The 144,179-nt window shown below is 40.2% G+C and overlaps 2 protein-coding genes across 3 annotated transcripts; both read left to right on the top strand.

Moving 5' to 3' along the window:
- The first annotated feature begins 44,366 nt into the window (after nt 1-44,366).
- Nucleotides 44,367-89,582, top strand: SPIN1 (spindlin 1). Of its 2 annotated transcripts, none has more exons than XM_018085987.2 (6): nt 44,367-44,620; nt 70,063-70,286; nt 77,226-77,274; nt 82,454-82,707; nt 83,715-83,948; nt 85,725-89,582. In XM_018085987.2, exons 2-6 carry the CDS (start codon nt 70,235-70,237, stop codon nt 85,922-85,924), a joined length of 789 nt encoding a protein of 262 aa, XP_017941476.1. In that variant the 5' UTR covers nt 44,367-44,620; nt 70,063-70,234; the 3' UTR covers nt 85,925-89,582. The 2 variants fall into 2 exon arrangements, with proteins under 2 accessions (XP_017941476.1, XP_017941475.1); XM_018085986.2 differs by lacking the exon at nt 44,367-44,620 and adding an exon at nt 59,648-59,770.
- A 10,326-nt stretch (nt 89,583-99,908) lies between these two features.
- NXNL2 (nucleoredoxin like 2) lies at nt 99,909-107,608 on the top strand. The gene is given in 4 exon segments (XM_029965430.1): nt 99,909-100,085; nt 100,087-100,207; nt 100,302-100,305; nt 107,078-107,608. Coding segments are annotated over 4 exon segments (471 nt in total). The 3' UTR covers nt 107,247-107,608.
- The last annotated feature ends 36,571 nt before the right edge of the window (nt 107,609-144,179 follow it).

The raw sequence follows: 144,179 nt of genomic DNA, 5'->3' as shown, positions 1-144,179 counted from the left end.
CATGCAGAGTCAAGCCTTTCTTATCATTACTAAAATGCCTTTCTTTCATGACAGCAAGGGCAGACACAGCCTTCTGCGGTTATAATGAGGCAACCTCCACCAGACCAGCAGTGCTCACTGCTCCCTGATGCTGCTCAGATGCCACACCACCCACCTGCAGCTTTCTGCAAACCCTGCTTCAGCCCTTTGGGCTCAGAATGAGATGTATCAGGTGACAGAAAAAAGATTCCTGGGAGTCAAGTGCTTTCTGAAGGGGCACCCTCTCCTTGGCAGTGAGAAAAAACCACATATTATATACAAAAACCTGAACTGAGACAGTGCTGTTCCCACCACCATGAGGTCATGCTGATCCATGAAGAAGTTGGTTTCCTCCTGAGTCCCTTCAGATGTGACTGACTTACTGGACTTGTGATTAGGCAGAGAACAATGACAAAATACACTGGCCTGACATTTTAGACAACAAGGAGAGTCCCAGAGTACAAACTCATATTTCAGCATACCAGAACAGAGAGTCTTCAGTCCAACTGTTCTGTTCTGGATTATAAAAAGTGTATGGGACAAATAACCACATACCTACTGTCTTGAATTTTCCCCAGCCCCCCTCACTTGGTCTTTGAACAGGGGGAAGTGACATCCCTCCCCTCTGAGACAGCAGAGGGGGAGGAGGAAAGACCTGGCTGCACCCGACCTGACACGTGCCTGTGCTTTCTGATGACAGGAGATGGGATTGCTCCCATCCTGTAACCCCAAGCTGTCTCTTCATGGTATTGCATCCTCTGCTTCTGAGGATGAGAAAAGGCTCCTTCTTGGTAAGGCTGAATGTACCTGTGGGGCTGAGTGGGGCTGGGCAGAAGAGGAGACATCTGTACAGTTATTGTCCCTTTGTAGTATGTGACCTGGAACACTGGGCAGTGCTAGTAGGGAAAGAAAAAGACTAGATTCAGCTCCTGGTAAGCCCACTGTTGGTCCTGGTAATCATGCTGAGGTAAACATTTTCTGTCTTGCAGAGGTATCACGTGAGAAAAGACCATTCCTTGCAAATCCAGAATTTAATTACCCATCTTCTTGTGTTTCTTTGCAGAGGGTATGCTTAAAATTACAACTGTGCCACTTGACCACATGGATTAATTTTGTTAAATTCTATTTCTGGGTATTCCTATGGTTTTTTCTTTGGCTTTGTTGCAGTGCAGGGGGCATGCAATTCGACTTACCAGAGCAGTAGCTCTCTAGCACTTGTAAAGAAAGTTTGGATGGAGGATGACTGGGTTACAAGTCGTTCTCCATGTTAAGTGCTGCATTTGAATGTTTCATCTAGTTTCATCACCAGCTTCCCTGCAGGAGGAGATTCTCCATGATGAGGAGAGGCCAAAAGAGGAACAGCAAATTGTTTAGCAGCATGCTCAGCAACTGCTTTCTATTTTGCAAGAGTTTAAAGGAATGTGAGCAGTCTGCCCAAATCCCCCTCATGTGACCAAGATCACAGCAACAACCTGGAGCCAAATGAACAACTGAGCTCTTATGCACTAGTACCAAGACCCAGCTAGAAGACCACAGTGGAAGTCCAGCTTCAAATACAGTGAACAGGATTTTTATTCTCAGCAGGTTGCTCAGCTGGCTGCTTTTCCATGGGACAATATTTTAATTAAATTCCCACCTCACCATCTTTAGTGTATGTGCCCGTATGACTTGATGTTTTTCATAAGATCTTTGAAAATTCACCTCTTTGTCCTCTGTGAGCTTTAGAAAACAGGAGGGGGGGAAAAAAAAGGCTGTCTGCTCTATGAAATTTGTGACTGTTGGTTTTTACTTCTGCGTTAGTTCTATGATTTTGTGTTGTAGGGTTAGGATAAGAATGGGTTTCATATGCTCAGATGGATACTTGAACTGGATCATTATAAAAATAAAAATCAGAGCCACTGCCTGCAATGCAGAGGTTTTGGAGAGGCTAAGGACAGAATTTTAGCTTCATATAGAAGGGTCTAGGTATAAACCATAATGAAATATGTTAATAGGAGAACAATTTCTGTTTCTTTTGTGGACAGCAGCTGTTTCCTGTTTCAGGGCCTATTATTTTTTCACACTTGAATTGAAAAGCATAGGCATTTCATTCATCTGTTTCTCTGCATTGAGCTATGTCTCCCTTTTGGATATAAATAGGTTGCCTTATACCATCAGTTGTCAAGCCAGCTCACTACTGTTTTAAATCTGCCCTTGAAAATTAATGGTGTGTTGTGTACCTCTATTAATTAAAAATATATTTTAGCAGACAGTTGTCAATGTATGTAACTGGGAAGTTATTGATTATATTATATGTTTATTATCTGTTGGAGGAATCCTGCTTACGAATTAAACATTTTGATTGTTGTTGTAAGTTTTTAATATATGTATTTTACCCTAGTATTTATTTACATGCATGTATGTTATATACCAAAATGTATCATTTTATACTTGCCCATGGTGGATACTCAAAAATTGAGAAAAATCTTCTGCCTTGGGGATACAGGACTTAAGGGGACTATCTTTATGCCCTCTCGTACAAAGTGGATAATTGCAATGTAAACAACTCTCCTCTGAGAATTAAAAGCATGTTTCTGATACCCCCACCATCTGATCAGTCGAAATAATGAGCAAAATTAATAAACAGTATCCTTAAACACAACAGATAGGGTACTTATCAACTCTTAAAATGAAAGGCACTACTTGCAAGAAAAATGTTTACAAAGTTGTTTGCAGTTTGGTTGCAACCAAACTGACACTTTTCTCTAACCCAGGGAAAAACTCCATTTCACACTTTCAATTCCCAGCAGAAAGGAGTTCCTGAACGTTTTAAGCAATGGATGGCAGCACAGGATAGTGAGGAGCCTTCTTTGGCAGTGACAGTACAGGGTAAGCTGGGAACAGGAAGATCAAATCTATAAAAACAGTGTCTTTTGCTGCTGTCTGGCTGCTTTTGGAATCCAGATCTTATCTACCCTCCTACTGTGCCTTGTGTTCAACAAGGCAGAAACAAAATACAAAATAGAAGAGGACTACAGTTCAAAGAAATCAAATAATGGATTTTAACATTAAGACTGTAGATGTTATCTTGCTGCAGGAAAAAAATCAAATATTTCATTCCCCTCGGGAAAAGGGACATACCTTGCTGTGAGATGGTAAAAGAAGCTCAAATCTATTGTCAGTAACTGATTATGAAACAGTAAAATATAATGCCAACAGCTTAGAAACTAATCAGCTATTTAAAGAACTGCTTGCCTTCTTAAATCATTCTGTAAGAACAGTGTAAGTGGTAAGACTGTACCAAACTTTATTACAGGGTGGTAATAAAGCTGTTGTTCCTTTTCAACAAAGGATTTTGAATAAAATATTGTTCTTTGTGGGCGCAAAAGTATACTTATTTTTGGACTGAACAGGCCAGAAGTCTGCCCTCCCAAGCATGAATCAGACCACAGCAATTTTAAAGGTTGTCGTAAGTTCTAACTGAGGAAAAGTTTCAGCTGACTGTGAGTTTCAGACACTTGTTTATGCCATATATAAAAGTAAATTTAAAGTTTAACTACCCTTTGTAAGGTGGGTTCTATTTAAATTATTATTATTATTATTATTATTGTTGTTGTTGTTGTTGTCATTGTCGTTGTTCCCTCAACAAAGTATAATGGTAGATGACAATTGGAAGTCAGCTGATGTGTAGGGCTCCTCTTAGATCTGGTCTGGTTGCCAGTAAGTTTTGCTTCAGCTCTGTGCAGTCACATTTATCATTTCTTCTTCCTTGTTTTGTGGGTTTGGTCAGGCTGGTGATTCAGAGATTAACAAAACACACACCCATGCTCCACCTCCTTTCTCACTGTGAAGGGCTTTTTTATGAGCTTCCTGCTTCCAGGACAGCTTCACAAGATAATTTGAAGGATCTGTTCATGGTTATGAAAAAGAGATTTTTTACATCAGAAAAATTGATTATTAATCCCTATTATTAATAAGGATTTTCTTACTACTTTGAATCTCAACAACCCTCAGCTAAGGGTGTTGTCACTACTGTGTAAATTAGCAGTATTTCTCAGTAGTTGGATTTAACCTCAATTATCAACAATAAGACAGGCACAATAGCATATTTTTACTAGAATTGTGTGTTGCAATAACTGCTTTCATGGTAAAATATGCTTTTAAAAATTAATTTGCAGACACAAAAAATTTTCCACTCAGCAAATGAGTGCATTCATAGCTAGGCTACTTCTGTTTTCCCGAAGAAAACTTGTATTTCTAATATGCCTAACCTCCACTGCAGATGGCTTCTTATCATGGTGGAAACACTGTGGCTCCACTGGTGTTAGAGAGAACAGAACAAGTCTCTATGAGACAATTTGGTAGGCTGACCTCGACTGGCTACCAGTCTCCCACCCAGCTGCTCTCTCACCCTCCCTGCTCAACAGGAGGGGGAAGAAAACACTGTGAAGAAGCCCAGTGTTTGAGGAAAGGACAGGGAGATCACTCACTCACCAGTTACCACCATGGGCAAAAACAACTCAGCCTGGGGACAAATATTTACATTCACTGCCAATTAAGAGCAGGATAACAAGAAATTAAAACAAGACTAAAAACACCCTCCCCCCCACCTCCCTCTTCTCCCAGGGCTCATTTTCATCCCTTCATTCCTGCAAACAAACACACACACACACCCAAGCAGTGTACACAGTGCTTTGCCTCTACCACTTCTTCCTCATCTCATTATGCTCTTTCCTTGCTACACCTTTCCTTGCTTCCATGGGATACAGTCCTTCAGAGGCTTCCCCGAGGTGGGTCAAAAACTATCAAAGGGATGTTCCAGACCACGGAACGTCCTGCCCAGTGCACGAGCTGGGGAGAGTTGGCTGGGAGGTGCTGATGGCTGCTGGAGGACTGTCTGGGCATTGGTGAGCAACTGTGTTGTGCAACACTTGCCTTCCTTGGGTTGTATCTCTCTTTTCCTCTCCATTACTGCAATTGCTATTAATTTTACTTTGTTTCAATTATTAAACTGTTCTTAACTGAACCCACGAGTTTCACTGTGTTGTTTTGTTTTTCCTGATTCTCTCTTCCGTTCCACAGGGAGCAGGGCTAGGGAGAGGGAAGTGAGGAAGAAGCAGAGGGGGGGGTATGGCATGGTTAAACCAGGCTAACTATTCTGATTTCAGACACTGAAACCACCAAAGTCACCCCGGGAAAGTTCTTTAAAACCATCAGAAGAGCTAAGGACTTAATGTAACTTACTACACAAAAAGTGGTAGCACGTTCCCTGCCTTCTTAATTATCATTATTAAAAATGAGAATGCGTATCCTTGAAGTATCAATCCCCAGAAGGATGTTCATGTCTTCTTAAGGCAAAATCATTAAAAATCAACAAAACTGTACAGCAAGGGAGTTGGTGTGACATTTAAAATCAATGTCTTTTACTCAGGTGGTTTTATACAGTCTACCAGCTCTGTGATATTGCTCCAGCTTTTAGCTTTCATTTATACTTCTATATGTCACAAGGGTGTATAGGAGATCAATGCATCAGGAGAGTTTTAGTCTTCAAAAGAAAACTATACTAAAGTGACACAGAATAACAAGACACATTGCCAGCTTTTCCTTGCCCTCCACCACCGCATTTTCAAAGTTAGTTTTTAATAATCTTGCATGAAATTAGCTGTAAGTGAGGAGCTGATGCTGTGCTGGTTGCACTGATGGCTGTAGTTCTCCGTTGCATTAGTCACTAAGGTCCAGCTCATCTGGCCTGAAAGCCCTTTGAAGAAGAGGAGAGAAGCTGAAATCAAAAAGGTGACAACGTTTTTCATGCCTATTTCAACACCTTTGGTGTCGTTACACCCCTTGGTCCCTTCGGTGCAAAAATAAAAAGATAGGGTTCTCATCTTCACCCAGGGTTGTTCATTGGATCTCAGGGCCTGGATCTCACCAGGCAGCTTTCCTGCTTATTCAACAGGATTTTTCTCTTTTCCCTGTGTGCTCTGCATCCACAATACTCATCGCCCAGGTTTTCTACCTGAACTGTTGTACAGGTGCATTCCTGCACCCTGGCTATGCAACTGTATCACAGGTCTGTACTTGTCCCTTTGTGGTTTAGTGTTATCTATGTATTGATTCAGGCTTCATGGCATTACAAAATGCTTACAGGTGTGTCATTAACAGCATTACAGTGTTGCAAAATGCTTACATATTGCTGTCATTTATCCTATTTTGGTGTATTTATGGCTATGTTCAAGGCAAGCAAATATTAATTACACTCTTTTTTCGTGTAATCCTACTTTATAGGAAGGGACAGTCTTCTATCTTGGCTACAATTTATTTCATATTAAACATTTGCGGCTTCCTTGCGCTCAAAAATCAGCAAAGGCAAAAGAGCTCTGTTTGCTGATTTCCATGTGAATTTAGCTCTCAGAGATAATGAATCCTTAAGTTTACCACAGAAATACTGTCAGACACTTGCGCTGTAACTGCTAATTGGGGATCTTTAATTGCAAGAGCACTGTTTTGCTGTGCTGAAGCCCTTGCTCGTGCCTCAAGGCCCTCCAAAACTGTAGCATTCCATTTATTGGCAGTTGCTGTCGTGCAGTGCAAACAGCAAACCCCAGTGGTACAATGCAGCATAATTGCTCTTTCTACATGGCCTTCTCCAATAACTATTTTTCAATTCCCTTTATTCTGAAATATGATTTCTATTCGCTTGTCTTCACCGCAGACAAGCAGTTGCCACCATGCATGCCTACTTTAGCAGCACTTTGGCTACCCTCTGGGACTACCAGGGCACTTAAAAACAAAGTCTTTTACTGAACTAGGACACTTAAAAAACAAGTCTTTTACTGAAAGTGGTTTCATGCCATCCACTAGTCATGTGACATTCCTCCAGCTTTTAGATTTCCTTTCAATTTCCTTTACATTATTAGGGTGTTATTGCAGGTGGGAGTGGAGGCTTTTAGACAAAGTTTATTACAGAAGCCCTGCCACTGAGTCACAAGGTGCAGAAAGAATTCCCTAAACTCCTTCTCTCTCTAGGTGTAGCTGGATCCAAACTCAGCCTCAGATTTTGTCTGGTTTAAATTTATTGAATCACCTTGTCCCACAGGTTTTAATGGTGGCAAGCTGAAAATATTTGTATAAAATAAATAATTTATTATTGCAAATAATCAGACAAAAGATCTTAAGTAGAATTATTTGCTACACAATATAAAAACTAAAACTACTAGCAGCATAGCATAACGTAGGATAGTACACTATAGTAAATGAATTATTGAAACAGTTATATTAAAGCTAGCAAAAAGAAATAATTATTCATTAGAGATCAATGTAACTCACACATACCAGCATTCATGGGGAGATCTCTTTCTCTTAAACCTCAAGGGGTATCCTCGCCCAAGGGAGGAATCTCCACACACACATCCCAAGAAGGGTTATGTTGGAAGAACCTGACCCTATGAAAGTGGACTGGACCTTTGCAGTTAAAAGTGATTTACTGCCAGTCCTCTGACTCCAGTGGTGGCCTCACCATCAGGATGTTTACTCAGTGTTGAAGCCAAGCTGGTTTTAACATCTCCTGGCCTGGCCTGGAAGCCCTCTCAGCCCAGAGAGGGTATTTGCAAATAGGGCATTGTCTTGGTCACATTCCAGGGGTGATGTCCTACCACAGACTATAGGAGACTGATACAGCTGTTAGGACTGGTTAGCTTCAGAGTTTCTACCATTACAATTTAACTGACTTCTAAAAATGGTATTGTTTGTTTATCCTTCTATTTATGTATTTGTATATTCCCATAGCCACCATCTTGTCTTGAAAACTAAAGTTCTTAGCAATTTCTTTGTTGTACATTTCATTTTGTGAGTCTGCTTATCAATTGTATGTGATATGCAGCCTTCCAAAACAGCTGCATTTTTTACTGAGAGCAAACACCTCTACTACTAAAACATTAAGCATCATGGTTAACACATGACATCCTAAACTTTGAGATAACTAGAGAAGTCCATAATATACTGGGTGAAGAAATGGTTGGCAGGCTGGACTCACAGCTTCAGTATGTGGGGTAACACCAGGCTGGTATTACCAGTCATCAGTGGGCTTCTGCAGGGCTCAATTTTAGGGCCAGTGCTCTTTAGTGTTTTTATAAATAATTTGGATGCAGGAGGCAAACGTACATTATGTAAGTTTGCAGTGATACTGAATTAGGAGGAGCCATGGACTCCCTCCAGGGCAGTACAGAGAGGTCTGGAGAGCTGGGTAATCACCAACCATTTAAAATTTAGCAGGAGCTAGTGCCAGATCCTCCCCCTGGAGCAGGGTAATCCTGCTTATACATACAAAATGGGGGATGAGAGGCTGGAGAACAGCCCTGCAGAAAGAGATCAGAGTGTTTGGGCTGATGGCAAGATGAAGCTGAGCCAGCAGTGCCCTGGCAGCCAGGAGGGCCAACCCTGTCCTGCATGAGGCAAAGCATCCCCAGCTGGTTGAGGGAGGGGATTGTCCTGCTCTGCTCTGACTGGGGCAACCCCACCTGCAATATTGTGGCAGTTTGGGCACTGCAATACGAAAAGGATACAAAGCTATTCGAGAGGGCAGAGGAGGGTGACCAGGATGGTGGAAGGTCCCAAGGGCAAGACTTATGAGGAGAGGCTGAGGTCACTTGGTTTGTTCAGTCTGGAGAAGAGAAGGCTGAGGGGTGTCCCCATCACAGTCTGCAACTGCCTCAAGGTGGGCAGAGGAGGACTGTGTACAGATCTCCCCTCTCTGGTGACCAGCAATAGGACATGAGGAAATGGAACAAAGCTGCATCAGGTAGCCCTGCAATGAGCAGGGAGTTGGACTCAATGAGCTTTATGGGTCCATCCTAACTTGACATTTTCTACGATTCAATAAACTTCTCATGGGTAGCTCAAATTTAAACCCTGGAAAACTGACTCAATGTTAATTTTGAAAAACAAGGATGTGACTTGACTCTTACCAAGTTAAGACCCCTTAAATTTGGCCTTGTGTTTATCAGTGTTGCAAACAGAAAAGATACCAGTTCACTGTTTCAGAAAAGATACCAGTCTAAACCACACATGTTTAAACATGTTTCTGTGTTTCTATATTTCTACCCACGCACCAACAGCTACTTGGAAAAAGCCTGAGAAAGATGCTCCAGATGATAACAGCCACAAAAAAGGGAAGTGACAAATCTTTTGAACTGAGAGGCGAGAGCAGCATTAGTTTTAATGTTTCGTCTCCTGTTTCTCAAGCCAAAGATCCATTTTTACCTAAAGAAGAACCCCCCAGTCTGTATTGCTACACAGTCAACAAATTGTCATTTCATGACAACCAAATACAAAGCACAGATTAATTTCTCAGGTGAATTTTGTCCCCACATCAAGTCTGAGGGTTCCAGTAAGAGCTGTCTGACTTTTTTAAGTAGAATATTTCCCGAAGAAGTGGGGGCTTTTTCAGCTAAAATAAATTTTTTCCATAGGGAAAAAAGCAATCACCTGAGGTGATTTTTTTTTTTGTGATTACCTACAGAAACTACACTTCTGCAACTAAGTCAGTATGCTTTTTTACATGCTCATATCTCTATCTTGTTACCCCAAACAAGTTCTGGACCTGCTGGTTTATTCAAGTTAAACTGTTATTTAAATTTAAAAAAACTAAATTTTGAAAAATTTTGTGAAAGCTGTGATTGGAAACAGCATAAAAAAATTTACTAGTAGTCCTTGGTCCAGTTGAGAAGACCACACCAAAATGAAGAAAAAGAATCCTCAATGACCCGAGTTTTCTCCTGTGCTGACAATGAAACTTCAGTTCCTAATTATCTGCATGTGTAAACAAAGCCACACATCCACTCATCAGATACAATTGTTTTAAGTGGTAACAAAAAAAAATGCTGCTTTCTGTTTTGTGTTTTTGGGTTGGTTTTTTTTCGTTAGACTAATTTGAAGTATTTAAAAGCTTATTTTCATTTTTGGCAGAAAATAAGATAAAACTTTCCCCCTCTTTTACCAATAAAGAAAAAATGTTGAAACATAGGAGCATAAAATACTATCGGTTTTGTTGCTAATCTTTTTGTCATTTTTTTTTTAAATAGATTTAGAGGTGTTATTTCTACTTTCAGAACTGTGTTTGGAGAACTTATTTCTCTGTTTTTTATGAATACTAAGACATATAATGAGCTTATGATTTTACCAGACAACCAGGGACCTTAATAGAGCCAACATAAAGGCTAATTTAGTTCTCAAGGGATTAATTAAGCTGATTTGAAGGAACAACAAATTTTGTTTTGTTTCACTTAGATTGCTAAAATAAGGCCAATAATTTGAGAATTCTCCTCGCTCTTTAACTGATTTACTTCCTTATGGAAGGAAAAATTTAAAAATTGACAAAAGAGGGAATAATGAAGTTCAGTTTCTTTGTCAAGTTTGCACTATAACTATATACAAACTCAGCACAGTGAAGTACCACCAGTTCTGTGTCACAAATTTATGCAGTAATCATGTTTCTGTCACACCACTCTAAGTTCCATTCCTCCTGGTTCAGCAGCCTACCAGCTCCTTCAGTTTTGTGTGTATGAGTCAAACACACTGGCCAAAATAAAATCACAAAGAGGAAACAAGAAATGGAAAAACAAGGGGGAAAACAAAACAAAAGCAAAGCATGTGAAAAGGAGAGATAGAACAAATATTTCTACGGGCACGACCACGATCTCAAATATTTGCATTTGTGTACAGTTATGGTTTAAGTTGAAACTACAAGAGCTCTCAAACAGAATTAAGTCTCCCATCCCCCCAAAAATATACAGTTACAAATCTGTTCAGAGCTAGAGGTGTATAGACATTGAGTTTTACTTGCCAATGGTCACAGATCAAGAGGAAACAGAACCTTGAGGGAAAAAAGCTTACAGAGTTATCAGATCAGCCAGTAAGTTTAAAAAGCTTTGGAAGAACAACCTCCTCAAAGCACTTAGATTCTCTCGTATTCAGGGAAGAGACTTTAGTTAGTATTTATAAATAAACAGTTTTGTATCAAAGGTAGTCTACTGTATCTTCAGCCTCTAACATAATTTTCCCTGAAACTTGTAAAGACTCGAATATCTGACCAGCCACTTCAGTCAAAATGGATCATACAGTGGTTGGGATCACTGTATATTTTCAGTTTCTGAGCAAGTACTGTTTTCTACGTGTTCCATTTACACTGACATGTTCTGAAATTAATCACATTCTGTGCATTGTCTCTGAAAACTTCAAGGCAAATGTTTACTCATCTTGAAAACGTAGGCATGTATCAAGTTTCCAAATTCTGCCATCTAGTGTACTACAATGTATTTGGAGCAATTCCTGATAAAGGTAGTTAGCACAGGTGTGTTCATGTTAGAGGTTTGTAGTCCCAGACTGCATGGGGAGTTATGGGACTGATGTTAGATTGGTTTAATATTTGTGAACTTGGCATGAAATTTTACTTGCTACCTGTATTTTTGAAATTCTCTTTAATCCTTGGCCTGTATGACAAACAGCCACAATCCTGATATATTACTTATACATCAGCTGTATTTAGATCTTTTTACTTCTATTCACACTGACCCTTACAGTCACATTTCACCCATGAATTAGAAGATAAAGAGAAGGAATGTACATGCATGTTCACTTTTCATATAACAGCTATGACCTCCATTTGTTTCACAGGAATATCAGCACACACTTCCCTGGCTTGGAGCAGGGCTAATCAGGGAAGAATTCTCAGGAATTAAGTGGGATTATGTTGACCTGTCGTCTCTTCCCAACTCCCCTTAGAAAATGACCATGGAACAAAAAATCCTCTCCCAAAGTCTTTAACCTTCCTTTTCTCAGCCATTCCCATCCCAAAATAAAAATCCTCCAGACTTTCCTACTTGATTACCCTTTCTCAAGAGATGTTGTCAGTGTGGGATAGGGATTTAGTACAAAGTGGAGCTCTGTAGTTTGAACACCCCAAACTGATATTTATAGGTTGATGGCAACAATTTCACTCTAATCCTGTTTCCATCAAAAGTCAAATTTTCCAAATTTTCTCTTTAAAGACAAGATTATCATATTTCCTCTAATCTAAATGCACTCATCCTAGAACCATTTCCAAACTAGAGTGGCCAGTGTCTTGTCTGTGGAACACTCTTCCTTGGCTCACAGGGACAGAAAGCCACTTCCACTGTGATCAAGATGCAAGGCTCAATATTGCCACCCATAAATCAACCAACCTCTAAACAAGCCAACCAACCAACCAACCACTGGTGTACAGGAATTATGCACTGTCTTTGGAATTTCAGCTCCCCCAGTGGTCTCCACTTAGCTCACAGCCCCCTTTCTGAAGCTGACAGATGAGTGTCAGAGCAGAGAAAGAGCTCAGCTCTTTGATTTGCATATTTTTAGCAAACATTTTTATGCAGACTCCACAGTGACTGTGTTTCTTTCCTTCTTTATTTTTTATGCAACAAAGAGCAACACTACACTCACTTAAAAGATCAGAATTAATTAATCACCAATTAGGCTGACTCACTGAAAAGCAAGCCACAGACTTCACTTAGTGAGTCCTGCATCTAATCTTGTAATAAGCACTGGTTTTTATGTCTTCAAGTGATGTGTGTTGTCTCATATTTGTTCCAGTGTTTAACTATACATCCTGTTAAAACAACAGTTCCTGGGTGAACTTTCCTGATATCATCTGACAGCCATTGAATCTCAACACACCTTCATCTCCAAGACAAAAGAACTTCTGGCCCAGCTGCAGCTGTGAGAGTCAGCAGCATCTCCATGAATCCACACTCTTCCTCCTCTCCGAGGTTTCTTTGTCCACAGGACTGCAGCATTCCTGCAAAAGCATCTGTTGCTGAATGTTGCTGCCATGCTCTTGCTCTTCACACAGTATTTCCTCGTATTTGCATGACTAATTCTGAAGAATTAAATTTTCACACCGAAGATGTGTAGGAAGAGGAGAAGTAGCTGTTGTGTGGAAGTAACTTTGCCTCTGCCTAATGAGACCACTTTTCAATCAGATATGCTCCTCAAGTCTGTTGGGTGCCTGTTGCCATTATATCCACCTCTCAAGATCTCAGTTCTCCCTACTGCTGCTGTAATGAGACACAGCCCCTACTGCTGCTGTGTGTAAAGAGGCTCTTTCACTGAGGCAAGCTGGTTGCTGACACTACATGCTCACTCTCTCCTTGCAACATTATTCTCTTTTCATAAACCTGGATCGTTTCTGCACCAGCAACTCAGGACAGCAAGTCACCAGTGCAACTTCGTCTGCCCCCCTCATTTCCAGTCAGCTGTTCTCCAGTATTTGAGCTTTAAAAATGTGATAATCTCATACCTCACAAAATATCAAATACTATTCTGATAGTGCAAAGTCATCTCTGGGTTACTATTCAAACACCACTGTTCTGTATCTTCTAAAAGTCACAAACTCTTTATAAGTAAAGGAAATGAGAAAAATACGTGAACAGAAATTAAAAATTAGCAAATCTATGTATTTACTCAAGACACTAATAAACTTTCTGACTTAAGGACCAGGCTTGTTCAACGTGCAATTTTTATTTTTCTTTAGGTTTTTCTATGTAACTAAAATATGGAACATATGAAAGAACTTTCCAGCTAACAAATGGCTATTACTAACAAAACCTTCTTATCAATTTAAGCAGAAGAAAAAATAAACATTTAAACAGACTTCTCCTGAGCTTGGACAGTTCCTTGCCTACTAATGATTCATTAACCAAATTTAATTTAATGATTTCTAGAATATGATACTTTTTAAAAAAGAATACTTACTAATTTTGCATGACACTGTGAACTTGCTATGTGTGTGTGCTCTTCACTGATGCATGCTTTGCTTGGGAAACTCAAGTCTTCTAGTCTTCCTTTCTTTTTTTTTTTTTGTTTCTAGGCTGTGCTGGTTCTAAGGGAGTGAACACCCAGTCTAACAATGAAGAGTCCTTAAGCCTGATGACCCTCTCCCAGAAGAAGGATGCTGTAAGCTGTAAGCATAGCTTTTCCTTCAGCTGGGAGAGTTGGTTTAGAAGCAAAAGATCACACAGCACCAAGTCACCAGGCAAGCAGGGATGTGGATCAAGTCAGGCCAGGCACACAGTGGTGTGCTGCTCTAGACTCCAGGTAAAATGAGGGTAGTCTGCAGATTCCAGGTGTTTTTCCACCACACGTTCCAGAGGGAACATGAGTCAGAGTTTCATGGGTGTTTCACAAAGAATCTATATGTGACTGCTCCTAATCTTGTAAGTAAAAGACAATTGCCTCGGTAAAGTTCTGTAAAGACTAACTTCAGTGATGGGAACTATGGCTGTGGGCATGCTTTTGGAAAGAAAAAAGTGGAAACCATACTTATATTGATGGTAGAATACTAGGCTGGGAGAAAATTGCCATCCATTATTAACTGAGCACTTGAAATGCTTTCTAGAAGGTCTGAACAAAGGCAAAATTTGAGAATGCTGTCTAGCTCTACCGAGGTGAAAGCACACTGTATTTGAGTTCACGAGTTTCTAACAGGGAGAAAGCAAGTAGGTTACTGGCACCTACACATTCTCATTCTAGTATTTCTACCCTGGAATCTGTATCACTGTATTACTGCTCAGGGAGTCAATGGCAAACTGGAACTGGCACCTCCCTTCTCTCTTTTATGGGCCTAATATATAGATACCATGTCTTCCACCTCTTCAGTCTCCTGTTCTGATAAGACCATGGATGTGGCTTCCTTCTCTTTCTAATACTTCCCAGTTCATTAGGAACTTTCAGGGCTGCAGGAAACTGGAATAGTTCCAGGGACCTAAATTCTTTTCTTCGCCAAAGATTAAACAACATTTTTCAAGGATCACTGAATCATCGTGCATGCAAATAAATCAATCTTCTCTGAGGTCTTTGTGTTGAAGGATAATGGCATACTGTCAAAACAATAGCAGATTAAAAAAAAATTAACTCTTGAAGAAATAAGAATCTGAAGGAAGAGTGTATCAAAAGAAATGTGTGTGTTCTGCTCATGCTGTCATCATCCTGCAGCTAGTAAACCAGTAGCCATCTCATGAGTCATGCAGAGGGACCAAGGGACTTTATTCACACTGAAAACAAAGTGGGCAGATTGTGTAAATAAATAACTTCCCAGGTTTGATTAGAACTGTTCTCAAGCACAAATATCCATCCACACAGACAAAAACTACTGAGGATGATACTCTATTCACGTATGCACAAGCATTCCTCAGCAATTGCATTCTTGAATAAAAAGGGTAGTTAGAATTCCTGCTACAGTTCCTTTCAATATTAGTCCTTGTTCAATCTCCAGGCTCTCACAACTGCTTGAAGCAAACTTGAAACAAACTGCTGCTAGGGAAAGTCAGCAATCTCAATGTGCCATGATTTTCACACTTAAATATAGATATAAAATAAGATAAAATAGATGTAAATCTAAAGTTTCATTAAAAATTTGAAATCATGTTGACAAACCATAACAGTTGTCATTATACAATAAATCCATAGCTATGTGAATTTACATGTGAGATTAGTATGAATATGAATCTTCTTTCCCATCTTTCCTTAATCTTAATTCCCTTTTTCTTCTACCATAGAATGCAAATAGTGAAATCCTCACCCTATTAAAATTTCTGGCAAAACTCCCAAGTCTGAAATGCAGCCAGGATTTTACTCAGTAAATCTGGTTGACTACTTTTATCATTTTAACAGTACTACATCGTATAATTATTTTTCTGTGTTATTTTCATGCTACATACCTCTATCAAAGCTTGTATTTGAATGAAGTAGCATGCTAATTACCTGTGAGCGCATGTTTATAGAAAAAAAAATCTGAACGTTATTTTGCCAGGCTTAAAATAGAGTACATGTGAGCTGCAGTCCTTTGTGCTCCTCTGATTGATATTCAAAAGCATCTGAAAACCCCTTCTGATTTCTCACAACAATGCAAAACATCTGATACTTTCAGCATATTTCATACAAAATGTCCTCAGTGATTTCAAGCTAAATTCTGTGCCTTTCTTTCATTTATGAGGATGATTCTTTTGTTAGGTCTTTTAAATTTCTCCACGACCCCAAGAGATGCTGTGAAGTGAGATACACAGGTATGCCCAGAAATGCCAAGGCAGTGGAAAGAATTCAAAAGGTTTATTTAGAAGGCCAGAACACGAGAAACTTACAAATTACCTAACGGTGCAGTTTATGGACCGGCCTCCAGAGAGAAAAAGGCAAGTTCCCGCCCTCTCAGGGCCTCTTTATCCTCTCTGTTCCTCCCCTGCCTTCCCAAGGCCTCTGTGCCTGTCAGTTGGGGTTATCTCCCTCCTCTCACATACCAGAGAGGCTGAGAACTTCTCTTGCTATGTGGGGGGCAGAAAACATTGAAACTGCCTTTGAGAAACAGTTACCTCTTAGGCAGAAAGCCTTCCTAGCAAATACAGAGTTTCAACCTTTGGCGTTACAAATTCTTCCCAAAGGCAAACTACCCCTGCAGATGCTTTGGGTCACTTCGGGGCTAGGGTGTACTCAAACTCTTCTCATGTAAAAGAGCAGGTATGGTTGTAACCAGAGCTAAAGACCAGCCAAAGTAAAAGCACTAATAGAGTTATTCTGTTCAACAGTATGCATGTACCACATAAAAGGCAGAGCAGTAACAGAATCTGGGAAACAAATAGGAATATTTTAAGATTCTAAACATTTTCAAAAGACGAAGATACCACTGGATTAAAGAGTAAGTAATTCAGGTTAGCTTGCTTCTTATTTAATAAATTTAGAGGTGAACCTTCTTCTAGGATGATTTCTACAGACACACACACACACACACACATGCATGTGAAAGGACAGTTACAAATAACAGTTACAAATTAACAAAATACGAACCAACCTATTCTTCAATACGGTGCAGAAAGTGCCTGGGAAAGGAAAGGTTGTCATGATGCCTAGATCTCTTGCGCACACATTTCACAGTGATAAGCCACCTGACAAGTAGGTTTTGATGAACTTCATCTTTCTTGCACGCCAGGGTACTCCACAAAGGCAGAAGCATTAAACTGCCAGCCGTGATTTTCACTATGGGGTTTCACACAGTCTTTCCAGTGTCCTGTACTTGGGCAATGGAGACAACCAGAAGAAAAAAGGCCACGTCTTTCAATTGTGTTGGGAATCAATCCTACAGGAAAACAATGCAGACATTAAACAATTGCTCCTGGTATGCTGCTTCTGAGGGAACATTGCACACTGCTCTATACTAGCAGTGGGTTAGCTGCAGCATAGTGTTTACACACACCCAACCCTACTCCCCCATTTCATATCAATCCCTCTAAAATTCCCTTAGTGTGTTTAGTCTTCTTTTCAAGGTAGAATTGTAGAAAAACACCCTAAGGCCTGGACCAGAAGATATCACACAGACACAGAGAACTTCAAGCTCAGAACTTTGGAGGGACTCCAAGGACTGTACACGCTGTGAAGAAGATGAAGATGAGTAAGAAAGGGTCCCACACGCCCCCAGACCCAATTCCTGAAGGGGTGTGTTGGGGGCAGAACCGGGGGTGGACAAATTGGGATTGGATGGACCTTATTATAAAATCATAGAACCCCTGTCTGAGGGCGCCGTGATGTGTGTTCCTCTAGGCCTACACACTCACTAAAGGACCTGCTCTCTTGATCTTATCTCATACACTAAATTGGCCTGGAGTCTTTTTCTCCGAGGTCTTTTAGGCAACAGTTACTGGAGTTTCCTAAGCACTAATCATGCTGAAAGACAGTGAGGTTTCTGATACAATGAGGCTGTGCCATCATCTACCAAGAAGAGATGCACAACTAACGAGAAGTGGGATGGAGAATAGGACATAAAGTTTCCCCCACTTATTCAATGGGATCTTTCCTCCAGGAAGAGCTGAAACTGTTTTTGTAAATTGCAATGGACTCTGCCATCTACTACTTACAGCTATGGAATTTTGTACTTTAGTTTTCTCCTACTTCACATTCAAGATCCACCTTTACTAAAAATAAAGCTCTGCTTTGGCTCATCACTCTGATGAGCTCAAACTTGGCTTTCCAATAGTCACAAATATGATCATTTAGGTTTCTAAGAAAGTGATGTTGTGAAATCCATCTGCTACAGATATTATCTAAAAAAAAAATAATTATTGGTACAACTGTGGCTCATTTGATCCCACACTAAAAGGTTCTTTTAAGCAAAGGGCTCATAGTCAGACCCAGCAGTAATAACCTGACACTGAGGTTTAGGGGAGGGATCTGATTCTTTCTCATGCTGCCAGGTAGTGTTTAACATACAAACAAAACTTTGGTATTCCTGACTAATTGAACTGCTTTTTCATTTTTCTGTACTTACAGGGGAAAAAAAAATCCAAGTAGTATTTGATATCTTATTTTTTCAGCCTACCTCTTTTACTGTGCTCCTCTAACTGTCCTGTGGCATGTCTTCCATATATAGTGATCTGGTTTCATTCATAAGGGGACTGAATTTTTATTTTATTTTATTAATAACTTTAGAGAAAAAGCTGTTTAACTTTCTGCTAAATTTTACTATTTGTTATGAATTCGTTTCATTGAACACCCATTCTTTTTCAAAGTACTTTGATTTTAAGGGTATATGCACATATGAATCCTTATGAAACTTACAACAGAAGTTGTATATTTATGTTATTTTCTTATGTTTTCTAATGCTTGTGCAAACACTTAAAAGAATTTTTATTTCTATACTAGGTCCTACCTGTTTTAAAACAGCTATCTGTCTTTCCAGCATGTTTAAAGTCAAAAGAGCTGTTCCAGCAGTGTAAAGTCAAAAAAAGTGGTGCTTTATTCTAAAGCTGCATTGCCTCCAAGCAGTGGCAGAGCCTCCTGCTGCAGTCTTCTCATACAACAGGAAGCCAAGAAAGTGCACTTTGCCTTTCTGGCCCTATGTGAGGGCCAGAAATTCATCAGAATTTACATTCATGTATCTACCAAAGCATTAAGACACAAACCACGTGTCCACCATCCTAAGCTGCACTTACCTGTTACCTGAGCTGAATTTCATATCTTCTTTCTTTCTTCCTTGTTTCTCAAGTGGTGGAAATGAAATGAAACAAGACTTTCTTCCCAACATGCTTGACTGTGGCAGGAAAAGCAGTAGGTGGCACAAAGAGTGTGCAGTATGAATAGCTGACTTTTGCAAATTTATCTTCAGATTATCCTGGAAAGGTGAATGCATTAGTAATAATGTAGGAGAGGAAGTCTGCCATAGTAGAGGAGGAAAAAATTGTTATTCAGGGCAAAAAGTTTTTACCCTGAATAACAGAATATTATGTTCACAGAATCAGTTAGGATTCCATGGACATTGGACATTTCTGACACTGAAAAGTATATAATTTGTTTATCATTTTTGTCTGTCAGTCCTTTAAGTATATTCAAACTTCACTGCAAAGCTAATTTCTCAATACAAGGTACATAAGTATCCTACTGACATAAACACACCCTAAGCAGAATAAAGTCACGTGGTGAGTACTCTATTTTTTTTGCAAAAAGCTGATCCTTCAGCCAGAAAAGGGACTGGGAAGCTGAGATGTCTTGGTTGTGTATACTTCTGAACATAACTTTTTTGATACAGCTGGACTTTTCATTTTACCTTTGATGTCATGCATCTCTCAGTAACCCCAAAAGACTTAATACCTTGCACATCTGTGAACTCTATTTATGCACTATTTTAAAACACGTAATTTCTCAAACATACTGCACAAAATTATATACACTGGGAAAAAAAATGTATTCCAAATCAATTGCTCCAAGTAGATACTTAAAATGCAGGACAAAAGAAAAAGGAAGAGTATGCATGTACAACGCCTGGTGGGGACAGAGATGTTTTTCTCACAGCAGTCCTCACAGCACTGGGCTTTGCATTTGTGGTTAAAACAGCACTGAAAACACACCTGTGTTTTGGCTGCTGCACAGCTGTGCTTGAAGAGCACCAAGGCTTTCTCTCAATAGCCCCCAGCTACCACCAAAGGCTGGTAGGCTGGGGGTGGGAAAGAATTTACAAGGGGACAGAGGCAGGACAGTTGCCCCAACTGGTGGAAGGGATTCCCTGTCCCATGGGATGTCATGCTGTGAGAAAAATCTCTTCTTTCAATTTATAAACAGGCAAAAAAGAAAACACTTTCAGGACAAGGAAACTTGCAGCAAGGAGTCCTTTATTGCAGCGCTGGGTGCAGTTGCCATATATGTACAGTCAACAATGCTCAACAGTAAAACCTGGGGAAAAGGAGGAGCGGGGGTGACATTTGTCATTGTGGTGCTGGTCTTCCAAAGCAATCTCTACATGGCCTGAGGCCTGTCTTCCCAGGGAGTAGATGGACATCTGCCTGACAACAGGAATTAGTAAATAAATTCCTCTTTGTGTTTTGTTTCCATGTGTGGCTTTTGCTTTTCTGGTTAAGATGCCTTTATCTCAGACAATGAACTTTTCAATGTTATTTCCTCCTCCTGTCCTGTTAAGGGATGAACTTTTCCATGTTATTTCCTCCTCCTGTTCTGTTAAGGGATGGGGTTAAAGGATGTTAAGCAGCTGAGAGAGACTCTGGCAGCCATACAAGGTAAAGTACAATGTATTATATTCAATCCTTTTTTCTATACTCCTTGGAAAAAGAGATTGTATTTGTAACTCTTAATACTAATGCTGTACTGAAAAGATATTATATCATGCTAATACAACACAATGCTGTTAGGATGAAGGAGCAACAGGTTTGATAGATAGACTATTGCATCACCTGGACTGGTATTCATTTTCTGGGTCATTAAAGTAATTATACATCAAAAGCAGCCCTTGACAGTTTTCAAGGTAGGATGGTGGGAATCGAGCAGAATCAAATTTACTTCAGAGTTTCTGAATCTTTGAGCACTGAATTAATTTCATCTGACAAATTATAAACAGGAGTTCTGCAGTAAACAGATTTCTGCTGTGATTATAAAATCTGTTCACAGGTGTGGTAAATGGTCAGAATTGTAAAGTGTTGCTTTAAGACAGTGAAGAATTGATGCAGCTTGTTGGGAAAAACCTGAGCTGGGCCACTTGCTTATCTTACATCTGGCTCAAACAAGGCTTAACAACTGACTGATGGCTAAAGCAAAGCAAGGACTCCTTGTTCCAGTGTTGTTTCAGTGAGGCACAGGAAAACATCAGCCTCTGTACCAGACAATTGCCACACTCCCTTCACCGTGAAAAGAAAAAACAACCCTTGTTATTAATCTGGTTCATTAAGGAGACAACATGCACACAAAGACACTCTGATGAAGGTCAGATAGCCTTTACTCTACCTCAGAATGTGGAGGAGAACCAAAGTGTTTATTCTACCTCTTCTGTCAACTATAAATCCTGACCAAAAGTAACCAGACTCTCATTCAGCTCCATTAATACATTAACTTATGCACCCCTCGGGATGCAAATGAAAATGTTTTGTGCAATGCATGCAAGACTAAAGTCACCAAACCCCACCTACAACATGTGATTGTTCCACCCCTTTGGGACATGGCAGAATACATAGTATAAAAGGGGGGTTTTCAGGGCAAAAAACACTGGAGTGGGGAAAAACCTCTGGAGGAGGAAAAATCTCTCTGGAGAGGGGAAATATCTCTGCTCGCTTGGGATTGGTTGATGGACTGTGTCCCTTCTCTCTTGAAGGGACACCCCTAAGTGAGTGTCCTGGGTCACACAGAATTCTGGTATCCACCTTTTGTTTTCTCTTTTCTCCAAATGTTCCCTTCCGGTCTTTTTGATGTTTTGCCTTCTTTAAAGAGTTATTTTTTGACTTAGATCCAGCTGCACTTCGTGTCTCTCTCTGCGTTGGAGAAACCAGGGGTATTAAATCCAAGGGAGGAGACTTCTGTCCGAGGTCCCCGCCCCTCCAAACTGACCCAAACATTTGAGTGTTATGTGCAGAACCTTTGTGCAAAAAATGCTGATCAGTCTGCTCATGTGGGTGTGGCACCTAGCCATGCATATATTCCCGTATGTGCTTTTGGCAATTGTATTTGTCAAAGTGGGAAGAGGGATTAGGATTGCTTCGGTAATGTGTTGTCTGAAACGGGTTCATGACACGATGACATTTAAGACAATGGAATTTATTTGGGATGTGCACTTGATGTTCCCTTCCTGCCCTCACCCATGGTGGTACCTCTGGGGGGTTTATTGACAACACCACTCTGTCTGAAGGGGGCACAAGTGAAGGAGATTTTGCCCAGCCTTTCTCTGCCTTCTCTTTCAGGTCTGGTAGTGGAATCTTTGGGAACTTACAGTCCCCCCTAACTGCCAAAGATTCTATATTCTTGCTGATGATTCTTCCATGTTTATTCACTATGGTCTACTCAGTGTTTAGAGACAGGGTGAGGATTTCTTGGGAAGCTACTCCAAGATCTGCCCCAGAGATTAGGGAGGCTGTCCAGAAACCTGCCCCAGGGGCTGGGGACCCTCCCCAACAGCCAGCTCCAGACATGCACCACCCTGACTGGATGGGGATGGGGGTGGAGATAGGCCGACTGTTGAAGGAATATTCTGCCCCAATAGTTTGGAATATCCCCCCTGACCAAACACTGACCCCTCGTAAGATAGCAGGGTGCTTGAGGGAAAACCGCTCTATTGGTTCCAGAGAGGGCCAGCTCCTTGCTGGACCCTGGCCAGTACTTACTGCACAATGGTCTTCACTGTACAGCACCACCTACACTCAGAGGAGAAGGAAAGTAGTGCAGCAGAAAACAAAGCAGCAGACAGCACAGCCTCCAGCCAAACCAACAGCCACAGCCAGCACAAAAGAGGGAGTATAAAACTGTCTGTACCATGAACCAGGGCCCTCACAGCCAGTAGGGAGACCAGAGCTCACCATCAGCACTGAGTCCCTGCCCCTAGACGTGCTGTGTAACCTGTGCAAAGACCTCACCCGATGACCAGATGAGCCCATGCAGACTTGGCTGCTCCGAATTTGGGATGTGATCCTGGAGAGCACTTCGTGAAGGCCACCTGGTTAGTCAGCACCAGAGGCTCTGTCAGCCAAGCTGGCCCTGCCCAACCAGAACCCCTTCACACTGCACATGGAGGTAAAGTCCCTATGGTGCACATGAGACGTATGTTAGGGAAAAGTTTGGATGAGTCCTGCCTCAAACAAAGGCAAACCCGTCCCTGGGATTGTTTTTGCTCAAGGACCAGGTTTTATTTGGTGGGTAATGCAGACAGATGGAGAAACATGGTGCATGCACTGTGAGTATTTTTGGGTAAAACTATCTGTAAAATTGTACATATACCTGTATACAAATGTATATAGATGCATGTAGTTGAAAGGTATTAATCAGGGATATTTGCAAAAAGCCAAAAAAAAAAAAAAAAAAGGAGGATACAGAGGTGGATAATGACCTGGGTTACACAAAATTCTGGTGTCCACCTTTTCTTTTATGTTTTCTCCAAATATACCTTTCTGTTTTTTGGTTTTTTTTGTGCTTTGCCTTCTTTAAGGAGTTACTTTTTGACTTACATCTGGGCGTACTTGGTCTCTCTCTCTTTACTGGAGAAACCAGGGGCATTGAATCCAAGTGAGGAGACTTCTGTCCAAGGTCTCCACCCCTCCAAATTGTCCCAGATCGAGACAGTGAGCTTTATACCTCTAACTGCATTGGACCACACCCCAGGATATTCATTTTCATATATATATACATAGAACTATTAGAACATCTCTTACTATACTTGCTGTTCTGGCCCATATTAACAGTCTGTAGTGACTCTGCATTTATCACTGGCAATCCTGAATACGCTTTTCTGTTGTTCTGTTGCCTCAAGAGACATCACTGTTCATGAATCTGGATTGTGCAAAGTCCTTATTGATTGCAATCACACCTATAGACCTGTTATTGAATGTGATCAGAACTATAATGCTGGATTGGTAAACAGCACCTGTCCTTGTGCAAGTTCTTCTTTTGAACCTGACCAGACCTAATTACAGTGCTAAATTGGTTATAATGAGAAGTTAAGCCCAGCCACACCCAGGCCCTCTGATCTCCGAAGACCCGCTGGAACAAAAGGGGGGTTATTTTCTGCTAAATTCCCATACCCTTAATGAGATACCAGGTTCTTTATTTACTGTCTTTGAAATGCATGTAAGCAGACCTAAATATAAGTGCAAAATAGTAATAGTGTTTAGATTAGATTAGACCATGCAGTATTGCTGTGTTGAGTAAGTTACATACCCAAGTAAATAAATAATTAAATGTTGCATACTTTTCCTTCACACTACGTTTTTCCAAATGCAACAGTAGAAAACATCAAAATCATGTATTTTTGTACTAAAAAATATATACTTTTCTAGAATCCTGCCAGGAACAGCTATATTTTAGATATAATTCTTGATCTTACTATTTATGACATTAAAAAGTGCTAGTGACCTCCACAATGAGGTTGTCCTTTATTTCCAAGGTAGATGCAATTGCACCTAAGGAGACATGAATATGTCTTGAAGCAAATATTTGAAAATTGTGCAGATCAGTCTTCAAAATTATGTTAAATGTCTAAAAGCTAATTAGCAATTAATTCATTACAAATAAACATGGCTAATCCAATGCAAGAAAAAGTCTCATTTTGTCACCATCTTGAATTCATCTCTCAGACATCCCACCCAAAGTGAACTGATCAAAATTAGGTCAATTACTTTAGTGGTTTTCTGCAGTACTACATGCTGCTACAAATATTTGCTGAGGGATACGAGCATTTGTTCTTTCCTTTAAATTCAGCACAGTGTAATAAAAGACACATTAGTGAATATATATTTATCCAAAATATTGACCAAAAAGATCTTTTTTCCTACTTCAGGCAGTTTTGGAGCTAAATGAACCAGATGCACAGCTGATGTGAATAGGAATGGTCCAACCATTTATTGTTCTTCTTACCTCTTCCCCCCCTTCCCAGTACGCAGACCAAAAAACTGCCCTATTTTGTATTTTATGTAGATACATTTTCAATGAAAAGGCAGCTTCAAATCCCCACATAACTTCCTTGTTACTAGAACCAACACAGGGTAATCAGTAGGAGTGCACATCAAAAGGGCAAAAGAAGGCAGGACCAGTTGGCAACAGCACAGCTTCAGCTTAACTTGAACCAGTCCTGAAGCATCCCCTGAGAATGAAAGATATGAATAGGATATTTCCCACTCTTACTTTACTTCTTTTCAAGTTCAGATTAATTTTTGACTGCCTAGCAAAGTAGCAGCCTGTAGACTTGCCATATCTACTGAGCTTAGAGATAGCCTGTGGACATCCTGAGTGTAGAAGTGCAGAAGTTCCGCGATTTCACTAGTCATGAACTTTGGTTGTTGTGCAAACACTTTTCTCTTCCTGAGAAAATGGAGTATAAACTCAATCCAAACACCTCTTCAGTCCTTCTCACTGCATTTTTACTGAGTAATTTACTGTGATTATTATGTTCTTTATCATGTTATCATTAGACAACTGCTGTATACAAATATGGAAACCAAGTAGCAGTATCAAGACCTTGTTTTTCAAATAAAACAAACTTGTCAGACCTCTCCATATTATAGATATGCTATTCCTTAGAATTACTCCCATCTTGATGATTGATTCAGGAAATTAACTCTCCACGATTCAATAACAGTGGGTCTACCATTATTTTATTTTGACAAAGAGGCACAAAAAATAATTGCGAACCGACACAATTATTTCTCATTAACACAGATATAAGAGTGGTTCTCCATTCTAGGGTTAAGATTACTTTCCTGCAACATACCAATTTGTTGGCAACATTACTCAGTTTTGCAGATTGAGAACTATTAATTATTAAGAGACGTTGATATAAAACTTGCATTACTTTGAAAAGGAGGTGGAGGTTCAGTATGCCAGCCATGGGCATAGTCTATCTTCTGCTGCTGTTGGGGTGAAAATCCAGTAAACCTGGGCAGACACTTGTGTATCAATTTGATCTGAGCAACAATGAGGATTTTTTGCAGGTTTTGCAGTGAGTGGTCTTAGAGAACACCAATAATGATGCTGCCTTGTGCCAACATCCGCTTTTTAGAAAATGTTTGCAAGACGAAGCTTTGATCTGCTGCTAATGGAAGGGATTGGATACCATTGTTAACTCATAAAGTATCCTGTTTACTAACATGGGACAGATTACAAATGGTATGTAAATGAAGGTAAGTTTAGGAGATAGAGGTGTGTTTCAGGATTTTGTTTTTAAAGCTGTTACCAAAGATAGGATCTCTCATCTATAATTTAGAATCGTAGAATCATTTAGGTTGGAATAGATCTTTAAGACTATGGAGTTCAAGCACTAATGTAACACTAAGTTCACCACAAAGCCATGTCCCTCACTGCCACATGTACATGTCTTTTAAATACCTCCAGGAATAGTGACTCAACCACTTTCCCAGGCAGCCTGTTCCAGTGCTTGGTAACTCTTTCAATGAGGAAATTTTTCCTAATATCCAGTCTAAACATTCCCTGACACTTGAGGCCATTTCCTCTTGTTCTGTCACTTGCTACCTGGGAGAAGACGCTGACCTTCACACCCTTACAAACTCTTTTCAGAGAGCGATAAAATCTCCCCTCAGCCTCCTTTTCTCCCGAGCTAAACAACCCCAGCTCCCTCAGCTGCTCCTCACGGGAACTGTGCTCCACACACTTCACCAGCCCCACTGCCCTTCTCTGGATACTCTCCAGCACCTCAGTGTATCCTCAGTGAGGGACCCAGAACTGGACACAGGATTTGAGGGTGTGGCCTCATCAGCACTGAGTACAGAGGAATAATAACTTCCCTCGTCCTGCTGTCCACACTGTTTCTGAGACAAGCCAGGATGCCACTGGTCTTCTTGGCCACCCAGGCACACTGCTGGCTCACATTCAGCCAGCTGTCAACCACACCCCCAGGTCCTTTTCCACTGCACTGTTTTCCAGATACTCTTCCCCTAGACTGTATCACTGCACAGGGTTATTGCACCTCAGCTTGTTGAACCCCACACAGTTGGCCTCAGCCCATCGATCCGGCCCATCCTGATCCCTCTGCAGAGCCCTCCTACCCTCCTGCAGATCAACACTCCCACCCAACTGAGTCTCATCTGGGAAACGACTGAGGCTGCACTCAATTCCCTTGCTCAGATCATTGATGAAGATATTAAATACAACTGGCTCCAGTTCACAGTGGCAACAGGGCTTATGACTGGCCACCAAATGTAATGGATATAACTCCTTTCACCACTCCCTGGGCCCGGCCATCCAACCAGTTTTCTACCTTGCAAAGAGCATGTCCATCCAATCCAGGAGCAGCAAGTTTCTGCAGGACAATGGCCCAAGAAACAGTGTCAAAGGCTTTACTAAAGTCTAGGTAGACAACATCCACAGCCTTTCCCTCATCTTGTCATAGAACAAGGTCACCTTAGCTATGTGCTTCATTCTTCTCACGTCAAAGCTCTCTCCTGATATAACTGTGACTTCCAGAATGCATCAACTACCTACTGAATCACCTGAGCTTATTACACAGGTATTGGTATATCAGTTATATACATGTATTTATATGCAGGTAAACTAAATAGCTATGATACAAATATCACATATTATTAAGTATATTAGTTCATGCTAGATAATATATCTATTTCTAATGTGCTGCAAAGTTCAACAAAACTTTAGATTATATAGGTATAGTTTGTCTTTGTCTAGACTAACTGGAAGTAAGAGGACCAGACACTGGAAGAGTATCTGAGAAATTACCTGAGAATTTCTGAAAGCAGGAATCAGAAGATAACTTAAAGGCAACAACAACAACAAAAAAAAACAACCAAAAACAAACAAACAAAAAACCCCACCTGTTTGCCTTACACAGATTGTTAACTTGTTATTAATTATGTCTATTGTGTACTTTAGTTTAGATATTGTATGTAAATAATAAGCAGATAAAAGGTATTGGGATGATGTTTCTCTTTCACTAAATTCTGTTCTTCAGAGGTTTTCATCTGCAAGTGCCTGAAATTTTCTCTAGAATTTATTCTTGCAATTGAAGTATACTCAGTGGAGTCACCTCCCTAATAGGCTGACTCACTCACTCAAATTTCTCAGACGCACAGAACTACCATTTTGATCTGCTGCTGCAAGTAATGAACATTTAAGGTGTTAGTCTCAAATCCTTAAAAAAAATAATGCCTGCATAATGAGTCATGGAAGAACACCTCTGACTGTAAACAAGGAAAAAATCTTTTTCATTGAAGACATGATTTACCTCTTACAGAATGATTTCTTGAACTCCCTACTGGAGACCTAGCTGATATTAGGAAAAAGCAGAAAAAGGCACTAGCTAATGTAGATGGGGCTAATCAGTGCCTGATATTGCTTTGAGGAAAAATGTTCAAAACCAACAGTAGCTTCTTGATGCAAGCAGACAATACCAGTTCACATTAAATCACAGCCTGCAACCATCAATAGCCTGTTGATACCGGAACACAGAGATATGATGTGCCGGTTTAAAAGTTAACCAGCAGGGGGAATGAACTCAACTCAAAGGAGAGATTATAAGTCAGAATAACAATTTATTAAAATAATACAGTAAGTACAATAATACAAACAAACAATTGGTCTCAACCCACAAAAACCCAAATGTATAACCCAGTGCCCTGGGGCATGAACAAAGTGGTGTTCCTTGGGCCCTGTTTGAGTCCAAAGTAAAGGGAGAGGGGAAGAACCTGCTGGTGGGAGAGCTGCTGCAGTCTGGCCAGAACTGGTGATCGCAGTCCAGTGGTGGTCTAAGTCTGGTTGAGAGCGATGAGATGCAGCCGTCCTCTGGATCCCACGAGTGGGTTGAAAAATGTTCCAAAACTCCCAAGATTATATATCCTCCAGTTCAGGCAGGAATGTTCAGTGCTCCCCTCAGGGCGGGGAGTTTCACAAAGGGTGTGAGGACAGAAACATCCTCCTATCTCACAGGCCTCTTAACACCTAGTTTATAGCCTGAGGAGTCAGGCTCTATGGGCAGAGGGTGCGAATAGTCTATTGACAACAATAGTCTAGTTTCTGGGAAATGACATGGAAGGCTATAGAATACAGTTTTGGGTTACACCCACCATGCTCTATGGGCAGAGGGTGCGAATAGTCTATTGACAACAATAGTCTAGTTTCTGGGAAATGACATGGAAGGCTATAGAATACAGTTTTGGGTTACACCCACCATGATGAACTGATCTCAGCTGTCCTAACTAGGACATATGACGACAAAAAGTGTGCTTTCAGAACTGAGCTATTTTGGCCAGCTGGGTTGAAATGACTGGCAGAGAAGAAGCTCTACTAAGTATGTATCTTTGTGTTTTAAAACTCATAACTACCATGCTGAGGCAAGTTCCCCATTTCTCAGGCAACAGTAGGTTTGCAAGGCAGGAATGTATTCCTCCACTGTTATTTGTGATGCCAGTTACTGAAGAAATGTAAATATTCAGCTAGCAAGATTAAACTGAAGTAAACTAATACCTCTGGTGAAATATTAGCTGTCTTCCAAATTAGGAAAGTCATGACATATGCTTCTGACATATCAGGAAGTTCTTATCTTCCCATTGCTCTCTCTTATCTTTGACATCTCTAGGTTCGATTTCAATAGCCATGTGTAAAACACATTAATATGTATCTTCTTTTGAAAGGCAGAGTAGCTTATATTCTTAGTGCCACTTTTAACCATGGTGTCACTTAAATGTATTTGGCTTATGTCTCAACCCATTTGTGACTCAAAGGAAGACTGAAGATTTCTGTAGGTACTCTTAAAGTGTACAGATCCCCATCATTTTCTTTACTGTTCATCCCAAGGCTCCACCAAGAGTTTCCCACCTTCCTCTTCTAACACCATCACAGCTGTTTTGTAATGTGAAGTGAATTCAAAACAATTTTTCCTGCAGTATCACAAACTTGCTTTCTCCATCACATAACTATTTAATAGTGTGATCTTCGTTTAGCAATGTTAGCTACATTACATACTTTAATTCTGGCATACTCTGGTTGCATAAAAAAAGGTGAAGAGTGCAAACTTTCAGGATCTTTGCTTTATAGGACTTTTCAACTTTGGTGATGGGTAACTGGGAGACTGTGGTAACCACTTTTTACACTTGCTGAGTAAATTCCCTGCTTAAACTTGTTATACACTTCCTAACACCCTTTATATTGGATAGTCCTTGTTTTTATGTGAACCTCTTATTGTAATGATACTACACACAGAACAACTCTTTTTTTTCATCCCTTTCTGAATCACTTTAAGTAGTAGTCCTGGTTCTCAATTTGGCAAATTCATGTGAATACCCATTTATCCATGGAAATGAATTTGCTAATTACCACGTTTCCAAAGGTGGTGGTTTTATGCTCTTCAATTTACATTTTTTATACAGAAAAGTGTGTGATTTTATAATGTAAACATACACATGAATAGTATACTACCTTCTGTATACTACCATGTGGCCTAATTTCCTCATAAAACTACCCAAGTTGTAAGAAACAGCAATCAGAGGGAGGAGTGAGTATAGAATAAAACAGCAGAGTCATAGTAGATTTTAATCTATCAACAACATTTTGCCTTAAGCATACAGGCCATTGGCTGCATTGTTTCCACACAAAGTTTGCCTTTTCTTTTCACTCATCCAATTTAACCAGCAATACAAAGAGCTATAGGTTCAATAAGGTTACTGTTGATAGAAAGTCACTCCACCATGTAAAACATGAGTATATCTTACACTGCAAATATCAACATCAAGGTAATGCAGACACAAAATTTAGTCAGGAAAGACTTTACAAAATAAAACAAAGAAGTTTTATCTGGTTTGTTCTACAGTAAAAACCTCTAAACTGTACTGTCTCTAAGCTAATACTGTCAATTTGGTCATTTGAAAACCGAACTTTTAAATGTCCTACAATACATCATTGTAAAGCTTATGTCCTTTGCTAGCTTTGCTTTTGGTAAAAAGAAAAGAGGGAGAGCCACAACTGTCCATCCAAGAACCATTATGGACAATGGTAAGTTACCACTCCTAATAAATAATACAGATCCAGAAAATTGGTTCTGTCTCACATGGAACACGAGAAGGCAGATGACAGGTGGATATGGGATCTTCTGGTCCTGCTCTCAGGTTGACAGACATTTCACAGGCAAAACCAGTAATTCTGAATGTTAAGGTATGGAAGAATGTAGTGACAACCACATCTCCAAAGAGGTTATTTTTCTCATTAAAGACTCCTGGAGCATAAACGAGCACCAACTCCACCCATCCCCAGATGTGGAAGAGTAGGAGCACTTTCTAGGCAAGCTGTAAAGCCCCTGAGGTTCGACCTGACCCTCCCCCCAAACACACACACACATTTGAGTTGGTTCCAGCCCAATAATTAACATAATAATCCAGTGGAAAGGCATTGTGTATGAGTACCGTAAATCTGTTTCCAGCGTTCAAACACACAACAGATGCACTTTGCAGGCAATTCTACAGTTCTCATACACTAGTCATCCAGGCTGCAGGAAAATGTACTTGGCTTCCTCCTGCCTGACTACACAGATTTTGCACTGCAAAATAATCCAGGATACACAGAAGGATACTCTCAGGTCTGATTCAGTTGGGATACAGTCTGGACCCAGTGAAATGCTTCTAAGGTTTCTCAATTGGATGTACTCAGTGCCCTTCAAATCTATTCACTCAAGTCTTACTATACTCTTCTCCAGTATCAGACTTGCTTATCTGATGCTTGAAAGGTTTTTATCCATTAACCCTGTGTGTATGTGTGTGGGTATGTGTGTCTGTATGTAAAAAGCATCTATTTTCAAGTTGATACTCTGGAGACATTACAATCCATTTTTACTACTAGCATACATTCTTCCTTTCTGTAAGATAATAGGTATATAATGTAATACTGAACATAACAAAAAAAGTCTTTAAATCAGACAAGTGGTCTCTGTTCCATCCTTTAAATAATGTTTCATTCCTTTCTTCGATCCCATGCTCACTCCCGAGATGCATTAATTAAAAAATTAAAAATATTAAACACTATACAAATGCAGAACTCAGTGTCAATTTAGTGGTTGTTTTCTGCTCCTTTCAATCTAGAGATGTGTGGTCAATTCACATTTCTTTCACTGAATCTTAACCCATAGAGAAGTGCCATAAAAAGCTAAACCTTCCTTTACTGATGGGAACAGGTATGTAATAAAAATCTGAAGTTATTCAGGCCTGTGTGAGAATTGTCTGACTTGATGTATTTACTAAAATTTGTTTATCACGGAATTATGATGATTTTGAAGTCAAGGACTTAGGCAGAATATAATTCCTTACATGTAACCGTTAAAAATAACAGGTTCTGGATGACATTCACAAGCAATTGCAAAGTTTTAGTAGTTTAGATATTGTGTCTTCAATAAGCTTGTGCAATGGCTCTGAAATTATACATTACCAGTAACAAAATAATTAGTTACTTTAACATAAGCAAATTAACTGCAGTAGCACTGCATCTTTAAAAATGCCTGTATAATTGACTGTATTAGTTCCTATTTTCCTCTGTATCTCATGCTCCTTGATCAGTTGAAGTGAACTCAGGCCCTCAGTTTTACTTAGCTCAGAGCAGAAGAATGAAACTGGTTCCCACACTCATGATAAAAGAAGTGGTACAGAAGGGAAGACTTAGCTTTTTCCATCAATTAATGTGGTTGTCTATAGTTCAATGCCTACTCCTGCTTGCTCCTAGAGCCTGCTGGTATGAACACTTTCCTAGAAGGATGCAGAAGAAAGGAACAGTTGTCTAAAGTTACATCTTGTTTGTATTTATGTGAGGAGTCCAGTTTAATCCTCTGAAATATTTCTGGATAAGATATTTAGTACACATTAGCTAATTACAGTATAGATAACAGCTTTCGTGTCTTTTTATAATTCTTTTTTTTTTAACATTAGCACTGCTTTGAGTTTACTCAAAACTGTAGGTGACATTCCCCTGATATCTCTTGATTCAGAGGAAAATAATGCTTCTGTCTCATGTGCTTATATGAGCAGTTTTCAAAAGTTGTTTGAGAGAGCTCAGAATTGCTCCACAGAGAAGGGCGCTCAGCCCTGACACAGGACGAAGACATTAAATAACTAGGATTTTCTTAACAGGATAGTATGGAAATTCTTAACTGCACCATAGAGAAAAATTATGTTGGGAGGGACCTCTGAAAGTCACATAGACCAAATAACTGCTCAAAGCAGAGTTAACTTCAGAGTTAAGATGGGCTTGCTCAGGGACTTGTCCAGGTTTGAAAATCTCTGAAGATGGAAATTCCACAGTCTCTGGGCAGCTCATTCCAGGGTCTGATCCCTTTATGAGGAACAAGCTGTTTACATTGAGCCAGAATTTTCACTGCTGTCTCCTGTCCTTTTGCTGTGCACCTCTGAGAAATGTCTGGATGGTTAAAACTATAGTCCACCCATTCACATTGAAGAAAACTGCTTAGAAGCACAAATTTAGATATCACATACTTAAAACAAAGCATATACAGATGGCAAAAAAATACTATCCTTGTGAAAGAAAAGAATAGGTGCCCTGTAATTCATGTTGAATTTACCTCACCTGCCAAAAGTGACTCTCCGTAATATAGTTGTTCCCCCATATTTTGCATTTCCATTATGAATAGCTAAAATAAATTTTCAAGAAGCTGGTTACACTGGAATACACTGGCATAAATAACTGGAAAACTCATTGCAGGCCTTATCTAGATAGATAGGTATCTTGCAGCTAGATTATGGGATCTACCTCTATCTCTGAGCAAACAAGAGACTTTTAACACAACATTCCTTTTGTGCTCATTCAGCACCCCATTTTTAACAACACTGTTGGTTAGACAAATTCTATTAATAATCACTCTAGAACATGCATTTCATGTTTCAACTGCACTTTCACTACAATTCAGACTTAATGGAGGAGCCACGAGAGCTGTGTTCCAGCCAAGTGAAGTAACAGTCATCCTCATAAGAGGCCTTAATTTATTTATTTGTAGTCTCATTTCTTATGTTCTTTCATTTTTCAATACTCCCTTTGCTACACAGATCTCTGCATAGAAAATAATATTGCAGTACTGGCAGCAAAGCTCAAAATGAAGAACAGGTGTTTTTATTTTAAAATAAAATTTATTTCACCCACACTGTCGTATCCACATACTCAGAAGCACCAAGAAGTGTGTGTCCAAGAGGTCTGTCATCTGTCAAGCACCAGGTGCCACTTAGTGTGCTGCCGGGTGTCTTTACAGCACTCAGATTTCGTTGACAGTGCAAAGGACAAGGTATGTAGACTATCAATCCTCAGCACTTCTCCTAGGTCCATTTTTAGGTGACTGGTGAAATGCTAGCTTTGGTTGTACTGGTTTTACCTCTTAGAAGATTATAATCACCCTGTCCCACCTCTCTTAGTCACTGGGATTTACCAATGGTCCTTTGACTCACAATCTGGGTGTCCTGCAATGATGGACACAGATTTCATGGGATCTCGATGATCTTCTAAGACAGGGGTCATCAGCACATTCCATGTCTCCACCTCCTCTGCTGCTGTTTGTTGTTTGTCCTGCTACTTTCACAAGCAGACACTCCCATCAATACCAACCTACACCTTCCTGTTACATTTCTCTGTGTCTAGCTAAACAAAGAGTCACTTGTCAGGACTTAGCAGTGATGCAGACAGTTGCTGGCCCCAAACTGCTCCAGTATGTGCTCCAGTATGCATGAATGCCTGCTCATCTGCATGTACCCTGCAGCAGTCCCGACACTATTCACAACCAGCTGCTGGGCAGATACTGTGTGTGAGATGGTGAGAAGGTAAGCACAACACTCTAAGGCAGAGGTAGCAATAGCTTCAGCCCCCCAGCTGACAGACTACAGCTGCAATCCAAATCCCAGGCTGGCATTCCCTCTTCCCACGCAGGATATATGCGAAGGTTTCTACTTGGAAAATCCGTGTTCCTTGTCTCCTCTGATTCATAAGTTGTCTACAAAGAAAGAAAGATTTATTTTCTACCTGCATGATCAAAAATCGTACCTTTGGATTCTCTGCAAACACAGGTGAAAAAACTTCAGGGATCACCTTCCTCAATTGTGCTACAGTACAAAACAACAATCTCTTAAAACCCAAGGTGTTTGGATACTATCCTGTGGCAAAGACTGATGATTTCTGCAAGCAGTTAAGACTTCGTTGCATGGTAAGCTTTTTTTCTGGGGGTTAATTCTAAACATCTCCTAATAGCAGGAACTTACACATTATTTTGCTTTCTTAATGGAAGTAAATCCACTCTAGATCAAAAATTAATAGGAAACATTTACCTCAGCATTTTTCAAACAGTTTTCTTTATGCAATGTCTTTGCTGATAGGCTGGTTAGCTTATTTCAGATTCACTTAATTCATTAAAAAGTCAAGACAGAACAGTTTGAGTTGACTTTCCTATATTTGTCAATATTGATTTAATTTCCATGGGGTATTATTTATTTTTTTATTATTATTCCCAATTATCATATGATTATATAATTTTTTATCAATGTAGAAGAGAGTTAAATTGAAACTTTCACCAAAAAAAATAAGTGAAATCCTAACACTGCTCAGACAGGAATATGTTTTCCACAGTGAAACATTTGAATGAAAATTGTTTGAGTTTGTTTAAAACATGACAGATTGCTTTATAGCCATCTGTATTGTAGGACCTGCAGGGTACAGAAAATAGTATAAAAGAGTAAACTAATGAACTCTGAATCATAAGATGTGTTCCCAGATTACAAATTCATATGCTGGACCTGAAAGAGCACAGTGAAGTCTTGTCAGTCATTGCTCAGTGCATTCCAAAAATACATGTTTGTGGAAGATTGAGAAAAAATGCATTTTAGAACCATCCACTTACCTGTGACATGTTCATGTGAATTTTGATTTTAAAAGTATAGAGTACATGGAAATATTCAAGATGTTTAAAAGGCACAGGTAAGCCACAGAAAAGAATGGAGGAAACTGTCCTGAAATTATAATGGCCACTAAACACTATCACTTGGAGGTTGAGGTGATCATTAACTACCTGTTTTATATAATTGAACCTAAATGCTATGGATGTTTCCTTTCCGAGCTAAGAAGGAAGGAAAAGATTTAACATATAGGTACTGAGAATCTCTGTAAATTAATGAGCTCTCTTAAATCTTACCAAGATTTACAATATGTTCTTTATTCTGCATATTAACTGTGTACTAGAAATATATGTTGTCTAACTGCTTTGTGTTGGCTCCAGACTATGGAAGAGTGCTCAGGCTGACTGCTCCAATAGTGTTAATAAACATAAACAGACTGAAAACAATTATTTTTAGACTGCAGACTATAGAATTTCATTACATGAATTAGTCTAGTTAAGTCTGGCACATGGGAAAGCCTTAAGAATCTTCATCTAGGCACATATGCCCACAAGAATTACGCCAACAGTTAGTGTTACTGTTCAGTCACAGTAACACTAACAGGTATTCATGTACGAATTTCTATTATTGCATCTACCCTGTAACAGAAAGTTGAGGGATAAATCAAACCAGATTAAACTCTTTTGAGAAATCAAACAAATAGCACATGTCAAGCTAAGAACACTTGCTCTAAATTTAACTGAATTGTACAAACCAACATCAAAAAACTAGGCAAAAAACCGTGCTCTGCACTAAGAGTGCGGCAAACATTAGCGAGGGACAGAGTAAAAGTGAGAGCCAGTAGTGAACATTTGAAGTGAAATTTTAGATTATGCATAAAGAGAGAAACATATTACAAAAAATTTCTTCACTAAAGTGGTAGTTAAGGACTGGAACAACCTGCCCACAGAAGTGGTGGAATCACTATGGCTGGATTCATCTAAGAGATGCAGAGATGTGACAGAGAGGGACATGGTTTAATGGTGGACTTGGTCATGCTGGGTTAAATGGTTAGACTTGATGATCTTAAAGGTCTTTTCCAACCAAAACAATTCTATAATTATACATAAAAATCCAGTATTTTTATTAAATTCAGTTAGGGATTTTTAGTTCCCTTGTGTGAATGTTTGCTCCCAGTTTTGGTTTTGAAGGTATTTTTTTTTTTAAATCTCCCCAGAAGGATATTGAGGCATAAAGGACAGTTATTTTGTGAAAATACGACTACTTGCAAATGGGTGTCTCCATCCTTCATTGACTGCTCAATGCTGATGAGCAGTGTTTGCTCAGTGTAGCATCACATTGTTTCCATGAAGACATATGATGGATGCAATGGAGTGCGTCACGTTCTGCTGGGTGCATATATACAATTCTGATATTTGATGGTTCAGCTGTGGAAGGTAATTAATTGAAATAGTTGTGAAGATCTGTGGGTAAGTCTTCCGTCCATTGTTCTGATGCAATTTGGTTCCATTTGTTATATGGTCTCCAGGAGGCCCAACTGCGATGAGTCTCACAGGCCTGTGGAGAAATGAAGTTCCTGCTTTCAGTATATTTAATGAATTCTTATGGAATTTTCAAAGCAGAGTGGTATAAAACAACTGTATGGGTTATCACATCACATTGCATTCTATATAGTTGGCGTTTTTTTAGTTTTTCTTGCCGTGCTAGAAGCGCTGAGCCTCTCAAACTATATTTGCCTCTTGTTAGTCCTATTTTGTGAATATCTTTTCAGGTTCTGTTGCAAATGCAGTGGGTGTAAAGTAATTGAGGCTTTTATGCAAGCATACTTTTTTAGATGGTTGCTGGTTTCATGAAGGAACTACTAACGTCTGAGTTTAAATGCACTTCATAGTCCACAGGTTGCTATTTCTGCTCATGTTCATCATCCTACCAGAAGCTTAGTGGATAAATATCACTATAAAACCAGCCTAACTTGTATCCTTAGACCATCACAGTTGAGACCACTAAAATACCATAAATCATTCTGACTAGTTTTGTACAGACTCCAGTATCAGCACAGAATAGAGTAAGGCCTAATTTCCTTTTTACACAACCCATGCAAAAGAACTAGCAAATACATGTGACCTGGAAGTGACATGACTGTAATTAAAGCAAAAAGGAAAAAAAAAGAAGTAATGGAGATATTAGATGAAAAGTGAACGAACAAAGGAAAATAATAAATACAAACTACAAGTTATGCAAATACTGTGGAAAATTGAAATAGAATGTGGCATTATGCTCATAATGTAACTTGAAAACACCTTGTAAGATTTGCTAATTAAACCAACACTACTGGGAGAAAAATCACACAAGATTATATATATATCTTGTATAGAAATACACTTGCCTTTCTTAAAACTAGATCAGTATTTCATATTTTTTCCTCTCCTCTCATTACTAAGTCTTTGAAAAAACAGTCTTCCTATCTTATTTGAAAGCAAAATAAGTTGTTCATCATTATGTGTTTCAAAGTCCACATAAAGGAAATAATGAAGAAAAGGTATATTTTGGAGCATGTATCTTCCTTGTTGGTCATACAGATTTCCTCTACCTATATGGATATTATAAAGGGGAAAATGCTATACTTTGTTCAGCAAAAGGCTGAGAACTACTGCTTTTGTGTATGTGTGTGTGAAAGTGGGGAAGGAAGATAGAGGAGTGAGAGAAGAAGGGTTTAAGTTTCTGCAATAGTAGTACGATCCATTTGGCATTCTCTCTTGCTCTGACCAAAGCAAGTATTTGAAGAAGGGTCTCATCTCACATGACAGAAATTTTTATCTGTTTCAAAAGAATGTTGGGTTAGTATCTGTGACTCTTCTCTCATTTATTAGACTCACATTATTATTAGGCCCATTTATTAGGCTCTTTCCTTTCAGTAGTTTATCATTCCTTTACACATAGTAATAGATCATTCACTTATAAAAGGGTTGTAACTACACTGGTACAAATCAAGACTTTTATTAATAGAATTGAGACTGAGCTGTGAAAAAAGAATTAATTTTGCCACAAAGACTTCCCCATCAAACCTCTAAAACCTCAGTTAGTTTTTGCATTTTGCTCAAAACGAAGATTTAGTTTATTTTAAACATTTTTTTCATTTACTTTTTACATATGTTTCAATTCTAAGCAAATTCGTTGTAAGCCAGGTCCGATAAATTAAATACACTGATCAGAATTCACCCTCTCTGTTAGCAGAGGGTGGACACCTCTGACAGATCTTGAGTCTCATTTCAGTAGTAGTTGGAGAATCCCTTTAAAGCTGAGCTTCATTCGCCACTTTCTGATGTATGCAAAGATTAATTTTAAAAAAGGGAAGTTTTAATGTAGATCACCAGTATTTGACGCTTATTGCTGTTTCACTTAAATTGTTAAAAGACAGGTGTTTGGTTTCTGTAGACAGGACATTACATAAGTGCAACTATGGCATTCAGTAAACATGCTAGAAGGTGGCCTCTGTTTCCCTTAATTTTAAATAACTTCTGCATTAGCTTTATAAAAACTTTCTTGGAATAGAAAAATTTACAAGGGCACCACTTAAAGTTACCTTTTAATAAAGAAATTAAGTTCCCTTGCTTAGTACCTTAAAAAGAATTTAAACAACAGGCTGGCTGATCCCAGCATTTAAAAATGTTGATTGAAAATCAGGCCCGGAGGCAAGATGTCATTCCTCCTTCAAATTCACATCAAGCAAATATTTTCCCACTTGGGTTAAGAGGCTTCTGATTCTACCATCAAGTCAACAGAGCATTGTTTCTTCAGTACTTAAGGCTGATTCTTCTTAGCCTAGGAAAAGAAAATTGTTAGAAAAGAAAATTTTTCTGGAACTGGAGGGAACCTGGTTCCTACCCAAAACATTCCAACAGCCTTCAAAGCTTGTGGGGGATTTCAGCCATACTACTCCCAGGGAGACTGCAGCACTTAAAGCATTTCAAAATTCTAAGAAGTCTTTGTACATCACTTTTTTTTTAAAAAAAAAAAACACAACACTGATTAAGTTAGAAGACAGTTTGCAGGATATTATTAATTAAGCTAAGTTGCATTCTGAGTTCACAATATGATTGTCTCCAATCTAATTTTTCATGACTCTTAAGGTACAGGAATCCAAATAAAGAGTGTTTTGTGGGTTGTCATGCATTAAAGTTTCCTGTCTTATGTTGCTGTATTAAAAAAGTCACATTATGTCATGCCAAGCCCTAATGGAAGAATTTCCAGCCTAATGGAACCTGAAAGCTAGGAGCACCAGTGACAGTTCAGCATGTCCATCAGGACTGTGTCAAGAACTCGTAACCTGTGCTTTTTTCAGCAGGGATTTTTGAAATGTTCCTCAACTCTCTTTTTTTGTTTCCCTGCTGCATAGATGACAAAAAAGGCCACAATTTTAAAGGAATCCTTCTGAAGGAACTACTTGTCCTCAGTTCCAAGAAATACTGCTGTCTCTCTCCCATAAAGAAGAAAATTCAGGACAAAATGTAGTATTTGGTTTTGCTTTTGTCAGCATCTGAGGGCCCCTGTTGCTTACACTTTGCCATGTCATATGAATTGCTAATTAGATGTCAGAGAGCTGCACACTCTGGAGTTTCTCTGTACATACATGACCACCTCCACCACCTCAGATAACATGAACGGACATCAGGCACCAAGGTCTCGCAATCCACAGATTCACAGTCTGGCTGCGGCAGGAGGTCAGATCCAACGCTGCAAGGGTTACAGCTTGTTGTGCACTGCCACACCTACAGACAGTCAGGCAGGCGCTCTTGGCCTTGATGGGCAGTTAATTTCAAATGCTTCTCAATCAAGTGATCAGTCTCCCATGCCTTGGAGATCACAGCACCTTTGATGGGTATGCAATGGGAATTCATGATGCCTTTCTCCTTCCAGGGGTGAAAATGCTGTCTCCTTCTGTGGACAATTTCCTGTATCCACAGAGAACTTGGAAGAGTGGATAGCTCTTGAAAGCATGGATAGCATCCGAGGATCCTGTCTAAGAGTGTTTTCCGAGGTAATGGCTCTCCCATTGTTAGTAAGAGAAGAAAACAACTACGACCATCCAGACACAGCCCAGGATTACCAGTTTCCCAGTTACAGTTTCTCTTTTAAATTCCTCCTCCCTAAACCCAGCCCCCAACAACACAATGACACTACAAACAATGTCAGCAGTGTGTGCAGGACTGAATGCAGCCCTCGCTCCTAGGACGCAGGTATCTCTCCAGAAATTAGTCTTTGTTGATTTCACACTTGGTCTGATGACTTCGGGATCAACAGGACAATGCCCGGTTGCAATCAAACAGTATTTCATTCAAGAAGCAGCCACATCCCGTTTTTTTCTGTGGCCCATAAACAGAGAGACAACCCTGTGGTTCAGCTGGAAGGCTTGTGAGTCGGGGTGGTAACAGCAGACGCCAGCAGCGCACACTGTGATCTGGCTCCCTGGATACTTAGATGCATTCTGAACTCAAGAAGTGCATCTGGAATTGGTTCTTATAGGTGGTGGACTGAATGGAAGCTTCAGACAGAGTTTATCAGAGAGACCCCCCCACACAGACAGAGGGGTCATAAAAGGCTCCTTTGCTTTCTGAACTCCTTCTCAGAGATGCGTCTTGTCCCAGTCCTAGTCCCAGACTTAGTCAACAACTTATGTCTAAAGAATTGCATAGGTGTAATTGAACCTTTACATGACTTTGTCCTGCAGGATTAAATACAACCCTGAAAATCAAATAGATTTATGTGAGGTAAATAATTTATTTTAATTGATGATAAGGATTAAGAGACTTTATTAGACTAAAAGACTTTATTCAGAATTGCAACTACTAGTATAGTGCACTATTTGTTAAATCAATAATTTCAAAGCTAGCTTAATAATTATACAGAGAGATTGATGTTACTCACTATAACATGCCACACTAGAAGGTGAGGGTAACTGAAGTTATTGTTAATAGGTCCCTTGGGGCGGATTAGATTGAGTGGATATTGAACAATCAGTGTTTGCAAATATATATATATATGTAGGGTTTAGTTTAGAACAATTTGATTGCAATGGAAAGCATGTATGTAGCCATTTTGGTTACTATTATTTTAAATATAGCAGTATATAAGCATTAAAATAACACCTTAGAAAACGTATAAGGAAAAGAAGGAAAGAGAAGGAAAGGATAAGAGTAGATCCACCTGTGAATGCAGCACTGAGCCTTGATTGTTGCAATTTAGATGTCCACTGATCGAAGTGGTGGTCGCAGTGTTGATCCCTCAGGTGTGGGAGAAACCCATGGAACAAAAAGTTCAACGGGTTAATATTCAGAATCATAGAATCAGCCAGGTTGGAAAGGACCTCTGAGATCATGAAGTCCAACTCCCCACGAGAGTTAAGAAGCTTGCTACTTCTCTCCTAAGTGTCTTGGCATTTAACACTAATGGTTCTGAAGATGACAATTATCTATGGTTTGTCAGTTGCTGAACAGATCTTGACTACTTGCAGGTTTTCCATAAACTGCCCCCTCAGGTACTGCCTCTCAGCTTGCTGGGAGCACTGCAGGACAGCCCATGATTTGTGAAGTGATCCCCCACCTCCTTTTCAGTTTCCCTAATGCATAGGTGAGAACATGTCTTTAAAGGAACCCTTTACATTTTGAAGGAACTACTCTTTTCTCCATCCCAGTGGTGTTGCCTCTCTTGAAACGAGAAGACGATTTCATGCAACGCGCTGTGGCTTGCATTGTTTACAAAACACTCTGCCTGCTCAGGTGAAATGCTTGTCGGCCTTCTGGCACCCACACTACACTCCTGGGCTCCTTCTTCAGCACCAAGCCTGCCTGGGTTCAGGAGCATTTGGACAATGAGGCAAAAGAGGCAGCTCTGAGGCACACGGGGCATCGCCGAGAGCTGGACTCGATGATCCTTGTGCTGTACATAGCTCAGGAAGAAATAACGGAGAGCGGAACCTGGAGGGCTCCTGAAACAGCCTCTGTAACGAGTCAAACCAGTCCAGTCCAGTTTGTTCAGAGATTACATAACCAGAGCTAAACCCAGCCCCACACGGGAGGATCGCGGTGCGGGGTCGGCCGAAGTTCAGAGGCTCAGCAACCACCTGGGGTCCATACAGGATCCCCCAAAAGACCCCCTCAGATGAACTGCGCAGTCTCCAGTGACTTCACGAGTGCATCACCTTGAGCCCGGCACGCAGGCCGGGCGGAGCCATCCACCGTGCGCCGGGAGCTGCGAGAAAGCAACGCCCGCTCCTTCGTGTACACTGGCCCTAGGGCGTTTTGTTCCCGATTGGCGGTGACACTCGTGGGTCCCTTTAACTCGGGATATTCCGTGACTCCGCGACTCTGTGCACACACCACCAGCAGCCCCGAAGCGCCGTTCCGAGGATGCGGACGCAGACCCCTCAGCGGGGGCGGGCACGGCCCCAGCGGCCTGGCGCGGGCGGGCCGGCTCGGCGCTCGCCGCAGTCGGGGCGGCGCAGTGCGCCTGCGCGGCGGCGGCGGCGGCGGGGGGGGGGGGCCGCCGCGCGGGCGGAGCGGTGACGGCGAGATGCGGCGGCGGTCACTATTTTGGGCAGGAGGCTGAGGAGGCCTCTATCTGGCGGTCGGAGCTCGCGTAGGGAGAGGGGGATCCAAATGTGGCAGAGGCGAGCAGGAGCGCGGCGGCGGAGGGGACGAGCGAGGCGAGGGGAGCGGCCGCGCGCGCCGCCCGCTGCCGCCGCCGAGGAGCTGAGCGGCCCCCGCCGGCAGGGGCCGAGGCGGCGAGCGCCCGCACCCCCCGGGCGCCCGCCGCCGGCAGGTGAGCAGAGCGGGGCGAGGGAGGGGACGGGTGGGAGCGCAGCCCTCGCCGCCGCCCTTGGCCTGGTCCCGCCAAGTACGGGCAGCAGCGGAGGGGAGTCGCATGTGGGGGACGGGCCGCTCCCAGCCCGGCCGCGCCTCGCCTCTTTCCTCTCCGGGGCTCCCATCGTTCATCCCCGCCCTCCCCGCCCGGAAGCCGCGGGCGTGTGCATCGGGGCCGCGGGGGCCCCGGTCTGGCGTTGCCGTCTGTGCCCTCCCTTCCCCCGCAAGCGCCCCGGCTGCCTGGCAACCCCCCCGCCTTTCTGGGCTCCGGGGCTCTGCCGCCCTCCCCCGGCACGGCCCCGCGTCGCATTCACCCCGAGGGGAGCGCTGCCCTCCCCTTTCCCCGCTGCGGAGTATTGGTTGCGGGCGGGGCTGGGGCCCGCCTGGGGAGCTGGGCGCGGATAAGCGGCCGCCCGGGGGAGGTGGAGGCGGGAACGCGGGAGAAGATGGGCGTGAGGGCGCGGGGGGCGGAGCCGCGGGAGGGTGTGCGCGCCCCGCTCGCCCTGCGCTGCTGCCATCCTTTGTCTGCCGCGCCGCTTTCCCCTCCTCCCTCGCTCCTTTCCTCCCTCCCTCCCTTCCTTCTCCCTCCCCGCGTTCCCGTCTCTCTCTCTCTCTCCCAGGCTCCAAACGCTGCTGCAGCTGCAGGTTTGTAAATACTGGACCAACACTCACACGCACACACACACAACATGGCTGACGCTCGCCCTGCTCCTCCAGCAGGGTCTCCGCCTTCTCCCTCAGTCTCCGCCGCTTAGCCGCTCCTCCGTAAAGGCTTTTGTTTCTTACCCCCCTCCCCCTCATCGCACATCCAAAAAAAAAAAAAAAAAAAAGGAGGAAAAACAATTCACCCTCCTTATTTGCGCGCATGGCGGGATTTCAAGGGTAAGGATCCTCGCTTTGGAAGCTTTCTCCTTTCGTTTTGCCGTTTACAGCAGAGTGAAGCCTAAAATCAGCGGTGATTTGGGAAGCTGGCAAGGCCTGGGGCGAGGGAGGAAGGGAGGGAAGGAAGGGGGGAACTGGGTGAGCCCTGCTGAGAGAGGCTCGATTGGAATGTGCGTATCTTTTTCTCGTTTTGGGTGGGGGGAGATTGATGCACCAGAGTGCTGGCAGAGATGAAATACTGTGTTACACTTGCAGAATGATCTAGGGCCGTTTCTTTCATTTCGGGACGTAGTTCGCTATAAGGGATCAACTCGGCACAGTCACATTAAAAAGACCTGAACTAGTTATGTCAGAATAGGCATTGTGTAGGTAAAACCCGTAGCATGGGCTTTTTGGATTTCTTTGCGTTCCCTGTACCTCCTTGTCAGTATCTTGAACAGCTTGCAAATTATGGGATACGAAACTGGAATTAACACTTGCCAGGTCTTTGTGTTGCTAGTTTTCTGTCATAGATTAATTTGCCCTTGTGATGACAATAGCACTAACCGAAGCATTTCCTTTATGCTAAAAGGAACAGGCCTGCTTTTCAGTTTGGTTTTTTTTCGTTTGTTTGTTTTTTTTCTTTTTCCTTTTTCTTTTTTGGTTGTAAAAAAGGCATGGCATCCTGAACTTAAGTGAGCTCCCAAACTAAAACAAGACTGTGCTGTTGACCTCTCTACTAGTGCAAGGCAAATGCTCCTTTCAGTACCCCCCACCTCAGTTATTCAGAGCACCCCCTTCTGGTTTTGATAAATCTTGTTTGGTTGGGTTTTGGTTTTTTTGTCGTTTTTGTTTTTTTTTTTTTTACTTTTTGTGACGTGAAACCAAAACAACATTTGAAGGTAGTTTGAGCATATCTAAAGTGATCTGCCATTAAACAGTTTTATTTCTAGATTGCAACCTAAGGGTGAGTGCTAGAGGTGAAAAGACAGTGATGCTTTATATTGCTTTCTAGACATGTTACTGTAATTCATAGTAAACGTTCCATTTTTCAAAGATTATATTTAAGGACATGGTCTTTGTTGAAACATATACACATGGATAGCCATGCCTGAAAGTGGTAAATGTCCTAACTAACTATGTCGTCTTTGTCTGCTTTGCTTTAGAAACTTCTAGTGCAGAAGCACTGATATGACATAGTCACACAGCTTTTACTGAGATAGAAATGAATACTGCAATATGGGAATTAAATATAATATATTAATACTTCTTTCCACTGCTTTTTCTGTCCCCATTAACAAACATTGATTAAACAGAGATGAGGAGGAAATAATATGTAGAGAGTTTAAAACAACGTAAAACTTAAGAGGTGTCATCCAAGTTACAGGATCGTTTTGGAATGTGTATCTACGTCATGGGCCCTGAGCCAACTGTGCTACTCCTAGATGGAAAAGTCCGAGCAGAAGTCTGTAACCTCAGTAGATTCCTGTAACAGTCCGTTATGGTCTTTTTTTCCTTTTTACATTTTGCAGCCTGAAGGCAGTATTGGTAAAGCCACCAGAATAGCTTACCACTTGTAGTTAATTAGCCATTCATTATGATAGCCACCACATTTTTAAATTATTGCTCTCTTACTGAAAATATGAAATGTACTGAAGTATTCAGCTCCTCCCTCACTATAGGCCTTACTTAAACCAATTCTTAGGCCGAAGAGCAAAATAAACAAAATAAAAATAGGCCATCCGCAACACATCTGTTTAAATAATTGATCACTTAACAGTAGTCATGTTTAACTCTTGTATGTTGTAGTTTTTTTGCTATAAGTGAATTTTATTCTGTAAAATTTGGCTCTACTTCATCAGCTTCTATAGCATCTTTAGCTTGCCGTTGCATTCTTCTCTGTGACACCTAGGAGATCTTTCTTTCTGTCTTGTTTGTGTTGATTTAGTCAAAAATCAATATTGTGGGCCCATGAGGAGCACATATGGTCGAACAACTTGCCAAATCTTTGTGCCTAAGTGAAGACACTTCAGTGTTTTTGCCATTGTGAGTAATGCTAGGCTATGTTTAACCAAATTAAAAAACCTGATACTAGTAAAATCTTCTTTTCAAAAACTGTTTACTTTTACATATTGGCAAATGGGACTGAGGAAAAAGAAGACTGCAAGAAAAGCAGTTGCAGCGATCAGCTTGCTGGAAGAAGCTAGAAATCAACTAATCTCTTTTAAGAAGGCATGCTTTTCAAAGCATCTTCTATCAAGTATATCATGACTCAGTCTAGTTCTAAGTATTTACAAAATTATCATTTAAAAGATACAGTCCTAAAGGTAATAAACACTTGTAATTGATCTTACTCTTCAGTACTTTCTTTGTATTTTTTCCAGGTATTCCATTGACTTCTTACCCTGTATCTTTCCTTGCTATCTATTGCCAGGCTGCACTCTTTGACATTTTCAGAGCTGTAAACATCTAGCTGACGCAAGAGCTGTTTTAGAGTGCGTTTTAATGTAATGCATGATTTGCTTAACGTTTGACAAATGAAAGATTTTTAGTAGGATTCTATTTACTGAAGCAAAACACCCTTTTCAAATTTTTTTCTGAGAATGAAGCCTGTTGCTGTAAACTTCTTATGCTTCCATTTTGGTTTTGCTTATCTCCTTTCCTTTCTTTCCCCAGATAATAGAAATATCAAACTTGACATCTTGATGGTGTGGCATGAGAACATGTTTTTGTCAGTGCCTAAAACTGATTCAACAAAGAGGTTTAAAAACCATTTTCGGAAGCTGTTCATTGAAGCTGAACCAAAAGAGAGAAAGTTATTTCCTGTTGTATGCTTAGATAGCTTGTTTCTCATGATGAGTGTGAGATGATTTTTTCTTTTGCTGTTTTTCTCATTTTCCTTCTCTTACCACATTCAGAGTTCAGTCGTTTTATGATCTGAAGGCAAATACTGATCTTTCTTCACATGGGTTTTTGTAATGAGTACTTCCTGTATATCAAAATGTCCCACTTGCTATCCAGGTGTTATGTGGATGTCTACATCCCACATGCCTTAAAAGAATGGGGAATGTAGCTTCTGTTGTATAAATGTGTGGACTGCTTCCACCCATATCTCTAAGACATGAATACCTATTGAGAACCTTGAAACAGTGCAGGTAACTGATGTGTATTTATCTATGAACAGCTGACTCTAGAGGCAAAGGGGCCTCATCACTGATCCACGTCAAACAGTGGTGAAATAATTTAATTGGAACTAACTGCTTTCAACATGTGGTTGCAATTAATTTTCTGTTGCAGTGTAACATGTGAGTTTGTTGATGTCATACAGAATTCAGGAGGTGAATGGATTTGACTATCAGGTTGTGGAGTCTGGTTCTGCAAATCCAGGTTGCATTCTTCTGTTTCTTTCCTGTAATGTATGTTGTCAAACTGCTGTAAATCTATGCTGTATGAGGTCTTGAATGACTGACTGACTTGGAGACTTCACTATTGTAAGGGTTCCACAAAATGCTGAAATGTATAGAAATAGCTATGATTACCTGTAGTGACTACTAGTCCTATTACCTAACCATATTTAAATGTTGCAGTTATTGCAAGATGGTTGGGATGTTTTGAAATATTTTTTGATTATTTTTTGAGATCTGCTTGCGGAATAAGTGTTACTGTAATCACTTGCAAGTAGGTTTTTGTAGTCTTTTTGGTAAGACTATGGAGCTTATAAACCCCAAAAAACTAATTTAGTATTAGTTTCATTTGCAAAATTCTTTCCTAGTGTGTGGAACCAAGACAGCTTAAGTTCAGTGCATTATCTTGTGGCTTCTTTTGAGATTTTTAAATAAGGAAATTTCCAGCATTCAGATATAATGTTTTGTGAGCTGAGTTGCGTAGGAGAAGGCATATTCTAGAATAGTTCCCTGGTGACAATTCTGCAAAGTTTTATTGATATACATTTGTCAAGGCATTTTGAAAAGTTTTGTTTGCTGAAATTCGGTGTAGTGCCTCGGCTTCTTCTGGTAGGCATAGGTTAAGTACTTAGCATGGACTGGGAAGTATCCTGTCTGTTCTTCTGCATGTCTGTGACTTATTTCTGGTCTTAACTGTGCACTGTAAAAGTGTCTGCAGATTAGGCTGTCTTTATTAAATATTTTAGGAATGATAAAAAATAATAAAAATAATGCTTCAAATGTGTAGGTTGTGTAACTCAACTGTATAATTATAGTTGGAAGAGAGTTAGCTGTGTCTCATTCTGGACAATTGCTTTCCTGTCCTGTCTCATAACCATGTATGTTTTAGACAATGCTCTGAACATTACAGTGAAAACACAATGGGGGCAAACATGTTTGAGATCAATTTACTTCTTTCTCAAAACTTTCCAGTTGCAGAGAGCTTTGTTAAATGGATGTAATGACTTTTTTCTGCACTAATCCCCCTCAGAAATTCTTTGTTTTAATGGTGAAAGATGACCCACAAATTCTTTAGTGGTTGTTTTGCTGTCCAGGAAACTACAGATGAAATGTTGTGATGATGAGATTTTGTGAGGTGTGATAGGCCAAAACCTCTGACAAGAATATGTTCAAAAGTAACTTAATGGTAGATTCTGCCTTTCATGTGACTTCATAGGAATCTCACTCTAAGTGCTTTTAGGGTTAAGGAATATGCAGATTTTTGATAGTCTTGGAAGCCACAGATTGTTGGATGCTCTTATGGCTGGCCTCTGGGCCATCTCTCTGTACTACTGAAGGGAGGAGTGAATAAGCATAGAAATCTCTTTTTAGTCCCTGGACTGCAGGCACAGATCTCAAGTAAAGTACATCTCTGTCTTCTGCACCTCCATTTTGTCAGTAAAGCATACTTATATTAGGTGCCAGGCACAAGATAAGAGAGGGCAAACAGACTTTCCTGCCTGTTCAGGTTGGGGGGGGATATTTCACTCCTGCCTTCATTTACACGTGTGTACACACCAGTGGCTTGTATGGAGATAGATGAGACAGGTTAATGTTGCTTCATGTCACTAGGAATATGTGGCTGTATTAACTGCCATAACAGTGGATGGAAAGTATGAGTTCAAATGCGGTAGTCTTGGTGGCTAACTGGGGTGCAGTAGGCATTGCATTACAGGTAGTTTTAGGCTAGAGGATTGTAGAACATAATTTGCATGGATTCGTTTGAGGCAGGTTTTTTTTTTTATTTCCTCTTATGTGTACTTTAATTGAAACAGGAAAAGTGATGGTGTGAATAAATATCTTAGTTTTCAGTCGTACTTAGGCCTCTAACCACATTTCTAGAGGACTTTATATTTGGGTGGGTGCAATTAAGAAGCAGGCATCGGCATAGAAGGCGGAGGCATGGTTGTTCTTGTGTGTGCTCTGCTTATCTGTGGGACAGGCTTCTCAAAGGCCTCACCTGCTTTTATGGGGAAGGATATCCTGCCTTCTGTGAGCCTGTTTGCTGGAAGGTACCACATTTTTTCCCTTTGCAAATTTCCATTTCTCCCCTGTTGTGCTGCTCAGTTAAATAGACTCAACCTTGTTTGGAGCACCACAGGACAACTTAGTCCTCTCTGCAAATAAGTATGTGCATTTCCGAAAGGGAAAAGGGGTATGGGTTTTTTTGGGAGGATTGTTGGTGTTATTACCAATGCCTAGGCTGATGCAGAATCTCAGGAAATACAGTTAAATATTTGTTGGTGAATCTAGTTCAGGTGAAATACAAAGCTTTCTGGAGAGAAAATAAGATTACGAAGCCAAAAAAAAAGACTACCTGTTGCTGCAAGTTCTAGCTCTGAAGTCCTATCATGATTAATTTACTTACCCATTTCATTTCCATTTGTGCTGCATGCACAGTGGAGTAATTCCAAAGCAGTGTTTTTGAATAGAGCTTATGACCAGAGTTGAAGAAAGGAAAACATATTTACTGTGGATCAAGCAAGGCATGGTAGAAAACAAGTTATTCAGAGATAGTCCTCACTCTGAAAGCTGTTCTGACTTCCTTCTTGCCATCATTTTTGTCACCTTTCTGCAACTACAGAACAAGAGGAATACAGCGTTTTAAGGCAGCTGAGCAAAAGTTTTCATATACTCAAACGCATGCAGATGTGTTAAAGTCCATTTTTTCACAGTAAATAACTTCTCAGAGCAACTTGAAGCAATTCGTCATTCTCATTAGTTTAATGAGTATGCAGAACCATACTAGTTTCAGAATTAATATTTTGTGTGGTTTTCTTCTGTGCTTTTTAAAAAGCACCAGCAGCATGAGGACTGGTCTGTTCTGATGCCTCCACTGCTTTTAGGGAGAGTCACTGGTTTCAGAGCTTATTTTTTTCCTCTCACCGTTTTCTTTTCTTTCTCGTCCCCAACACACACACACACACACACACTTTAAGCAGGATATATTGTGTGTTCCACCAAAACTCTGAAAGACCTGTACACAAGCAAAGAAAATACCATGTAATGTCACAATGCTGGTTGTTCTCATCTTATAGAAAAATGGATGATTGGCAGTTTAATAAGCAATGGTTGTTCTTGCTGGTGATTTCAGTGTTGACTGCAGTATCTAAATTAATAAGAGTGCAAATATCTGGTGTAATTTCTCTACAGCTATACAGTTCTTTTAAAGAAACAGTTTTTGGTTTGAAGTAGTATTCTTTCACTGACCCTCCATGTTTATAAAAACCAGTGTAGTTAGCAGTAGCTAGAGCACATAATACAGTGCCGAAGTTTGTTTTCAGTGCCTTGGTGTTGCTGCAGATTACAATTTTGACATCTATTGCAGCTATTGACCATTTAAAGGTGATAATCTCTTTAGGTTAAGATTTGTATTAACATTGTAGACATTGAGTGAATATTCTGCAGTTGATCTGGAAAAACTGAGTTTGCATTATTAGCTGGTAGCCATGTCAAGAGACCTGCCATTCTTAACAGCAGGTGTTTTCACTTTAGTGATTTGTGTTTCCAGTGTAAACAGTTATGTGAATGCATTTGAGAGCTGATTTAATATAAGCTGAAATGGTTGAAGGTGAAGGAAATGGGTAAGAAACTCAGTTTGTAACTGGCTGCTCACCTTTTTCAAACTGCAGATTAAAGGCAAGAGATCACTTTCCCTGAATCTTTTTTGCAGTTTTGTTGGGTTTTTTTTCCTCTGTTTGTTGCAAAGACAGGATGAAAAATAGTAGTGATTTGAATTGTCTGATTCCGTTTATAAGCTTTTCTTAAAACCAGGTGTGTAGTTAGAAATTTCTCTGCTTTGAGTATGAACTTAGTATTTATCGGTGTGACCATGCTTCAGTTTGCCAGAATGGTATTGTTTGCTCCTTCATTACAGTAATTCCTAGCAGAGTTGTCTATTTTGTTGTGACTAGAGGAGGCCTTAGCTTATCAATAATTTCACTCTAATTCCTCCTCCTACTCCCAGCTGATTTAAGAAATAAGAGAACTACATTTTGATCAGAGTGTAGTCAGTCAGTGTTTGTGTACAGTGGAGACCCAAGTTAATATCTCTGATTCATTAAACACTGTTATGATTGTACTTACTGTGATGTTGATTATGGGAAAGTACATGTGTCTCAAATCCATGAAAAAATTGACTCATAGTACATCTCGTCATAGTTTTTGTGGTGTATAGAGCTTATGTGGGTAACTGCATTTTCTAACCTGGTCCCTTTTAAGTATTTTGTGGCCTTGCCTTTTGTTTTTGTTTTGTTTTGTTTTTTAACTGAATTGCTACTTATTTGCCAGTAGCCTTATTGGTTACTTATTTTGGGGTTCATAACAATTAAATTTTGACTTTCTAATCAGTGCTGTGAATAATCAATACCTTGTCCTAAGAAGAATTTTGAATGCTTATATGTTTGTTTGCTTTTAAAACTTGTAGGTGGTTGCTGGAGCACAAGTTTTAAGTATGGATACATTAATTACTTGGCTTACTTTCACACACACTTGGTGTGTTCTGGCCCTCTAATCCAAACTGGTGGACTGCCACAGCTCATCTTCAAGACAAATAGTGATTATGTCAAGAGCTGCAGAAATTGGACATAACTGGCAAGAATAATAGTATATCATCAGAATTCTTGGTCTTGCAAAACCATCTGATGTCACAAATTCTTAAGTTTGGCTTAGGAAAATATTTTTATTAGGTCCTGTTTCAGTGTAGCGTTGCAGTGGCATCTTGGCAGTGTACTCAGTACTACTGGATTGTTGAGAACTGGTTGTTGTACACTTAAAATGACACTTAGATCAGCCAGTCTCCAGAAGAAATGTAAACCCAAGAGTTTGATTTGCTGTGATCAGTGAACCTAACAGACTTAGCTAAGTGCAATAACTTACCACTCCATTACCTTCTAACAGCAGGGTTAGGTATGTTTGCCCTAGGCTTGCTCTTCCAGAATGTTTTAGTGATCCTTTTGTCTTTGGAACACTGCTTCTTTGACTAACACAATAGAAATTAAACCTAGTCTTCAAAGAAAGGCTGACCTAAGTATGCACAATGAGTAGACACTTAAACAGACAACAGGGAAATGCTGGACTTTTTCAAATACACATTTCCCTCTCTATTTTCCAGAGACTTGACTTTGTAAATGTTAGCAAACCAAATTGAGTAAACTTGCTTAAAGTTCTTATAAATTATTTGGGTCAACTCCATCTGTAAGAGCACGAGTAAGAAAAAAATAATTCCGTTATAAGACTTAGAAGTTGACTTGCATTTACCACAGAGTGGTAGAAAGCATAGTGATTGTACAGTAGTAAGGTGCTGCTGTCATATCCCAGACAGCTATTATTTTTGTATATATAATTTTTTGTGTTCAGGGGGAGATAGCTGCTTATCAGTAAGGAAAGTTGCAGAATTATAGAGTGATTTGGATTGGAAGGGATCATGAGGGTGATCTAGTTTCAACCCCTCAGCCATGGGCAGGGACACCTTCCACTCAGCGAAGTTGTTCAAAGCCTCATCCAGCCTGACCTTGAACATTTCCAGGGGTGGGGTATCCTCAACTTCTCTGGGCAGTCTCTTTCAGTACCTCACCACCTTCAGAGTAGAGAATTTCCTGCCAATATCTAATCTAAACCTACTCGCTTTCACTTGGAAGCCATTCCCCCTTGTCCTGTCACTTCACGCCTTGGTGAAAAGCCCTTCTGCAGCCTTGTAGGTCCCCTTTGGGTACTGGAAGGCTGCGGTAAGGTTATCCCAAAGCCTTCTCTTTTCCAGGCTGAACAACCCCAGTTCTTCCCTACCTGGCCTTGTAGGAGAGGTGCTCAGTCCTCTGAGGATCTGCTGAGAGGCTCACCTGGTCTGTATTTGCCATGATGCAAACGCATGTGACTTCAGCCAATTGCAGCAGCCTGTGACAACTTGTTACCATGGTGTCTGTGCAGGTTCTTGCCTTGTGTTGAAGTGCGAGGTAATTTGCAGGAGACTGAACAATTACGAGTGGGTTAAAATTTACCTTTGGATAAAGTGACGCAAGGAAGGTTATCATGACTTTTTGAGTAAGTCATCTCTTCTTCAGATTTTTATAAAAGTCTTGTCTTGTAAGATTTATTTAAACGTGGAGTGCCATGTAAGTATTAAATGATCAGTCAGTAAGAGCATACACAAGGTTAAGTATAAGTATTTTTGCATTGCCTGTTAAGGGGATGCTTTAAAAAAAATCATTGTACTTTAGAGTGCTGGTATAGTATGTATAAAGTCACAAGAAGAATTGTTGCAGTATAGTGAAAAGAAATTAAGTATTTGTTACTAAGTATATAATAACTGGTTTTTAAGACCTTCAGCTAAATTCATGTAGCTGTTCATGATGATTCCATAGTAGAAGGGTAAAATAATACTGAAATTGAACCCTGTCTTCTGTTAGCACAGGCAAATCATTCATTAGTAAAAGAGATTGTGCATATCTGTGCTGCTTGAGAGAAGAGTAGACTAGAGTTCTAAAATGAGTCTTTAAAAATGCATTATATGCATCTTTATTGTTTTAATACTAAGGTGTGCATAATATTGCAATAGTGGGCAAATATATTTTCTTCTTTTCAAAATTAGTTGTGCTCTGCCAAAGAGTGACTTAAGGGTATGTGTGTAGATAAAATGTTAGCCGTTAGAAAGAAAATCAACTAGAAACTTTTTTGTTTAAAAACCGCTACATGGATTAATGTGGAACTTAAAATTTGATGTTGACAAGCACATTGGTTTTGGTGTTTTTTTGTTGTTTTTTTTTTTTTTTTTATTTAATGAAGCTGTTGTAAGCTCATTTAGCACATGTCGGTTCTCTTAGACATTTTCTGGCCCTTTTTCTTCCTCTCAAGAATTCCAGGATAATATAGAGCAGCATATAATTAAATATAACGAAGATAGTTTTGGTCAGATGTTCCCAAACTGTTTCCAGTTGATTCAAAGACCCAAATAATGGGAGAAACCTTGATCTGTGAACTGTTGAGCTGGATCAGCAGAGATGATAGTCTCTTGCAGGTGCAAATGTCTGTTCAGCAAGGGAAGATTGATTAAAACCTCTGGACAGAGGTGGGCTAATTCCCACACAGCAATACTGGACTGAATGTTCCATCAGTTTCACTAGAGAAACTTCTTGCTGCCTTTTATATGGAAAACAAAGGATGAAAAATAGACAAAGCATGATTAAAGTGCACCTTATGATGAAAGTGAAGTCATCCACTTTGTCCTTCTTTGTCCATCTTTTTAGCCTGCCTCTGGTTTGCTTATTCAGTAGCAGAATGGGGGTCAGTTCTGTGCATCTGCACTTCCAGTGTTACTGCAAGGATTGATCAGTGTATTATGGACATGCAGGTGTTAGAGATGCTATACCAGTTCCTGAGTTCAGAGAGCTGTAATAATTTGGTGGTTATATTCAACACAAAACTAAGTACAATTGTGTTTGTATTGTTTTCAGTCTTCTACTCCTGGTAGTTAAATAAGGCTGCAAGTCAAAAGATCATTGTGGAGCGGTGGACACTTAAATGTTCAGAGGTTTTACTGAAGCATGGGGTGAGTTTATAGGTGCTTCCCTGAGGGTTGAGAGGTGTCCACTCAATCATTGCTATTAAAAGCTTGTGAGGGCAAAATGGAGAAATTCTTGCTGTTGAAGATGATTAGATTAATATTTGTCTGTGTTGATGATGCAGGTATTGAGGTGTTACCTAAAAGACCTCGGAGAAAAAGACTCCAGGCAAATTTAGTGCATGAGATAAGATCAAGAGAGCAGGTCCTTTAGTGAGTGTGTAGGCCTAGAGGAACACACATCACGGGGCCCTCAGACAGGGGTTCTATGATTTTATAATAAGGTCCATCCAATCCCAATTTGTCCACCCCCGGTTCTGCCCCCAACACACCCCTTCAGGAATTGGGTCTGGGGGCGTGTGGGACCCTTTCTTACTCATCTTCATCTTCTTCAAAGCGTGTACAGTCCTTGGAGTCCCTCCAAAGTTCTGAGCTTGAAGTTCTCTGTGTCTGTGTGATATCTTCTGGTCCAGGCCTTAGGGTGTTTTTCTACAATTCTACCTTGAAAAGAAGACTAAACAGGCTAAGGGAATTTTAGAGGGATTGATATGAAATGGGGGAGTAAGGTTTGGGTGTGTGTAAACATTATGCTGCAGGGTGAGAGATATAATACAGCTACATTAAAACCTATATTCACTACACATCTGCTAAAATCTATAAAAGTTAAAAATAAAAATAAAGCTCTGAGGCATCCAGGTATACTGGTAAAATGAGGTGGGTTTATAGGTGCTTGTGTATATGGGATTGTCTGTCTGGAAATTTGTTGTTACTTCACTTATTCATTGTGGTTTTTAAAAAATCACTGTACTTTTGCTCCATAAGGATCTATAACTTGAGACAAAATCTGTAATCTCTTAGAACAAAAGGTTTTTTCCTTAAGTACAGTGAAGTACTCTGAGGGAATTGTATCAGAAAAGACATTATTTTTGTCAGTCAGCTAACCTCCTTCAGATGCAAACATCGTAATTTAACTTACTGAAGCTATATTTGTAAGTAATAAACTTTAGGTATGCACTGAGAGCTTGTTTTTGTTAGGAAGATGAGTTTTTTCAGCTATAGAAGATGCTTGTGTAGGTATGACTTGTTCCATGATGTTCTGAGGAGTTCTGATAAACCAGTAAATAATTGCTTCCTAACGCCTGATCTAAACCTACTGTCTTTCACTTGGAAGCCATTCCATTTCCTGTCACTACATGCCTTGTAAAAAGTCCTTCTGCAGCCTTGTAGGTCCCCTTCAGGTACTGGAAGGCTGCTGTGAGGTTGTCCCAAAGCCTCTTTTCCAGGCTGCACAGCTCCATCTCTTCTCAACTTAACCTTGTAGGAGAGGTGCTCCAGCCATGCCATCAGCCTTGTGTCCCTCCTCTGGACCCATTCCAGCAGGTCAGTGTCTTTCACGTGCTTGGGGCCTGACACCAGGGGGGTCTCACAAGGGTGGACTAAAGAGGCAGTATCTCCTCCCTTGACCTGCTGGCCACTCTGCTTTTGGTGCAGCCCAGGACGCAGCTGGTGTTTTCACCTCCAAGTGCATGTTACTGAGTCACGTTGAGCTACTTCTCATCCACCAACACACACAAGTCCTTCTCTGCAGGGCTGCTCTTCAGTGCGTTCTCTGCCTAGCCTGTGTTTGTGCTTGGGATTGCCCTGGCCCAGGTGCAGCACCCTGCACTTACGTGGCCCTCTTGAACAGCATGAGTTCCTCACAGTCCCACCTCTCAGGCCCATGTTCTTTGTGTGCAGCGTTGTGTGGGCTGGATAGGATTGCAGCTGTAATTCGGTGGTGTGTTTAATGTGTTGCTGAAGATGACCACTGAGACTTGCTTAGCTTGTGTTCTGCAGTCTGCTTTATGCTTTTTTTAGATTATTTTTGCTGCTGACTGAAGGGCAGAGTTTTTTGGAGGTGGTGGCTAGAAGTTTTGTTTGCGACAAGTAGCCCTCAGTGAGAAACCAGAAACCACAGAGGAGCGTGTACTGTGGTTAGTTTTGCAGATGGCCTAGGACAGAATGAAACTCTGCAGTGGTCCCAAGACTACTGGTATGAGGAGCTACGTAAAAAAAGGTTGAGCAGCTTACTGAATTAGTCACAGTCAAATGACTGAAGGACTTTTTCTTTAAAGCAATGGTAAAATGGTTTATGTAAATGCAAGGAAAACTGAAGGCTGAAGTCAGGGAGTAGGATAACGCAAAAAGAATGTAAGGGAGTGCTTGAGAAGTAAGGTATTTCTAAGTTGGTTTTTTTTAAGAGAAGAATTCTTGGCTTGCTTTAGTTCAGTATTTCGGAGTGGCAGATAGCTTTAGAAACTATGGTAGAGTGGCAAGTGGTTTTGACAGGTGAAGGGGCTCTGCCAGTCTGGAAGGGTAACCGAAGTGTGATAAACATGGGGAGAGCCAGGCAAGCCTGGGTGCTGCCAGTGGCACAGACTTCTTAACCTGATACCCTCAATAGAAGCACTTCAGTGTGTGTATGTGGTATCACTAGTCATTTTTGTTGTGTGCCTGGTAAGGCTTTTCTCAGCTCATAACTGGCTATTATGCATGTACTTAAAATGCTGTGAAATGTGAGAAGAGCAGAGCTGTAATGAACGTGGAAATAATTAATTGTGGTTTTATAAGGAAAGCTATGTGATTAGAGTGAAGCAAGTTTAAGGAGTGCTCAACTTTGCCTTTAATATTTGTTTAACTTTATAGCAGTGCATCATGGCAAATTCAAAAGGTCCTACTAGGAAAAAGGTTAATAATGCTTTATAAAAAAATGTCCCCGAGTTCTGTGGAACAAGTCTTTAAAAAATGTAACAGTAATTTAGAAACCTCCTTTAACTTATCAAACAGTTGTCTGTATACAGAAGCTTGAGTTTAACGTCATTATTTCTACATTTGATCTTTTATTAAACGTTAATTTTTAGATAAGGTTCAAATATTTTAGACTGTTTTGAGGATGCACTGTATTGTACACTGGTACTTTGTTTTGTGTTTAGTTTGCATACTCTTTGAGCAGATTTTTTTTGGTATTGGTCTGAAATAAGAACTGTAAAATCAAAACGTTAACATTGCTATCTTGGAGTTTCAACAGCTTGGGCAACAGCAGTTCCTGCTTCAGATCTAGGACTTGATTGTGGGCTGTGTTTTATTTACAGTGTTCTTAGTAGTACAGAATGTGCTGAAATAAGATGAATGGAAAACTGCCTCATGCTTTTAACATCTGTGTTGTGAAGTGAGGTTCTTTATCAGCTATTTGATCAAAATCATTTATGGGAGTTCTTGTTCCTACCTTCTCTTCTATTTAACAACTCTTATTCTCTTAAAAGAGTCTGAAGTCATAGCTTTAGGTAATTTTGAATGTACAAAGTGATTCTGATAAAACCCAAGTGTAAGGACATAAAGAGCACAGTTGCCTGTCTCAGGCACAGTCAGGGCCATAGAAGGAACTTGCCATAAGATAAATCTCCATAACGGGAGCTTGAGATAAGCACGGAAGGGAGGAATTTGCAACAGGAAGATGCTGTTTCCAGGCCTGGCAGAGATGGGGTCTGTTTAGTGCATCCTGGTTAATGCATCCAGACAAAAATTCCTGCTGTGGCAAACTGCGTGGAAGGAAGCAACTGCTCGTACCTGTATCACCAGTCAAACAAATATCACCTCAAGTTATGGGAATACACCTGCATGGATACCCGAAAGTTGGATTCTCTGAAGCTGGTACCCCCGTGCGATGCAAGGGCGCACACTCCCAGGGTGAAGAAGGACCAATGGGACGCTGCTGGATCCATGGGTGTTGATGTACCTTCTGCTTGATCACTCTCTCTCACATTCTCTTACCTTTTCTATTTCTTTCTATCTCTCTACCTCACATTGATTGTTAAATAAAATCTGTATTGTTGACTTCAGCATGTGATCTCATTTTCACCTTATTTTGGGCAAAAGCATCTCTCACTAATTGGATCTTAACATTAAATTGTTGTCGTGGGCAGGATCCCTTTGATATGGTAGTTATCAGTGCAGTGCAAAGCTATTGCAGTGTTTTCTGGTGTGACCTGGAGCTGTTTTTTTTTTCTCTAGGAGAAAGTCAGACTGACCCTCAGATGGTTAAGAGGGAGAAAGACGTTAACCCTCAGTGAGCTAATGACTGATTCAAAAGGAATGACCTTTTGAAGGTCATTTGAAGGAATGACCTTTTGAAGGGTGAGACAAATGGGGTTGTCCCCTCCTGATGAAATTAAAGGAATAATGCTAATCCTTCTCCTCATGGTGTCATCTGGACACATAACGATTGGCATGATCCACAAGTGTTGGCTGATAAAATTACAGTTCTTACAAAAGAACATAAACTAAAACCGGGCACAGGAAAGGCAGCTGTATGTGCTGGTTTGGTGCTGCCCTTACAGAAGCACAACAGGGGTCCTGGCTGTTCAGAAATCTGAAAGCGAAATAAGATCTTTACAAGATTTGGTCAAAGAATTGAACTGCTAGCTAAATGAGGAAAATGGTGAGGCTTCAGGCAGAGGCAGTGCCTGTTGCTGAGCTTGAAAAGAGGCTGTGGGTGGAGCCATTGCTTGCTGCTCAGCACGATCATATTGGAAAGTTTCAGGCATGGCTTTGAGATGCATATAAGAGAGAATTTTATGGGTTAAAATGGTGCCATATGCAGCTACTGAGATATCAGTCTGGCCATAAATCAGGTGAGACTAAAATCCAACAAGTGGAATCCTGTCAATGCATCCCATGCATTTGTGTTGCAGTTGTTTCTCATCAGCAATAAAATTTCTAATAGATGTGGCAGTGTAACATTCAGTGTTAATGCAATGGGATGCTGAGAAGCTGGGTGTGCAAACTGGATGGCAAGGAGTTAAAATCACTGGAGTAGATGGAGCAAGTATTATTTGCCAGGCTGCTAAGGTTAATTTATGGCTCCTGGGTAAGAAGTAGAAGTCTGCTAACCCTAACAAATCCAGGGACTACAATGCATTTACTCCACGCAATACCTGCACTCCCTGATTTGAGGATTGCTGGGGTATCACGGTGCCAGATTTTTGCTTCAGCACAAAATGGAATTTCTAAAGTTATAGCTGATGTGGCTCCAGTAACAGCTGCAGTACCCAGTATTGCAAACCTAACAGCCACAATACAAGCACCCATGTGCTTGGGCACTGATGGGGTGGTTTCACACGCCCCTTCCTTTTCTCCTGTCTGGCTGGTGCACAAACTGAGCAGACAGTTGTAGTTTAGTTTATTACAGGAATTGAATGCTAATACTGCATCTTGAACCACTACTGAATTGGCACTTACCTGGAAGAGAGGTAATACACCTTTAAAAGATTCCCACAGGGGTGTAGGTGTTCAACCACTATTGCACAGGCTGATCTTGTCAAAATTCTACGGTCTTGCTCCCTCTGGCCATGAAATAAATCTGATCAGACCCCCCTGACAAAGTAGGAAGGTGTTATAGGGAATTAAACCAAATCAAACTATAGCAGCAAAATTTATTGTAAGATTTATATAAAGTGCAGATAAGCAAATCAGCGCACTGGGTGGCCTGGAGAGACCCCTGCTCTCCAACAGCCCACAAGCTCAATAAAGACAAACCGCAACTTTTATACTTTTTCAACTCCCTCCCATAGTCACTTGTTAGCTCTTGATTGGGCTTGGGTTCGAAGGCTTCGTTCTGGTTGGTTCTGTTGTAGGCCCATTTTAATGGCCAGGGACTTTCCATTCAATAGTTTTAATTAGCCCAATGTCCTTGCAGCTGAGTATGGGAATGGTATCCAGATGATCCAGATGTTCTCTTTGGTTCTTCTTTATCATCTTTATCCTTGACCCTCTGATCCTTGTTCTCTTCTTCTTTTCTAATGAGTGCACTTGGACAATATTTTTAGAAAAGCAGGATATCGTATACGTGCTCAGTAAAGTAAAATACTTTGCCAACTAGGGAACTGCCAGTTGCAGGATAGTCAACTTACAGTAGTAACACAGCAGTTAACTATTCCGCAGCTTACAACTCCCCAGTCCCAACAAAGCATTAGCTACAATATACAGAAAGTACAAGATATAGATTTTGATGAGCAAATTATTTTATCATTGCTTACTTATTACAAAGGCAACAACAGCAGTGGGGCAAGTGCTTCATGAAATAGAAGTTGAGATTCCACCTGAGAAATACCAAGTCCAAGCTGTTAAACAACTTGAGCCCCTAAGGGATAACCTGTCCACACCAATTGCTCTGAGACTTGTATTGTTTTATTTTTCCAGAAATGATACCAGGAATGCTGCCAGCACACCCCCACTGGAGATCATGAGTCACTCACTAGGGACGACTCCTCTCAGAATTACAACACTGTGGTCCCCTCAGTCCTTCTGGAAAGCAGATTAACCAGTTTGAGTGGGGGACTGGACAGTGAATTTATATGAGAAAGCTCACAGAAAACAGCCAAGGAGATACCATAATCACTTTTCCCCTAGGCCCCTTTAAGTTTTTAGTTGCTTGTGTGGTAGGCACAGGAATAGAATTAACACTCAGTGGGTTGTTCCTTCTTTTTAATAATTGGTCTGTAGTAGGCCGAATTTTCACTTTTTATAGGAACCTGCTAACAGATGAAATCGAGCTGTGTGGAACCGATGGAAGTTTTAATTGTCACCATACTTGCCTGCAGTTTATTAATTCTAGGGATTCATTGGTGCTTTTATCATAAGCAATTTATTGGGAGACAAAATATTAATAGGATTATATATGACAAATGGTTTTATGTATCATTTGATTTTTGCTAAGCTTATTTTGTCTTTTTACTGGGAATAAAACAGTATGGGAAAAGCTTTTACTTTTATCTTACAGATGTTTTACTTTGTCTCAATAGTTGAAAGTTAGGGAATTCAACCAAATTTAGCCTGGGAGTTAGTACAAGGATTTATGCATATTTGTAAGCATACAAATCAGGGAATATGTATAACTCTTCCCAGTTTTGCCTCAAAAGGGTTTAGGTTTATGATGATTTGACTAAATTTTTAGGAGATATTGACAAGTGAACTAGATAATCTTGACAAAACAAAATAACATGTTACGTGGGAAATGGCTGAGTCTACCTCTCTAGACCAGAGAGAGGGATAGCCATGGACCTCAAATGGGACATGGGTGGAATACTAACTGTCATGTAACTCTTCCTGGAACCATTTATGGAACCATGTTATGGAAATGTTATCACTCATTAAAAATAACATTGCAAAATGCCACTTCTGTTCCCTGTGTGACAGTACCATGGTGGGTTTTTCCAGATCTCCGAGATTTGTATTCCCACTTGAAGATCTGATTGGGTTTCTGTTGGGTTTCCTATGTGTCCTAAGGGCTTCTATCTTTACTTCATTTATTTTATTTATGCTAATCAGTATGGTAACTACATACATTCTGTACTGCATGTGCATCTCAGTTGTGGGTGCAGCAATTTTAAAGGAAGGTCATGACCAGTAGTAAAGCACAGTGTTTGTTTTTTGTCAGGATTAAATCACAATAGAGCTCTACTCTGTCCCCCAGAGCAATAGAGTATGGGCCCAGTGGAAGGATGTGCTTGCATGAAAACCTGTTTTATGAGAACTTTTTTGTGTTTTGCATGAGAACTTTTTATGCATAGATGGCCTAGTTGAAGGAACATACCCTCAGTAATGGGACTAGATGTGCTTTCTGAGACCTTAATTTGCAGGTCCAACAAGTGTCGAAAAAAGGCTTTACAAAATCAGTTGGCATTAGATATGTTGTTATTAAAGGAACAAGGGGTATGTGGAATGTTAAATCTCACTAAAACTGTGTTACCATTCACAATGCAGCAGCATCGATTGAAGAAGGCGGAGCCAACAAGAAAGAAATCACTGCTAATCACTCCAACCCCAAGATTGGCTTCCAGGAGTTATCCCCAACTCCTGGCTGATGTCAGTACTCAGATCCTTGGGACTCACAGGGTGGGGGCAGAGGCTAACGAGAATTGGGTTGATGAGTGTAATTGGATAGCTGTTGTGCACTGTATGATTACTTGTCTTATTACTTCTGCTGCTTCTGTCTTGTCTTCTGCAATGCACTACATGCACATCACCCCTGTGGATAACCCGTGAACCAAGGAAAAGTCCAGAGAGGACCATCTTTGAGCCACAGGGTGGTATAATAATACTTGTCTGACAAAGATCACCCCAAGTTATGAGAGTGTGCCTCTGTGGATACCTGGCACTTGGACTGAATAAGGGCGGTGCTCCCAGAAGAATGGTTTGGGGACCCCCACCACTGAGAAGCCCAGGGTGAAGAAGGACCAGTGGGATGCCAGTGAATCCACAGGTGGTGACTGTCTTCTGCCTGATCGATCAATCTCTCTTCCCACTGCCCCCCCTTTTCTGTTTCTTTCTGTCTCTCTAGCTCTGATGGTTAAATAAAATCCGTATTGTTGACTTCAGCATATGGGCTCATTCGCACCTTAATTTAGGCAGATCTTAAGACCAAGTGATGAAGTTCAGTTTTAAACTTCTACTTAATAAAAGCAGTTTTAAAATCATCACTTTTAATCGCTTGGAAATTACATTTTGCTGCGGCATGAAGTATTGATGACACTCAGCATAATATCAAACCTCCGAGAACATTTATTGGACTTTCTGTGTTAGGTGGCAGAGACATGCAGCTCAGTTTCATAACTTTTGTGTGACAGTCTGTATGATAACTACTAATACTGCGTAACAATTTCTTCTTAATGTCTCAATGAGCCACAAATGTGGCTCACTTGTTAGCACTTTTAAACTTCTGATTATCCTATCCTCAATTGTTTATCCTTATCATATGATCTTAATTTTGCCCTAGAAGAGAAATCTCTTTATGAGAAGACTTTCTGTGCATGGGTCCCACAGATTTGTGAACTTCAAGAGTATGGTTTCCTTACCATAGCTGCACATTAAGGCTTCCTACACAGTGATTTCTTGAAGTACTTGGACAGATACTGGCAAGTTAATAATGAAGTTTTTTACAGGATATGTTGAGACTCTCACCTGCATGCAGTGAACTGATACTTCCAGGTCTCTGATGGGTCAGGCTTCAATTTCTGCTTTTGTTTGCTTAGATTTGTTGGACAATTTGTAATAAGGCCTTTTTTTTTTTTTTCTGCCCTGCAAAAAGAGCAAAAACTAGACTGGTACAAAAAAGAGCAAAAACTATACTGGACTTTTATAACTTTGAAGGTAGAAAGCAGTTCTCTTATGATATGTTCATACATACTTACTGTTTTGAGTCATGTGTTCACATATGCTGAAATGGTTATCCAGATGAAAAGTTATGCAAAGAAAGCAAGGAATTTCTAAGGAATTCCCAAATAGCAGACGAAAACACTGGTACTGGGCAAACAGATAAAGATCGTATGAAGACTGGTATGAAGGAATAGAGAGGGGGAAGAAATAGTATGAAACTCATCACTACAGTGCTGCTAATGTGGTCAACAATTATGGCCAATAATCTGTAGCAGTTTTAATCTAGATTGGGGGAAAAAAAATAAGCTGAATTATACATGAGACCTTTCTGTGCTTCCACAGTGCAGATGTCCAGAGAGCTGTTTCTCAGATTGCCATTAGACTCTGCCAGGCTAGCAGCTGACCTGCTGTTTGAATCATCTCCGGGCAGTTTTTGTCTGGGGCAGTTTACTGTTCGCTCTGCTTGCACTTGTGGCCTGCTGAGTAAAGTCTTTGGTCCGTGTAAGTGCAGTGCATGTCATGGGGTATCCTGTGGAACTGTGTTTATGGTAAGCCACTTGTGAAGACTGTCACTTCTTGAGGCCAGAATTCCACATTTGTGTTGGATGTGAAATTTGTACCATATCCTGAAGAGTAGCATAGAATATCAAGCCAGTCAGATGAGAATCATGTGACCTGAATTTGTGGTTGCCCAGAAAGTCTGAAATAATCCTTTGATTGCAGTAGGATTTAGATGCACTTTAGAAAGTGACAACTTGGTGTATTTCGAAAGAGTAGGCATTGGATTCTAGATGCATAAACATTCCAAGAATGCTCTTTGGAGAGCCTTTGCCTCCTAAAGCTGAGCTTCCATAATCAGTTTTGGTGATGTGGCACCAGTTAGATCTATGGACTCTTATCTTGGGCTGGAATACATTTGGGAAGTCTCACATTTTACAGTTACTTTTTCACCTATGAATTTTATTAATTTTAAGTATGTAGCACACATATATGTGAATAAGACAAATGCCCTGTATACTTCTTTGCATAGTGCTTAGAATTTTGAAATTGATCTCTCTCCCAGTCATCCAGGGCTTTTCAAAGAGCATCTGCTCCTGCCACCAAATTATGTCCCAGTGTGATACAGTGTGTTCTTCCTGTAATGTAGAGCAGTTGTCCTGCGTGGTAATGTTGAATGTAATTACTCTGTGTTTTGGGGGTTTTGTTTGGTGTTTCTCTGTAGAAAGTGAATGGTCCTATTTCCTTAGTTTTTTTGTTTTTCGTGCTACTGATGGATGAGTGCTCTAATGCAGACAAGAAGACACTTATTTTCTGTGCTTTGAATCTCCCACAATAATGGGGGATATTAAAACAATGCACATGTATTTATGTAACCATAAGGGTAATGTAGGCAAGGCTGAAAAATATTTACATGCTTGGAAGAAGTAACATCTTTTTAACATTGGTACTGTAACAATTTTATTTTTTTTAAATCAGAAAAGGCTGAATTCTAACATGGGTGCTGAGAGTCCTGTGCTCTCCTGATCTGTTTACTGATGTTCTTATTGCAATTTAAAAGTGTAGTGAGGGAGTTCTGAAAGTTAATCTCACAAGGTAATACTCTGATCCTGGGAATGTGTTAATTAAGTCCCTGAAATTAAAGAAGATAAGCAAGTTTGTTTAAAATATTGTTTCATAATACTGACTCTAATGAAGTTTTTACTGCTACCTTTACAAAGTGGCTCAATTATGCAGTCAGAGTTTATTTCAAATTACAGCCACTGCAAATCTGAAATGCTAAATTGCATTAAGTGAGACAGGCTGCTTTAATGATATGGTATGAAGAAAACACAGTGGAAGTAAAGAACAAACTATAGTGTGGTCTCTTAACAGCTGCATTTGCTAATTCAAAAGGAAAAAAACAAGCCTGAATAGGAGACAGTGGAAATTACACTTCCAGGATTTCTCTCTGGCTGTTCTTTCCATTTATTTTGTGTGCGTGTGTGTGCGTAAGAACTTTAAAATTCAGTATTTGTGAGTTACCATTTACATGTGATCTTGTAAAACTGTACTAATGCTTGAAGTTAATGAAGATAAACTAAAAAAATAATTAATTAATCCACCTTTCACCTGGATCACTGTTTCTAACTCTATAATAGAGCAATGGTAAGGACATTGTTAAAAGACAGTTTAAGTAAAACTTGCTCAAACTGTTGCCTGAGACAGAAGACTTCTAAAAGAGTAGCGTCCTTTGTAAAGCTACCTGTCTTAATTCTGAACCTTTGGGATAATTCTTCAAAATAATTCCTGTCATAGTTGTTACTGTACTACGGTGCCTTCTGGCACCACCTGGTGGGCTCCAGCGTTTTTACTTGGCTATCTGAAACATTCCTCCTGTATGCAGCTCCCTGCTGAGAGCTTCCACTGCTCTGGCAGCAGGAACAGACCTGAGAAGATGTGAGCCTGCCACTTTTGTCAGAGACTGTATAATCTGAATACAAGCGACAGGTGCTATTACCATCCCTCTCCTTCCAGGTTTTTACCTGGAAAGCATTTCCTCAGCAAATTGTTTCCCTATGTGTTCAAGATGGTTGTACTGTTAGGAGTGAGGCACTTAAATTTGTGAGTTTGGCGTCAGTAGCACTAATTATCACTGCTTTTGTACTACTGACATCCCTCTTCGGTGGATAGTGCGGTCATGAAACTTTCATGAGAGCGCAGTAAACAGCATCATAACCGTGTGTTGCAATGAAATGCATGCAATCTTGTGGAAATACAGGCATGAATGATAACTAAAAGTTTAGCTAGGGAATTATTTTAGGTGGTTACATTCTTTTCATGGAGTAAAAAGCTCATGTAAACATTTTAATGTTTCCAAACAGCTAAGTTTGTAGAGGTTCACAGTGAAAACTGCAGCCTGTGCATGTTGGATTTTCCTTCATTTCCCTTTATGCTGCAAAAATTATTTTTTATGTGGCTACATTTTTTCTCTCTTAATATCCTGTCTTCCTGCCTAGTCTGATAGTATGATTGTACTATTTTCATTAAAACTCGTATGGTTGACAGTTTGCAGGGCTGACACTTGATATTCTCTGAAATACTCCACAATAATTAGAGCTCTATCAGACAAAGTAGTCATCTAATTTCCACATGGGTTTTTTTTAAAAGTATGCTGTGATGTAGAAAAGTTTGTAAAAAACGAGCAACACACCTGGGCTGGTGAGTAGCAGCTCACAAGTCAAAACAATTTGTCTTTTAAGTGAAAGCTGCAGCTGCCCCCATGGTGACCTGTGCTGTCGGGTGTTGAGGAAATGGGTATCTGTCCTTAAACAACATAAATTTTGTTTTCAGAAAATCAGGTTTTATACCTTCTTAATAATATCTTCAGAACAGTCAATGTGCAATTGCAATGTAAATTTAATTCAGAATGCTAGTGTTAAGCTTAAGTTTCATCTTCAGTAAGGTTTTGAATTAGTAGCTTAGTTTCTAGAAAATCAGCTTGAATGGCTGAATTACATTTTGACTTCAGTAGCCTTATGTTCATCCATAGGTTCAGAGAGCAAAGTGAAGCACTTAGTATTAAGTGCTAGCATATGAATTGTGACTTTTAAAGGATTAGGAATAAATTTTCCGGTTTAGAGGTATGACGTCAAACTTGTGGCATAGTAATGATTGGGGACATTCCATTAAAAAAAACAACTTAACTGATAGAAGACCTTATCCTTTGAGGTGTTACAGTTATCTTTCTAAACATAGCTATCCTAATCAGTTGTAATGAGTAAGCAATGATAAAATAATTTGCTCATCAAAATCTATATCTCGTACTTTCTGTATAATGTAGCTAATGTTTTGTTGGGACTGGGGAGTTGTAAGCTGTGGAATAGTTAACTGCTGTGTTACTACTGTAAGTTGACTATCCTGCAACTGGCAGTTCCCAAGTTGGCAAAGTATTTTACTTTACTGAGCACGTATACGATATCCTGCTTTTCTAAAAATATTGTCCAAGTGCACTCATTAGAAAAGAAGAAGAGAACAAGGATCAGAGGGTCAAGGATAAAGATGATAAAGAAGAACCAAAGAGAACATCTGGATCATCTGGATACCATTCCCATACTCAGCTGCAAGGACATTGGGCTAATTAAAACTATTGAATGGAAAGTCCCTGGCCATTAAAATGGGCCTACAACAGAACCAACCAGAACGAAGCCTTCGAACCCAAGCCCAATCAAGAGCTAACAAGTGACTATGGGAGGGAGTTGAAAAAGTATAAAAGTTACTGTTTGTCTTTATTGAGCTTGTGGGCTGTTGGAGAGCAGGGGTCTCTCCAGGCCACCCAGTGCGCTGATTTGCTTATCTGCACTTTATATAAATCTTACAATAAATTTTGCTGCTACATTTTGATTTGGTTTAATTACCTATAACAACTGGTTCTTATGAATTGCTGCTGTGAATATCTTTAGTTAGCTCTTTCTAAAAACTGCAGTTTGCTGAGTGTTTGTCTCCCTGTTGCTGTTTCTTCGTAGAGGTATTTCTCTGTGTTGCTTTATTGTTCCTAGAAGTTAACGGGTGCAATTCTCGAAGGAATTGTCAAGTGTTAGATGTAAATGCATTTTTCTGCTTAACAGCTTTACCATACCTCAAGGCATGTCCCTGCTGTGTTTCCTTATGCAGTAAGGCACAAGCTTAAGGTACACTTCTTCCCTCAACTGGATCATTAGTTAGGGGAATTCTTCTGGTTTTAACCCTTGTATGAAAATTGACAACAGCTTCCAAAACTGAAATAGAAGATGGAAGACCTGTACTGATTCACAGATAAGAGAGAACATGATTGCAACAGTGATATCTCTTAAGGAAATGATCTGATCTCACTTGCCTTAGTTGTGGGCAACATTGAAGTAGTGAATGATTCTGCATAAATTTCCAGAAATGTTACTCTTAAATAAGTTAAACTGTAATTATTCGAAAATATTTTCTTTTTTCAGGTGGCGACAAATTTCTGGAAATAAATCCTGGAAGGGGCTTTTAAAAAGTTGTCCTCACCTCCCTCATCTAGAGGAATGTGATGACTAAACAAACACTCCAGAAATTTGATGAGTTTAGTTGTAGAGAGTTGCCAAAAACTTCATAAGATCTATGAACAATCAACTTACTTGACAAACTGGTGGCTTGAGCAGTCACTGCAGTGGAACATCCTGTTGAGTGTTAAAACAAGCATTAAAGTGAGACTTGGTTAAAAGAATACTTTTTTTTTTCAAATTAAGCTTCTAAAATACTTCACCTGTTTTGTTTTTCAGAGTACTGTAATTGAAAGTGCATCCTTCTACATTTGAAGAAGTATAAGTTTGTGATTGAATGGTGGATTAATAAGTAGTCTAATTCTAAGAGTGAGAAGATATCCTGGGAGTTGGGAAGAACTGGATTTTCACCCTAGTCCAGCAGCTTTGCTGCTCACTTAAACACAGATGAATGAAGACCCCATTTGGAAAATCACCAGGTCAGCGGTCCAGAGCTGATGCAGGTGAGGTATTTTTTCTGGGTAGTTTTTATTGGTTTTAACGGATAACAGTGATCTTACTTTATTGACCTTTAAAATATGTTAATGATTTTATGCAGATGTTATTATTCTTGTTTTTCAAGAGCAATGACTTTGGTTCTAGAAGCTGATAAATTGAAGACATACAGAAGTTTAATTTAGCAGTACAGACACGACCTTCATTTTATGTTGCATCAAAAGCTACGATCAGTGACCTGTAGGGTCATGTCAGTCCCCTGTAGGGAAACATGATGCAGCATATTTGTTGTCACCAACCATTGTAAAGTGAAGCTTTTATATAATTGTCAAGAAACCAACCAAATGCCATATCTAATTGAGAAAGGTCATTTAACTTTTAAAATACCCAAGCCATAGTCCATTCTGATGCTCTCAAATACTCATCCATTGGGAATTGGAGCAACTAATACTGGAAGATTTCTCTCTAACCCTTTGGGAACTTTCAAACCTATATTTTACCTGTGACTGGCTTACAGTTTGCTGTCACCCATTTGAAACATGTACTGATTCCAGAGGTAACTACAGTAGCTTCAAAAGAGAGACCCAAGACAAAGTCTTGGACACTTATTTTCTGTGAGTTTTCATTCCTGCAACTGCTGAGTCCTTTTGACACTGTCAGAATGCCTGTGGGAGTAGAGTTGTATCTCTAAGAGAACAGAAGGGAGAACAGGCTTGGGACCTGGTCCTTAAGCTCAGTCTTGTTGACTTCTGAGCATTAATGCAGCACTGTGCCCAACTTCAGAGAAGTGGCATTAGGTTTTTCAGGAAAATGTTAGAAGAATTTTCTCTGACCACTCCAGTGTGACATGTAATGAACAACAAAAACTACAACACATGAAACTTGTGTAGAGGGTGACTATATGGCTGGATTTCTTTTTTCCTAAAAACCAAAACATTAAGCTAGGACATTTTACTTAAATTTAAGAAAAAAAAATTACTTCCTATTTGGTTCTTTTTGCTCTTTAAACAAAATAAATTAAAAAAAAATGACGTACGTATTTTAGGAGTCACTTTTTCAATTGTTTGTTCATTATAGTTTGTCCCGTAACTGGCACCATGCCAAATTGCCATTGAAATTGACAAACAGATTTCTTGAGATGTCATTTTTGCTTTTTAATATGCCTCTGCAGAAGTTAAAATTTGTCTTTTATCTTTTTTACTCTTAAATGGGAAGTCCTTAACTTACATTGATTTGATTAGCATAGTATCACTGTCATTTAAATACAGCCCATAAATCATACACATTTGGTCCGTCTCTGCTCCTGGCATAGTTGTAGCCTAGGCTTGGGAGTCTGTGGCTTTCGGTCACTGGCAGTTATGTTCTCAAGGAAGACAGCTGCTGACCTCCTTGCTGTTCAGGTTAGGGTTGATCATATTCTGTCTGCTGAGGCCAGGCAGCTTGTACTGGTACTCTGGAGCTCTGCCCGGGGATGGGCAAGGGCTGACCAAGAGGGTCGGGGTTAAAGGGAGGGAGGGACAGGTGACACATCAGTGGGTGCCTGCTGCAGGCCTCCCGTCCAGGAGGATGGAGCAGATGAGAAGCTCTTCAGACAGATAGAGGCTGCCTCATGTGCACAAGCCCTGGCCCTCATGGGGTATTTCAGTCACCCCAGTGTCTGTTGGAGGGACATCACAGCATGGCATAAGCAGTCCAAAAGATTCTTGGAATGCACTGATGACCATCTGATCCTCCAACTGATAGAGGAACCAATGAGGACAGGTGCTGTGCAGAACCTGGTTCTCACCAACAAGGAGGAGCTGATGGGGAATGTGAAGCTCATGGGCAGCTTGGGCTTCAGTGATCGTGAAAGGGTGCTTTCAGCAAGGAAGGTACACAGGAAGCTCACTGCTCTGGGTTCAGGATATCAGACTTGGGTCTCTTCAGGAATCTGCTTGGTAGAGTTATCATGGGCTAAAACCCTGGAGGGAGGAGGGGCACAAGAAAGGTTGTTAATTTTCAGGGACCAGCTCTTCCCAAGCTCAGGAGCAATGCATCCTGACAGGGATGAAGTCAGGCAAAAACCCCAGGAGGCCTGCGTGGATGAACAAAGAGACCAGGGAAAATGTGGGCTCTCTCTGGAGGGAAACAGGAGACCTGGTTGCCTGTGATAGAGGTATTCAGTGACTTTATCTCAAGTCTTTACCAGCAAGTGCTCCAGCCACGTCTTCCAAGTCACAGAAGGCAAAGGCAGGGACTGGAAAAATAAAGAACTGTCCGCTGTAAGAGAAGAGCACATTCAAGACCATCTAAGAAACCTGAAGGCGCACAAGTCCATGGGACCCGGTGGAACTAGCAGAGAAAGTGACACTGTCCATCAGATTTGAGAAGTCATGGCAGTCCAGTGAGGTTCCTGCTGATTGGGAAAAGGGGAAACATAATCCCCATTTTTACAAAGGGAAAAAGGGAAGATGCAGGGAATTACAGGCCAGTCAGTCTCGCCTCTGTGCCTGGCAAGATTGTGGACTTAGATATTCCTGAAAACTATGCTAAGGCACGTGGTAAATAAGGAGTCCGTTCCAGTGAGACTCCACGTGGAGTACTGCATCCAGCTCTTGGGCCCCCAACGTAAGAATGATGTGGATCTTTGGAACAAGTCCAAAGGAGGGCCACAAAGATGATCCCAGGGCTGATCCCAGCTGCCCTACAAGGGCAGGCTGCAGGAGCTGTGGTTGTTCAGCTTGGAGAAGAGAAGGCTTTGGGTTGACCCAATTGTACCATTCCAGTACCTGAAGGGGGCCTAAAAGAGAGCTGGAGAGGGACTATTTACAAGAGCACGTAGTGACAGGACAAGTGGGAATGGCTTTAGACTGAAAGAGGATGGGTTTAGATTAAGTATTAGGAAGAAATTCTTTACTGTACAGGTGATGAGGCACTGGAACAAGTTACCTGGAGAAGTTGTGGATGCCCCATCCCTGGAAGTGTTGAAGGTCAGGCTGGATAGGGCTTTGAGCATCCTGGTCTAGTGTCCCTGTCCATGGAAGGGGGGGAATGAGGTGATCTTCAAAAGGTACTTTTGACCTCAAAGCATTGTTTTGTGTGGTGTTTAGAGAGGTAGAGATTTGATATATTCAGTGGATGGCTGCATGTAAACAGTTACAGTCAACAGCCCAATATCTAACTGGAAACCAGTAATGAGTAGTGTCCATCAAGGGTCTGTCCTGGGGCCAGTACTATTTAGTATCTTCATGAATGACATAGACAGTGGGATTGAGTGCACCTGTCGCTATTGGAATGGACACAACACAGAAGGTTCACTAGAAAGATTTTATTGAAGAGAATAGGAATAGAAATAGGAATGACTTTGCACTTTTACAGCTCCTTTTATACATTTCTTAGGCCTACACGATCTCTACCTATAGGTTAATTTCTAACACAGCAACATCGTCTTACAGCTGATAGGTTAACTCTTTCAATCTTACTTTCCCACTCTTTCTCAGCACATCTGTTCCTTTATCTTGTATGTTTATGTCTTACTCAGTCCCTTTATCCACAACAAGTTCTTGTTTCTCACAGGCAGCTTTCCTCCTGGTACTTTTCCGGGGTACATCAGTATGTTGTCAGGGTTAATGCCTTCATTCTCAAGCACGTCCTCATTCCATGTCAGGCTCTCAGTCCAGCCGAGGTTCCCCACATGCACCCTCAGCAGGTTTGCAGATTACAACAGGGGAGGTGCAGTTGATTCCCCAGAGGGAAATGTTTTGGGCCTCAAAATCCACACAGACCACATGACAATTAAATGCTTAATTCTTAATGGAGTTTATATTCACTTTCTGCTACAAAAAATATGTTTCTGTGCTCTTATATTGTAAAATAATAGAATAGTTTGAGATTGAATGGACATTTTGAAGATAACCTAGCCTAACTCTCCTGCAGTTAGCAGGGTCATTTTCAGCCAGATCAGGTTACTCAGAGGCCCATCCGACCTGGACTTGAACACTTGAACACATCCAGCTCCTCTGGGCAACCTGTGCCAGTGTTTTACCACACTCATTGTAAAAAAACTTCTTTCTTGTATCTAATCTAAGTCGACCCTTTTGCAGTTTAAAACTGTCACAACAGGTCCTGCTGGAAAGTCTATCCCCGTTTTTCTTATAGTCCCCCTTCACGTACTCAAGGCTGTAATAAAGTTTCCTTTAATAAAACCTTCTCTTCTTCAGGCTGAACAACCCTGGCTCTCTCAGCCTCTCCTTTCATGAGAGGTGCTCCAGCCCTCCATTTGTCTTTGTGGCCCTCCTCTGGATTCATTCCAACAAGTCTGTGCCTGTTCTGTGCTGAACACCCCAGAGCTGGATGCAGTGTTCCAGGTGGGGTCTAACCAAGAGCAAATCAGAGGGGCAGAATCCCCTCCTCACCCCACTGGCCACGCTGCTTTGGATACAGCCCAGGACACAACTGGCTCTCTGGGCTGTGAGTGCACATTGCTGGGTCATGTCCAGCCTCTCACCTGCCAGCATCCCCGAGTCCTTCTCTGCAGGGCTTTTCTCAATCCCTTTATCCCCCAGCCTGTGTTGATACCAGGGGTACCCCTATGCAGATACAGAACCTTGCACTTGCCTTTGTTGAACCTCATGAGGTTCCCATGGGCCCACTGCTCAAGGTTGTCCAGGTCCCTCTGGATGGCATCTCATCCTTCAGGTGTGTCAGCCACACCACTCAGCTTGATGTCATCTGCATATAAGTGACTGAAGCATGAATCTTTTGTCTTTTGTCAGATGCATCAAAGTTTGAGTCTTCCCTGCTTACTACAAAGAAGACTCAAACTGATCCATTTACTTTGGTTTTTCTTGACTGTTAATTTGTTTGTGGTTTTATGTTCAGGGTAATTTCGTTGTAGAGACCATTGCAATTGCTGTCTAAAATAAGAAATTTCATGCAGTGTCCTATGTAGTTCTAGCAGTGTTCATGCAGGCATCTTCCTCCTCCCTTCTCGAAGGTTATGTACAGCTCCAAATGTGGATGTCATTGAGCTTTGGCCCAACAAGTAGATCATAGATCTTTTGCAGATTTCTAGTAATAATAGAAAAACTAATGTTAAAGGAATTCTTCCGGACCAAGAAAGATTCTGCAGGCAGATAATTCTGCTTTTGGTCTTCTTATTAGAATATGCTAAACATAAGGATTCTGTGCTGTTCCATCCCCTTATCTGGAGCTGCTGTAGAGGACAGAAACTCTTCTTCCAATTTTTCCAACTTTCTAGCCAAGCAATTCAGTAGTATAACCTGAGATGTCTTTAAAAGGAGTTTACACATCTCCTCAAGACTTTACTGAATTCAGACAGTGCAGAATGGGAGGTTGAATTGTAGCAAATAGGCATTTGGTCTGTACGAGGGTGAGTTTCACATTGCATCTTCAAATATTTGCTCTTGATGTTTATATAAAACATCAAAATGCCACAGCTTCATGTATTAAACTGGAAGCTATCTTAAGGTAGCCTGACTTGAGATGATGAGTAGTGCTTAGTTGTCTTTGTTGGCTTTGGTTTAGTGCTCACTACATCAATGAAAAAGTTGAATCGTATCAAAAATATGAGGTTCCCAAGGGAAGAAGTGAGCAAACAAGGCAAATTCCCCTTCCCAAAGGTCTGCATAGCTTCTGCTGTGTATTTATTGCAGATGCTGTAGTAAAATCTTCTTTCCGTGTCGGTCTAGTGTTCCTGTTCTTCACTTTGGAAGAGAAATGCTTTTTACCTCCCTGCTTATGCACAGGTGTCAAGAGTCCTTGAGCAGAAGACAGAAAGCAAGTTCTTGTGCTGAACCATTCTATTATTTTGTGGTGTTTTTAATAACTTGAGCTAGTTTAGCCAATATCTTACTTTTCTCTCATTAGCCAGTAATGTAAAACATAACATGCCTGTGCTCGCATTCTGGTGTTGCAGTGTCTCTGTTTCATAAGAACAGTTCTCTTTTTCTAACAGTTTTTTTTAAATAAAACATCACCATATTTTTATCAAAACATGTTTTATTATATTGTGTATTAGTAGAACGCAGCCACCTCATATACAGGAGGGGGAAAGTTTTTTCTAGAGGTCATAGTAAAGTCCAAAAGTTTTGTGGGTTTCTAATCAAACTTTCTGCAATACTTTTTTTGTTTTCCAACTAAGTTCTTACAAACACGCAGTTTAATTATTTGGTCTTGTAACAGTCAAAAGTTGCAAGTAGAATCCTTACTGCAGTAATTGGCAGCTGTAGTGGGTTTCTGTGGCTGGATTTTGGTAGTGGGGGGGGCTACAGGAGTGGCTTCTTTTATAAGCTGCCAGAAGCTTCCCCTGTCCCGTGGAGCCAATGCCAGCCAGCTCCAGGACAGACTTCCTGCCTCTGGCCAAGGCCGAGCCAGTCAGGAGCAACAGTAACACCTCTGGGATAACATGTTTGACACAGAAGATCGTGGCACAGAAGGAATTCCAGCCAGAGAAAAGTGGAGTGAGAACATGGGAACAGCGATGTAGGCACCAATGGGAACAGCGATGTAGGCACCAAGGTCAATGCAGAAGGAGGGGCAGGAGGTGCTCCAGGAGCCAGAGCTGAGGTTCCACTGTGGCCGTGGTGCAGAGCAGGGTGGGGCAGCTCAGGTTCCCCTGCTGTGCTCCTGCAGCCCATGGAGGAGCCCATGCTGGAGCAGGTGGATGCAGGAACCTTTAGTTGTATTTTCTCTCCCCTGTCCAGCTCAGGAGAGGAGGGATAGTGCAGCTTTGGTGGGCACCTGCCATCCAGCCAGGGTCAACCCACCACAGCTTCATGAACATGTTGCCCATGTCTGTCTCTGCAGAGCCTTCTCCCATGGTAGCAGGTCACTGAGCAATCATGACATGAAGTGTTCGTATTCTTTACATTTTGACATGCAAAACAAAGACTTTTATGTAAGTTTTAAAATTTTTTTTCAGTAATTCCAACATCTTTTATATGTAGGTCATGCAGGAGTGTCTGCCAGCATGATGAAGAAGAGGACCTCCCACAAGTAAGTTGTTATATTTTTGCTAAAGTATAGTTCTCAGTAACTGCAAGTACTGTTCTAGAAATATATCTGTATTGTTCCACTCACTTTGTTCTTGAAAATCATGTGGAATAATATTTAGTCTATATATGTGTGTAGAGTCAGCCTTTTAATTCTTTCAGGAGGGTGGTAGGAAAGAAAGCCCCACAGATAAAGACTTAAAACATTGTTTTGACTGTTAATGTGGTATTTGTCTTTAATACAATTTTGCAATTCTTTCTGGAATCCATAGAGAAGGATATGCAAGCCCCAAATCATCCATGTGTACTGTAGGATGTCTTTTCTCTGGCACAGAGTTCATGCATTGTCACCAGGTCAATAGAAACTGCAAATCATGCTTATTGATAACCCAGTCTCAATGTAATCTTAGGCAAATCTAATCAAGTATGCACTATAACTGTAGTTTTGGAAAAGATTTTTCTTTTTTTCTTCTAAATAAAGAATATACTGAAATACTTCTGTAAGGAGGCTGCTATCTGTGTGGGAAGGAAGGATACCTGCTTGTGCTACACTTTCATGGCATGTATTTTTCCATCTACAACATTATTAAATAGTAGCAGCTGAACATTGGTGAGTAGCTGTGTGAAAATAGAGGTAATCTTCTGGGTATAATTGGTCTTAGATGTCATATCTGGCTGTATATCTGGTGGAAGAAATCTAAGCTGGGTAAGTGTGAACGTTACTAAAATGTTACTAGCTGCATTTTAAGTCATGTAGTGGTATATCAATCAAAAGCAATTTGTTCACCAGGTGTATTTTCTATGATTAACGTAGTTAATCACTGCTAAACAGTGTTAACTGTTTCCCAGAAACACCACCTGATGTAAAACTACTCTAATCCCTTCCACCAGCTCATCATTATCCATTCTTGTCTATCTTCATAGAAGGCAAAGAGAAACATTTATTTGTCTAGGGACAGGTAGAGTTGGTTAAAATTTAATTTCTCTTGTTCTCTTTCAACCGCTCAGAGAAAGGAGTGTATGATGGGAAGACTATCAGAGGTGGGTTGCCTTTCGTACTTGAGGGTGGCTAGATTTGTCTTTACTGTTGTGTTAATATACACTTATTTAAATAAATAGGCTGTAAATTTCGTAGCATAAAGGCTTTTGTGGGACATGAGAAGTTTTGATCCTAAGTGTTATAATTTCGAGGCATTTAACATGAGCATCCAGCTAAGTTTTATGTTAATTTAGCCTAGTTCAATTGTTTATTATTTAGTAAAGGTTTTTTGTATGAAGCCAAGATGATTTATTGTGTGCTTCTCTCTGACTTGTCTGAGAATGAGGCAGAGTAGTAGAGAATTGTTTATATTTATAGTTTAACACAAATCAGTAGGTTATGAATGATGATGTAATACTATATGCTGATACTACTCTGAGCCAATACGAAAGACCATGAGTTAGTAATGCACACTTTGTCACTGATTTAGTTATTAATTTAGTTGCTCTCATTTAAAGAAAAAGAGGAAGAAGCCTACTGGCACTCAAAGGCCGTTGGAGAATTTGAATCAGCTTCAGAAGGTTTGCAGCAGAGGAAGGAACAAGGCAAGACTCAGTAACTGAGGATGTGATAGAATGAGCAGTGTGGATGAGCCTTCTGAACTCTTCTTTCCTAAATGGTAGTGAACTGTTGAGCCTTTTGGAGATGGTTCCTGTGGGTATAGGGCAGTTCTTCCAAGTGCTCTGTCAGTGGGTAGTGGTGATCTCTGCTAATAATGAAGGTGACCTCACTGGCATCAGATCAGTCAGTAAACTCCAGGATCTCATCCTTTCCACCCTTGCTGTATGAGGAAAGAATACAAGAAATAGTACAACTGTGAAAGTCCTTTCTTTATAGGCTCTCCAGATTTCATGTAGTTGGCAATTCAAAGACTTTGAGGTTCAGGTTATACCTGCTGCATATTAACTACAAGTGAACTTAAACATTTTGAGATTTTGATCTCACTTTATGCTAAAGTAGTTCTTGGTTTCTGCAACATGTGGAGCTGAGATTCACAACTGAATGATGGCTTTTGAGGGAGTACAGAAAGTACTTTAAAACTTCTGTCTTAACCTAATGTGGCTCATAGTCTGAATATTATGAAAAGTAGTTAATAACAGTCTCTCATTAGCATTCTGCTATTAATGATAGGCTGTAATAAGGTCACAACTGCATTAAGTTTTGGGTCCTATTTTTAATAACTTTTCTGCTTAGCACCATGAAAGACTTGAAAGTGTCCTGACCACTGCTGCTGTACTGCCTTTATAATGTCTTACAGTTTTCCTCCCAGTTTTTCACAGTTGTGCATTTTTGGCATGTCTGAGGGGTGTGGTTTTCTTTCACCCTTCTGGGTTTGTTTTTTTTTTTCCTTGTGGTGTTTTTCTGAGGTGAGATGATCAGGAAAAAAAAAACCAAACCATCAATCGACCCTAAGTGGATGACTTTATAGGTTATTGGGAATTTCCATTCTCCTTTTTAAAGCACAACTCTCTGGTAATGGTTGATTTTTCTGCTGCCAGTCCTGTGCAGTTCTGCACAATGTTGGTTTCCCTGGTAGCAGCTGCCAAATAAAAGTTTGTGTGAGGACCATATAAACACAGCTTTAAAACCTGGAGAGGCTTCTTTCAGGCTGTGCAACAGTCTATAGTATCTGGCTCTGATAATGAAACTTTTCCACGTAACTAGATTTTACTTAACAGCTTACAGCCTGCAAGATAAAGAAGAGGATCTGAAACTTTTGGGAATCAAAAGGCCGTTTACAATGAAGATGTGTCTGATGTGTCGAGCTATTTCCAGGACTTGCTCATTTCTGTTTCTCCTGGCTCCATGTTTTCCATGTCTAAATGTTCTCTAGTCTTCAAGAGCAAATCTCCATGGAATTTTAAAGATAATGCTAATGAAAGAGAAGGGGAAAAATTGCATTGGATCTTCTGGATATAGCATCATAGAAAGTTATGAATATTTGTGTTACTTGATGTATCACAAAAATAACACACTACTAAGGAAAAGAGCGTTGGTTACTTGTTTGTCTTACATGGAAGTACATTCTATATTATTTATTAATATTTAACAACTTATACTTGCTTTCTTACCACATGTTCAGGATGCAAGAAGTAGGCTTTCCTTAGTAGTTTACTGGTTTGACTGCCTCATTTCTTACAGAATGAACTGCTGCAAAAGAGAGTGAGCAGCTGTTCAGTAATACAACCTTCATACAAAAATTTGAACTGCAGGTACACCTGGCGGGTACTTGACTTGTAATTAAATTTGTAATGCATTTTGCTCTATGAGGCATTTTAAACATAGTTACCCATTTGAACTCAGTTAAGTTCTCTTTTTCCATAAATTTTTTTAGAATGGGTGTGAAACTTTTCGCCTTATTGTTCCAACTCAAGTGGATTATGCTTTGTAGGCAGAAAGTAAAATTGACTATGAAGTTGAATGAATAGTATTATAATCTTTTTCAAAGGTGAGATGATTAGCAACATAAACTGCTTAAACTAGATAAAGCAATGTCAGTTTTAACTTTTATCTTTAGTTGTTTTCATTCCCTTTAAAATGGAGCAGTGATTCATAAGAACTACTTGAATGAACTACATACAACACAAACTCAATTTTACTGTGCCAAGAACCAGCTCTCTGTTCTCATTTTGTAGAAGTAAAATATTACTGACACTTACAATTAGAAATGCATATATATATATGTAAACTTGAACAGAATTGGAATTTGAAAATGTGCTTTAGTTTTTGCATAAAATTAGAACCAGATTTGTGGGAGAGTCTCTCTTTACAGGAACTCCCACCTGTTCCAGTTGTCTGTGCTATCAAAGTTTGATCTTCGAAAAGCTCAAATGATCGCAAAAGTGAAATTTGACAAACCCCCGTGCTAAGATCTTCATGGTGAATTAAAGCCTGGAGGTGGTACAAGCTGCTGAAGGAATCGTGTGTTCGCTTTTTATAGTTATGATTATATCTTTAGCATTAAGCGTTCCAATATCACAGACTGAGTGCATTATTCTGAAAGAGCGTTTCCAGGGTTTCAGTGGTATGGTTGTTGCCTTCTTTTTTTGGATCATGTAGAGAGTTCTGAGAGAGCATTCATTGTTCCTGGAGATATTTTTCTTTGATCGCTACTTCTAATCTAAGGAAGAGTGTTGTCTTCTGCAGCTGATACTCTTCTGGATGTTGCTTTTAGGCATGCTAGTTGTGTGCATAGATTACTGCCATTGAAAGGATGTGTGCTACAAGTAGTAACCCAAAAATTGATTTTACAACTAGTTGACATTCAGGAGAATTTTGTATACTGTCATAATGTCCCTTAATTTCTTCCATTTGGATTCAGAATTGCCAATTCGTGTTTTTAATAACTGGATAGAACAAAACTTTTACAACAGTTTCAGTGATTTGAAACTGTCAAACAGCTTACATCATGGTTGATCAGAACAGCAACTGCTATTCACCAGAGGGAATTTCCATGCCAATTCCGTGAAAATAGCAGAAAGATAAAAAAATATATTTAATTATTTTCCACATAAAGGAGTATCTCTTTTGTGGCCATTTCCATCACATGCAGTTTTTCATTTCCCATATTAAAAGGAGCGATACAGAAGTGTTGTTGCTACCATGTGTCTTTAAAAATACTCTGAGTCAAAAATATCTGTAAATGAAGGAGGCTAAATTTCCTTCAATTGAAAACAGGTTTGTTTTAGGGAAAAAACAACAGCTTGGAAGAATTTTAGTCAACCACTGGTAATGTTTGCACTGACTTTTGCCTCCTGGGACAGGAGTTGTTTACTGTTCTACAGAGAGCAACAAGCTAGTAAAGTTGTAATACTGCCAGGTAACCTTGTGCTGTGAGACCTGATCAGGTGAGTTTTACTTTGGGCATTCAGTGTAGCAAGGAGCAGAATAGTTCTTTTGGCTTAAGCAAACTAGTTTTAGAATTTGCTGTTAGGAAACTGACCGTTTGAAGCACATAAAAAATGTTTCACTACTTTTTAGTGTATTTTTCTTTTTTCTGATACAGTGGGCTATGCTTTATGCCCTAATTTGAATAAAGGTGCGCTAAGCTGTAAAATATATTGTGATGTAAAAGCAGACAACTACTTTCTTAAGTAGAATTTGTATGTACTTGTTTAATATTAATGTTTGTATCTGTGCACAGAAAACATAGAAACAATGTGGGACCCAGCAAACCTATTTCTCAGCCACGAAGAAACATTGTAGGCTGCAGGATACAGCATGGATGGAAGGAAGGGAGTGGACCTGTAACGCAATGGAAGGGCACAGTTCTTGATCAAGTTCCTGTAAATCCCTCTCTCTATCTCATCAAGTATGATGGATTTGACTGTGTGTATGGACTAGAACTTCACAAAGATGAAAGAGTTTCAGCACTTGAAGTTCTTCCAGACAGAGTTGGTAAGCATTTTAGTTTTTTTCTCCTAAATTCATATGTGTATAGGCTGACATTCATTATTAAATGTTCTCCACTAATCTCTGCAAACTTCCCCCAAGATAACACCTGAACGCTTGAAGGTTACTAGTCAATTTCATTTTTGTCTCATGACATGTAATCTAAAATGCTCTTAATTATTTTTGATTCCACGAAGGTTTGATGATACTAGTGAGTGCAATTGCTGTTTTCAAGTAGTGTGCAGTATATTCTGTAGGGGGTTTTTTTTGATTAACGTTGATGTTACTGTTGAAATTTCAACTGTAAGACATCTTGGCTGTGGTGTGTATTCGTGTCTAACAGTAATAATGTCACATAAGTACATGAGGAAAACCTCATGAGGGAAACCTCATGTACTTCCCCCAAGTACTTTTAATAATGTGGGGAAGGCATTTTCTAAATGAAATAACTTGATTAGTAATAATGCTTTTTGATGTTCAGAATTAGCACTGGATTGTTAAACGACAGTTTTTCAAACTACCGGGTTTGATATTTACTCAAGTAAATACTAGTTTATAAACAGAATAAGTTGTTCCTTCTTCTAAATGCAAAGCAATAGGTAGCAGTCTGTAGAGCGGAATTAGGAGGAACCAAACCTCAGAGTTCTGTTAATAACATCACAGAATTGTTCTGTGGTTGGCCTGTCTTTGTCTTCTCCCATCTGCCTCTCGCTGTGCAATGTCTAGTTAAAATACAGAGTCTTTGCTGCTGTGGCCTCAGTTGATCTCCCTTTACCTTGCATTATGATTGTTTCGTCATAGGGGGAGCACAGTAATACATTGATATTTTAACTACGCTCTGAAGTTTTGTAAGTCTTCAGTAGTAAACTCTCTGGAATGGACAGTGTTCGTTTTGTGTATGAATTAACTAACTTCCCATCGGATGATTTATGTATGAATAAGGGTAAAGATTATTTTTCACGAAGATACATATCTGTGCTTTTGAATGAACTTGTGAAATGCTGTCGTTTCAGCTTCATCTCGAATTAGTGATGCCCACCTGGCAGACACAATGATTGGTAAAGCTGTGGAACATATGTTTGAGACAGAGGATGGCTCAAAAGATGAATGGAGGGGGATGGTTTTGGCTCGAGCTCCTATTATGAACACGTGGTTTTATATTACCTACGAGAAAGATCCCGTCTTGTACATGTACCAACTCTTAGATGATTATAAAGAAGGTGACCTTCGCATTATGCCTGATTCAAGTAAGTAGGCCAGTTACTGTTTTATTCTGGCAGCTTTTTGTACTAAACATTTGTCTGTGTTTACTTATGGACAGGAGAGCTGACAAAGAAACACCTTTTCTGTTGCTCCCTTCAATTTTATTCTTTTTAAGTACCACAACTTATTCTTTGTCTTAACTATTAAAAAGGACTTGAAATGTATTTTAAGTCTGCTTTGGTTTCTTCCACTTTTGGGGGTGAGGGCAGGGAAAGCTTATATGCTTTCTTACCATTTCAGTACTAATGGCTTTTAGTGTACTTTTCCCTCTGTGCTCTCCACAAGACTATTGACTGTTGATGCTTACCTGTTTTCTAAACAATTCTGAATATTTGCTTCCTTCCCTGAATGTGAATGCTTCCCAGATATTTTGAATTGTGTCCTTGAGTCAATGATTGGATGTTAATATTTTGGAGTAGTATTTCTCAAATCAGATTTTAGAATACCTGGAAGTAGTTCTGTAAATTTGCTGGAACTTGCCATAATACTATAACTAAAATTTCTAGGATACTGTCTCTTCTCAAATATAGGCTTTGCATATGTTAGGAGACCAAATTGTAGAACATTTCTTTTAAGCTATTTTTTTTTTTTTGGTAAGGGAAAAATGTATCACTGGATCTGATACTAAAACTTTGTCTGCACTTCTAAGTGAAAGTATATGAGGTGAGCTTACATCTTTGCTGAGAAAGACTCTTCCCATAAAAGTGATATTAAGAGGAAAATAACTGTGTGACAGTGGGACTGAAAAAAAAATGGAAGAGAAACTTCTCAAGTTTGTGGAAGAATTTTCAGTGTAAATACAAGGCAATCTATTCATCCCTTGGCGGGGGTTTTTTGTCTTTTGAGAATTCTTTCACAGCTCTCAGAAGTGAAAATAAAATGGGTGGAATCTGTAAGGGATTCCTAATTCAAACTTGAAGCAAAATTATTAATTTTAAAGCTTATTTCCAGAATAAAAGCCACATCAGATTTGACAACTGCTTTAGAACGTTTCTCACTGGAATACAAACCACAAGCTTGTCTAAATAGGGAACAAGATAAGAGGAGCTGAGAAGGAAGGTGTGGTTAGCTTCTGGTTCTCCATACAGTCATTTTTTTTACCTTATTTCATACTTTTTCTGTGATTTGCTTGTAGCCAGTCCCTTGGCAATTGGCCTGTTACAAATCACGCGTTCTGGTGTCCAAATTTACCGTAGGGTTCATCTAAAATACAAGGATATTTCTGGTTAGGTTTTGCTACAGAGGAAAATAGGCTTTACCAACAGCATTGTTTAAATATGGAGTCTAAAGCCCCTTTTAGTAAGGAGTTTGCACCTACCACTATTTCAGAAGAGATGGTTTTGTTGCAGTGGCGTGCATGCACTGAAAGTTTGAATAATATCTGTGGGAAGAGGGAGGTTTAGTTTGGCTACCTTTTTGCTAAGGAGGCCCAGTGTCTTTTCCTGCCAGTGGCTTAAATTCAGTTATCCACAGCCATTTTCTATGACTTGTGCATAAGTGTTCCTGTCAAAAGATTTACTTCTCTTACCAATCAAAGTGCTCTTTTTGTCTTCCTGCAGTATTGCTTGAGAATTTTTTCTGCAACTACTTTCTAGAAACATGGCAACTGTTAGGTGCTTGTCTTAACAAAATTAATTTTCTACGTAATCTATTTACAACTTTTAATTGGTTTGTATGAGTTTTAAAGAAGACTATGCAGTTGTCTTCTGTATTGCAAATTTTATTAATGTCTACTAAAGCTTGCTGGATTTATGTTACAGATGATTCACCTCCTGCAGAACGGGAACCAGGTGAAGTTGTGGACAGCCTGGTAGGCAAACAAGTGGAATATGCCAAAGAAGATGGCTCAAAAAGGACTGGCATGGTCATTCATCAAGTTGAAGCCAAACCATCTGTCTATTTCATCAAGTTTGATGATGATTTCCATATTTATGTCTACGATTTGGTGAAGACATCCTAGACGTCATCATGAACTTTTGCCAAATTTGTGGAACTATTAAATGTAAAATTTGTAGACACAAAGACTTGACTGCTTTCCAGTTTAATGAAAGCTTAAATGTCCCTGCGAACCCACAATCTCTGCCAGCAAAAAACTGTTTTGTTCTGAGTGATACAAACATGACACATTTTGTGTAAAACAACTCCTTTTCTTGAAGGAAGTCAATATGTTTGGGCAGGAGGGAGTTAAAAGCAAAGAACAGCTGCAAATTCAAGCTGTGTAAAGTTGATCTAGTATTGTAATCATTAATCTAAATTTTTTCATAGATTTTTACTTTTTCTTCAGCCTTGCACTCACTTGTTCAACTACCACATGAAAGTGTAGTTTGATATTTGATACGCCTTCTTTTGTAACATTAAATTTAATTTCCTGGATACTGGCAGTCCTTGTTTTCAGGGTTGGGACAGAGGTGATTTTCCTGAAAGGTTTAAACAGTTTGTGCAGCGTCAAGGAGTGCCTAACTCAAGTAACATCAATCTGCTGTGTTTCTACCCTTTATTTCAAATTTAGCTTTTTAAGAACTTGCAGTATGTGGAAATACTTGTGCATTTTTTACTAGTCACAGGGCAGTAGGATATCAAGTGTTTGAATTATGCACCTTTCAGTGAAAAGGCTTTAAACTGTAAAAATACATTTAATCTGTATAGCCAGTTAATTAGAAAATGCAGGTTAATGGCCCATATTTACAAGATGTAGGAACCAGTAAAATACATGCAACAAGGCTGCCTTCAATCCTAAATGTTGTACTTCTTTCTTTGTTATACACACTTCTTAGCAAAACCCAAGTGCTTGGTGCCACAACTTTAACAGTATATATGCTACTTCAGAAGACTTTAGACTACGCATTGGCATCAGTAGTCTCATTTAATATCAAAACCTAGCAACCTGAATGTTTGTGTGTGGACTTAGAAGCCTAACAGTAGTTAATATTTTACATGATAAGTACAATGTCACGCCAGGGGAGTGGGAGGGGGTGTCCTCTTGCATTGAAAATGTAACTTTGGAGAAGGAGAAGCATTTTTGTTGCCTTCTGCTCAGTCTGTTGCATTCCTTTGTGTTGGTTTGCTTTTTAATCATTTCGGTTCAAGAAGGCATCTTCCCAATTTGTTCTTTTTCTGGCTTTTCCACATAAGGAGTGTCTGGACAAATCTACAGTTTAAACCCGTTGTTGCCTTTTGTGGTGTACATTGTACTTGCTTTGAGGTATGCTGTTAACATGAGCTTCATTCTATGAACACTAGAGTTCTGCATGCCAGTGGTGTACTATCTAATGGAAGCTGTAGGCAGTCTCAGTGGTTCAGTCATCTGCATTAGATTGTGGATGTAAATAGCAGCCCACAACTGCAAAATCCTTTCACGGTTTTGATCTTGCAAGATAGTTGTAAATGAAACTTAGGGTTTCTTAAGTGTGGCAGCTTTTAAAAGTATCAGAAACGCAACAACGATCCAGTACAGCAACAAAATTGTCATGTTACATTGAGGCAGAGCTCCGCAGGTTTCAAAGAACTGCTTCACAGGAATACAGTACATGAAGACAGACAACACTGTTGGTGGAAGGAACAAATACTCTGATATCCAACCATATGCCATTAGTGGAAGGATGCAGGAGAAGTGCTGTTAATCAGAGGACAGAGGTCTGGATGACCTCTGTTGTGGGTATTCTTGATATTGAAGACTCAGTGGTTTAAGCCCCTTTCTGTCCATTTTTTTTGCCTGATTTCATATTTTAGCCTTAAGGCTTGTGCCTCATTATGCTGTTGAATGGTAATAAATACTCTCCGTATAAATATGATACCTTAATTCTTTGTCCATCGCTACTATATTGCAGTATGTCCAGTATTTCATCATGGGCAACCAAAGGCAGGCTATTGTCTTTCAGTGAATAGCTTCTTGATGCAGTCCTTATGCAGTAAGTACCTGAGTCGTAAACGTTTCTTGTGTTTGAACAAAGTGAGCAGATTTGCAACACAGTGTTTTCATCCTGCAGATCTGTTGTGTTTTCTATTGACTCTTAAGAGTCCTGCATGTAAATCTCAAAGCTGAGCCTGGCTCCATGAGCCCAAGTCGATATTTGTGGCACAGGAATGAGTGAGTGTATTGACTATACACAAGATACATGAATTACCTAGTACACTGAACTTTGGGCTATATATCTGAGGAATATAAGGTTTGTTTTGAAATATCTGAGGTTTAGGTCTACTGGAACAGTTTTAGCATGAGGCTTGCATTTGTGGGTTTTCTGCAAGCCTCTTGAATACACCATGTATTCTGCCAATTAGAGTAAAATCTACAAACTGTTAAATTTAATGGTTGGTTTTCAGTGTCCCCATTGTCTGTTGTGTGGATATTTTCTTTTCACCTTTTTTTCTTTTTTTTTTCCTTTGTTTTTTTTTTTTTTTTTGATAGCTTAAACCACCTTTTTGAGGCTTGAGACTAATTCCACTCCCTGCCCATCTGCTTTGGGCTTTGTTTTAGGCTCATGTTTCAGATCTGCATGCAGTGCTTGCGTTACCCTGGTAACTAAATGTTGGTTCCTTGTTATAGGGGTTCAACATTACTTTCCAAAATCACATAGGGCTTGTGATGGCACAAGCCATGGATCTTTGTATAAAAGTTATTCATCTTTCACATTTACCTGCTGTAGTATTGTTGTATATTGTGTGTGTGCGTGTGTGTGATGTCAGGCTGCCATGTAAAACTTTCTAAAAAGGGAAAAAAACACAACTTAAATGCAGACCATCCTTTTTTGCATGCTTAGAGGGTTAGAACATTCAATGTAATGAACTAAAGTTGCATGTTAAAATGTTTAGGTTTTTGTTTTGTTCTGTTTTTATTTTGTGTTCAGTTTTTTGTGAATTTGCTTATTGTGTGGTTTAATGGTTGTTAGTAGGATTAAATGCACCGGTGAGACGAGCATAGTGCCAACGGAAGGTAATTTTCCAGTTGTATGTGTCATACAGCGTTTGAAGGGACCATGTATTCTGTTAAAGAAAAAATAAAATCTCACTTGAATAGCAAAGCATTACATTCTTCTTCTTTCTTTTGAGTGCCAAACCCTAAACTATGTTGGAGTAAACATGGGGAAAACCCTTTTTATTGCAGTAGGTGGAAGCCTTCTGTAAATGGATTGTCTAAACATGGGGGCTTTTATCTTCAGAGAGAAATAACTAGTTGTGTCAGGGAAATTAATTACAATAAAAACAGTTTCTGGTTCCTTGAAAATGCTGTGCATTTTGTATTTTACATCATTAGTGCAGTTAGGATGGTTCTTGGTATGTGTATAGTTCAAAGGTCTTCGTGTTCACATTTTCAAATTAGGTAGTGAATTCATCTTTAGAGCTTGGTTTCATTATTTTTATTTTATTTTGAACAATGTAGACAGTTCCCTGTTCTCTGCATTTAGAAGTATAAACACTTTAAATCTGTTACTTAATTCTGTAAGTAATTTTTATAATTATGATGTAACTCTATCCTTAAAACATTTAAAATAAACCCTTTATGTGCAACTTAAGCCTGTAAATTTGTTCTCATGAGCAAAATGTAGTGATGTGATTTCCGATTGTGAAGAAGCAATTTCTTAATTTTTTGTAATTAAAAGGATTTTTATTTTAATGATGAACCATGTAAGCTGGTATAATAATTGCCCTATGAATAAGTTTGCTTGCAAAGCCAAATCTTTATTCTTTTTTTCAAGGAAGTAAAAATGCTGGTTGGATGGAATTTGACTAAGGTAAAGCATAATATTAAACTGTATTTCACTAAACACAGTAAAACTCCCCTTCAGGGGACTGTGCAGGTCTGTGAAACAGTCTCTATTTCTAGAGGACACAAAATATTTCAGCAGTGGCAAACAGCAGAAGCATTTGGCGGTGTTTTGATGATACATTCATCTGCTTTGAATTAATAAAACTCAAAATTCAATTAAGCGTATTTTGCTGGTGAGAAAATGCAAAGTCGATCCTAATTAGAGGTGATAAGCAGAGAAGAAAACATCAGCATGTTGTATATTTTATAAAGTCCTACAAGTTGTTGTGAAGACTTTGTATAGTTAAATTACTGAGGCAGACTTTCCATGTTTAACAGGTTTTCTTTATTACTACCTGTTTTCTGATAATATAGGGTGCATGGCACTTAAGGACATGATATAGGTGTGGACTCTGTAGTGCTAGGTTGACTGCTGGACTGGATGATCATAAGGGTGTCTTCCAACCGAAATGATTCTGTGATTCCGGAATACATTTTGGGCACCAAGATCTCTCGGTGTATACTGGAGAACCTGGAGCATACCAGCATGCAGTTGAGATCAGTATCCAAGCCTCTTCAGTTCCCCCAGTTCCCTGTCCCATTGACAGTGTCTGGTTGCCTGAGACACTGGTCCCAGTGAGGGTTTATGTTGTGTACATCTGTGATTAGGGAGAGTCTAAGACTTTAGCAGGAGTATCACCTCTGAAAACCAGGTGCTTATCTGTGTGAGCTGGCTACAATAATTAGATGTGCTGACGTTTTATGACTAATGCCTGAACCTGTTCTGTATTACCAAACTTCTGATAAACCAACTTCAGTTTGGTGGCATCTTCCACTATAACAAAAAAAAAGAGGAGCCTTATAAAAGCAGAGGTGTTTTTTGTTCTCTGTTACTGCAGGAATGAAAATGCTCCTGAAAGCTTGGTTACTTACGAGCTCACTTAGAAGCAGCTCTTTTGCCAATACTTTGAAGACAGTAGTGTTCCACAGATGTAGGATGGTGGCAGTAGGGGTCCTATCCAGAGCTACAGCTTTAATACTACTGTACTGTGTTTTCACATTTGTCAGGTTCCTCCTTGGGCGTATGAACAGGTTAGATTTTGAGGGGGGGAGGAATAAAAAAAGCTGCTCTTTGTTCAGTGAGTTATTTATTTTTACATGAATTTTATTTTTTTTTTTTGTATTCATGCTGTAAGCAGTTGATGACATCAGGGAACTCCGTTGTTTTCTGGAAAGGATAAACTTCAGTAAGGATGTTTTGGAAAAGGTTGGGTTGCTGCAGTTTAGGATCATTAAGGTCTAAAAGAAGAAGTAAGAACAGATCAAAGAAACTTATAGGTATGTTCTTTCATTCTCAACCACTGGATAATAGATTTTCACTGTTGTCACACAGTTAGAAGCATTTTTTTTTCAATCCAACTCTTGTTTCTTGTTTCTTTTTCAGTAAGTTCCTGCCTTGGAACGTTACAGCACTTAACTCTTTGCCAATATCAATACCACACTGGTTTAATTTATTTCAGAATTGGCAGCCTGAAAAACTTATCAAGCTAGTGAGCATTTTTTCTGCTCTTCCCACTGCCTTGTGAGTTTCCTGATTTCCAAACTCTGAGTGTAGAGCTGCATATGCACAATACACACCTGTGTATGCACAACAGAAAGCAGCTGAGGTCTCAGCAGTGTATAAGGTGGTGTCAGCACTCCCCTATTCTACTTAGAAGTTAATTACAAATTTCTGCACAGTATCCTTCTGGAATCATGTATGATTTGCATAACTTCACTTGTACACAACTTGTGTAAATGGTTTTTCAGCCTGACAGTTTAAAGACCTCTCTGCTTTGGCACTGGTTCCACCCACACCCATGCAATTAATCCTTAAATTTCCTTGTATTCAAGGGGGTCTGACATTTACAAGTCCTTTTTGACTATTTTGATGCCGTGTTGTTCCTCCAGGTCTAAAAGACTGATCTGTTCAAAGCTGACTTTAGTATTGAAAATGGACATCTGCACATTTACTTTGATTTGCATGATCTCGTTACTTGGTAAGGATGTTCCACCGTGACCTCACATGTGAGAGGCCTATTTTTGTCAACTAAAAAAATCAACACAACTTAACACTACTTTAAACACTCATTCATGTTGAGCAAAGTGGTTTCAGATAAACTAACACTACTTTAAGAGGGTGGGAGAGTTTTTTTTCTTTCTTTTTTCAAAGATTGTTCAGTGACAGGGCAGCATTCTTCTGGGTTTTGGGCTGACGCTTCTTAGTCCTGCTGCACTAACTAGCTACATATGGTGTATTCAGCTTTGAAATGGACTGTGGGATGTCTGCTCAAATTATGTTCATAAAGACCTTTACCACTGGAGCCATGCACTGGGAACACTGTCATACTTTCCATAAAAGCTGTAATTAATTTGATTTTACAACACTGTTTACTAACTTCTAGCCATTTTTAACTTATATTTGTCTAACTTAAGCTCTCATTAATTTAATGAGTCAAAACAAAATTAACCTTTTAATCTGTAAGAGCAAAATAAATCAACGCTAATAGCAGAAGCACTAGAGAAGATAAAACGATTCTAAGGTTATGCCTAAAGTGAAGAAAGGATAGCAATTTTTGCAAGCAACTTTTTGCTACATTGCCGCACATTTCATCATGAAAGTTGAAACTGAGTCCTGCTGGGAATCCTCAGTATTTCCCAGCATTGTTCACTCATTGGGTTCTCTGCCTTAAAAGGATATCAATTCTGCCTGGCACAAAATTCCCTTCTACTGTTGGTGTGGCTCAGCGCATTGTCTACTCAGAAGCTGGCAGACAAGAAGTAAAATGAAAGGGCAAAGTTACAGTGCAGCTTTATGAAACAATGAGGTAAAAAAGCTAACTACTCTGATTCAGAACTTCTGATGGTAGGGGGAAAAAAAAAAAAACAACCAGAAAATAACAAAAGGACCCATTATCTAATGGTCATGAGCTGCAAATAAGAGTTCATTCTAAAAGAATTGAAAGTAAGACTAAACAAAAGGATGCTTATAGTGTGTAAGAAATTTATTACCTTTTACTGAAGATAATAAAGATTCATTATTGCTCACAAGGGGCAGTGCTTTCTAACACTGTAGATACAAACATCCTGGCCTTTAACTTCATATTGCAAGACTAGAAGATGCATAGCATTTTGGCTTCCACAGATTTAGTCTACTACATGGAAATTCTCATATTTAAAATAAACTATGCAGGCAAATGGCCCAAATTAACATCATATGTGCTCCAAATTCTGAATTTTTACTTCCAACGAATACCACTCTTGCAGATTACAAAATTACAACTACCTAAAATTGCTACTAATTGTTACTATGTAATCATACTCCTCCAGGTAATCTGAAAGTTTGAAAAGGAAGATCTGAATTGCTTCAGATTTTTAAAGAATACAATCATGTATTCAGGAAGGAAATACTTGAAGAGTGCTGAAAACTTCACCGCAGAAAGCCAGTGATGCACTTCATGATTTGTTTTGAGATGCTCCTTCATGGAATATAAACATTTTTTTGCACTCAGTATAGGTTCTGGAGTGCAAAGATAAGTGATGCTGATGAGTATGTCTTTCTGAGTCAATTAATAACAAAGAAAATATGCACTGTGCTCTTAAGACAAATTTGAATTCTGTAGGCCTTTGCTTTTCGGTAAACTATCACTGCAAGCATTTTAGAAATAACTAATGCCATTTCAATGTTTGTTTGGGTTTTCTCACTGGGATTAGTCACTAACCTTGAATGCTGCCTGGCAGAGTAAAGGTGCAGGGTAACCACCAGAGAAAATGGTGCCATGGAGTGAAGTCACCTGGGACTGAAACCTGAACTGCCTTTGAGGATGGCTGTGAGACAGCAGGCTCCTGCACGGTATGGCAGCGACTGAACCTGCTGTTTACTAGCCTTTCTACCAGAGCTGTAAGGATATAAATAGTTCTGAAGCAGTAATCTCTTATGCACTGGGCCAGGTTAAGGTTATCCCTCTGTGTAGTGCTGTCTTTGCAATGTGATTCACAACAGGCAAGGAGGGCTCTGTCTTGACGCTCTGGTACTGGGGGTGTCCTGTCACACTCCAGGTCTGTTACTTGTTTTCAAGATCCAAATTCAGAAAGAATTTGTGCCCCAGCCAACTGGAGGTGCAGAATGAAATGTGGTCTTACTGCAAACACCGAAGACTTATGCTTTGAGGCTTCTTTAAAACTTAGCTGTCTGTTTATGGAGACAACATGTAGAGCTTCCAGGTCCTTGCATCCCAAACCCGACTTCCTGCCTCTTCAGCATGTCCCATTTGCAGTGGTCTGTTCCTGTGGCTTAGCCCCACAGCCCTCCCTGGAGCAGCCATTTCTCTGAGTTAGCAGCCTTAACAATCTCTTGAAGGAGATGATTGAGCTACAGTGATTCCTCTTCTGAATTGTTTCAACCATAGCACAAGTTTTGAGTTGAAGTTATTATCGGAATGCAAGAACTTAAAATAGGTGTAAATTGTAATGGTATAAATGCCAAGTACTGGCAGCAGAAAGGTTGTAGGGGTTGCCTCTGTGAGAAAATAGATGGGGACACAGCCAACCCCCACAGTCCCACTGCAGGACACGGCTGAGCCCATCAGCCAAGCTAATGGCACCTCTGGAAAGAGTAATAGAGAAGGGGTACAAAGTGCTGCAAGACAGCTGTGAGAGAAATGTGACATTATGTGAGAGCAACAGCCCTGCAGACACCAAGGTCAGTGCAGAAGGAGGGGCAGAAGGCACTGCAGGCATCAGAGCACAGGTTCCCGTGCAGCTCGTGGTGAAGCCCATGGTGAAGCCCATGGTGAGGCAGGTTGTCCTGCCACCCCGAGAGGACAACACTAGAGCAAACATCCAAGTGCAGTCACTGCAGGACCCCATGCTGCAGCAGGACATGCCCTGAAGGAAGCTGCAGTCTGTGGGAAGTCCACCCTGGAACAGGATCCTGGCAGGACCTGTGGCCCTGTGGAAAGGAGCCCACGCTGGAGCAGTTTTTCTGGCAGGAACTGCAGCCCAGTGGGAACCCACACTGGTGCAGTCTGTTCCTGAAGGACTGCAGCCCATGGAATGGACCCATGTTGGAGCAGGGAGGAAAAGTGAAAAAGCGTGAGGAGGAATGAGGAGCGACGGCCTTCAACTGAAACACAAGAAGTTCCAGCTCATGAAGAACTTCTGTACGTTGAGGCTGGCAGAGCACTGGAACAGGTTGCCCTGGAAGGTCATGGAATGTCCCTCTCTGGAGACATTCAAAACCTACCTGGACAAGCTCCTGTGTCACCTGCTCGAGGTGACCATGCCTTGGCAGGGGGAGTGGACTGTTTGATCTCCAGAGGTCCCTTCCAACGCCAACAATTCTGATTCCATGAAGGAGCAGCAAAGATGAAGTGTTATGAACTGATCACAACCCCCATTTTCCAGCTCCCTGCACCAGTTGGGAAGGAGGAGGTAGAAAATTCCTTAGTGAAATTGAGCCTGGGAAGAAGAGGGAGGGAAGCTATATTTGGGTTGGTCTTTCTTTGTTACCATCCTTCCCTATTTGTAATTGGCAATAAATTAATTTTCCTTAGATCTAGTCAGTCTTGCCTGTGATGATACTCAGTAAACAATGTCCCTGTTTTTATCTCAACTGATGAACTTTCTCAGCACGTTTTTTCTCTCCCTGTTCTGTTGGGGCAGGGGACTGAGAGAGTAGCTGGGTGTTTTCTGGCAGTCATGCAAGGTTAACCCACCACACTAGCATAAGGATTCATTCTACTCAGCACCCATGTGTATGATTATTTTTTTCCCCTTGGCTAAGATGATTTTCTATAGAATTTAAAATCCAAATCTCATAAGATGACTCAGGTTGGAAGAGACCTTAAAGACCATCTAGTTCCAACCTCCTACCTTGGGCAGGGATGCCCATGAAAATTATGTGATTATATGAAAATCAGAGTTAATGAGGCACAGGCTAGCAGGTAACACCTGAGTCTTTGACATCTTTCAGTCTCCCAAGTTAAATGTCATTTCAGAGCTCTGAAATACAGTCACCGTTTTCTTAACTGATCTTCAACCAAGGGAACAGGTGTTATATTCTTAGGTTTTGGTTTTGGTTTTTGGTAGTGGAGTTTTTAACCTGTGAGAGTCTTCTAGTGACGTTGCTCTCCCAATTATTTCTCTGCTTCTAATGGTTTTAAAATTAGAGCATGTGATACTATAGGCTAGGAAATATTATGTGTTCTGAGAATGTCTGTGCAAAGGGAAGGTCTTTGGGATTTTATAGTGGTTAGATAAAGCATGAGCAATTTAAATGGCAATCCCAGCCTTAAAATAACATTCCCTTCATACAAACTTACGTTGGCTTCCCCAGGACCTGTTCCTTTTTTTGCTAATGAAGGAAGATACAGAGGGTGAAATGGCAACGGGGGCAACACAAAACCAAAGCTGAATACTCAAAGTATGCTCTGGTTGTATTGGTGTCACATTCTGAGTGTGTAATGAACATAATAATCTAACAAAACAATGGGTCATTTCAAGTGTATCTCTTAAAGATGAAGCTTGAAAATGTATTATTAGGCTGAAATGATGCCATTATACATGACAAGCCTTTTAGTAGTGTCCTTTCCCTTTCTGTAAATAAAAATAATATAATCCTTTTGTTCTTTAAAATATAAACCTCTCCATGAAAACTAATACTGTGAATGTTCTCCTGAAATCACTGGTTTGATTAAATCACTCAGTCAATCTAGCTGGAAGAGAGGCTGCTTGAATAACAGTCTGAACTCAAATGAAACTAGAGCGGAGTTTTACTACAGTGTTCTTCCACTTCTGCAGGTACAAATGCTGTTCCCTGTTGCCATGTAGCTGCTGCTGTATTAGATGACTCTGCTTTGCTTCCCTGTTGTACCTGCTTGGGAGTCAGAAATACTACAGCACTGGTATTTAGACTATATGGCACTATTTGGCAATTTGACATGCACTGATCAGGATAAAGCTAGATGCAAAGGATGGTTGAATCAGGCTTCTCATACTGCAAGGAGAGATTTGTACACCTTTGCTGTTTTCCCAATGTTCAGCACTGCTAATTTTTAAATAGAGAAAATGAAAAGAATATCCCCCTAGTTGCTGCACTTCCTGTAACAGACTTTTGACATAGCTAGAATCTACTAATAGATTTCAGTATTTCCTGATTAAAAGGAAAAATATTCCTTGTAAACTCTCAAATCCAGCTAATATAGAAGTATTTGTAAGGGCATTCTTTCATCCTTGCTGTGTGTGCTATTGTTTATTTACACCAGTAACTCATGTTAAAGTGGGACCCAGGGCTATGTTCCAAATGTTTGTTTAAAAATTGTTGTCATAGAATTATAGAGTCATAGGACATACTGATTTGGAAAAGACCCACGAGCACCATCTAATTCCAACTGCTGGCCCTGCACGGGACACCCACAAGAATCACACCATGTACCTTAGATGGTTGTCCAAATGCTTCTTGAGCTCTGTCAGGTAAGAATGACAAACTTTGTCCCAGTATCTCTCTTATTCAGGAAAAGTAAGATTACTTACCTCACAGCTAGCCTTTGGTGTCTGCTGCAGCATGTCATTAGGTACTAGACAGTTTGAATAACATTAATATAATTGTAATTTAAAAAAACACATGTGCTGCTTATTTGGCTAAATTTTCCTACTTGAAAAAGTGACAGCGTTTTTTCTTTTGTGTTTGGAGGTTATGTAGGGGAAGTAGATCCAAGAAGAACTGTGGATGAACCTTCACTAAATATCTGTACCACTGCTGACTGTGTAATGATGACCCATGTGTTTGGGTCTCGTGAACCCCGCTGAGGTAAAAGTGTTCCAAATGTGTCAGCTCTGAGGAATGCTTTCAGTATCTAATAACTGCTTTAGTTGGCAGGTTGTGCATGGTAAAATTTAAATTTTTTTGGCTCAGTAATTCTTTGTGTACTGGCTTTTTTCCACAGCCCATTGGTTAAAATGTTTGACTGATACAAAGAAGCTTGTTTTGCTCTTTTCCCACTGTGTATGCTGTGGAAAGTGGCTTTACCTGTTTTCTCATCGATAACTCCAATTATAATAACTCTCTGCTGTAAAGCATGTTGTTATGTATTATGAAAGTGAATTTAAAAACCCAGCTGTTTTACCTAGTTGTAGCAATGACTGCTACATATTTAAGTCCTCAATCCAATTGGTATGTAAGAATAGCAATACTTGAAGTCAAAAATTCCAGTTTGATTTTGTACAGGAATAAACTGAGCACACTTCACCTCCTGCACACACACCTTTCCTTTTGAGGTCTTCTTTTTGGAACGTGTTTCTCTTCTATCCACTTGACCCAAGATTTTTGTTTATCCGCTGTCACTTTCTGTCCTGATTGAGAGGAACAAGGTATCATTTTAAATACTTGAAAATGTGAGATAAAGCCCAAAGAAGAACCCCAGAAGTAACATAGCAATGCTGTGGGTTTTTTGGTAGCGTTCATCAAAACTAACCACCTGGTTGTAGGGTCAGCTTGAATTGGGACATGCCTTCATCTACCCTTCTCTTACCTGCTTTTCCTTTTATCATGCAGATATTGCTAATTAAAAACCGTTTTCTTCTTGTGCGAAAGAAAATAGTTTAAAAGAAATGTTTAAAAAGAATGTTTAAAAGAAAGTAGTTCATTCATCATTATTTTCTAAGAGATATTTTATATGCAAATTAATCATTACAAATTAGGCCTTTTTATTTATGTCCACGTAAAAATTGCAATTCTGATATTCTAGTAGAAAAACAAGAAGAATTGCTTAGCTGTTTGAAAAGTGGTTTTTATTCAAATGCAGCCTTTCTCCATTTTCATGGACTATTGGGCTATGTTGTTTTCAAACCGAAGTTTCTCCTTCCATTACAGGAATGATATTTTAAACAACATAATCCTCCCATCTTTCACATCTCTCATCAATCTTTTCTCCAACTTTTGAGTGCTGTGTTGTGCTGTTCCCCCCTTCAGACTTCAACCTGACGTCAGAAGTAGAAGAAAGAGCTGCTGTGAATGTTGCACTTCTTAAAACAGCACAAATGAGAAATTAGGCTCATCTGAGTCTTTGATTTGCCATCACCTGCCTCTGTGAGACTGCTTGTGAAAGGATGGAGCCAAAGCCTTTGAAACCTGTAGAATCACCAAAAAGCAGAAAAAAGTTTCCATGCAAGTTCAGGCTACCATAGGTTCACTGTTGATATTCCTACCAATTTCTCCTTCAGCCAGTGAAAGTATATTTTCTCAGATATTGTGAAGCAATAAGGTTCACTGTACACACAGTTTTAGTGTGAACTATTCTTTTGCTAGCTCCATTAGACACTTGGAGTATCCATTATAAACACTAGAATTGGTTCTGGGAGGTTCTGATAATTTTTTTAAAGATAAATTCTCTTCTAATTGGGTATTGTGCAATGAAAAGGAGACAATGTGGGGTTATCACCCTACCCCAATCCTTTAATTAAACTGCAATTTAATACCTCTATGGCCAAATCATCTTTAATTTCCTTTTTGCAGGTTGCTTTAGGCAAAAAAGAGATTGTGCATTTGTAATACAATGTCATTTTTATTAATTTCTAACTTAGTATGAGCCGGAGGAAAAAAGCATTATTCAACCCAAGCACACGATAAATGCACTGGAATAAAACGAGAATTCCTGTCATCTGCTTGGACAGAGAATAGACAGCCCCCTTTTATAGCCAGAATTCAGATGATTTTCCATGCTGTGAAAAAATTCAGTGCTGGACACCCGACAATAAAGAAGTTTGGTGCCAAAGCTGGCCAAGCCTTGTGGCGAGATATTCAGGGGAGAGACGGTGGAGACCACGGTGAGCTGGAGGGGCCCGATGCTGGTGGGCAGCCGATTACTGCTCAAACTTATCCAAAGTTCGGCGTCTTCAGCATGGCTTGAGCTGTCCGTGCGTCCTCAGAAAGCCGATTTGGCCCTTGCAGGAGCGAGGGGCAGGGGCCGGGCGGGGCCGCGCCCCCTCGGCTGCCCGGCGGGGATAAAAAGGCAGCGCCGGCGGCCGCGGGGGGATGAGGTGGGAGCGTGGCTGGGCTGGGGACAGTGTGACAGTGCCCGCCGAGCCCCTGTCCTGGGCGGCCGGGGAGGAGGGTCCGGTCCCGGTGCGGGCCGCAGCCCCGGCGGTCCGGAGCGGGGACAGGATGGTGGATGTGTTCAGCGGGAGGCTCCTGGTCGGCAGGGACGGCCGCAGCGTGGACCCCGAGGAGGCCCTGCAGAACAAGGTCGTGGGCTTGTACTTCTCGGCCGGGTGGTGCTCGCCGTGCCGCGACTTCACCCCCGTGCTCTGCGACTTCTACACGGAGCTGCTGGAGGAGACCGAAGCCCCCCGCCCCCTTCGAGGTCGTCTTCATCTCCTCCGACCACAGCGCCGAGGAGATGGTGGGCTACATGCACGCCATGCACGGCGACTGGCTGGCCCTGCCCTTCCACGACCCTACAAGCAGTGAGTACCGGCGGGGCGGGCCGGTGCTCTCCGACGGCATCTGTGCCGGCAGCCCCGGCCCTCGGGGCGGGGTGGGCACGGCATCCGACAGGGCAGTCTCTGACACGGGGACCGCCAGCTCTGCCCCTCCGACCCTCACCTGCCCCGCCGCCCATGTCCCCGAGCCCAGGGTATCCCGGCCGTGCCGGGCTGTCCCGGGCTGTCCCTGCGCTCCCCGGAGCCGTGCCGCCGGCTGGCACACACTGTGGCAGCCTCTGCTCTCTGCAGGGAACTAACTTGGCGCTAGCCCGTCCCGTCCGTAAAGAGCGCGGCTCTGCGTGCTCAATTTAGGATCTAAAACATCTTCGGGGAAGAGTTAAGTAAAGCCCCCAGGTATTAACGAGACGACACGACTAGTGAGTTAGAAAGAAACCGGTGGCAAAAGAGGATCAGGTGGCTGTTTTTCAGCGCGGCAGTGGTTGTTACCAAGGTCGTTCTGCGTTGTTTAGATTAACGCTCTGGGGAAAAGGCAAATGAAGAAGCAGCAAAACTCGTAGCTGAACAACTCGGACGAGAGCAGAGCAAACTGAAGTATTGCAGATAGATACGGTATCAGCTGGAGTTTAGCGGTGGCACGTTGCACATGGTGACTCGGATGTAAAATTCCTGTGCTGATAGATTTCTAAAGGGACGTTCCTGTAAGTAGCTTGCTCATGAAAACTACAAAAGGAAAGGACGTGACTGTGTGTAAGTAACAGGGTGAAGCATAATACCAAGAACTGTTTTGATGACCCGGGTCAAGGGTGGAGACTCATTTGAATGACTTTGAGAAATCTGATTTAGCTCCCACCGGGAATTACAGATTAGGATTACGGGGGCAGAGGTAAGATATTTAACGCCACTGAAATGTGTGTAACTGGAGAATTAAAATAAATGTAAATACTGGCTAAGGGATTCTGTGTTCTGCCCCCTCCAAAATAAGTAGATTGTGGAAAACATTGTTGCAGATGACATCAAAATCAGGGATATATCTTTATAATTTAATATGAATTTTATCTTCATAAATTAATGTGAATTTTAAATATAGATTGGTTAATGAAACTCCCAGCCAAATTCACTCTTCTAATAAAGAACTCTATTTTAGTACTTCCAGTAACTTCTAGCTTTCATTTAACTCTAGATCCACCCCCGTGTGCTACCTGGGATAGAGCTGTGTAACACCCCAGCTAAAACTAAATGGGGAGAGGGTTTACTAATCTCGTTTTGTTGGTGCACTTTGACAGCCTTCCTTGCCTCGTTCCTGGATGCCAGTTGATGTTAGGCCTTTTAATAACAGTTTCCACTGACTTTAAAATAGATTGAAATGGTAATGTTATTTTCCATAATACTCCAAAGTCCTCCTAGGCAGTAATTGACTTTGATACCTACCAATCATAACAGAACACAGGCAAGTTTTCTGATGGAAATGTAGCACTTGAAGTCCCTGCACCCAGCAAGCTGTTCAGCATAGCCTGTGTGAGAATGTGCTTACAGCTTCAGCCTCTGTGGATTAGAGGTTTATTTCTGACTGCTCTTGCTCAAGTCACGTGGAATGGAGGTACAGAGATTGATTAATTGGCTTTTCTGTGGCAGTCCACAATGTCCTTCAGAATCCTGCAGAGAAATATGGGTTGTCCAGACAGATAACTGTGAGATCATAGTGGTTTACTGAAGAACAAAGTGCAGAGGGCTACGAAAAGGCAATGTTTTTAAAGTTGTGTTTCTTGCATGTACCAACAAAGGTCTTTGTGGAGGTGTTCAGGGTGCTTAGGTTGGATTAACTGCTAATTTGGTGTCAGGGATACTGGTAAAACATTGTAGACTTACAGCAGATGGATGTGTATTCATTAAACCAAACTATAATTCTGGCTAGGTACTAGTTCTAAGTAAGAATATAATTTTAAAATTGACTAACATAATTATTTTATTAGTAACATTTATTAACTTATTAATTAATATTTTTAAAGTTCCATTCAAAAATAATTTGAATTGGTTGTTTTGTGGACTGTGTAAAAAAAGCATTTCAGTATCTTCAGTGAGGTTAGAATATCCTAACTGGTTACTCCAGTGTTTAAGATACATAACTGCAGCAGAGACTGATGTCTCTTCTAGACACGATAGAGCCAATTTTAAGTCTACCATCTAAAATACATTTCAGACAGAAGTGGGGAGTTTCTTTTGGTGATGAATTTTGTCTTGTTAAGAAATAGCCAGCATTTCTACTCATAATAACACTGCAGTGTTAAGACCACCTTCAGAGAAGCAAAATGCTGAATTCAGAGCAAGATTTCAAGACTCTTCCATGCTGTCAGTCCTGACTATTTCCCTGAGATGGGACTGCACCTTTACTACTTCATGTGGTCTGTGGCATGACTAATAGGAAATACTGTTCTGATGCTTTGTCTGCAGGTTAATGTAAATTTTTTTGCTGCCTGAGGCACAGGATTTTGATCCCTGAAGGGGAAAGTGAAGACAGTCTAGTAGGAGGTAGTGGGCACTAGGAGGAGAAAGGGAACAGCAGAGAGGAAAAGCAGGTGTAGGACAGACCATGCCAACAAGAAGTGCTAGTAAATGGTGCTGACATTTTAATTGTCAGACACGCTGCTGTGTTTGTACTGAACCCTGTTGTCAAAGGCACCCTTCCCTGTGAGGGTGCCTAGCACGTGCAGGAGGTCTTGCAGGCTTCCAGATAGACAGCAGGTATTTCCCGAGACCATGACCTGTGCACCTCAGTGAGACTTAGAATCACATAATTCATGTAAAAGGAAAATAAAAAGGTTGTAAGCACATTTTATGTCAGGAAGCTTTAGGTATGAGGGTGTATTTACACCTGAAGGAATACTGGGAGGGGGTCAGTTGCCAAAAACAGAGGCAGAAGAATAACGTTAAGTGTCTTAGCAGTTCTTGGTCTTTTTAGACTTCTCTCCCAGAATCTCAGCAAACACTTTAAAATTGAATCCCAACCGTGTGACGTGCGTGCTTATGCATCTAACCTTTAACAGTGGAGAAATTTTACTTCATTCACTCCATGCAGAAATTTCAGAAGTAGAAGGAAATACTTACAGCTGTGCATTAGAGGGTGTACTGCTAGAAGCAGATTAGCAAGGTGGCCATCACTTCTGAGTGAAAGCTGTTAAAATTCAAATGTTGTCAGACATCACATTACACATAAGTGTAATATGTACATTCTCAAGATTGCATTAAATTTGCCCCATGTTTTTCACATCCCAAAAACCCTCTTGTGATGCTCAAACTTTTACATGAAAGTGCTCACTTACACCATGGATCAGCCCCCTCCTTTCTTCAGGAATCATAGAGTTATATGGTATGGAATATTCTTTGGCCAGTTGGGATCAACTGTCCTAGATGTGTTTCCTCCCAACTTCTTGTGCATCCCCAGTCTGCTCGCTGACATGGCAGCATGAGAAACAGAAAAGGCCCTGGTGCTGTGTAAGCACTGCTCAGCAATAGCTAAAACAATGCTATTTTGGTAACAGATCTAAAACATAGCACCCTGCAAGCTGCTGTGAAGAAAATTAGCCCTGTCCCAGCCAATGTGAGTATTATCTAGAAATATAAAATCCACGCTCTCTGAAATTTTCATCCAACCTTCTCACAAGGATCAAAAGACCTAACAATTGCTATGACTTCCAGTTTGTCTCAATCTCAGTGTCAGGTGTGGGGCTAGGAACTGGGCTTGATGATCCTTGTGGGTCCCTTTCAACTCAGCATATTCTGTGATTCTGCGAAATGAAGGTTGCCCTTTTGTGTCCAAACTTTCATGGCCAAGTTCTGACAAAGGATTTGGCTGAAAGATTCCCTGTGGCTGTTCAAAGGTTACTCATTCAGTCTTCCATAGCTATTTTTTTAATAGCTTTCCTTCTGCTTTGTCTGTTTGGGTCTTAAGATTTTTCTAGTCAGTAAGACACAGTATAGCTTTACTCTTAACTGGGAACACTGAGACAATTGAGTAAGAATGTCATCACTTACATCACTGTGTTTTACTCTAAGAGTTGAGTCTGCCTTTGTAGCTCATGATATTTCCATTTATGGTTAATGATTTCATATGTTGTCTTTGCAGTTATTCCCATGGCACATGTGTCACTTGTGCAGGTGAGTCATGGGATTTTAGATCCCTGTAGGAGAGGGTGATCTTAACAGGCTTTAAAAAGTAATTTTTGTAAGCACAAGTACACAGTGGTTAAGAAGCATTGCTTGCAGAACTGCTCCTGAGCCACCTTCGGGTCCACTCTCTTGCAGGTTGCAAATGTAAGCAAAATCTGTGCATTCTTTGGTCTGATTTGATGCAAGCAGCCTTCAGCCAAGAGGCTGTGTAAACAAGATACTGTGCTGGAGTGGATCATCCATCTATGCATTCCCTCAGGAAAGCAAAGTGTAAGTTTCCAGTCTCCATAGCAAATCACCTCCAGCTTCCTACTCTTCTGTCTCTGCTACAATTGTGTTGGACATCCCAAGCTAATTTATTGTCTACTGAACCAATAGAAAGCATCTTCCACCCCACCCACCTTGTTTGTCATTCAGGTGGTATGGGGTGATGGGATTTTACATGGCTTCTACATGAACTTGCTTTGGAATGTTGTTGGTGTTTTTCCTCCCGTTTTAGCATGTTTGGGAAAGGTTCTATGGAGATTCTTGGTTGATTGCTTTTATTTCAGAATTCACACTGAGGAAGCAAACCTATTTCTATAACTTATTATTGCTGCTTCTGTAGTATTTCCTGCATTATTGTACAACCAATGTAATGGCAGAGCAGACTCCTTCACCTGTTGATTTTTCTTCTCTTAAGCAAAAATACAGAAGGGGAGTCATGTTTCAGGAATGCCTTGTCTGGGCCAGTATTTCACTTAAGTCTTATTTTCTGTATTTTGTCTTATTTTTTTTTTTGCCCCCAGGAAATCATGGAGTATGTCTTTATATCAGTGCCACGTGTTTTTTAACAATGTCTATATCTTTTTTTTCTAGTCAAAGTTCTTTGAGTTTTGAACCTCACCTAGTAAATGTTCTTGCTTGTGGTGATGGTGCATAGGCACCACATTTTCTTTTAGTATTTACATTTTGTTTTGAAAGAGACATTCATATTTTGGAATTTGGCTATTCTGTTATTGTTTGTATCTGTCCTCTGGTTCTTCCAAAGGTGCTTAATTTCTGTTCACTTTGATTGATATAAAACAATGCAGGAAGGTGATTTTCCACACAGGTGGAACACAGGTCATATTTGTTTTGGCAAGGTTTTTACTTTTAGCTGATCTCTTGTAGTTCACTTAATCTATTTCTGAAACACCCCTTCTGAAACATGTGACTTCTTCCTCAAAAGCTGATTACATTTTTTTGCTGGAAACAATTTAGACTGCACACCCCTTATGCCTCAGATGTAGATTTTATGTTCCTCACTTTTCCTGTTAGATGTCTGTCACCGTAGTTTGCATTCCTGCCACTAAAACTGTGGGATATTGCTTGTGAGGACTATGTGCTGGAAGGTGTTTTCTTTAACTTCTAAAATGAAACATTAGGATTTTATTAGAATCAATGTTGTTTCATTCACGGCTCTCTCATGTGAACATCTACTACAACGAGTAGATGTGCCAAGGAGGTGGGTAATAGTTTTTCTGCCTTTTAGCTTACTTTGAAAAGGGTGAGGAAACCACTCTGGTGTGGTTCTGACTCTTTGACCATCAACCTGTTTCTCTGCCTGATGATTTGTATTCAATAAAGGTTTACTTTTCTTCTTTGGACATTCAGTGTTAGTGGAAGTAGTGGGTTTGCTGTTGCTTTGTGTTTGGAAAGGATTTGGTTTTGCAGTGTCCTGATAAACGTGGAAGGAAGCTTAAGACACTCATTATCTGCTTTTCTTTCTGCGTTGGAGCTGGGGCCATGAGCTGGGTCTGGAGTTCCTGGAAATGCTTGAAACTAACTCTTCTAATTGACCTGCACTCTCAGCACTAACCCTGCTTTTGTCTGAAGTCCACTGAGAAGTTTAATGAACTCGGAGCTCACCTACAGTCTTGCAACTGCTGCAACTGTGGTTTAACAAAATTCATGCCAAAAAGTTATTCAGTCCTAGTGACAAAGCTTTAGTTTCAAAAATGTTTGTCCTGAATTTTACCTTCTCATTTGCACTGAAATGTCAGCCTTTCAGGCAAGGTGAATTCCTTGCACAGGAGATACGATCATTCTATAAAGATAGATCCTTGTGCCTTGCTCTTTGCCTCTTTTTTATTTTGTCCTGTAACAAACAAACTGGTGTTAAACTGTTTTCCTTGGGGTGTTTTTCATCTTGCCATTTCCCTGGCCTGTATCATGCTCAACTGAGGTGGCTTCCTATGCGGTGTTCTCTGATTCTTTCTCCCGTTTTCCACTTTAGTTTCTTTAGTTTGCATCTTACTGATATCTTCCAACTCATCTATATAAAGTGCAGTGAATTCTGTTTTACTATGTCACGTGGCTGATATTGCACAAATATCAGGCTTCCTTCTCAGTCTTGTTTAATTACTAGTCACGCCTTGTTATTTTTTTTGTGTGCTGGTGTCAGCAAGTGTTCTTGTTTCTCTTTGCATGATTTGTGTCCTCACAAATGTTATTTTTGTTTCCTGCATTAATAGCCTGTTTTCCACGTGGCTTGAAGTCTCTGAAAGGCTCTGCTCCTGTGGAAACTGCAGGCAGCAGGGAAGAGCAGTCACAGGAAGGATGCTGCTCTGTCCCAAACTCACCACTTCTGCTCTCCCGTGGTTCCTAAGTGGAACAGCCTTCATAAGAGATTAGGACTTTTCTTAAAATGCTCCCAATGGTGTGTTTATTTTTAATTTGTTTTTTTTTTTTTTTCCCCCTCAGTGATCTGAAAAAGAAATACAACATAACAGCAATTCCTAAACTGGTGATTGTGAAACAGACTGGAGAAGTCATTACTGACAAGGGAAGAAAACAGATCAGAGACAAAGGGCGATCCTGCTTCCGGAACTGGCTTGAGAGTGCAGATATCTTTCAGAATTTTTCTAGCTAAAAATGGCAAATGGAAACAAGAAAAGGCATCATGGGAAACTTGGTAGAGCTCTGAAAAGGCTGTTGCCTTGTTCAGAATAAGAAGGGTAAGGCTTATTTGTCTTTGCTTGTAAACAAATTTTGGGTTTGACTTGAAGATCAGCTACTCCAGTAAGTCATAAAATGCCGTTATTGTTTTATTTGTTTTGTTCTATCTATCTACTGTATTCAATATGAACCAAAGCATTCCTGATAATACTGAAGAACTTCAAAAGAATAAGCTGTTTTAGATGGTAATAATGGAAAACTGTACAATCTATGCAAACACTTCTTTTGCAAAGTCAGTACAGTAAAAATAAATGCAGAAAGACCTGTTTTGTTGATGACATTTTTTTTAGGTGATTATAGCATTTTATCAAGAAAATGAAATTGTTTGCTTTAATAAATAACTGATTATGAAATGTCTCTTGTGTCTTCCTTTTTCATCTTAAGAAAACAATCAGAAAATGTCATGATTTTTAAACAGAACACGTTTGTCAGTAATTAAAAAATATTCTTTTATTTTACTTTTTTTGTGGGATTTATTTATATTTATTTATAGTTCTGCTTAATAGTTCTGCTTAGTTTTCTTTATCCCTGGATTTTAAATCTTGTCCCTAATAAGCTAAATTTGGGATTGGAACAAGGTGACCTTTAGGGTCCCTTCCAACACAGGAGTCCTGGTTCCTCAGAACAACAGAAGTGGTTTTTCTGCAGGCACTTTTTTTCATGCCTGGGGTTGAAGGGTTTCCACTTCACCCTCATTTTATTGATTGCCATGTCTCTTCTGCAGTCATTGACTTACTGATCCCACCCACAGCTGTCTCCCTTGTTTGTTGAGGAACATTTGCCTCATCATGAGAAATCTCAACAAAGAGGGTCTGAAGTTTAATGTGTGTGAATAATTTTATCATTTAATAACACAATTGTGTCACTTTCTTGTAATGGAGGGGAAAAAAATCTTCCCTGAAGAGTGAGAGGGAATATTTGCAAAAAGTCATGTACACTTTACAGTGTATCAAAGAGCAGTATGTCAAAGGCCAGAGAAACTGAATTTAAAATGAAAAATTATAGCTCTAGAAAGTGCTCAGCAGAACTGTGAGATCTGAGCATCTTATAGCTGTTCTTAAAATTGCGTCTGGGCATACCACAGACAATTTCTGATTTTTGCCATCTAACCATGTAAAAATACTTGTGTTCTTTTCCAATGAATGCTTAGGTCCTTAGTGAATTTTTTGTGCCAGTGATATGTAGGCACTGCCTGCTGTTCTGAGACCAGCTCATGGCAAATATATTTCAAACGTAAGAATAATAAAAGTGCTTCCAAAAGTTTTAAAATAGGCTGCCTGAATGTGGAATAAATTATACAGCAAAAGTATCCACTGTGACCTATTACCAGGCATCAGGCATTACTTCAGCCAAGTTAACTTGTTTCACTGTTTGTCTATATGCACATATATGGAAGGAATCAGTATTTCACAACTGAGATGGACTTAGGTCCTCTGAATAATTGACACCAATTCAGTAACATGGATCCGAAGTAAAATTCAGCTGGGAAATTCGTAATGATGCAACAAAGATATACACTGCACAAAATGCTTGGTTTGCCTTGAATCAAGGAGTGTTGCTTCTGCACACCGGTGTTTGGAAGCTCAGGAAATTTGTTTTTCTCGTCAGTGCTGGAAAAATATATGTGTGACATGGATGATTATCAATGAATACTAGTGCTTTTTCAATATAGGGAAGAAAAATGCATTTTTTTAAAAATACAACAGTAGATAGTAGCACCATGATATTGATTGATGCTGCACACTCATAAGGGAATCAACTGGAAACCAGGCAAGGTTAAGAGGAGAATCTTCCTTATTTCACTGGACAAGATATTGCTCATTATTAGTAAATGATTTATGGATCAACATAAGATTACTTAAGAAACTATGGTGTTGATTTTTTTTTTTTGTTAAAATTTATAGAGATTTGCTTTACTAAAAAAATGTGGCAAGGATTGTGAGTTGATGCTTTGTGAATTGGTCCACTGGGACCCACTGCCTTCTGTGGGACTGACTTGCTGCAGGTGAATGCTGCAGGATCTCCTTGACTACAGAACATATCACCTGGGAAGAGTCAAAGCAGGCTGGTGGCAGATTCAGACATGAAATAAACATTATCGTCAGAAAGGCTATGAACACCTCTCTTTGTTAATCTTTTATTTCTGTGACTCTTCATCATATACAGCCCTGCTACCCACAAGGCATTCCTTCTTCCTCCTGCAGAGCTGCTGTTTGCAAAATTTAATAGTCCTTTTCCTGTTCAATATTGTCAAATAAGTAGAATATTTTTATTAGTAGAATTTTTGAAAGCAGGATTTCTTATTAGTGCTATGTGTTTTAAAAGGAAGAATAGTGCCACATATTTAAGATGCCAGACTTTCAAGGATAATTGTTTTCATTATTGGTCTCTGAAATAAAAAACCCCAAGCACATTGTCTCGGTTGGCATTATGGATTAATTTTTAATTCTGCTTTTTTTGATTCTTTCTGAGTTAGGGTCACAAGAAGCCTTTCAGCCTGAGTCACCACAGCCATCTCCCTGCTGAATACTCTTTACTGAGGGAATATTTTTAATCTGCCAACACCAAACTCTTGACTTTCTCTGACATATATTTTATGCATATGTCTTCTAATTAGCAAATTAGCTGTACCAAATGAATTCTTATTTGTCTTGTGTTTGTCTTACAGTGTCATTGTAAGAGTATTGGTTAAAATATCAAAATCAACATCTGACACTAATCAAAAATAAACACAAAATTATCTTGCCTGTGAGCAGTGGCCTTTGCAGCTACAGAGACCCTCAAAACCAAGAAAATGGAATAGTTGAAATGGAGGGATTTGAGACCCACTCAAGTTTGCCTTCATCTCACAGCAGTGGCCACTGGAATTTAAGGATGGGCTCCTGTAGTTTGCAGAAAAGGTCTCTAAACCAGAACTAACTAGAAAAAATTGTCATTGTCTGCCTGCTGTTGCTTGGATGTGGTTTGGCAGCAGCTCTCTTGCCCTGCTGCTGCTGATGGCTTGTGGAAGAACACAGACCAGGCAGAAGTGCTGAGTCAGTCCAGCATCTGCCTCGAGTTAAAACTGGTACCACGCACACGTGCATGCCTGAAGGTTTTATTTCAGTCCTTTCCTCGTGAAGTTTAACTTGCCTGTGACTACAGTTCCCTTAAGTTTAACCACTCCTTGTTATGGATAAAATAGTGAACCAAGTAGAAGAGGCCAAGATCGTCTTTTCTGTGCGTTACGTAGGAAAAGTTCCAGTTACAGGATTTCGGGTCATCCTCAGCTGTGCTAAACATTTAGCTGGTAAATACAACAGTAATGGTCTGTCATTACTTGTCTCACACAAAACCTTCCTTAAAGAGACGGGATCTGAAGAATGTATTTAAATATATGTGCATAAATGTGATTTTTTTTCTTAATCTGTGTTTAACTTCACATATTAACACAATTTTTTTGAGATCTTGAAATGAAAGGAGCTTTCATGCTCACACATTTCAGCCTTTGGATCTGTTATATACAAGATTCTTCTACAAGCTCTGTTGAGAAAAGTGCAAGTCTTCTACCAGAATGTGATGTGACCATGATAAATACCTGTGCTGCAGACCCAGTTAGGACTGTCAAAACTCCTACATTTTCTCTGGAAACAAAAAAATGGAAATTACCAAAGTTTTTGTCACACCCAACCTGTTTAATTTTGAGATTTGGGCTGAAGAATAAAGATCTAAACTAGGTATTTGGAAATTTCTTGAAATGCTGTAATGATATCTTGATATGCATTTTTAATACTAACTTAATCTTTCACTTTGCATCTCAACTGAGGGTACATACAAAATGAGATAGCAGCAGCTCTTCTTGCAGTAAGAGTAAAAACTAGGCTGCAAACGGGTCTTCTTCAGAGCATAAGTAATAGTTGATTCATACGTGACAGCATTTTTTTTTGCTTTTCATACCATTTCCATCCTGTGCACAATCTGGTTTTGCCTTTTGTACAGCTGATTTATTTGTTAAGACCAAACACAGGTAAGAGTCAGTTCTAACTGTTATGTGTTCTCTGTGCAGACAATGTACCTAAATGGGCAACCCTAAATTTTCTTCTGTCAGTTTCCATGAAGATGGACACAGAAATGTGTAAATCCAAAGAGAAATGGATTTAAGCCCTCTACCTCCTCAATTTCATTTGAATATCTCTAGATCATGTTCAAAACATAACTCTCTGATATTAAGAAATGCTGTCAGTGCCAGCTGAAAAAATTGCTATGAAAAGTGCTGTTTCTATCAAAACCTCCATTTAAGCACAGGGGTACAGTCCCGAAGAAATACTTCAAGCAGAAGTTGAAGTCACTTAGCACAGGGGTTTTCCTAATCTACTCCTTACTCTCTGGGTAGGAACTGAGATGCCAAGCCCTAACAATTCAGATAGATAGATAAATGTGTGCAGGAGGCTGTAAATAGACACAAGTACTGTCCTGGAAATGTTTGTACTATTCCAGTAACTCTGTCTACTTAGATTTGCAGGACATTGACAAATCAATAGATTCTTGGAACAATAAACAACCACTTTGCATAGGCAGTAGCTAAACATCCTCAATCCTTCTTACACTAATAACCTTCAGAGCACGCACAGGGCATCAAAGAACATGTTTTTCAGAGATTGCTGTTTTTCTGAGCGTAACATGAGGTCACATTTCCCATGCTGTGCTTGGATAAAAAAAAGTGTTTCCAAAGGAAATTATTTTACTTGAGTAAGTAAGGCTTTGTCCCAAAACAAGGCTGTTTAGCAATATTATGGGCTTTGGTACTTCCAGTTTGGTTTTCAAAGGCATCAGGTTTCTGGTAGGACACCCAGGGGCCCAAGCTCTCTTTAACAGCTCTCTTAAACATACAAGAGGATATTTTTAGCCATGTTTTATTTGTGCAGCCATCTACTGGTTATGTTTATTTCCAACTTTGAAATTAAAAACAATATTGTGAACCTCAAATAGTACATTGGGGCTTATAATCTCTACTTCATTGTGCAAGCGACTGTCACTGTGCTCCTTTCTCCCAGTATAATGTATAAAACCATAATGAATGCCATCTCTGAAGACTGAGATGTTTGAAGGGTTCCCTGGAGCTCCAGGTATGGTAATGCATTATAGTTAATATATGCTGGCATGCAGCTGTATCTTACTGGCATCACCAAAGCAAAATTCCATCATTTACACCTCGGTACCTTCTTTCTACAATGTCCTAAAGCTTCACCACATGTAGTCCTATGTAGTGAAGAGAGAAGAGACTGAAGGGCAGGCAACAAGAATGAGTCGAGAAGTTGATTGTATCCTGGTGTCTCAGTCCTGTCTGGCTTATCAACACTGAAAAACTCTATTCCCTGGGTCCATGTTAGGTGCTGCAGCTAGTTTGTGGTTGTGAAGAGTGCTGTTTTCACTGATACCTTAATTAGCACCTGTATCCAGCATAGTATTCACATTATCTCAGTTTAGATTTGAAGTTGACACATTGTCACACTCCTGCAAGAGAAGAGATGGTCCCTTTATAAACCTGTTTTGAGATTTAAACAATTGCACATTTAAGGTCACGGAAGAGTTTGAGTGCATGGAGGGTTTTGCTGTGCACAGTGCAGGAGGAGAGATCAGGTGCAGAGACCAAGGCAGAAGTGTCCCACACGTGGGAAGAAGAAAGACAGAACTAACTGCTTGATATAGAAGTATCTGCAACTGCCGTGGAAGAAGCTTGTGAAGTTGGTGGGACTCTGGGCTGAAACAGGTTGTGACAGCAAAATTCTACTGCATCTGTTTGAGTCATTCTGCGTTTGAGATAGCATGGCTTTCTTTGCAAATGAACAAGACTGGCCAAAAAACCCCTCCAAACCCTTCAATTAGATGGTAGTACATTACAAAACTCCAAACCTTTAAGTTTCCCCCCAGACTTAGGTAGTAAGCACCAACTTTGTCTGAATCTGCTAACAAGTGTCCAAAACTAAACAGCTTTCTGGCAGGTCTGTGGAAGCAGGCCTTGCTGTGAGCAAAACCATTTCTAGGACACAGCAGCATCACCAGTGAGAGGTGGAGAAGCTGGACAGAGGCATGTGAGTTTGCACAGCTGAGGTTTCTGGGTTGTCAGGAAGAAATGGGTACATCTGCTGAAACACAGCTCCCTTCCACACAGATGCTGCTGCCCAGACGTGTCAAACCCCTTCACAGACCAATTTATATCTGCTGTAAATGCATATAAAGCCTAGTAGTGCTGTACTGATGGTTTGTGTTGATAGAGGGCTGAACCTCTTTCTCTCTCCCTTCTGTCCTGTGGCTGCAGGAATAACCTTCTGCCTGACCTGAATCTGTGACCGTGTGTTTGCACCAATGACAGGTATTTTGTGTAAGAATGCACAAAAGTGTGATAGCTTAGACCACTTCTTAGCAATTTGTGTTCCCTTGTACTTCAAGGCTGGGAATTTCTAACCAGATGAATGCAACCCTGTGAATCCACACAGAATGCCTCTTGCTCAAAAATCGAGCTGTGCTTTGTAATCTGCTTAGCAGATTTGGGTTAAACCTTTGTTTTGACCTTCGAAGGAAGACTATTAGTTTGAAGTATTTATTTTCAGCCTCATCCTAGAAGTGTCTTGTCTAAGGGCCAGATGCCAAAACAGAATATGCAATATAAGATCAGAAGGCTCTAGAAGCTATGTTAGAAGCATTTGACCTGTTGGACCTTAAAGGAAAGAACTTGATGGGACCATCAAGTACAGTCTGGTTATGCCACAGTGTATTCCCAGCTGTATTTGTTGACAAACTCTACTTGTTGACAAATAATTTGTTGCTACACTCCAACTGCACTTCATGTGCATAATAATTCAGGGTACTGGGCTTTCAGAAGTGTTCCTGTGGCTTTCAGAAGGGTGTTGTAATTATCATGCTGGGTAGAGCCCTGGTGATTATTGAAGTGGGACATGGGTGGGTCTCTTCTATTTAGAATAGCAAGGGAGTGGGTGTTTGAGAGTTACACAAGAGACACAGCCATCTGCAGCTGCTCCTGACTAGCAGGAAGAGAGGAAAGGAGGAATGTGTGTTAACCTGGAGTTGCTATTAGCCTGGCCTCAGGCTGGTGTCTGTTGCTGTAGACCCAAGGCCAAGAGTAGCTCAAAAGTAGCTCAGTCTGAGGATGAAGGCCAAGAATGGACAGACCAGTTGTACCCCTCTGTTTGGGCTGTGCTTTCTGTGTGGAATAGCAAAGCCAAGATCCAGCAACAGAATCCAAACTGGGGTCCTCATGGAAGGGTAATAAAGGGAAAGGCTTGGGTAATAAAGGTAAGGTGAGGGAGCAAAGAAATTGTAAACTGTATTTGTTACATCCTCCCTCTCCTTGCTCCCTGCTATGCCCATGTTGGGAGATCCTATCTGCTCAGCTGCCAGAAGATGTTCAGGTTCCTCTCCAAACCCTTAAATGTTTTATCTAAGGAAAGGATTCTCAGCTCCTAAGGACTCAGGAGAGGGGCTATTTTAATCTCACCAAGTGTCACAGCTCACTGAACACAGGGTCAGTTTATGCAGGGGTTAGGCCTGGAGCAGTGGTCACCTGCTGGTTTTCAGCACATAACCTTTACTTTTCCACTTGTCTCTCCAATTTTTGTCACCTGTATTTATCACTCTTCTATTTACCATTTTGTGCTGAAGGACACTAGCTCCTAAATTTTCATGCATTAGTAAGAGAAAATCTTCAAGCAGACATACTTTAATTGTATTTGGTCTAAGTTACAATACAGGTTAGAAGAAAAATTGATGGTTTTTTTTTTTCAATGAACATACAAAGTTGGACCCGTGAGTTACAGTCTGGAAGTTAAGATGAAAGATTAGGTTAAAAATTTAATGTCTGTGTACATATATCTGATCTAAATATGCAGAACTGTGACTTATATCACTTGATGTAAAGTGACCTGCCAGAAAGAGATCATCTTAAAGCACACAAAAACTAAGCTATCCAACAGTATACTACTGTATTCCTCATTTTACTTTTGTAATACTTCAGGGAATTTCTTTAAGACTTAAATTGCTGTTATAGGACCTTGAAAATAAACATGAAGCAACTGGATAATTAAGAACTAAGAGCTCTAAGAAAGCAAAGAGGCTTATTAATCAGACAGGTAGGAATTTCTAGTTCATTTCAGTTACCCAGGATGGGACAGTAGCTAACAAATACAAAATTAAAAAAAAAAAAAAATTAAAAAAATTGATCATCTCTCTCTCATGCTGATTTAGTGGTGCATCCATGACTCCATGTTTATTACGTTTTTATTAGCAAAGTCCCACTCTTACTGGTTTTATTCCTGACACACACCACACTAGGAATCCCTCTATCTTCGAGCTTGACTTGAAAAAGCAAACTCTTACTTAATAATCTCTATTACTGAAAAGAGAATATGAACTCACAAAGCTAGCACCTTATTATGCCTTTCTGAAATTTTAAAAAGGTGTGAAAACTATGTCACTATATTTTTAACAGCCTTGAAACACGAAGCCTTTTTTTTCCCCGCCAGTGATTGTCCAGCATAAAATACCACTTCTTTAAAGAAATATTTTGCTTTATCCCATGAAAAGTTGCATGGAGATCCAAATTCCTTTGACCCTCCTAAATCTTATTACAAACTGCTGTGAGAAAATTGCTGGGCAGTCTTTCATTTCTGTCTCTGGATGATAAATCCTTAGGGAATGTCACTGACCTAATGCCCTACAAGGTAACTGTAATGGTGTGAATACATCGAGTGTTGTCTCAGCCATGCAGTTTATCATGACTGGAAATATATTGCTGTGTGTAAAACAAAACCAACCACACAACAGGGTTTCTATTTAAAATTAATTTAACATTTGATATTTTTTTAGTCTCTCCTCTCTTTTCTTCTTGAGTTCAGAGGTGGAGGTAACACACTGTTGATTCCAGGCATGTGTGAAACTGCAGGCTACTCAGGGGGTTTGCTCACCACCACTCTGTCTCAGGCAGGTGATAGTCTCCAGAGAAAAAGTAAACCACATTCACAAACACCCCTGGAATGCACAAATGTCCATATGAGACCACAGAGATTCTTGAAGAGAAATTCTCCCTCGTGCTGGAACAGGGTCCATTGCCCGTTTAAATTAAATTTAATTCTGAAAAGACGATTCAAGTGAGATTTAAACAACTGAAGAAAGATTTTCAGCATAGCAATGAAATTTATGTTTCTCTCCTGCCACTGATTTCGCCATAACTATTACATTGGTCTCCAGGGACGTTGTTTTCTCAGTTTATGCCCATTTTCTGGCTGAGAACATTTCCAGAATTTATGTAAATATTACCCATAGTTTTAGAAGAAAATACATTGTAAAATACATCCTATTACACAGCAAAATAACTATTATTCCCCATGTAAAATGTACCAGTCTAAGCATTTTGATTAGCTTGCTCAGAAATTACGATTCTTATACTTGAATACTGCAGGTGTGGACCAGCAATATTCTTGCATTATTTTGCATCAGGTGGAATTCTTCAGCTGGGTAACCACAGACTGTAATAACAGCAAAAGCAGCTCAATGGAAGTAGCAATAATGAAAAACAGAATGCCTTTTCTCTTGGGACTCATAACTGCAAAAATAAATGGAAGGGCATTGTTTTTTACTCAGAAACCAGCAAATAGATTCACAAATAGTAACTAGTAAGCCCAAGAAAACCAGCAGATTCCAGGTCAGATTTTTAAGGTCCATTTCCCAGCCTCCAGCTTAACAATGTGATTTGCCCACTAGGAAAAAACCGATCTGCTATGAGAAAAAATGAAGCAATTGATTTTTTAATTTAGTCTTGCAAAAGAGCCTTTCCTTCCAAATATTGGAATCTGTAAAGCTTTACAGCTAGTCAGGGAAATGCTGGCTTAAAAGTTGTCCCAAGCAAAAGTGGCTCAGGCATTCTGTTTTTCAAAGCATTGTGGTAAATTATGTCATTACCCAGCTTCAGGGAAGGCAAGGCAGTAACTAAAGGCAGAATTATTTTCTTCTGCTTGACTGTTTGTTTGTTTTGACTTTCTTATCTTGTAGATGAATCTACCTGTTTTCTGTGATGATTAAACCAGGTAATTTTTTTCTCAAACACCTGTTTCAACAAAAAATGGTGAGCATTCTTTGCTATTTGGTCATTAACTGGTTTGGGTTTTTTTTTTTTTATTTTCTAACCTTTTTTTTAAAAAAATTATTGAAGGATTTATTTGATGGTAAAGTTTAATAATGACACTTTGTGCCTCTCTGGTTGCATCCACCCAGATTTCACCATTATCAAAACACCAGTCATCCCAAAATCCTGGTAAGCAGCTGATATGATCTATATCCATTTTACTGAGGGAGAAAGCCAGAAGTGTCTGGAAAGATGACCTGTGAAATTTGTAGTAATGCCAGGACCTGAACACAAATTGTTCTGTGATTTGATTCCTAAGCCAATGGTCACCAAACTATGGCTGTGGATGCATTGCACAGTAATGGTAAATAGTCTATACATAATTCACAAAACCATACAGCCTTTAGAATGTGGTCAGTTGGAAAAATTGATTTAAGGGACTGTGAAAAGTTATGCTCTCTTGGTCTGAAGTATTTGAAAAGCACCGCCTTTTCCTGTGAGTATGAAACAAAATAGAGCCAAAAGGCCTGTAGCTGTAATTGTTAAATGAGTTTGTGCCTTCATGCATCTGTACTTGTTTTCTCTTCAGAGGATTATGAATGAAAACCACCATTATAGCAAGGTATGTTAATTACGTGTTCACACCACCAAATGTATGCATATACTGAAAAAAACAAGAAGAAGAGAGAACATTTACTTCAAGAAAAATTACATAGTTCTGGCATATGAAAAGAACATTTGCTCCAAGAAGAATGATGAGGTTCCACTGCACACATGGCACCAGACATAATGTAGAACATGTGAAGGATGCAGAGTCACTACAAGTACCTCCTAAAACCATTTAAAGAGACAGGAATAATGGCTGGTTGTCTTAATGACATAGTTAAATACTCTTGTGCTGTGGCTGCTGCACCTATTTTTCCAGGACGTGTTCTCCTCCCTTACTCTCAGAGTCTTGCCCAAGCAGATTTTTGGTAAGAGCAGTTTGTGCCTGTGGTTTTTAATCTCTGTGAAAGAAGGGAGCCAGAGTGGTTGTGTGGGAGGGGGACCAGCAGTACCTGGGCCAGCAGGGGAAGAGGAGCTGAGCAGCAGGCAGCTGGCTTTTGGACAGAGAGCTCAGGCTGGGGTGAGAAGACAGCGGCAGCTCAGGATGAAGAATCTAGAGAGACTTTTGAAAGGAATAGGATGATCCATAGTGAGAGAAATTGAGTTGTTTTCTTGCAGCGATATAATTCTGAGTTGGGATACACAGGCAGTCTCAGGACAAGCAGGGACTGGAGCAGAAGGGGCTGGGGGCTGTGTGTTGTGGGAGGGCCCAGGAAGGATGGGCTTACACTGGAACAGCTCCACTCTATTCCTACTCAGACAACCAGGCATTCTAAGGTTTGTGGACCAGAGACAAAACCCATGACTTGATGAAACACCCAGTAAAGCCAGGCAGCCAGGTACTACCTTCATTTCTTTTTTTGATACTGGAAACTGTTTTGTCACCAGCAGACGTGTCAGGAAGGAGCCACAAGCACCAAGGAACAGCCAATGAGTACACAAAGGGTATTTTTCTGTCTGTCTGCCACGTTGCTGACGTACCCTGAGGATTCTGCTGCCCAGAAGAGACACTGTGGCCACTGGAGAGCTCGCAGGGCAACTCTGGTTTGGCACCTGGGGTGCTGCTCTGGTCGCCTGCTCTGCAGGGCTGAGCTGGGGCAGTGCAAGGGTGTGCAGGGGACTCAGGTGATGTCCTGGTTGTTGTCCACCACACCAAACCCAGGCACTGCTTCACTTTCTTCAGCCTGGCATCATTCTCTCAGCTGAGCTCTGGCAGTTGTGTAGAAGTGGACCTGAAACGGTGTCTTTTGCTCATAACTTTAACCGAGCTGGCTTCACCTACAGATACACTATTGCTACCTTTTTTCTCTCTTTAACACTTTGTATGTACAACATCAAACGCAATGAAGTTAGCTATTTTTACAAAGAGCTTGCACTCTCCTCCATCGTGTTATCCTGAAAGACAAACTGACTGAATGGTTTCTTTTTGTGTGCACTGATCAGTCAGAGTCCTCCTATTGCCCACCCCACCTTTCCAACAGTCAGTTGAATCTTCAAAGCACTATTTGTTGTATGGCTTGTTCCCTCAGCACGTGTCCTCCAACCCAAATAACTTGAAATTGAGGGTTCGAACAAGGACTTCGATAGAGTAAGGTTTTACTTAGCCCCTGCAGTTTCCTACCAGCATTTATACACACACACACACACACACACACACATATGGAGAAGAGGAGGAAAACAAGCCATTCTGAAATCAGAACATTTCTAGATTACTGTATTCTTGTGTAGTTTTGCTGTGGTTGCTAACAGCTGCTCTTCACAGCGAATGGCAAGAGCTGGGAATACATTCTTGTGTTGAGAGGAGTATGTCTGTTAATGGTTAACATCCTGGCAACCACGCTTACTGTAACAGTCCTGTGTACACCACTGACAGTGACCCACCTGCAGGCCGGTGTGTCTCCTTCACAAGGATATCCTGAGTATCCTGCATTTTTGTCGTTGCAACCATGTGGACTGCAGAGACATATCTGGGAACAGGCAACACACTGCTGTCCTTAAGGCAAAACCAAGCTAGGTTGTCCTCAGCCTTCCTGACCTCAGCCTATCCTCTCCTTCCTTATTTTTGGTCCCTCTTCTTCACCCCCAATTTACAATTTGGATAGTTGAATAGAAGTTTCTCTGAAAATATCTAGGCAAAAATCAAAATCAGTTTTCTTTATAAAATGAAGCTCCTCAGGACAGCCCATTTTTAATATCTACAGTCATCATGGCAGGCCAGTCACCCACTCTATAACATATATTTTCAGTACAGTCAATAAATAATTCATAAATCCTCTGAAATTAATCCTAACTTGCCTCCATCCCACCACTCTGTGCAGTATGAATTCCTCTTTTAGGAGACATGATCTGAACTGCTTAGTTAAATGCATCATGACAAAGAGAACAGAAGGGACAATTTTAAAGCAAAGCAGTCCTGGGCAGATTTGACTCTCAGTGGCATAGCTCTGTGTCATTGCTCTCAGGCTAAAACACTAAAAAGTCGTGCTTGTCCCCATGTTCCTCGAGTAAAGAGAATCCTGACCTCAAATATCTGGCATTCACAGGGATGCTTTGGAGCCACAGCCTCAGAGGTATAGCCCCAGCCAACACACCGCGTTTTTTAATAAAGATTAAATCTCGGTCCGGCAGAATGCCACGAATTCTCAGCTCAGAATGTCCTGAGCACACGGAACGAAAATGTCAGGAGGTTGAAGTGCCTGCTGTAACGAGACCCGCAGGATTAACAAACCGGGCCGGCTTCAGGGCTGGAGCTTTGCAGCTTTCCACTTCAGCGTTTTCCCACGAGAGGGCAATGTCATCCCTGCTTTCCGTCCTTCGGCAGCAGAACACATCCAGAGCTTTGACACCCTATACGTCGTCCCCTCCACCGACAGTTCCATACTCTGTCTGCCGAGTTGTTCTCACATAAATAGGTCTATTTAACATCGTGTTTATTAATCTTCAATAACTGATCTACCATTTTTTTGGCAAAGGTACTGAAACATTAGTAACTGAGAGGCTGTTCACTGGCAAAGGCATTGTAAGACCAAAAGTTACCCACCTCTGTGTGAGCCCTGAACTAGTGCACTCCTCTGAAGTCTTGTAATGTAATTTCCATATACTTTTATAAGAGGAAAGAAGCTTCAGGCTTTAGTGCTGGCCTGCTATACTTAAGCAATACAATTATCAAGAAGATGAAAGGAACATGAGCCCAACTTATACTTTTTGCTGATGGGAAGCTGTGGCAGGGGGGGAAAGGTCAAAAAGAGGAGGAAGGGAATTACTGTCCAGTGATTTGGCAAGACATCAGTGCACTGGTACACACTTACATAGGTTGTCCTGTAAACCAACCTCATGTTTCATTACTCTGCTATAAGAGTTCTTTAGATATAACAGGAGCAAATTGTGTGTTTGCTTTATTGAACCCAAGCTGAGTTGATCGTGCCCTAACCCCCACCCCCCCCAAACCTGCCTGGTTAAAGAGAACAGTTTTCACAGCTGGTTTTTGTTCTTTTTGCCTTTATAGGCAGACAAGACAAGATAGCAACATCATCCAATTCAGTGATATCAGGTTTTTTGCCATCTGGCCTGTCAGCAGTGCAAGCACAATATTGCAACATCCAACTCCTCCACATCATTCTCTCCTCACCACAGCAGTAGGAAAGATAAGTGGTGCTGCAGAAGAAACACCTCAGCAGAAACCTGTGCCAGGCCCACATCTCTGCATCTCACAGGAGGCCTTTAATATCTTTCAGGACTGAGTCTGCATGAATTACCAAAAGGAGTGTGTGTCATGTCCAGGGCAAGGTATCAGGGCTTCCTGGCTCCAGGCCTTCTGCTTCGACATAGCCCTTTGGAAAGGAAACTGTGGACCTGTCCGCATGGTAAGCCTTCAGTATTGCAACTTTTGAAGCTTACACAACACTTTTCTTTCCTCAAAACATACATGCTGAAAGTTTTAAAATCCTAATGTCAAGGGGGAGGGGGTGGGGGGGGAAGCATTCCAGTTTGAGTTGCAGAATTCTCGTTATTCTGATTGAGTTACATTTTTTTAATGGCCAAAAATAGCTGTCCAAAGCAGAGAAAACACTACAACTGGAATAATTTGGTTTTCCCTGTGATATTTTTTTGGATTTGGTAATTCAGGGATCAGAAAAGTTCAGACTTCTGGTGTTTTGAAAGTGTTCCCAGCAGATGCCTTTTCTGCATTCCTTGATGCCTCCTGCCATTGCAGATCATGTTCACTCAGTGCAGTCTTGGCTGGTGTGATTATTCATGTGCTGCCGTGGTGATGCTCTCTGAAACATTCAGTTGTTGTGTGATGGAAGAGGAACACTGCTGCCTGACTGTGAACAATAAATATGCTGTGGTCTCTTTTGGCTGCTTTGTGGTTTCCATTGTCTGAACATCCATCTACATCCGCCCAAAGCCTCTTCTGCTACCTGAACCATGAAAAAGGGTTAGAAGAGGGTCATCAACATCCATAAGGTTCATGTTAGAATTGCTGCATATCTCCCCTCTTGTTTTATCTAGAGGTTGTTAATTTCACTCTCCAGTACAGTAAAAGAGCCCAAATATCTTTATAGAGATATTTTTTCTCCTTTCCCTCTCTTTGTTTGTTTGGTGGTTTTTTTGTTGTTGTTGTTTTGTTTTGTTATATTTTTTTGCTTTTGAGGGTTACATTTAATAGAAAAGGCAAAGGTCATTTTTTTCCACTTAGGTGCAGCTCCTCAGCTGCTCATTAGTTTCACGTTTTGTCGAGGTACAGCCTTGAAAAAGCAGCAATTAAATGTTAACTGAACAAGCTAAACAGTCTCTCAGCAGCTGTGCCTGTGGAATACAGCAAAACTGAGACAGGGAGTGAGAGATCTGGCCACTGGGCTGAGCTCAGCTGTACTGCCTGGCACACAGCTCTGCTGCAGCAGGGTACCTGTGGCACAAATGCCACCCTGGGTTCACTGGCCCTCGTGTGCTGCATCTGGAGAAAGTCTGATGGGAAAGAATAGGCAGCACATTCCTTTGTCCAGCTGAAATGAATCATGTCACACTACTTAACTCACTGCCCCTTGCAGTCTCGAATCTTTAGCTGTGAAGTGCATCTCTGGTGATTAAAGCAAGTTGTTTTCACACAGCCAGTACTTTAGTTTTTGGGACCCTGGCTAAGAGATTTGGGTTGTGTGAGATTTTTCTTTTGCCCCTAGATGGTTCTGTTTTCATAAATGTTAGATTGCATTGCCAGTGGCATGAAAATACAGACCATGACACAAGTGATTATGAGAACCTCTCAGCTAGATTTGGCAAGTCATACTACAGGAAAAATACTTAAACAAGACAGATGATTAGTCCAAATAGTGACACCGTGGTTTTCTTGAATATTTTTAAGCCTACATCATTTTTCTAGACTACCCGGATATGCTTGGAAACAGAACCCTTTGAAATGAACCCTAAATGTACTTTGTTGAAATAAGGCAGCTGGAATAATTAGGTGATTTTTTTCTTTTTTTTTTTTGGATCCTATAATCATTACCCTCTCTGTTGCCAGGAAAGAAATATAGATAAAGGTGTCAGTCTCTCTTATTTGCACTCAGCTGATAGAAGCTGACATGTTTTCATTTTGTCTTTCATGGATTTCAGCAGAGGAATTCAAATGTGTACTTTGTTCTGTTCTTTAAACAGAGCACAATACTGACCTGGGAGATACTCAGTTTGAAAATAATGATTTAAAAAGAGAGGTATATGTATCAAAAAGGTAAATGCTTTTGACAGAAGGCCAAAATGCAAATGCAGCACACTGTTAGAGTTCTATGTTTCTGAAACCTTTGAATTCTGTGTTTCTTTTAATTATGTCAGTATTTGTCTGAGGGTTTGAAACAGAAAACCTACGCATAGAAAGAGAGAATCTAAAAGAAGTTTCATTTCTTTAACACATTTGCTGTAAAAAAGACAAAAGATCTGTACAACAGATCATGACAACCTGCTGGTTGTTACTGGTGCAATGGTCCCTACAAACGCTGCCGTTATCCTTCAAAAGCAACATCCTAAAATATTAAAGCCTTGTCATAGTGTCATAACTCACTGTTTTCCTTTAATGACAAGTAAGAGAGACAAGTTTTTCTTGCCAAATTCCATCCTTGCCTGTCTTCCATTTATCATGTCATCTCCTAGAACACCACTGACAGTTCCTTCCCATTGTTTTTTTGCCCACTACCCCCTTCCCCACCTTACAACAGGCGGGTGTTGCTGCACTAGAGGATATGTTCATGAGGCTCTTCTCCAGTGGTAACTGGCAAGTGCTTACCTCTGGAGTGATGCAGAAGATATGGCAGTGTCCTCCTGCTTCACTGGGAGCTGGAACTGTGCAAGTCTGAGTGTTTCCTTTCTGCTTGGTGTCAGGTGGAAAGGGTGGTATTCCTCAAGATGATGGATCACAGCACAATACTGGACAAAAGTGGGCTGAGCACAGACAGTGCTTGTAAGTGCAAATTAAAAAGCAATTTCCAATGACTTTGGTATTGACAGTAACAAGGAGATGTTTGGTCACCTCAGGGATGGTTTTCTGACATGTGCTGCCAGAGGTTTCACTTTGGTGGCTTGGCCCCTGTGAGTTTCTACCATTTGCTGGAGCCTTGATTGAATCACGAGCACAGGCTACTCTGCTTCTGCTCTCCACCTGATGAATGTTCCTGTTGGTGAAGTGTAACAGAGCAGTTCCCCTACAGAGAGATCAGAATTTGGTGAGTAGATGGTGGGAGCAGGGATCAGGTTCCTGGGGAAAACAAAGCCCAGCAGCACCGGGCATGGTACAGGAGCTCTGTGCTTCAGGGGTTTTTTTGATGAGGACGTCAGTGCAGTAGGGTTGGTATGGAAGAGTGCACTCAAAACCCCACATTCTGCAATTCTTAAAAAAAGGCAGTGTTTGGGAGAGTACTCTTTGTTGTGTGTTCCCAAGGATCAGTTCTCTGCTTAGAGCTTGCAGTGGCAAAGGCAGTGTGATGAGCCATCCTAACTTCATTGCTAGCCTGTGGAATTTGGATCAGACAGATTACACTTAACAATTAAAATCAACAGTTGATTGGGACTGTGATTACTGTGACTCAGAGTACCTAAACAATGCAAACTGCCTGCAAGATGAGGCTTCAGCATTCTCAAGGAGATTTGTTATTTTTGTGATCCGGGCTGCAAGAGCTCTCTAAAAATATAGTGTGAATATAAGAAAGCTGTGTCATGACCTTTGTTATAGCAATAAAATGCTGTTTTTCTCAGAGATATTTTTTTATAATAAGCAATGAGCTCATCCTATTGTGTGTTCTGCAGTCTGTGTGGCACTCTCAGGAACATTATCTTGGAAAGAACAGGTAGGGGTTTAAAAGCTGTAGCTGAAGTAGCTTGAAAATGGAAGACAGTCCTCCATTATAAATATATATAATGTATATATATTAATCCTTCATATGCAGATCTGTTCTATGACTGAAGAGATGATGAGAGTTACTGTCTCCTAAGGGAAAGCTGCACGAACCAGCCATCAGCAGAAGGTACCCAAAATCAAACTGGTTTATTTCCTTTCCAGTTTCTGAAATTCACTTGCTCTGTGGCCTTGAACAGACCTTCCAACTGCTGTTTCCCATGGGTTAAATGTGGACGAAGGTTTTTTTCTCTGAAAAATGCCTTGAAATAAGAGGATACCAAAAAATGTAGAAGTCATCTCAAGAAACAAATGTGACCTGTTGTGCTCAGGTAGGTGCAGGAGAAGCAGGTAGTACCTTTTCCCTTAGTTTTGTGTTACTAAACATTCATAATAGAGTTGTGAGGAGTTTCCTTCTTTTTGTTTACCAGACTTTAACCCCTTTTATTCCTCTCACTCCCCCAGACCTGTTTTGAAGCTTCTGGCACAGATGTGGCATAGTACCATAGTTTAAAATTAAAATAAGAAAGGCATAAGAACAAACAGTTTCAAAATGCACTCAATAATACCTCATACCTCATTGCCTTCTCTCCAACTTGAAATAAATGAGGATGAGTCTGGGCAGTAAATGTTTTTTCTCAGAGGTTGTTTCCCTGGTCAGTCATAGCCATACCTCCACTGGAGCCCAACCACTACTGACATGAAGAAAGTGAAGGGAATCTTCTTCCTTGCTCTGGGCTGGGCACCACGTGGTATTGCTCTAGGGGAAAAAAAAAAAAGTGGGTAAGATGTTATTTCTTGCTAGTTTTTTTAAGGCAGAACGAAAGAAGTATTTCATTCATTTCATCAATTGTGATGCTTGATATTGCAACCATTCCTTTCTTGTCTTTTTTATCATATGTTAATATTATCTGTGGCAGGTTTTTTTACCACAACACAAAGGCAAGATGTGGACCATACTTTCAAGAAATGTACTCTGACTAGAAGAAGTGTGGCATACATGTTGAACCACTGCCTGAGGGAATGCTCTAGGCTTGTGGCAAAATCAGAATGAGGAGATTCAGAGGCAGCCTTTTCATCCTGAGTGCATATTATACCTCAATATCTATTCATGGACAAGAAAAAGACATTGCAGAAAACACAGGGGTTCTGCTGCATTCTCTTATGTTCTGGGTGTGAAACAGCACACAAAATGGCACCTGCTGTTTGAAAGAGTCTGAAGGATTCCCAAATCAATAATATCTCCATGACACTACCTCTACCATACAGAGCATGATTCAATCATTTTCTTCATGCTGTGATTTTTGAGACAGACAGTTCTCAGCAATGATAGTGTGCAAGTGCCACTGGGCTGGCCACACCTTTGTTGAATGATGGGATGATGGGGCTCTCAAAGTGTCCCAAGTCTCTAAACTTTTATGATTCAGCTCTGAGGAGAAGAACTTCAGTTGAAATAAACAGGTTGAAAGTCCTAATCCTTGAGAATTCAGGTAATTCTGAGAAAAACAGAAGTCACAACCAAACCCACGCAAGCTGTAGTGACTTTCAAGAATTGCTGGCAAGCCTACATGAAAGGTTTGTGTACTAATAGCTCTGTGCTTGTTTTGGATGACTCACAATAGACAAATCACTTATTTCCGATATTTCCATGTAGTTTTTAGCATTGTACAAAATGTTCCAGGCTTAGATAATTCTTCTGAGAGCAGACATAGACTTGACAAAAAAATCACATCTCAAGTGGTATGTTTGGCTCTTGGAGTACTCTCATTTAAAGAAAAAGACAGCATCATCTATAAGGCAATAGGGACCTAGGGCTTTGCACAGGTCACACAGTGAATCAGTGATTCAACTGAGATAAGGTGATTAACTCTCCTTTCCCTTTTTTACCCCAACTATTAGATGCTCCTGCCAGTACAAACAGTCTGCATAACTGGGTAAGGAGGTTAAAATGTCAGGTCAAGTTCATTTTAAATTGCTTGAGCCATTTGTGGAATGTAAACTCTATGATGAAGTTTGTATTTAACCATGAATCTTCAAAACAGTCCAGTACTGAGACAAAACCTGATTTGGACAACAAGCTATGGTTGCCTGATAGATACAGGTCAACAGCATAGGTGGATCTTCTAATCTTCTGCTGGAACTTCTAAACTGATTTACTATCTCCATATAACAGAAGTGCTCCATTCTCACTAGAAGAGTTAAGCCCACGTAGCTACATCAGGATTAGCTGACACTCAGCCCTGCTCAGCAGGACTTGTTGGAGTATGTAAAAATAAAACCACCCAATCAGCTGTTAAGAATGATGAAGAAACACTCATGATGTTTATGCAGTTTAGCACAATAATGAAGCAATACTCTGTGAAGAAGACAAAGGGACACAGGGCATGCCCTGGTCATACTGGTAGGATTTGTTACACCATGTGCAAGCATTTTGGATCAATGCAACTCGTGTTCAGAGCAGCTAAGGCGGTGTGGCATTGATTTTAGTGCACACTAGCTCCCCCAGTCATAATCCATCTCCAGACAAGCTTGTTGCAAAAATAAGAACTAAATGACTTAATTTCTGCCACTATTTTTTGCATTGCACTTTCTTTCAATAGAAAACATGGGAAGTTTGTGTTAGGAACTAGTCTCTGCCATCAAGCTCCCAATCTGACAGGCAACAGAGGCAGACAAACAGCTGGAAAAGGAAGTCCACTTGGTTCTGTATTATTTCTGAGAACTGCAGGCAAAAAGCTTGTCTGTGCCCTCCTGTCAGCTGAGGATCAGTCCTGCATTCATGCTCTGAGCCCCTTCTATCCTCACTAACTAGTTCCCTATGGTGAAGCTCAGAGCAGAACTATGGCAGAAGGCAAACCTGGTTTAAAGCCAGGTCTCTGCTCATACAAACTCTGTGGATGCAGCAAACTCAAACCTTTTGATCACAGCCTCTGAAAGCTGCCTAGCCAGTCAAAGGCTGTTGAACCAGCACAGACACCTGGGATTACTTGGCCAAATCCAGTGCTTGGAGCAGGACTGCCCCTGTTTGCTGCCTACTCACTTCTTGAGGTGCCTGCAGTCCTACAGCAGCTACATATCAGGAAAAGACATCCTGCAGACACTTGTGCATCTCTGCAGGCATGTCTGGAGCTGCCCACGTCTGCCAGGCAGCTGAGCAGCCACCTCTTCCTGCAGACCTGCCACACTGGATGATTGTCCCAGAATCCCACTCCTGGTCACTGTGGAGAGGAGGGAGAATTTGTCACAGCTTTTATAGGGTTTTGGGTTACCTTTCTGTGTCCGGAGTGGTGCTGTAACACACCCTGGGTCTCAACTGCTGCTGCATGGAACATGTAAGAGACAATCCCTGGGCATCCATTTTGTTCAGAACTGGGTTATTTTTCCATAAAGCACTATGTGTAAGGACAGAAACACACATAATCCTGCTCAGTAAGAGACCTAGGGGCAAAGACAGCTCTCTGTCTTGAATTTTTTTTCCCCTTCCCTGATGTGAAAAAGCATAAATAAGTTTTTTTCTCTTCACAAAAGCTCCAAAAGGAGATTTTAAAACTCTCCTGCCTGTCCTTCATGTCCTCCTCAGCCTTGCCTGAGTTTCCTCTTCATCTTGACTACATTTCTTATAGAAATTTTACATTTACATTTCTTACAGAAATTTTACATTTACTTTTCTTACAGCAATCTTATAACCCCATCTCTGCCTCAGCCTGGTTGGCCTTTTAGATTTAGAAAGGAGAATGTTAAAAACTCCAAGCAGCTCTCAAAATGGAAGTGAACAGGAAGAATCCCATAAAATTTCCATGTAAGCACGAAGAAGTCAATTTGATATGTAAAACAGAGCAGCAGCTTGCACTCCCACCCCTCTCCTTTCCCCTCTTGGGATGCCCTGGGAGAGTGGAAGCTATTCTCCTTTTCCTTTTCTGTCCTTCCCCTTCCTCTGCACAGTCAGATTGTTTTCTATTGCATAGCTAGAATGGTAATCCTCTTCCCTCTGTTATTTTTTCTCTCTCCCTCGGGCCTGGCCCAAGAGACATTTAAATTGAGATAATTAATAAAGCCTTTTGTGTCTGACATAGAGAGTCTGTGTCAGCAAAACTCGGTCTCCAGCAAGAACTGCAAGAGATGTTGTGACATCAGGAGTAAATTACTGCTTGAAACACTTCTGAGAAAAACAGACTGCCAAATTATGACTGGTTTACAGTTAAGACTTTGATTTGGAAGTTTCAAAGTACTTTTTATTTCTGAAAAAAAAAACATAATAATTTCCAAGGAGCAGGACTGTTTCTTACTAATATTGTTAAAAATAATCACAGGCATTTAAACCTGCAGTTAGTCCCTAGTAAAACTCAGTAAAGAAACCAATGAGGAATTGGAATTTTCCACCACTGCAAGCATCAGGGCACCTTTCTGTCAGACAGCTTGTTTCACATCCAGAAGTTAACCTAAACATTACCAAAAAAGGACAGTGAGGGAGCAGGGTGGTACCAGACATGAAACAGCACTCCTGCCACTGTGAGCATTCTTTCTTAAATGAAATTAAAGATTTCTCCTCTTCAATGATGAGAAATAGCCAGAAATACAGAATACCATGCACAAACTGAGGAAGAGGGACTGAATTTACTGGTGTTTCAAGAAAGTAATAACTCACTGAAACAGCAATGAGTCATTTGTGCTAGATGTTAAAAGATTGTTGTGGCATGAAAAATATATAAACTCGCCACAGTGTGTTGCTGTAGCACACACACTACTTGAAATGATTTATTCTGACCTTGATTTAATCAAGAAGTAGTCAAGAAGAAATACTGGTAGAGTTACATCAGACCAACAGTGTGTCTACAGAAGGGGGGGGGGGAAGTTGTTTTTCCTTTTGTTTTTTGAAATACACCCTAGCTTTTCATAAAACCTGAAGCAAAACAAAAGAGATAAAACGGACAGCAGCGTATGAAATACACAACCATCTGAGCAATTAAGGCCTAGTCAAGGGAAGAAAAGGCAGACTGGATAATTCTGTGGGCAGAGCAGATCTGTCCAGCAGTGTCCAAGTGCAGGACCTGGCCCTCAGCCACAAGCTACAAAATGCCTCTTAGGAGGATGGGGCAAGACTGCACAGGAAGCGATGCAGCTCAGCGTGCAGGGACTCACCGGTGCCAAATTAACCCAGGCAGCATTTGTTTGAGCAGATGTAAATTAACCGTGAGGTTACGGCTTTCAGCAGCTATTAGCACAGATCACAGCTTTATTTGGTGGCAGGGAGCAGCTACAGACTTGAAACTGGGGATAAAATAGGCCAACAATTTGCACACTCGCTTGGGAGTTAGTCATGGCAGGCTGTCTCTGGGCAAGCCACATCTGCCTGTGCCTCGTGTGTTCTTACCTCACCTCGGCAAAACACCAAAGATTTGCTCCCAAGCAGCACTCAGACACCTGAGAAAAGGTGTCTAAATTCAGTTCAAGCCATCCTGTGAATGATTTTATACCACATGGAAAGTCCCAAGCCTGGTATGCTCCTCTGTACCAGAAACATTCCTTCGGCAAGCTACATCCACCTCAAAAAAACCCAATAAGTCCTCGGCCATCATCAGCCTAAAGAACTTGCAGTTGGTCTGCACAGGGCATGAAAACAAATGCAATCAAAACCAGTCCCATTTTTATTCCCATCCCTCAAACAAGCTCTCTCCAGTTTCATGGTTGCATATCTGACTCTACTTCCCAATGCTGTGCATTCCTGGTATTCCTACTCCTTCCCAAATCATGATGCCTGGCACTTCTTATGGTTCCTTTGCTCCTGTTGCCTGCCTCTCCATCTCCCTATTTTTCCTGCATGGTTTGAAATGCTGTGCTCTTGATGGTGGGAGATCTTCTGTGCTGATGTGCACCTTCTTTTTCTCTCTGAGGGAGAGCAATTAATGAGATGATGACTGCAGTCCTCTCTTGTGCAGTTCTTACCCTTGGTGACACGATGTGTAAGGGGTTGTCTTAAACCTCTGTCATGGCATTTCCTAGTGACATGTGTTTTGCTTGACAGATTAGGCCTATTTCCAGCAAGGCAATGAAGGCATAAAACTTAGCAGCTTCTTATTTCATTACCTTAAGTGCAAAATTACTTCGTAGCTGAAAGCAAAAAACTTCATTTAGCAAGCCAGGCTATTATAGAGGAAGATTATAAAAATACATTCTGGAAGGAGACAGGGAAAGAACAATATAAACAATAATACAGAAGAGTGTTCAGTTTTTAACTCTGTCACTGCCTTGAAGTCCATGGTGCAGAGGGACAAAGCAGGCAGTCACCCAGCCCAGGGGTGAGACAGCCCTTGGGAAGGGCGAGGAGGTGTCCTTGGGGAGCTGACTGCCAGCCTGTGCAGATTGGTGGTAGGAGAGGGATGCCACACTGCAAAAATATTCCTTGCTGTGCCTTTTGTCTTCATTCCTTCCTCATCAAGATGCCCTCAAAGAAACTAGGATGTGGAGACACTTCAACCCATGCAAGGGAGCTGTAGCTTTACTAGTCCATTTCCTCCTCCACATCCTGCAAAACATGAGGTCTCCTGGGATGGCTAAGCCTGTGTTTTCAAGAAATCAAAGAAGTAAAATAGATATAAACTCAGAGTTACTGCAGTCAGAGCATGGGAGAATGCAAGAGTGACCACGGGCTGGACTCTGCTGAAACCAGCACATGGGCTCCAGACCAGCACCATTCTTCTAAGATGTGACAAATTTTCAGGGAATTACAAGGACTTGAGATTGAGTATATCACTTTCAAAGATGGAAGATAGCGTTGATCATTTGCCCAGGGGCTTCTTCAGTGGTAAGTGACAGGTAAATTGTAAACTCACCAACTCCAAAGGCACTGGGGATGTGGGAGACAGAAATGGGGGAGTGATGAGAGGAGAAGCATAAACCAACACATCATGAGTTGAAACAGCTGGGTGAATATCAGGTTTATAGAAATGACAGATTTTAAGCACTGGCTTTTTTGTATCACAGTAAAAATACATTTAGGGACAGCACTGAGACGTTCAGTGTTGTAAACAGTTCCTGATTTAGCCTTTCAGGGGACCTGAAAAGGCCTGATTAATCTTTCTTTTACACGTTTGCAGGTGAGGACAATCTCACTGAATTCAGGACATTGGTTGTTTATGTTTGGAAGCTGACCTGAATAATATGCATTATACTTATAAAATATAGAGTTAACCTGGGCATACAGATTTCTCTCTGTTTTCAACTACAGGCAATTTCTGTCCATATTTCTGAATCACGCAAAGACTTTGAAATTTAAAAAAACCCCTAGCTTTGTTTGCTAAAAAGGAATGGGGTTTTTCCCATCTTGCATTTCCTCTCCAGCACGTGCCTGATCACTGCTCGATCTACTATGCTCTAAGCAGAGCAATCATCAGTGAAATTCTTGCAAAATGCTTGTTACGTTGCAAGACTGGGTTTTTTTAATGCACTCTTGTTCAGAGAGAAGGAGAATGATGTTAACCTTGTCCATTCATGGTGCTGAGAAATGCAAAGGAGAACCAGAATCATTGGGCACAAGGATATAAAACAGCTTGAAAGCAGCACTTTTTCCTGATGTTGTCACTGGCAGCTGCTCACGTGTTGTACAGCATGTAACCATCTAACTGATGAGCCCAAAACACTGTCTTGGGAATTTTGACAGAGGATACCCAGGAGCCTCTTTCATTGCAACTGAAGTGATGGTTCCAATGGGTGGATGGCATAGCTTGATATTAGAGGGGGGAGGGAGGGTGGGTATAGTGTTAAAAGCAAAAATAGACCTTCATTTTGTGTCAGGGGAGATTTCTTTTCAGCAGAATGTTTTTAGCTGGAGTCAAAACAAATTATTGTATTTGAGTCTGAATTGACTGTTTTGTTACATTGGATGATTATGGCATTCATAATTTTGTATCAATTTATATCATGAATTTGCTACTTTTGCTACTGTGTTTTCCGGAGAACACAAGTTTAATTTTTGATCAAATTAATGGTTTATATTTGCCAGTAATGATCAGAGTTATCAACATTAACCGAAATTGATAATTTATTTTCATTAATATTTTGCAAAAGCATACTAACCAAATACAATTCTAACTATTATAATTTTAACCCAGTATGCTGAAAGATAAGCCAGCAGTAGATAAACATACAACTTGGTGTTCTGACAGGAATGTGCATCTGTTTCCCATTAACTTTGCTTTAGACAAGCAAGGAATCAAGGTTTCCTGTGATTTAATTTGAAGAGCAATTTGGATTTCCTGTGCCTCAGCTGGAGGTATTATTGGTATGAGACCAGAAATGCCCTGACTGTCCTAGGAGTTTCATGTTTCTCAAAGAATAATACCTACAGAATTTCAAACAGGATGTCAAGTGTTACATGCAGGCTCTCAGTGCTCTTCAGTGTTTCTAATATAAGCTCACAGAATCAGAAGGCCAAACAGTGTTAAGCCATGAGTTTCATCCTCTCTTTTTGCCACACAAAGTGACCAACTTGGAAGAGATAATAAGCTGATGAATGCTGTTTGGTGCAGCCCGCAGTGGAATTCTGTCCAGCAGAGAAGATCAGATTCCCTGAAAAAGACATCACTGACCCGAGTAGCCAAGACTGTGGTTCAGAGATGGAACAGAGATATCGAGCTCTGGTTGTGCTTGGTGCTCAGAGAGGGCTGAACACATCACCTGTGACACCAAGGTCCTGTGATGTTTCTCAGGCTGTGCACACAGAAGTTGAGATATTTCAGGGTCTCACTTGCTTATTCAAACCACCCCCTTGGTTCCCATAACCAACATAATGCTGATGGTATATTTGCATGAATAATTAAACGTTTAGGGAGATAACAGCCATCGGATGCTCCTTCTAATGGACTTTTTACAAAGTACACTTCACTGTCTTTTACTTTTGAACAGGGGGAGCAACTATTTTGAACCACTTGGATTGCCAAGAGGTTAATACATCAGCACTTCTACAGCCCTCTCTTCTTTGGGTGAAATCTCAGTCTCGTTGGAGTCAGCTCTGGGTGACTGAGAGAGGTCTGGAGAGTGGAGAAACTGGAGTTTTTAACACATCCCGTGCTCAGGAAAATTTGATTTTGTGCATTCTCCTGTACAGACAGATTTCTGTCTAAGATACTCATCACTTACATTTCCTCCTACGCAGAGTAATCTACAAGACACAGAGTTTTAACTCAGCTGCCTCAAAAGGGGCAATGCCAGTCATCATTTGCAGTTTTCTTCTTTTCAGCTTGTGCTATTCTTTGAAACCTATTAAAAATATCTTAAAATTCAGTCACTGTCAGTTGTGAGGAAAAAGTTTGTACCATTTCTTTGACAGTGTTAACTATATTGCTTGTTTCTTCTGGTTATGGTTAAACTCTACTGGAATTTGTAAGATCATGCCACTACTGGATATTTAAGGAAGATTTACATCATTCTGCTGCTAAATTGTCCAGAAAATGAAATTAGTCTGAAAAATAATGAAAAACAGTTTGCCTGGTTGTGATTGCAGTACGTAATTCTCCATAATGAGTAAAAAAGCAGAAAAAGACTTAATTTAGGCTATGAAGATGCAAAGTTAGGATTTCTTGAAAATTCATAATTTTTTTTCCTGGGTTTTCATTGTTGTTGTTGTGTCTTTTAAATGTTGACTCGATATCCAGACAATGTTTCAAGTGAAAGTCAAAAGAGTTTCAGCAGAGCAATTTGCCCCATATCTCGCATTTTGGGGGCCCTGTTGATCTCAAAAAGCAAGAAAGCAAACAAAGCATGTTACTCTGTTACTCTGTTGACCATGTTTTATGCTGTTCTGGGCTATTCCAGGAAAGCACACTTCCCAGTGCTTTTTTTTCTGCTGTTAGCATTTTTTAGTATACGAGATTTTCATTTTTTCACATTAAGATTCTTCAGTGTTGCTGATCCCACAGCTGAGACAACTGATGATTTATTAGTCTATGTTTGTAGCCGATATGTGACGTTTTGTCATATCGTTCCACATAAATATTCCCTAAACACTGCAGCAACATTATCTAATAAAAACACGTTTCATGATGAACAGAAATTCTATGCAGCCCCCATGATTTTTTACTAAAATTGGAGCCACATGCTTACACATTTCTAGTCTGACAGCTGAAAATTTGACCTGTGACATTCAGTAATAAGCAATAATTATTCATATAGAGACAGCATTTTATTGCTACGTACTGGGTGTAGTGGTCTATTGGGTGTAGTAGTTCTATTATCAGGTATGGAAAATGCCATAAAGAGGTTTTTTTTACGGTTAATAGCTATTGTATCATGCATGATCTCCAGTTAGCAAAATAAAACAGGTTTGTGGGTTTTTTTTTTTCCCGTCAGACACTGTATCTCAATTTAAGGCTTCAGGGATCTGTTACAACCAGTGCAATGTTATCCCTGCCTGGAGCTCAAAACAATTCTGTAACTAACATAAGAAGATCCTCTTTAATGATATACCCTCCAGGTCCCAGAAGGATAAAGCAGTGTTAAGCTAGAACATGATTTTAGTTCTGTATGAACAACCTCTCATTTCTCCAGATCCAGATCCAGATGCTTTGGTAATTAAATGCTGAAGCAGCAGCTAGAAGTGTGACCTGGACTGTTTTAATTATATTCCCTCAATAGGCTACAAGTTTGCAGTATTTCTTTCAGGTGGTACAACATCCTACAGCTGAAATGTGTAGAAATCCTCAACAATTTGATTTGTGCATATAACATTTGACATCAAAAACATGGGCTTGGTTTGGAACAGAAGAAATTTTATTTATTTATTTATTTTTGCTGGTACCAGCACGTATTTTCTTGATCTCTCCATAAAACCCTGGCCGTGCCAGGTTCTCAGAACTCTCTGGGTGACACAGAACATCTGCTGCTGTCCATGGAAACCTGGACCTTGTGTGCTCTGTGTGACCCAAGAGCCATATGGATAATGTTTACACAAAGTCATTTTTAACACTGTTGATAGCACAAGCGAGTGCTGCTTTTTCACATGGGTTGGTACTTTTTTTTTTTTTTTTGAGAAGTCAGAGTGGCACAGCCCTGCCCAAACCATACTTTGGCAGCATAGCCTGTATATGCCTGACTTCAGCCAAACCTTTTCCTTTCTTGGAATGTTTCCAAGGCTTCCATATGCTAAAACAGTGTTTTCCCTAACTAAATAATAAAAAAAAAGATTGATTTAGTCAGTTTTCTCTTACTAAATCAAGGACTAAAATGAAAATGGCCAATAACCAAATGTACACTGAATGACTAATGTGAGAAAATGCTTTTTTTACATCCCTGATGTATTCCCATAGCTGTGCCACAATTCTGAGAAAGTTCTGGCAGCTGAGCTCAAGAAATACAACACTTATTCTTTATTACATTATATATTTCATTAAGGCAGGAATGATCTCTGACCCAGAGAGCTGAAAAAACAGCATTGCACGGACCTTGGTGGACTATGGATCAGTCCCATGGGATTTATTTGGAAAGGCAGATGTTAGATCTCATCCCACCTAATTTTAAACATTTTTATACAAGCATCTATTAAGTCACACCAGTCAGGGGAAAACAGAACATGGCTATCAGTACTGCTTTAGTGTCTGCTTGAGGATGAGAGGAATCCTATCCCACGAGGTCCTATATTCCACTGTACAAAGGGGAACTCAGACCTTGGCAGAGGCAGACATCTCAATTTAGTTATTTAGTCAGAAAGTGCTCACTCCTCTATTATTTTTTTTTTTTTAGGTTAAGATTGCTTAAAGGGTAATTTTTGTGACTATTTTAACAGTAAAAAACAGACCAAATCTTTCAATTAACTCTTTAAGTCGCACATCTGGAAGAGGGGAGATTGTTACGATGCAGTATCAACTGTTTGAAAAAATTGGCCAATTAGGTCTTTTCTTGCACAAGTAACTCTTCACTGTGATCCTGCCCTGGCTTTAGAACCTGGCCTGAAGAACAAAATAAAACCAGTGTAATGAAGATTCAAACCCACTTTGCTTTATTTAAACCGTATGATATTATTTATGCCAAAGGAAAAGCTAAATCATAGCAGCGTTCATAAAAAAAACCCAGAAATCTTTGGTTTTTTAGCACACAGCTTCATGCTGACCATGGTTTACAGTCTCTGAGGAGTATTGTTAAGTGTTTAGGGAGAAAAGATTAGCAGTTTTGAAATTCACAAGCAGATTTTAACAAGTGATTTTAAAAACCTGTGTCAGCTTTGTACGTTTGGAGACTTGACGAACTTGTGTATTTTCCACCACAAATGAAAACAAATATCAAAAAGGAAAAGGAAAATAGTCACAATATTCAGCATTTTTAATTATGAATTATTACAGCTTCATCAGAACTATGGAAGAATTGCAAAGGTACCTTGGGGGCTTTAAATGGAGCTTAAAGCTCTCACCTCTCATTCCCTTATGCAGTTGCAGGAACACTCACTCAGCAGCAGGAAAGCTGAACTGCAAACTCTTTCCAACCAAAGGGATTTGAATTAATATTTTTGAACTCCTAGAGAAACAAGTGCTATAATTAGTAGACTGTACACCAGCCAAGCCTGTGGATGATGCTGGAGCATGGTGCTGCCAAGAGCACAAACCCAAGAACTGAAAAGCAAGCCAGAACTTGTATCATAATGTTATTATTGCACTTAGCTAGAGAGGTATATGTATCTGTGAACCATCAGATGATAGACATGCCTGTTGCATCTGTTGGGAGCTGTAATATCTGTGAGTTATTTCGTTCCTTGCTCTCCATTTCTGAAAGTAGATGAAATCCCACAGTCTGAAATTCATTCAAACACCATATTCTTCACAGATATTTATATGCCTTAAAAAAAATCCTATTTCAGGAAAAGAGGAAGCTGAGGGCAAAGATAAGATTTGGGAATCCAAGAGAGTTCCAGCAACTAAATCAGATGCTTCAAGCGCCATAATAGCTGGTTCAGAGGGAAGGGGCAAAAAAGTTTGTGCAACATATGGCCCCTGCTGCACTTCTTAGCATAAAACAAAATGTTCTCACAACACAACTACGGCAGTAAAAAATGTAAGGTCACGTTACAGGAAGCTTAAAATGTGTCTCATCATACCAACGTGGTAGTGAGAGGAAAAACATGTGAAAAAAATTATTTTGTTTTCCACAGGTATTTCAAAAAGGTGAAAGAGACTGTTAGTATGAACAAGCATAAAATTGTTTTTTACTTGCTTTCAGACTGTTTCACAAACCAATGAGAACTCCCTTAAACAAACTCCATATTATGGGTGGCATTTGTCATATGGGCATCAGTGGGTAACCAAAAGTTAGGTGTTAAACCTTTTATTTGTAACTATGAAAAGCTCTTGACCCTCTCTGTTGACCACAGAAAAAGCTTGAGTGTCACACCACTGCTGAAGGCTAAGAATAAATGAGAAATTCTGGTTTTGTCTCAGCACAACAGTGTTTTGAAATGATGGCTGCTGAATATTGTCATTTTAATGACAGTTGTTAGAATTCTTCCAAACAGATGACTATAGGGATGATGAGGCAACTGATTTATTTCTTTGTGGTAGAACCAAGAGATAGCAGAGAAGTGAATTTCTGAAACTCTATATATTCAGAAAATATAATCAGGTCTTTTTTAAGTAATTGAGGGAGTTCTGTAGTCACTGAGCTGTAAAACTATCAGAAAATGGGAGCACAGGTTTGTGTTGGGTTTTTGTTTGTTTTTTGGGTTTTTTTCACTTTGGCATATTTATCATGAACAATTTATGCCATTATTTCTAGCTTAGAATATAATTCACCAAATTGAAATCATTATAAAAAACTGCACACTTTATTAGGCACTTGAGTTCATTGGCAAGCAACAGACAACCCACTGTCTATGAAAAAAATAGTGACCCCAAGCTTTGCTTTGTATGTTTGTGAATAACTATGCGTTGGAAACAATCATATAATGATAATCAATACAGCTGTGTGAGAGAAACACGAAAAATAAAGAGGTGAGAAAAAATATGGTAACAGTGGCACCAAACAATACTGGGAGTGTTTTCTGGCAGACTCTCAGAAAAAGTAAGACAATTGTGACTCATCAACCTGGGAGGACAAGCCACCACCACAGAAGGTTCTGTGACTGCTTTTGGTTGATGTCACTGCTTTTAAGAATGCCTTTTTCATGCTCAGATCCTTTGTCAAGATAGCCAACAGTGTTTGTACTTTCAGGCCTAGAAGGTGAAAACCCAATTATTGAAAATTTGACCATGTCCAGTTCTTCCAAAGCATGTTGCCAGACACATTTTCAATAAGGTGAATAATTTGATGCATAATACAGAATTATTTAGTTATCACTTCCTGATCCACACCAAGAGCAACACAATAAGAACTTCTCGTTGTGGAACAGATCCTTATGAAAAACTACAGAAGTTTCAAAAATAAAATGAAATTTACTGAGGCAATGAAAGGTACTTAGTAACTGATGGAGCTGTTATTAGCACAACCTGGTTAAATAAATTATTGTATTCTTCAGTTTCTTCCAGACTGGTTTGTCTCTGCCTACAGACACAATACCTATTTGGAAGGGAGGAATTGCAAAGTACTGATGTTTGGCACTTCAGCTGGTTCTTTTCAGACAAACACACATGAAAAATATAAGTTAATATCTCCCGTATTTATTTTTCAAATAATTAAATCTTTGTCATCCATGTGTGGAGCATGGCAGCATAGCAAGTCTCCCACCAGATGGAGTGACAGCTGTTCTTTTTATGGTGTACCAGATCTTTAACATATTCTAAGTCATCTTTTCCTACTGTGACAGTAAGGAGATTTTGTCATGAAGTTTGTGATTTGTGGTTAAGATCCACTGTCATAGATTGTTCCTGCTGGTTTCAGCTATCTTATTCTTCAGTGAAGTTCATCTCAACCAAGGACTTCAGAACAGTAAAGGAAAATAAGGTACTGTGAAACAGCAGGAGTTGTGATCTCTTCCTTCACACTGACACAAACCCACTGAAATCTGATGATCCAAGTCCACCACAGAGTAGATGGCTTGCAGCAAAATAAAAAAAATACCGACGCTTTTCTGTCAGTAAAATTGTCTTTAAGGTCATGTAGACTTTCTTTTTGTGGTGATGATAAAATACTGCATTAACATAAATGGGATTTTTTTTTTTAAGTAAAAAATGTTTGTGATAGTTGGTGTCAAAATTAGAGTGGTGACCAAGTTGTATTCATCTACTTTCTGTCCCATTTCATATGTGCTGATTAGTCCATTTATTTTCCCTCCTGACACTTTTAAATTTATTTCTGCACCTGTCTGGCCATCAGATCAATATCTTCTTTACAAAATAAGTGATACTTGTCTAGGTATATATTTAACTATTTCTGGATGCTTGTTTTATCTGTGAAATAGGTACCTGTAAGTAAAATCTGGTTGCCATTAATATTGCCATTCGCAGCATCTGTCTTGTCAAACATCACACCAGGTAGCACAAAAACCCCAAGCTTTGTGAAAAAGTTCTCGGTTTGAAGTTCTTGGTTTGCAGTTCACTGAATAAAATTTGGCAGTTGTGTTACCAAAGAGAGCAGAGTAAATGTTTGGGGTATTATCCTCCCAGTTTGAAATCTTGACTCCTACTGGGTTGCTCATGGATGACATTGATAAATAAAATTACTGAGAAAAATGACACTAAAACGAGACAAGTGTCTGGTTCTACTTGGATTTGACAGTCAAACTGAAAGAGAAGAAATTAAAATTCCCGTAATTTGAGAGGAGAAAGTCAGTGCCTTGTTCTGCAGGATGCAGAGACCTCCCCCTGACAGCGTAGGAAGCAGCACAAAATGCTTCCTCTCCTATTTTCTGATTCGGGGTTCTCAGAAATCTGTCACGCTCCCCAGACTTTAACCTCATCACTCTCCCCAAACATCACATCTTTCTGTAACATCCCAAGCATCCTGGTGCATTTCTGGGTAGCATAACTGAAACTTTTGTTGTATTTTATATATATTATATATATTAATTATATAAAATATGTGTTTATATATTTATAATTCTAGTTATAAATATAAAATTATGTATAAATATATATTGTCTTTGTAAATATGCATTTATATATCTAATAAGTTTTATTTAGAAATATGTATATATATATATATATATGAGCCATTTAGTATAACTCTAAGTATAAAGTCCAGCACTCTGGGTACAATAAAAGCAAAGATAAGGACACAAAATAAGCATTTCTACTAAGATCATGTTAAAGTATAAGAATCAATTAAAAGCCTTACTAGGCTGAATTATTTTGAATGTTAAGAGAAGAAAATTCAGATGGCAGTGGAAAAACAAATTAAATGAGTGGGAAATAGAACTCATTTAAGAATATTTTCTTGCTTGTGCAACAGCAGGTCCGTCAATACAACACAAAATGAAATGTGGGGGATTTACATGCACAGGGGTCTAAATTAAGTGCTTTGAATCAGACCTCAGAGGCATACATGTCTTCACTGGCTCCACAGGACTCTTAGGGAGCTTCACCTCTGAACCTTTTTTACTCCTTGAGAGACTAGTGTGAATACATGTCCCCTACCAACTTCAATATATTCACAAATTCTACTGTCTTAGGCTGTTATTTCACTTCCACATTAAAGAATTCCCTGAATTTTTAGCAAATACTTCAATATCCTAAAAGGACAGATGACAGAAAGATGCAGTGGGTATTATTTATTTAATTACAGCAATTAGCAAGTGATGATTCAGGTATACTTAGCAATTTGGCTGTCACCTGAAACACAGTAATACTGCTGAAGTTCACATTAAGTATCAGCCCTAAACTTCAGTGTTTGTCCTTCAGCCAGTGACAGTATACATCCAGCTCAGATGAAAGGACAGCTTCTGCATGCACCTGCTAATTAGGAAACCAAGAATTTGTTCACCTTTTTATCCCCAGATTATGATACATTATTCACATTTCCTCACATCACAGAACATCCAAACATAGGGGGCTGGCCCTGACATTCAGTTTGATATTTCAGACACTCTCTTAGTCCCTGGAAGGGGAGTTGCAACCTTTTCATGACCTTACTGGAAAATTCTAGTGTTGGTATACTTGTAAATGCACTTCGGAGTAGTTGCTCTGAAAAATGCTTGCCCTGAATTTAGCAAGTGAATAAAACCTTAAGAACCAAAAAAAATTCCATTTTCAACATTTCTGAAAAAAATTCCATTCACTTCAACAAGGACTCATGAAGAGTCCGTTTCATTTAAGAGAATCTGCACATTTAGGAAAAGTTGTACATATAAAATTGTGTTAGGGAAATTCTGTATTGACAGATATGTATGCATATTCAAATGACAGCAAAAAAAATGTGCATATTTAACAACTAATATAGACATATCCAAGGCCAAATCTAGGGAATGAGTTTGGACAAATATTAGGAATGGGGAAAGGGTGATGGTCATTTGTTTTCCCCTGAACAGAAAACACAAATTATTGACATTTGCATATGGTCTAGAATCACATGAAAAAAACTGTCCTAGGGAGCTGGCAGGTCTTCAGGGGACTGGTCCATCTGAGAAGAGGATGCAAACTGCCTTTATTGTGGTATCTGGGTACCTTAGCTCCCAGATGAAATAAGTTTAAGGGAAAAGAAAACAGCTCCGAGAAGAGCTGTTTCACAATTTGCTAACTGATTATAGAAGGGACAAGTTCCTTATAGATCAAACAGCTGCCACAGGGGAGATTTCTGGGTGAGAAATTGCTGTGTTTACTCAGCCTGACAATGATCTCTCTCCCAACATCTACCTCTAGCCCATTGTTAATCAAACAGCTCGAAAGAGGGAAACAAACTGGAGGATCACTTTCCCTCTTCAGGCCAACTCACATTTAGAACCAGTAGAAACATGGCATAGTCTTTCACACTTTGGTAATCTATCAGTTAGAGTTTAGGCTTCGCTGAAGCGAAGAAAAAACATCAGATGACCATTTTTGTTTCTAGAACAGAAGCAGGGAAGCAATCAGAATTATTGTGGCTGAGCTGCTCAGAAACTATTAATTAACTCCACTGAGCTTTTGGAATGAAGTTTCGTGGCTGTAGTGACTAAACAGAGTTTTGGAGGGTCTGCAATCCTGCAAAGCTCTAAAGTCATATATGCCTTCTAAGTAGTTTACACTACCAGTTCATCTGCATGGGTATGAGCAATGCTGGCAGCATGGGCAAGGGATGGGTATCAGCTCTAACCAGTACTACAAAGATCGAGCTGATTAAGACATGCTTGGAGCTGTTGACACCAAACAGGCTTTGCCCAGCTTCAGTAAACAGTGGTAATGATGGTCTGGTCAACTGGAGCTTCCAGAGGACTCAGTTAACCAGCTAAATCAGAGGAGAAGATTACTTTTTGGCCTTCTTTTGCCAGTAGGGGCAATTCAGCTCGTTCTCACACGCTGGAATCACCCTCCAAAACAGTCTGCTCATGCTGGTATTAGCACAGGTTGCACGCTCTGGATTTTATTGACACAGGGAGAGTAACCAAGATTTCCATACACCATGAGTGTGCCAGAAAACTTTACGTATGTACAAAAGCCACTATAATTGAAAGGAGGATTAATATTTGAGTCAGCTTTCCTGTTTTGAAAATGAAATATAGAGTAAATTGGAATGCCCACATGGGGGAGTTATTGTAGAACAGTTAGGTCAGCTTCTCTGGTAAAGCAAGCACTCCCAGCCTCTGTAAAGAACAGTCAAACTGACACTGGTATGAAACAGAGCAGCATTATTCTCTGTAA

This window comes from Manacus vitellinus, unplaced genomic scaffold (genome assembly GCF_001715985.3).
Source record: "Manacus vitellinus isolate BGI_N305 unplaced genomic scaffold, ASM171598v3 scaffold_9_pilon, whole genome shotgun sequence".
Classification (NCBI taxonomy): domain Eukaryota; kingdom Metazoa; phylum Chordata; class Aves; order Passeriformes; family Pipridae; genus Manacus; species Manacus vitellinus.
Note: the sequence above shows the minus strand (reverse complement) of the source record. Positions and strands in the feature narration are given on the sequence as shown.

Coding starts and splice junctions, on each gene's coding strand:
- SPIN1 (XM_018085987.2), top strand. CDS start 70,235: ATGAAGACCCCATTTGGAAAATCACCAGGTCAGCGGTCCAGAGCTGAT. Junction 70,287..77,225: donor GCGGTCCAGAGCTGATGCAG/GTGAGGTATTTT, acceptor TTTTATATGTAG/GTCATGCAGGAGTGTCTGCC. Junction 82,708..83,714: donor AGTTCTTCCAGACAGAGTTG/GTAAGCATTTTA, acceptor CTGTCGTTTCAG/CTTCATCTCGAATTAGTGAT.